Genomic DNA, 140,259 nt, shown 5'->3' with positions numbered 1-140,259 from the left:
GTGCAGGGGCAGGTAAAACGTCCCCTTGAGTTTGTTGATCTTTTTGGACCTCTTGGAAATCTCGGGCTGTTTGTCCTCAGGAGGCAGCCAGCAGGGCTTCTCCTTGAGCAGCCTGTCTCGGTCCGGCCGGACGCTCCTCAGGAACTTCTTGAAGATGTTGGCCGTGAGGGAGAACTTCCTGCAGAGCTCCTGGGACCTGCTCACCGACAGGGACCCCTCGCTCTTCTCCCCCTTCTTCTCCAGCTCGGGCAGGTCCAGCCAGTTCCCCACCAAGTCTGCAAAGATGTTGTCCCCCAGCACCAGTGGCTGCCGGTTCCTGCTCTGGGACATGAGGGACGACGTCCAGTCGTGGCCATCGTCACAGCCGGGGCAGTCCTGGCACGGCGGCCACGCCGCGGCCGTGCCCTGCCCGCCCGGGGGACACCGATCCTCCCCGCAGAGCCCCCGGGAGCAGGATGGGCTGTCCCGAGGGTGCTCAGCCCCCGGGAGCGCAGCGGGGTGGGACAGACCCTCGGGCCGGGGGCCGGGCCGGGCCGGGGGGCAGCGTCCCTGAGCCGCCCCCGGCGCGGCGGCCGCGGTGCCGCGGCAGCACCGGCGCTGCTCCGCGGGGCTGCGGCGCCCCGAGAGGTCCAACTGCTCCAGGGCCGTCTGCACCTGCAGCAGCTTCAGCTCCTGCAGGGCGCCCATCATGCAGTTCATCTGCTCGTGCAGCCCGTCGCCCACCTCCTTCATGGACAGCTGCAGAGGGAAGAGCACACGGTCAGTGTCCCTGCAGTGTCCCAGCAGTGTCCCTGCAGTGTCCCTGCAGTGTCCCTGCAGTGTCCCCAGGGCAGGACATGGCAGCAGGGGCAGCAGAGCAGGGCTGAGCAGCTTTCTGGGCCATCCCCTCCCTCCTGACCACGTCTGCCACACATCCCACCTGCACCACTTCCACTTCAGCCAAAACCTCCCCGACTTCCCTTGGATTTCTCTGGAGTGTCCCTCTAGGAATAAGAGGAGCTGACAGAAGTGGATTGTTTGACCTGACAACAAAAATAAAGAGTCTGGATTCCCATTAACTGCTTGGCAGAAGCCCAAGGTGTAGAATTATGAATGGTTTTGGCTGCCGCCAGTTTTAGAATATTCTTGTGCTTTTGAGTCTTTTGTGCCCTGTCACCAGCAGAAATCGGGAGCCAGAACAGAGCCTTGCTTCCTTACCTGAAGTGCTCAAGTAGATTAAAAATAAACCCCAGGAAGAATTAAATTGTTACTCCATAACATCTTCAGCCCTCAATGTCCTCAGAGCAGGCACCTCTCACCAGAGGACAATCAAAGACGCTTAAATGCACTGGAAATTTTGCACAGAACAACCACCAGACTCTAGGATTACTTACACTCAACCAGCAATTCTTTGATTCCCAGGCTAGGACCTTTAGTCACCGTTCTGCTTCATCCCCAAACCTCACTACAAAGATTGAACTTTCTACACCAGGCTTAAAATAAGCAAGCAATTCTCCAGAGCTTCCCAACTCCCCCCTTCTCCCTCGCTCTGCTGCTCTCCTCTCACGCAGGATCTGGATCATATTCCCAAAGCAGCACCAGAAAGCAAACGGGCTCCACTTCCCAGCAGCTGCCACTTGTTCTTTTTTAGCAGGGGGGAGCGGGAAGGGGCAGGAGGGGGAGGCGCAGCAGGGCTGGCAGGGCTGGCGGTGAGGCCGTGTCCCCCCGGGCTGGGGGTTTCAGAAGGGATTTCCCCTCCAGGGGGGCCTCAGCCCACGCTGTCACCAGCAGGGCAAAGGGCTCATCTCCAGCTTTTCTACAGCAGCACGTCTCAAGACTGGGGTGGAAAAGGCCAGCTTTTCTTTTTTTTCTTATATTCAGCTTTGCATTCCCAAGCTTTATTTTCTGCATCTCCTTCATTTTATTTAAGCTGGTTCAATTACCTGCTCTATTTCCATCTCTGTACGTGGAGCTGAGCAGCAAGAAAGAGCAGCCATCAGAAAATCGTGACAGCCCAGCTCCCTATGTGGAAACTGCTCAAGTTTCTGGCCACAAATGCCCACTTCAAACCCCAGAACCTAAAACCAAACTCACCAGCAGGTTACAGTCATTTTTCAGAGCTTTTCTCTCAAGAAACTTGTTTATCACCCAGAATGGGAACACAGTGACAAAGATACAGAAAATCTGTGCTCAGCTTCCTGACTCCTCACCCAGAGCCTCCAGCTATGGCATTTCTTCACATCAGCAAATAAACTCCTGCTGCAGACGTGCAAACAACGTCCCAGTTCCAGCCTCCCCAGGCTCCTGGTTCCCACACCGAGCTGGGGGCAGATGCTCCGGCAGCCCCAGACAGAACCACCACCTTACCTCTCCAGATCTGCCGTAATGCTGCTCATCCTAACCTTTCCTGCCTCATTAATGGCAGTCTGTTTTATCTGGGGCTTTGGAAAAAGCTGGATTTGGAGCCAGCTTGGCCCCTCATTGGCCGCTTCCCACCAAATCCCCGGCGCAGTAATCGCACCCCGGGGAGGGCAGGGCAGGCTCTGCCCCGGGCTGGGCTCTGCAGCCCCGCTCTGCCCGTTCCCCACGGCCTGGGGGATCTGCCCTGCTCCCCACAGCCTGGGGGATCTGCCCATTCCCCACAGCCTGGGGGATCTGCCCATTCCCCACAGCCTGGGGGATCTGCCCCACAGCCTGGGGGATCTGCCCATTCCCCACAGCCTGGGGGATCTGCCCCACAGCCTGGGGGATCTGCCCATTCCCCACAGCCTGGGGGATCTGCCCCACAGCCTGGGGGATCTGCCCATTCCCCACAGCCTGGGGGATCTGCCTGTTCCCCACAGCCTGGGGGATCTGCCCTGCTCCCCACAGCCTGGGGGATCTGCCCCATTCCCCACAGCCTGGGGGATCTGCCCCATTCCCCACAGCCTGGGGGATCTGCCTGTTCCCCACAGCCTGGGGGATCTGCCTGTTCCCCACAGCCTGGGGGATCTGCCCCATTCCCCACAGCCTGGGGGATCTGCCCCACAGCCTGGGGGATCTGCCCATTCCCCACAGCCTGGGGGATCTGCCCCACAGCCTGGGGGATCTGCCCTGCTCCCCACAGCCTGGGGGATCTGCCCATTCCCCACAGCCTGGGGGATCTGCCTGTTCCCCACAGCCTGGGGGATCTGCCCTGCTCCCCACAGCCTGGGGGATCTGCCCCATTCCCCACAGCCTGGGGGATCTGCCCCATTCCCCACAGCCTGGGGGATCTGCCCCATTCCCCACAGCCTGGGGGATCTGCCCTGCTCCCCACAGCCTGGGGGATCTGCCCATTCCCCACAGCCTGGGGGATCTGCCCCACAGCCTGGGGGATCTGCCCATTCCCCACAGCCTGGGGGATCTGCCCCACAGCCTGGGGGATCTGCCCCATTCCCCACAGCCTGGGGGATCTGCCCCATTCCCCACAGCCTGGGGGATCTGCCCCACGGCCTGGGGGATCTGCCCTGGCCCTGGCAGCCCTGCCGGGCTCAGCCAGGCCAGCCCAGGCAGCTTTAACCCTTCCTGGGCAGGCTCTGGCAGCCGGGCTCGTCCCTCCCAGGCAGGAACAGACCTGAGCCCGAGCCCAGCACTTCTCCTGAACAATGGAGCCGGGGCTGCCAAACCTGTGCCAGGCAGGAGCTGGGGAGCCAGAACTGCTGGAAAAGGAGAGGGGACGTTTTCCTCTGTGGAAAGCTCTCCTGAGATGGGAATGGCCGGGCTGAGCCACCGGAGAGGAGAGGAGAGGAGAGGAGAGGAGAGGAGAGGAGAGGAGAGGAGAGGAGAGGAGAGGAGAGGAGAGGAGAGGAGAGGAGAGGAGAGGAGAGGAGAGGAGAGGAGAGGAGAGGAGAGGAGAGGAGAGGAGAGGAGAGGAGAGGAGAGGAGAGGAGAGGAGAGGAGAGGAGAGGAGAGGAGAGGAGAGGAGAGGAGAGGAGAGGAGAGGAGGAGAGGCTTTGGGCTCTGACTCCTCTGTCCTGCCCCTGCAGGGCTGAATCCCACCCTTGGCCTCAGTGTCCCTCCTGCAATGTGAATCCCACCAACAGTGACAGTTTTCAACATCCTGAGACTTTTAACTCTGCTGGCAAACGCTGCTGTAATTTTGGGTTGTGCAAGTTAAAAAACGAAGCAAACCAATCCCTTCTGCCTTATCTTTTGCTCTTCACAGTATCTGCTCAGTCTTTTACAGAATGGAGAGTGAGGGAAGCCCAGCCCAAAGTGAAATCACTGCCTGGTGACCAAGCAGCCTTCGGGGCTTGGATTCCATCCACCTGCAATTAAGAGTATTCACCTTGCAAAGAAAATTCTGGAGGGAAAATAAACCTTCCCCAGTGTCTAACTGCTAGCCTCTGCTCCTTGCCAAGATCTCAGCTCTCCCAAGTTCAGACTGGCTTCTCTGAGACTTTCCAGAAAAGGAACAATGTCCCAGAGAAGAGAGATCACCTCCCTGGCAGAGGCTCAGGACTCAGCTACCTGGTCTGCGAGAAGAAAAAGGGATTCTGCAAATAATCCAGCAGATTGGGCTGGAAATGAAATGGCTGCACTGCTGGAGGTGATGGAGCTGCAGGCTGGAGGGACAGCCCTTGCAGCCTCACTGGCTCCTGCTCACACACTTCATGCAGAAGGAACTCCAGTGTGTGATGAGCTGCAGTGGATTGCAAACAGAGCGTGAATGTGACACAGAGCCCCAGAGAGCCTTCACGTGGCGTGAGAGAGACCCCGGCCGTGCCGGGGTTATGCAAGGGCTTTATGTAAGCTGGGCATGAGGAGATGCTCCGTGCTGCCTCTGGAGCTGCAAATCCCCCCCTGCTGCGGGGTCTGAGGGGCTGCAGAGCACAGGGGCAGCAGCACTGCCGGGCTGGGGCTGCTCAGAGCCTGCCCTGCCCTCTGCCCCTGCCCAGAGCCTGCCCAGAGCCTGCCCTGCCCTCTGCCCTTCCCTCTGCCCCTGCCCAGAGCCTGCCCTCCCCTCTTGCCCTTCCCTCTGCCCTCCCCTCTGCCCCTGCTTCTCTCTGCTCAAGGTGCACAAACCCAGCAGCATTTCCAGGGGACCCCGGGTGTCTAATCTGAGACACTTTGCCCTTCAGTAGAAGTGGTTGTTTGGCTTCTCTGCTTCCAAAACAAGTCCCCTTAGAACCATGACAACTTGCAGACATCCAAATCTATCTCTATAAAGCAGTTAAAAATCAGATGCCTCAAATTGGAGCTCATTATTCCTGAAACTTTTGCAATCCCTAAAAATTGGCATGAAAAATTTTATGTGTAATTCTGCACAAGCCAACTCATGCCTTCTAAAGCAAGACAAGTACTCACAGGGCTGTGCTCCCCTTCAGTGCCTGGGACTGCTGTGTGATGGGAGAGGCTCCTCTCTCCAGATGTCCCCTGGCTCAGCCTCCTGTGCAGGAGTGACCCAGGCAGCTCTGCCTCAGTGCTCCTCCAAAGCAAAGCCCATTCAAACTGCAGACACCTCAAGCACTGAAAACTGAAGCGCAAAATTCAAAATTCCACTTCCAAATGATCTTCAGGGAATATTCAACATGGGAGGGAACCAAACTAAAAACTGCCAGAGTTCATATCATATATAGAGTGGTTTTTGCACTGAAATGCACCATCCTGAGCAGCAAAGGCACCAAGAGCTTTGCAAGGCACCCTTCCCATGACCTCCTCACCCCCAAACAATCACCCACAACTCCCCACACACTTGGTAAGGCAGGGATCTTCCACCACTGATTAACAGAGCAGGGGCAGAGCCTGGCCCAAGGAACCTCCTCCAGCAGTTACTGGCATTCCACCAAATCCAGCCTCAGACACCCGAGATCCACAAATAAGGGAGATTTTCCTTGTCCCTTCCCACTTCCCAGGTAAATAAGTAACTTTCCCCAGCCACTTTGGGAACTGCTGTTTTTCTATTAAACATCTCCCTTCACTCAGAACCCAGTTCCAGTGGATCTCCTGGAGCCACAGCTGCACTCCCAGCCCATCCACACATCTGCCCACCCAGCCCATCTGCTGCCCACCCACAGCAGCCTTGTGATGCTGCTGGAAAGGAAAATCCCAGGGACACAGGGCTGGGAAGAGCCCTGAGTGTATTTGTCACAACGACGAGGAAGACAGATGTCCAGCTCTTAGGGAAGAGACATGCACAGAGAGGAAGTTATTGCTAAGAGGACAGGAAAGAACAAATGGCAAATAGTTCTTAATAATAGTTCTGATGGACAACAGCCCCAGCACCAAACAATTGGTATTTAAAGCAGATGACATAATAGAGACTAAAATTATTTTAGAACTGCTGAGCTGATCATATTGTTTCTGTGTTTTCCTTTGGGTCACTAACTGGATTAATCTCCCGCAAGCCTGCAGTTGTGGCTGCACAGCTCACACAGAGCTGCTCTCCAGCCCCACCTTCACCTTTCTCTTCCCTCCCCTGGACAATGCCAGGGGCCTGCAGTTGTCTTTCAGTCCTTGCATTTTATCACAATAATTTCAAGTCTCCCTTTTAGCCCTTGTCTCCCCAGGGTGTGTTAGGTGTGCATGAGGATGCTCACTGTGAGCTCAGTTTATCTGAGAGAGGAAGGATGCTGAAACTGAACCCGAGACTCCCCTCACAACAATTTCAATAGGTCTAAGCAGATGTTAACCATGAGAGACGTGGTTCACATCACTCCCTTATCCACCTTCCTTCCCACTGCAAGGATATTGTTCCCTGCCTCCCAATCACACTCCCTATTTTTAAAGGCAAATCAGAAAAATCAATTCTCCTCAAACAGGATACAAATGGGCCTAAAATAACTCCCGTCTTCAGCCTTTTACTCACAACTCGTGGGTAAGAGAGACCACAGGCCTCAATGGACAGACTGGCCCCTGAAGAGGATGGTTGGAAGCGTCAGTTTTCAGCCCAGACCTGCTTCCCTGGGAATCTGCTCTTTAACATTGCTGGTTATGTGAAGCTGCGAGTCTGAAAAAATCCATTCTCATCTTTAGGTGACTGCTCTGGAAATAACCCAGAGGACAAAGCCTCCCCAGTTACATGTGACAGGACATCTGCTGTCAAGTCACTCCTCTGCACCTTCCCCTCAGGAACACCGAGGATCCTGTGACAAACCCCGACCTTCTGGCACTGCCCCAGCAGCCAGGGCTAAAGTCCCCCAGACAGGGACCTGCACCAGCAGAGACACACACGGAGCTGCCTGTTCCCACCTGCTGCACTGCAGAGTGACACCAGACCCCCGGGGCTGCCACTTGTGCCTCACAGACTGCACAGCACCCGAGCTGCCCCTCCAGAGAGAGCAGCAATGAAAACACAGCAGCTCCTGTCGGAGCGTGACACAGTTACCAGAACAGGACCCAGTGTGAGGCAAAGAGTAAAAATAATTGGCTGTATTTTTCACTCAGACCAAATGTTCTATTCCTGCAGGATATTCATAGCAAGAAACATTGTCTACCAGGACATAAATTAATGTAAGAAGGGAGTCAGACTCTATTAAACTCAGTAATTCAATGCATTTATGACAAATGTGCAGGGAGAACATTGGAAGTTCAAGTCAGAGTGGTGACTTAAATACTTTTCCTTCCAGAAGAGAGCAACAGAAACCCCAGATATATCCTGGATTCATCTGAAAATCAAAACACACCAAGTAAAGTCACACACAGATAACGAGTCTGTGCCCCCTCGCCTCTTACAGCCACACAAACCCAGCGTGCCAGATAAATCTGCCCCATGGACTCGGCAGTCCCCAGACAGAAACCAAGGATTTATTCCAGCTGCAGAGGAGCCCCAGGCCCCCATCCCACGGCCCATGGGTGATGCTGCTGCACATCAGTGCAAACTGTCCTGGTGTCTGAGAGTGCAGGGAGGCACCGCCACGTGCAGCGTGGGGCACGGGAAGGAAACTCCTCTCTGCTGGTCCCTCAGCAAGACAAGTCCTGTTCCATCTGATCTTTCAGCTGAGATAACGTTCTGTGGCTGTTCTGTGTTCTGTGGCTGTTCTGTGTTCTGTGGCTGTTCTGTAATCTGTGGCTGTTCTGTAATCTGTGGCTGTTCTGTGGCTGTTTTGTGACTGTTCTGTGGCTGTTCTGTGTTCTGTGGCTGTTCTGTGGCTGTTCTGTGTCCTGTGGCTGTTTTGTGACTCAGAGAGCAGCACAACTCTGCTGTGCCTCAGGACTGCGCCTGCAGATTCCGAATGCAGCCGATACAGTCGAGGGGGCTTTGAGGGTCAGGAGGAATTGCATGAATGGCACCAGGATGAATTGCATGAATGGCACATTCCCAAGCTCCGGGGCACATTTCACGACTGCCACTGGAAGGGCAGATGACAGGAGTGCAGAAGCACAGCTCACCCCATCAGCAGACCCCCAAACCAGCGCTGCAGGTTCCCACAACCACAGTGTGCCCATAAATCTCCAGGGGCTTCCCGGAGGAAAGCAAGGTCTGCAGCGTTTCCTGCCCCGGGGCTGAGGTGCCCAGAGCTGGCACAGCGTGCCGGGGGTGGCTGCACAGGCTGGGTGAGCCCGGGCTGAGGATCCAGCCCCCAGCCCGGGGTGAGGATCCAGCCCCCAGCCCGGGGTGAGGATCCAGCCCCCAGCCCGGGGTGAGGATCCAGCCCCCAGCCCGGGCTGAGGATCCAGCCCCCAGCCCGGGGTGAGGATCCAGCCCCCAGCCCGGGGTGAGGATCCAGCCCCCAGCCCGGGGTGAGGATCCAGCCCCCAGCCCGGGCTGAGGATCCAGCCCCCAGCCCGGGGTGAGGATCCAGCCCCCAGCCCGGGGTGAGGATCCAGCCCCCAGCCCCCAGCTCTGTGTCAGCTGAGGCTCCCCGGCTGCATTTGCATGTGGGAGCTGCTGAATGGATTCCAACCAAAGGGACACCACACATGCCAGAAACGATCAGCTCACAATGGAAAGCACGCGGCTGGAATAGGAGATCTCCCCCGCTGACTGAAAGGGGTCAGATTGATGCTCGGGAGCCCTGGCACAGCTCTCCCAGAGGAAATGGGCAGAGCAGGGTAAGCGTGCCCGGGCCTTGCCTGGGGACACAGGTGACACACGGGGCTCACCAGCAGCCCCAGCCAGGCACACAGCAATTAAATATGTAATAAATGAAGCAAGGGAATGAAAGAACAGAGCTGGAGTCCTCCTGTCTCAGACTGGTGGGGGATTGAGCTGCACTGGAAGATAACCTTTCCTTGGGGACTGGGAGCTGTGCCAACACTCACCATTTCTTGAGAAAATCCCCTCCTCAAAACTGGCCAAAAGTCCGGTTTGCCAAACCAGAGGCTGCTTGCACTGAGACAGACTAAACTCCTGATGGGACAGTCTCTGACCGTGCCATGTGCCCCTGAGCAGCCCTGATGGGGCCGCTCCTGGCAGGGGGAGCTGAGCAGGTCCTGCCCGGCGGCTCCGCAGCGCGGCCCCGCTGCCCAGACGGGCCCAGCTGTGCCCCGAGCTCGCTGCTCTTTGCAGAAGCATTAATCTATTTTAATTCCAGGCTACAGGGCCAGAACTGATTTTTACAAGCTGTTATTGCTCAGGATACCACTGATGGTTGTTCCAGTTGCTGCAGCTCCCACTTTCACCGAGCCCGGCTCCGGGCAGCTGCGCCCTGCGGATGTCCCGCGCTCACAGCCTGCAGGGCCCGTGTGAAAGGAAGTTTTCAAGACTGAATAACAAAAACCGGCCCCTGGGAGGGGGAACGAATGTGACTGGTGAAAAGCAAATGTATGGAGAGCCAGGCTGCTCTCAGTCAAGTCACAACCCGTCCATCTGAAGGTGACACCTGCCCCTTCCCACTTTTTTAAGCCAGGCATACACATAGATTTATGCCAGGCTAAGTCACAGTTCATTAATATAATAAAAACTGTTGCATTTTTACACTTGGAAAAAAAAATAGATTCCTGCAAGGTCTGAACAAAGCCAGAATTTTCTCATTTAGAAGTTTTTTTTCCTGGCTTTCACATTAAGTGTGAGGGATCTGTCCTTCTGTTGAATATACCGACTATTCAGAAGTTGTATTTTGCACTACAGAACTGGCACATCTTAGACACAGAGGTGCAATGTTTAGGCTCCTCTACAGAAATAACTCAGATAACAGAACCGATTTGGCTAGAAGACAAAACACTGATTTAGGAACCTTATTCTTAGGATGTTCTTCTGTAAGTTATTCCTTCTCCCATCTCACCTTCTGACTCAGTCAGATTTTCCAGAGCTCTCAGATTATTCTGCTCCTGTCCTGGTTTGCAGTTTGCATTTCATTCATCACACTCAGTGTGCAGCACACCAGTGACTCCCATTTCCCTTTGTTTTAATTTGTCTTTCACCTCCTGTGTTTGCTGGGGAAACACCGGGAACGCCAGCAGGTCAAATGTCACTGCTGCCACATTTATTGAGAGTAAAAGGCCGCTGGCCCAGCCCGCGTTTCTCAATACACGGGGATCTGGAGGAGCACGGGGCTCTGCAGGGCTGGCGCTGCCCTGGCACAGCTGGAGCTTGGCCTGCCCCAGGGGCTCGGGGGTGTCACACGGGGAACGCGTCCTGCAGTGCAGGCACCGCACACAGCCCCAGAGCACGGACCCAGCTGCACCAGCCAAACCGGGAGCTTCTCGCACTCTGAAACTTCACCCGCCCGCCCCTGCTCTGCCTTGTCTTCCCCTTTTGTTCTCATTATCTATTTATCAGGATAAGGCAGACTGCGAGCCAGACCCACTGGAACCCTATTTTGGGAAGCATCAGTTCCTCCTCCAGCCCACCGCGGCCAGCCCAGGGCACCGGCAGCACCTCCGGGCTGGAGGACAAGCCCCGGCAGGCCCGGGGGCGAGGTTACCCCGAGCAGGAGCGGCGGGAGGGCGAACACACCGCTCCTTTCTGACAAAGGCTTTCCTATTAAACAAGTATTTTCACAGCGTACCGGAGGTGCCAGCGCGCTCCCTTCACAGCCTTTTGATTCCCAGAAAGTTGTTCCTTATCCATCTCCGTGGCTGCTTCTCTGATTTCTGACCTGTGCTGGCAGCCTGTCCCTAAAGCCCCCGCACGCCCCCGCCGCGCGTCCTCTCGGATACACGGACGGACCCCGAGCGGCCGCCGCTGGCCGGGACCTGGCCCCGCTCACGGGGGAGGGAGCGGCGGGACCCCCGACCCAGAACCGGGACCCCCGACCCAGAACCGGGACCTGGCCCCGCTCACGGGGGTGGGAGCGGCGGGACCTCCGAGCCCCGGGCGGGCCCTGTCCAAAGCCGCCCCCGCCGCGCAGCCCCCGGGACGCCCCCCGGCCCCGACCCCCGGCCCCGACCCCCGGCCCTTACCAGCTCCTGCCGCAGCCGCCGCAGGTGCTGCTCCATGGCCCGGCTCGGCGCGGCCCCGCCGCGGGAGGGGAGGGGGGCAGTCCGGGGGCTGTCCTGGGGCAGTCCGGGGGCAGTCCGGGGGCTGTCCGGGGGCTGTCCTGGGGCAGTCCGGGGGCTGTCCTGGGGCAGTCCGGGGGCTGTCCGGGGGCTGTCCTGGGGCTGTCCGGGGGCTGTCCGGGGGCTGTCCTGGGGCAGTCCGGGGGCGGTGGCTGCTGGCAGGGCAGGGTGCACGGCGGGCGCGGGGCAGAGCTCGGGGCAGGATGCGGGGCAAGATGCGGGCAGGGCTCGGGGAGGACGCGGGGCAGGGCTCGGGGAGGACGCGGGGCAGGGCTCGGGGAGGATGCGGGGCAGGGCGCGGGGCAGGGCTCGGGGCAGGGCGCTGGGCAGGGCTCGGGGCAGGGCGCGCAGCGCGGCGCGGCGGGGCCGCGTGTGCGGGCGGCGGGGCGGGGGCAGCCGCATCCCCCCGCCCGGGCCCGGCGCTCGCAGCGCTGCCGGCGGCGGCGGGCGCTGCTCCAGAGCCAGCCCCGCGCCCGCCGCGCTCCGCCCGCCCGCGGGGCGGCCCTGCCCGCTGCCGGAGCTGGGTGCCTCAGTTTGCCGCGCTCCGCGTTCTGCACGTCGCTCCGCAGACGCGGACCACCCCACCACAAGCACGGATTAACCTACATGGCCTTAATCAGGAGAAATGGCCGAGCCGGCCCCGCGGTGTCCCCGCTGTGTGTGTGCTCCCAGCCCGCTCTGTGCTCCCAGCCCGCTGTGTGCTCTCCCAGCCCGCTGTGTGCTCTCCCAGCCCGCTCTGTGCTCTCCCAGCCCGCTCTGTGCTCTCCCAGCCCGCTCTGTGCTCTCCCAGCCCGCTCTGTGCTCTCCCAGCCCGCTGTGTGTGCTCCCAGCCCGCTGTGTGCTCTCCCAGCCCGCTCTGTGCTCTCCCAGCCCGCTCTGAGCTCTCCCAGCCCGCTCTGTGCTCTCCCAGCCCGCTCTGAGCTCTCCCAGCCCGCTCTGAGCTCTCCCAGCCCGCTCTGTGCTCTCCCGGCCCGCTGTGTGTGCTCCCAGCCCGCTGTGTGCTCTCCCAGCCCGCTGTGTGTGTGCTCCCAGCCCGCTCTGTGCTCTCCCAGCCCGCTCTGTGCTCTCCCAGCCCGCTCTGTGCTCTCCCAGCCCGCTCTGTGCTCTCCCAGCCCGCTCTGTGCTCTCCCAGCCCGCTCTGTGCTCTCCCAGCCCGCTCTGTGCTCTCCCAGCCCGCGGGCGGTACCGGAGCCGGGCCGGGGACAGGACACGCTCCGAGCCCGGCGCGGGGTCCCAGCGGCCTCGGGCAGGCACGGGGAGCTGCGGGCAGGTGCTCGAGTGCTTCCCGGGGATATTTTCACAACAGTTTCCCCTCGCTGTTTCAGCCCGTGGCACTCTGCGCACGCAGCAGCGCCTGGAAAACTCCGGGCTGTGGGGGTGTCGGAGCAGGATTCTTTTATCTCAGATCAACACGATCTAATATTGCCTCTCACCACAGGACACCAAACAGATGGACATGCGAGCCGGAAAAAAAAAAATACAAACACTTTTGGATCATCAGGCTTCATAAGTGCGCTGAGTTTGAAAGGGTTTGAAATTCTGAGTGTTTCTCACAAATAAATATTATTCTTATCTTCTTTGCAAAATGTGTTGTTTAGATGATAAATGCTGAGTCCCTCGTGATATTTTAACAAGGTTTGTCTGAGTCATTCTGCAATGCTAAAGAACTTGATAGGAGGAGAAATACTATTTTGTGTTTTCAAATTTGGGATTAAAAATGTAATTACTTATTTTTTTCCCCCATAAATTTCACAAAGACTGGCTAAAATTTTTGCATCTTCAGATCTTTGTTTTTGGAGGAAAACATTTTTTATAGAAGGTAACAGGATTTGGTTTATTTGCTTGTTTGTTTATAGAAATCAGTTTTTGAAAGCTGACCTTTGTGTCAAAATCCAATTTAAATGGGAAATTTGCAATCTGCCCTTTCACATGTGTTTGGAAAACACTCCAGAGTTAATGTTTATTGATTCTTCCAGTGTCTCGGCTATTATGGGTCAAAATTTCCCGTCTCTTTGCTCATTTCAGGGCTCCCATTTCCCATCTGTTCAGCAAGGGAACAGCATCTCTCTTCAAGGCTCTGTAGGACAGGGGGCACTAAAGAAATGAATTTATTAAAGAAATGACCTTATCAAAAAGTGAATCACTTCCAGCAGGCTATGCCATGAGTGGGTACTTGCCAGTCTCGAGGCTTTCTTACAGTCCAAGCCAGCTAGCCCAGCTCTGTTTTTCCTGAAATCTGGCAGGGTTTGTTGGCCAGCTGGCTGCTCCCCACGGGCCGGGTCGGGTGTGGATGTCCAGAGCCCATCCCAGCATATGGCAGGGGGAGGAGGCGGCAGGGGGAGAGGCTGGGCTGGGCTGGCCGGGGCAGCTCCCCAGGCACAGGAGGGAGTGCCCAGGTGTGACCCCGCTGCCCTGCAGGGTCCCGGGCATGGCCAGCAGGGCCAGCTCAGCTCAGGTGTGGGCACTGCATCAGCCCTCAGCTGAACTGAGCTTTGTGTGAGGCTCCCACACTTGACCACTGCAGGGGACACCAATGACACCGTGGTCATTGGAAGGGTCAGACTGAACTTTCACAGTGTTTTACCTCCAGCTCATGGCAGGGGTCAGGAGGCCACCCCTGCACGTGTACCAGGCAAGGGGCAGATGCTGCAAGCTCCCGTGCCTCTTGCAAGACACCAGCTCTGTGAGCTTCTGGCAGATGAACAGGAAGAGTTTCTAGGCTCTGTTTGGCTTCTGCTAAGGACATCTTTTTGATCCATTTTCCAGCCTCCGGGGCTGCTCCTGTCCCAGGAGACTGATAAAGGAGTTCATGAGCACAGAATAAAAAAAAGACCAGAATATTCGTGTGCTCCAAACTCCCGGGAACTTGCAAGAGAAGAGAAAAATCTGAAACACATTCTCAGTGGGATTTCCTTACTAAGCAGCATTTTTCTCCTGCGTGTGGACAACTGGTTCAAAGCAGCACCGACACCTCATGCCAGGCCCTGCACTCCTTCCCCTCTGCCGTGGTGTAAACCATGAGCAGATGGTGCAGTGCAGTGGAAAATCAGATCTCCAAGAAAACACAGAGCCAAGAATAAAACACCCTCAAGCAGAAAGCTACATGGTTTATTTCAGGATAAAAAGAAAAACTGAGATCCTTGGGCAAAAATTAGAATACTCCTTCAGAGTGGAGTATTCCACTCCTATGAACTGCCTCGTTCCTTCCTGATTGAGGAAACATCCATCCCTTCACAGCTGAAGGCTCCTCTCATTTGTTGTCTTTCAGTTCATTGATCTGGTTTCTCCAGGCTCCCACGTGACTGTTCTTTGCTGAACTAACAAGCGTGGTTATCGCTGAATTTTCTTTCCTTTCGACTTTCTTGCACACTGATGACAAAGCTTTCAGAATTTCCTCCCACTTCAGCTGCAGCATGACCTGAATTGCATCCATCCTTGTTTAAACCCACTGGGGCAGAAACACCCAGCCAGGATAGGTAAGGATATACTGTCAGAACTTTGTCTGGTTTTATATTTGTGCATAAAGAGATGAAATACCCCTGAAAATCTGACTGTTCCTTCCATTAAGTCTAATTCAGTGCACACAGTCTCTGCACTTGTGGCCTTTGTAAAGTTCTGGCATGCCCCAGCCTCACTATGCCCCATCCTCAAAATAAAAACTTTTAACACTGCTCCAGCCAAATTTCAGCCCCTGACATTGCCCTGCCTGCACTGGAGTGCCAGGAGTTATACCAGGGCAGCTCCTGTGCAGCCACTCTGCTGCCTTGTGCTGAACCACTCTTGGATTTCATCTCAGCTCGCTGCGCTTTCGTGACCTAGATCCTGCTCATACAAGCTGAAAAAATAATTTAGCAAATCTTGGTATCTAAGATTAAAATGGGATGATGTTTATTTATCTGGAGGAAAACAACAGGAGTGCAATCCTGGCATTTCTCTCTGCAGAGCTGAAATTGCTGCTCTGACCCGATCCTTAAGTCTGCTTGCATTTATCTGCAGCTGCACCCGTGCATGTGTGGGGTGATGCTCCCGTGGGCTTGAGATTCCATCTGGAATCTGGGGAGTTCTCTGTGACCCTTGAGAAGAATGTGCCTGACAAGGAACCAGATCCATTCCACAGGAGGGCACTGAAATGAGCCTTAGATGGATGCAAAGACATCACCATCCTCCTCCTCATCATCATTATTTATGACAACTCCATGCACCAGACTCGCTGGGAAAAACCCACAGCTTTGTCAGTCCCTAAAGCAATGGAGAGGATTCTGCTGCTCCCAAGACTTGCTGCTCCTTGCTCACTTGCCATGCAGCTGCTTTTTCAGAGGGCAAGAGAATGTGCAGGGTGCTGGGAGTCAATTTTCAGTGGTGAGCAGTCACTGCCTCTGCTGGGGTCATCGGCCCTTTCACTGTCCCGGGCTCTACTGTACAGAGAGCAAACACAGTCTCCATGGCAGTGCAAACACAAACACGGCCCACACTCCAAAGAGTGACTCACACGTGCTGCAGAGAACAGAGAGACTTCCCTGTCTTAATCCGAAAACATCTGGGAGAGGAGGATGAGATTATCTCACTTTCAAAATATTCTACAAATATTATGTAAACCAGATTTGCTCTGAATAATTCCATGTCTTGGCAGATCTGAAAGACAAATCCTTTGAAGGCAAAGGAATAAGGCAAGGCTGGTGACTGTTTGCAGTAGCAATGTCCAAATCTATAATGAAGATATTCTTAAAATAGACACAAGCCAACAGTTCTGGAAGCCAATACAAATCAGCCATGAGCATTTCACCTCAGGATTTCAAAGAGTCACAAGAAGAATTGAAGTGTTGGAAATGAAGAGCAGATTTATAACAAAAGGAGGAGATGGATAAATTTGTGAGAAGTATTTAGTACAAGTATTAAGTCCCAGTATTGCAGGTGTTAGGCTGAAATAGTCTGAGGTAGTGACCACTCGACCCTGATCATCAGCAGCATCTCTCAGAGGTGTCTTAGAACATCATTTACCTAAATCTGATACTTTGGTATAAAGATTCAGGGGAAAATGAGTCCAGCATGGAATTAAAATCAAACATGTGATGTGCACTTTCTAGCAGGGACAAAAATGTGGTGAGCACTTTCTTGGAGGAATAAAACATGTTCTCAGTGTATGTGGGAGGAAGAATTTTCCCTAGCAGGGCTTTTCTACATCCTAAAACCTCAAGGATTTTTATGACCCCAAGCTAGAGTTTATATCCCTTCAAAAGAACCTGTTATTTTAGTAATACTCCAGCTCTGAAGGATGTCTCATCTGCCTCTTTTACTAACCTAAATCCTTTCCCAGGACCTACTCTGCCTGCAGAGTTTTCAGATTAAATGTCAAGATTTCCAAGGGCTGCTCTGAGCAGGAACAATTCCTTCCTTCCTGCAAGCGAAAGCAAAGCCCTGTCACGGCAGAGCTGCAGATTCCTCTTGGCAGGGCTGACACGTGGAGGTCGACAATGGGAATCCAGGGCTGGAGAGCCACTGAGGTGAGGCAGGGCCTGAGGGGTGAAGATTCACACAGAGTCACACAGAGCTCACAGAGTCACACAGAGTCACACAGAGCTCACAGAGTCACACAGAGTCACACAGAGCTCACAGAGTCACACAGAGTCACACAGAGTCACACAGAGCTCACACAGAGTCACACAGAGTCACACAGAATCACACAGGGATCACACAGAGCTCACACAGGGATCACACAGAGCTCACACAGAGTCACACAGAGTCACACAGAGTCACAGAGTCACACAGAATCACACAGGGATCACACAGAGCTCACAGCAGGTCACACAGAGTCACACAGAGCTCACACAGAGTCACACAGAGTCACACAGAGTCACACAGAATCACACAGAGTCACACAGAGTCACACAGAGTCACACAGAGCTCACACAGAGTCACACAGAGCTCACAGAGTCACACAGAGTCACACAGAGTCACACAGAGCTCACACAGAGTCACACAGAGTCACACAGAGTCACACAGAGCTCACACAGAGTCACACAGAGTCACACAGAGTCACACAGAGCTCACAGCAGCTCACACTTACTGCAGGAACGAGGGCTCAAACAAACCCTTCATGGGATCACTGACAGGGCTGTGACAGCTCCCTCAGCCAGGGCCAAAAGCAGCGGGACAGGGACAGCAAATCTGCCACGGGTGTGTCACACGCGGGGACATGGTTTGGACTGTCTGCATTGAGCAGCTGAAGGAAATGAAATAACAAACAGCAGCATCTCTGTGAATGAGGGTGCAGCGTCTGAACGTCTCATTAATGCACCACAGAGAATAAAGTCTGTCTCCAGATCACCTTGGTTGTGTTGCAGCTCACATGAAACCTTGGGAGAAAAGGAGCAAGTGAGAAAAGCAGAGAGAGGAGCAGTTCCTGCAATGGCTCTTGGGGGCTCTTTTGTGACCTCCTCGCTGCCCTTCCCCCTGGGAACACTCCCTCCTCACTGCTCTTTCTTGTCTGTTCAAATCACATCAATTTAAAAGGGTCATGAAAGGCTCTATTTAATCAAATGTTTGTTATGTCCAGGTGTCTTTGTCTGTCTCCTTTCCCAGATTTATCCAGAGACAATTATCTCACGTTGGAGACTCTTTCCCCTTGAGGAGCAATGAGAATATCCACTTAAAAATTAAACAATAATGGGAACAGCAGAATGCCTGTGGATGCTGTTACCTGAGCTCTGGGGCACAGTCCCCACCGCCCCGTGTGCTCCTCCTTGGTGAGAGCTCCAAACTGGACCAGTCTTTGTCCTGCAGGGTGCAGTGTTTGGTACTCTGACATTCATAGGAAAATACCATCATAATAAAAAATAACTGAATAGAATCTGACAGACTTTTCTCCCCCATCAGGAATATAGAGATGAGGAATTTCGAAGGCGTGACCAAGCCTGTGACACACCAAAGCCATTAAAATTCATTTAGGCTGCCCGGCACTGAAGAATAATGACACTTTTATGTACTTGTACAGTAGAAGCCACTGTTGAGATTTTCCAAATCCCCCTGCAATGAATGGAAGCTGCACGTCCAGGGCCTCTGAAGTGCTGCGATAAAAGTCGACATTCATAAACCCACCCACGATTTAAATAAGTGGCCTACAGAGGGTGGTAACGCACGTACAGATGAACACCCTTGCCCTCTGCTGAGCGGATCCTATTCTGTTAATTTTTGCAGCAATTCTCTGTAGCTCATGAATGGTGCGCTCTGTGAGCTGTGTGTTCTCCTCGGGGATGGGCACGGCCCGGGGCTGCCACAGGCGCTCCCGGGCACGGGGTCCGGGGGTGTCCGTGCAGGGCCCGCAGCCGGACTCGGCTGATTTCGGGCTATTTCGGGCTATTTCGGGCTATTCCGTGCCGGTGCCCGAGCTCGCAGGGCACAGCCCGTTTGTCCCCGAGCTCCCCCGCACCGGGGCCGCACCGGGGCCGCACCGGGGCCGCACCGGGGCCGCACCGGGGCCGCACCGGGGCCGCACCGGGACCGCACCGGGGCCGCACCGGGGCCGCACCGGGGCCCCGCCCCGAGCCCCGCCCATGGCCCCGCCTCCGAGCCCCGCCCCAGCCCCCGAGCCCCGCCCCCAGCCCCGCCCCAGCCCCGCCCCAGCCCCGCCCCCAGCCCCGCCCCCAGCCCCGCCCCCAGCCCCGCCCCCAGCCCCGCCCCGAGGCGGAGCCGCCGCCATCTTCCCTGCCCGGCGCCCCCTGGCGGCGGTGGCGGCTCTGTCCGCCCTGCGCGGGATCGGGGCACCTCTCGCGAGAGTTCCCCTCCCGCCCCGCCAAGATGGCGGCGCCCAGGGAGGCGCAGGGCCGGTTCCGCACCCGGGACGTGCTGGTGCCCGGCGGCCCCTCCGACTTCGGCTCCCTGCTGCTGTCGCCGCCGGTCCTGGCGGGGCTGGAGGCGGCCGGGTTCCATCGGCCATCGCCTGTGCAGCTGAAGGCCATCCCGCTGGGGCGCTGCGGGCTGGGTGAGCGGGCGGGCCGGGCGGGGGCCGGGCGCACCCCGGGGCTGCCCTGACCCCCGCGGCCGCTCTTTGCAGATCTCATCGTGCAGGCCAAGTCCGGCACCGGCAAGACCTGCGTGTTCGCCACCATCGCCCTGGACGCGGTGCTGCTGGAGAGCCCCGCCACGCAGGTGAGCCCGGGCTGCGGGAGCGAATCGCGCCGCGGTGGGGCTGCGGCCCCGGAGCCCGTGAGACACCGCCCGTGGAATAAATCAGCACGGCCCTGGGCCTTAGCTCCCAGCGCCATCCTGAGGCTTTATCCTCCCGTTCAATCCTTGCCCGCACAGATCCTGATCCTGGCTCCCACGAGGGAGATCGCTGTGCAGATCCACGCCGTGATCACAACGATCGGGAATAAAATGGAAGGCTTGGAATGCCACGTGTTCATCGGAGGGACCCCGCTGAGCCAGGACAGGAGCAGGCTGAGGAGGTGCCACATAGCCGTGGGCTCCCCAGGTAGGAGCAGCTTTGCCGCGGGGATCCTGCCCGGGTCAGGGGCCGGCGGGAGGCTGGGGGTGTTCACTGCCATCGGCGGGCACAGCCTCGGGGGTGATTCAGGAATACTTCCCGAGCTGGCCGTTCCGATGTGTTGGTTCGGTTTTTGGAGGTGTTTCTCCCTTCCCTGCCCTCAGGGAGGATCAAGCAGCTGATCGAGCTGGAGTACCTGAGCACGGGCAGCGTGCGGCTCCTGGTGCTGGACGAGGCGGACAAGCTGCTGGAGGAGGGCAGCTTCCAGGAGCAGATCAAGTAAGGCCGAGCTCCCCTGTGGCTGTGCCCTGGATCGGGTGCTGTGTGTGACTGCCGTGCCTCTGTCCCCCAGCTGGATCTACTCCTCCCTGCCCGTCAACAAGCAGATGGTGGCAGTCTCAGCCACCTACCCCGAGTCCCTGGCCGCGGCCCTCACCCGCTACATGAGGGAGCCCACGTTTGTGAGGCTGAACCCCACGGATCCAGGCCTGCTGGGTAAGCAGGGGGGTTTACAGGAGGACACTAAACCCAAATCATGTGTCTTTAGAATGCATAATTTCTGTCATTTCACCCCTGTCTGGGTTGTTCAGTTTATGAATATTGATTCCCAGTGTTGATGCAGTGAATCTTGAAGTGGAATGAGAAGGTCTTTAAAGGCCTTTCCAACCCAAACCAGTCTGTGGTTCTGTATTTTTAAAATACCAGTGACAAATGGAACTCTCTGCTTTTTCTATCCATTCAAAAAAATTCAGCCTTTTAACAAAAACTTCTCCTGGAGGTTCTTATGAGTGTCTTTGTTTGCAGTTTCCCTTCAGCTGCAGTGTCACTTGTTTACAGAACTCTGTGCATGTGTTTATGGCAATCTCTAATCTGTTGTTTTGGTTTCCTGCTCAGGGCTGAAGCAATACTACAAAATTGTGAATTCCCATCCCCTCCCACATAAAACCTTTGAGGAGAAAACCCAGCACCTGCAGGAGCTCTTCAGCAAGATTCCTTTCAACCAGGCCTTGGTCTTCTCAAATTTACACAGCAGGTAATAATGTGGAATAACACCTGCACAAAGCTCGTTTGAAAGCCGTGGTTGTAGTGTCCAGCCGTGGGTAAATTTCTGTGCCTGTGGATAAATTCTTGAGGCCTGAGGTCTCAGAGCAGCCTGGAAACTTCGGGTCTGAGATACAGCCTGAGGAATGGAGTGTGAAATACTGAAAATACCAGACTGCAGTCCTTGGCTGTAGAGAATAACCAAGAACTGCCCAGGTGTTGGTAGGCCTGAGTTTTCCAGTTTTCACTCTGTGTGTTCCCTCAGGGCTCAACACCTGGCTGAGGTACTGACATCCAGAGGCTTCCCTGCCGAGTGCATTTCAGGTAAATCCAGTCACAATTTTGTGTTTCCACTGAAATCTTGCATAAATGTGACCTAAAATAGGAAAATCTGTTTTAAATCTTGCCTTGAGGACCTCTGGTTAAATGGCTGAGAATAACATTTGAATCATAGGTCTTTTAAGGCTCAATATCTACAAGGAAAATTATTATTTTTGTGATGAGTGACCTGAGTTCTGCAGTTTTGTTTGTTCCTTCTTTACTCATTTGGAACTGATGTTTGAGGAAGCTTCCAGCTTATTTCTGATGATACAAAGCAGCCTTTTCTGGAATGTGAGGGGCATAAAGATGAAGAATGTAACCTGCTTCTAATTTTTATCTTCCTAGGCAACATGAATCAGAATCAGCGACTTGATGCCATGGCTAAATTAAAGCAATTCCACTGCAGAGTTCTGATTTCCACAGACTTGGTGAGCTTTTACTGCTCTCAAACAAACTTTTTACAGATTCTATTTCAAATTTATTAACTGCTCTGCAAATTTTACAGCGTGCAGGACTATTGCACATAAAGTTACTTCAGAGGATTAGATTTGGCTGGGAATTGGAGAGAACATAAAGGTGCTGCTGAAGCACCATGGACTGGGACTTATTTTCAGTGTGAAGCTCAGCAATCACCCCCATTCCTCATCTGCCCGTTGCAGGGGCTGCAATGAGATGAAACTTTTAGGGCCCATCCAACCCATTCTGTGATCTGCCTCAGAAGTAGTTTTTGGTTTATCTGTTGCTCTGCAGCTAAAAGCTGCTCCGTGGGCAGTGTGCTGTGGGTGCCAGACGTGTTGGGGGTTAAAGTTAAAGCTCTGTGGAGTTCCTCAGCTCTCACTGCCCTTTTCCCCCCCTCCCCTCCTGCAGACCTCTCGTGGGATTGATGCTGAGAAGGTGAACCTGGTCATCAACCTGGACGTGCCCCTGGACTGGGAGACCTACATGCACCGCATCGGGCGTGCCGGGCGCTTCGGTGGGCTGGGGACAGCCAGGCCTGCCCCAGGGCTCCAGGGCCCCTGTGCTCCTTGTGCCCCTGCTCCCCCTGGGCCCCTGCTCCTCCTTCTTCCCCTGCTCCCCCTGGGCCCCTGCTCCTCCTGCTCCCCCTGTGCCCCTGCTCCTCCTTCTCCCCCTGCTCTCCTGTGCCCCTGCTGCCCCTGGGCCCCTGCTCCTCCTGCTCCCCCTGTGCCCCTGCTCCCCCTGGGCCCCTGCTCCCCCTGGGCCCCTGCTCCTCCTTCTCCCCCTGCTCTCCCTGTGCCCCTGCTCCCCCTGTGCCCCTGCTCCCCCTGCTCCCCCTGCTCCCCTGTGCCCTGTGCCCCTGCTGTAGTGCTGCCCCTGCTGAGAACTAACTCTGCCCTGTCCCTCAGGCACGCTGGGCCTGGCTGTGACCTACTGCTGCCGTGGCGAGGAGGAGAACACCATGATGGGAATTGCTCAGAAGTGCAACCTGCAGCTCCTTCCTCTGCCAGGTGGGCTCGGGGTTTCCTGGACTCAGAGTCTCCCCCAGGCCCAGGGGCTGACGTGTGGCCTCTCTGCTGGGGCTGCTTTGCCTTTGGCCCACGTTCCTCACGCCCTGCTCCTGACAAGCAACGCAGTGTTGTTTGTCTTGGGCAGCCTTTGGTGCCTTCAGGAAAAGTTCTGGCTCCTTAGATTCTTTCAGGAATGGAAGGGGTTGGATTGTGGCCCTCCCTTGATGTCTGATGTGCAATTTTGAGAAGCTTCCCGTGGGTACTTGTGTGAGTTCCAGAGGGAAGGATGCACTTGACTGTCTGCTTGTTTCTCTTCTGTGCAGAGCCAATCCCTCCTGGAATGATGGAGCAGTTTGAGGATGGGGAGGTAGAAGTTAAACCTGCAATACCTACAGGTCCTGTGGTGAATTGTGACACTGTGTGTCCTAAACCAGAGCAACCAGTGCTGCAGCCTGTCCAGAATGGCTTTTCAGAGACACCTCAGCCTCCCTCTCATCTTCCAAGGGATAATTCCTCTGTACAAAGGTCAAAAAAGACTCCAAAGCAAAAACAGACAAAAAAGTGCACAAATCCTGCAAATGTAGAGAAAACCAGTGGAACCCCCCAAACTTCCAGATGTCACACAGAGCAGAGGAATCAAGTCAGACCCATCTCCAGGATGGATGGACAGCACAACACTCAGGCTCCAGATGAGGAGGCCTTAAAAAAAAATCTTCCCAAAATTCCATGCTTGTCTTCTTTCAAAAACCAACTCACCAATGCCTGGAGCTTCTCAGATTTTGTGGAAGACTATGATTATTTCATTAAAGAAGGGTCAGAGAGAGAGGTGGAGATTTTAAGAAGTTACTCAGGCCCAGGAGAGCAACGTGAGCTGCCCAGAAATGGGGATGTGGAGTGGGAAGAGATGGAGCATTACCCAGGGCCAGCAGCAGTCAGGGAGGTGTCTGACAGTGATGGCTCAGACAGCTCCAGGGATTCCTTCAGCACCAGGGCCAGTGGCTCCTGTGGCTCTGAGTTTGCAGACACGCAGGGCCCTCAGGCTGAGCCCACAGCACGGCAGGGCCCTGCAGGCTCCTGTCCCACACCTGAGCGGCCTCGGGAGCGCTCCCACGAACAAAGGCAAAATGGAGTGAAAAAGAAGGTCCAGAAACAAAATGCTAAACACAAGAGAAGCCAGAAGCATCAGTTCTGCAGTCCTGGCACGAGCAGAAGGGAGGAGGAGCGGAGCTGCAGCCCCTGGGATGAGGCTCCCTACGAGGGCTGGAGCTCTGAGCACTACTGGAAGTGTTACTACGACGCCTGGCAGAGCTACTACGCTGCAGTGTCTCACTACAGCAGGAGCTACTGGCAGCTCAGCTGCATCAACGCCTTCCACATGCACTCAGTCTATCTCCAGGAGCTGCTGAAGGATGGGGACTGATGTCCTGGTGCTGCTGGCTGGGGCCAGGACAGGTCTGTGACCACAGTGCTGCTCTAAAGGACACTGACAAGAGACAGACCTGGTTTGGGGTGAGGAAAAGTGGTGTCTTTTTATAAGCAGCTGTGTCTGGGAAATGTTTTACACAGGTCCAGTGAGAGGGTTACAATTTGTTAATAAAAGGAAAAGAAAGACAGCTGCATGCTGGGTTGGAGTCTTTACAATCCAAAGCACAAACAGGATGATAAAAGGCAGCCATTCCCACACAGGAAATGCCAGAAAGGAGAAAATACAAAACAATCCCAGTTGTATTTCCTGGAATCCCAGAAAGTTTCGGGTGTGAAGGGACCTTAAAGTTCACCTTGCTCTATCCCCTGCCATGGCAGGGACACCTCCCCCTGTCCCAGGCTGCTCCCAGCCCTGTCCAGGCTGGCCTGGGCACTGCCAGGGATCCAGGGGCACCCACAGCTGCTCTGGGCACCTGTGCCAGGGCCTGCCCTCCCTCTTGCCTGCCTGGCCTTCCCTGTGGCTCTTGGGTGAAGCTGAATTCCCTGAGACCCCGTGCTCTGTGCACAGTTGGTGATGATCCCGTTTTCTCCAGTTCTCTTGGCAAACACCAGGCACTGATTATATCCCAGTGAAGTGGCAGAGTGAAATGAGCATCTCAAAGCCTGCATTGCTAATTTAAATCCAGGTAATTAACACTGAATAAATAACATTTCTATAGCAAGGTGTGCAGCAAGCTGTGTGGTAGAGGATTTAATTATGTAGAAAATGTGCAGCAGTCATAATTGGTCTGTCCCTCTGGGTGCAACAATATCAGACTTCCCACACTTACAGGAAAGCTTTAATTAGAAATGGAATTACCTATTGCTAAAACTAATTGATATTTCCTGTTTGGCTTGTACAGGGCTGTCCTGGGGCAGGAAAAGATGGGAGTGCTGGCTGCCTCAGGGTGCTGACCCTGGGTTGCCTCTGCACTAATTTTAAAAGTTTTTCTTTCTGTGCTTTGTTTCTGTCTTACTCCCTTTGTGTCACAAATGACTCCAGGGAGGGGCTTCCCCTTTGTCTGTGTAGTTGGAAAAGGCCAAGACAGCAGGATTTTGTTTCCAAGATGAAGTTTTGCAACTCTCAACATTCACAGAGAGGACCCTGGATGAGATGCACTTCAGTACCTGCATTATTGCAGTCCTGTGACATCTCACTGATTTCATTAATGATTGCTTAGGGAACAGTTAATTAGTATTTAAATGCAACTCGAGTGGCCTGGGTCAACACCCAAAGTTCTCCAAAAGAGCCTCCCAGAAGGTTTTAGAAGGAAGGACAGCACGCTGTTGGTGTTTGTGGCACATACTCTGTTTAATCCGGATTGGATACATCAGGTACAGCAGTGGCACAAGACTCAATACTGTAAATGATATACAAGTTTCAACATATGCACTACAATTCCAAAAGAAGACAACAGGAAACTCGGTTCTTCTAGAAAGTTGTTCTCAAATGAAGCTACCTGCAGTTGTGTCCGGTACATTTCGCATCCGTCCTCTGACATTTGTAAAGCAAGGCCCATTTAAAGTACGAAAATAGAAAATAATAAGGTTGAGAGCTTCTTATAACATAGAACTCCTAAAGAAAACACCATTGCATTGGAATGCCATACTGGTTTATCAAAAATAGACCATCACACCATTTTTAGAGACTTGGTTGGTCCAGGGAGCCCCAGGGAGCTCCCAGAGGTGGCTGAGCAGGGGGGAAGAGCTTTGGGGCCTCCCCGCAGCTGGGGCTGTGGGGCAGCACTGGTTTAACCCACAGGGAGGGACACACGGACACACAGAGGAGCAGACCTGGCTGGAACAGGAGGAGGGGGGTTCACAAGCTCTTTGTCTCCAGGGCTTCTGTTCCCCCGGGAGCGACTCTGGCACAGTTCCCTGGACAGGAGCAGCAGCTCTGGCTCTGTCTCCAGAATTCCCTGCGGCGTTTTGGGGTGTCCTGAGCTGAGCCCTGCTTAGTGCAGGAGGAGCTGCTCACTGCTCACTGCTCACTGCTCACTGCTCTCTGCTCTCTGCTCACTGCTCACTGCTCACTGCTCACTGCTCACTACTCACTGCTCATTGCTCATTGCTCACTGCTCACTGCTCACTGCTAACTGCTCACTGCTCACTGCTCACTGCTCACTACTCACTGCTCTCTGCTCACTGCTCACTGCTCACTGCTCACTGCTCACTAACTGCTCACTGCTCTCTGCTCACTGCTAACTGCTCACTGCTCTCTGCTCACTGCTCACTGCTCACCGCTCACCGCTCACTGCTCACTGCTCACTACTGCTCACTACTGCTCACTGCTCTCTGCTCTCTGCTCACTACTCACTGCTCTCTGCTCTCTGCTCACTACTCACTGCTCACTGCTCACTGCTCTCTGCTCTCTGCTCACTACTGCTCACTGCTCTCTGCTCTCTGCTCACTGCTCACTGCTCACTGCTCACTACTCACTGCTCTCTGCTCACTGCTCACTGCTCACTGCTCACTGCTCTCTGCTCTCTGCTCTCTGCTCACTGCTCACTGCTCACTGCTCTCTGCTCACTGCTCACTGCTCACTGCTCACTACTCACTGCTCTCTGCTCACTGCTCACTGCTCACTGCTCACTGCTCTCTGCTCTCTGCTCTCTGCTCTCTGCTCTCTGCTCACTGCTCACTGCTCACTGCTCTCTGCTCACTGCTCACTGCTCACTGCTCACTACTCACTGCTCTCTGCTCACTGCTCACTGCTCTCTGCTCACTGCTCACTGCTCACTGCTCACTGCTCTCTGCTCACTACTCACTGCTCACTGCTCACTGCTCACTGCTCTCTGCTCACTGCTCACTGCTCACTGCTCACTGCTCTCTGCTCACTACTCACTGCTCACTGCTCACTGCTCACTGCTCACTGCTCACTGCTCACTACTTACTGCTCACTGCTCACTGCTCACTGCTCACTACTCACTGCTCACTGCTCACTACTGCTCACTGCTCTCTGCTCTCTGCTCACTACTCACTACTCACTGCTCACTACTCACTGCTCACTGCTCACTGCTCTCTGCTCTCTGCTCACTGCTCACTGCTCACTGCTCTCTGCTCACTACTCACTGCTCACTGCTCACTGCTCACTGCTCACTGCTCACTGCTCACTGCTCACTACTGCTCACTGCTCTCTGCTCTCTGCTCACTACTCACTACTCACTGCTCACTGCTCACTGCTCACTGCTCACTGCTCACTACTGCTCACTGCTCTCTGCTCTCTGCTCACTACTCACTACTCACTGCTCACTACTCACTGCTCACTACTCACTGCTCACTGCTCACTGCTCTCTGCTCTCTGCTCACTGCTCACTGCTCACTGCTCTCTGCTCACTGCTCACTGCTCACTGCTCACTACTCACTGCTCTCTGCTCACTGCTCACTGCTCACTGCTCACTGCTCACTGCTCACTGCTCTCTGCTCTCTGCTCTCTGCTCACTGCTCACTGCTCACTGCTCTCTGCTCACTGCTCACTGCTCACTGCTCACTACTCACTGCTCTCTGCTCACTGCTCACTGCTCACTGCTCACTACTTACTGCTCACTGCTCACTGCTCACTGCTCACTACTCACTGCTCACTGCTCACTACTCACTGCTCACTGCTCACTGCTCACTGCTCACAGCTCACTGCTCACTACTGCTCACTGCTCACTGCTCACTGCTCACTGCTCACTGCTCACTGCTCACTGCTCATTACTCACTGCTCACTGCTCACTACTCACTGCTCACTGCTCATTACTCACTGCTCACTACTCACTGCTCACTGCTCACTACTCACTCCTCACTGCTCACTGCTCACTGCTCACTGCTCACTGCTCACTGCTCACTGCTCATTACTCACTGCTCACTACTCACTGCTCACTGCTCACTACTCACTCCTCACTGCTCACTGCTCACTGCTCACTGCTCACTGCTCACTGCTCACTGCTCACAGCTCACTGGTCACTGCTCACTACTCACTGCTCACTGCTCACTGCTCACTGCTCACTGCTCACTGCTCTACAGGGTGTAGGGCTGGCAGAGAGGTGAAACGACTTCTTCCAGGTCACTCAGTGCTTGCTCAGGAGCCCAGGAGCAGAACCTGATGCTCAGCTCCTGGTGTTCACTGCCTTCCCTTTGCTCTTACAGTTTTAGAAAGAGAAAATCACCATGGACAGTGATTTTGGCAAATACAAAGCCTAAAAACTTGGACTCTAAACCCATGGATCTACTCAGTTGGCTCCAAGTGTTGGGGAAAAATAAATATTGTTCTAAAACAAAATATTGAGATAGACTGGATGGGTGAATGATGTGGGAAAGGTGTTTTATTCACCTGACTTTAAAAGCAGAATTAAGTTTGCAGTTCAAAGCTACTGATGTTCACCAGCTCTCCACGAGTGCTGACTGTAACTCTGCCTTAGTCCAACAGATTAAAATATTACAAAGTCCAAGGGATGTTGCAACACACAAATGAAATGTGATTTTCAATTTCCTGAATTTTCTTTACAATACATGTAAGATGCAACATGTTTGCAACCTCTTTACATATAAAAAGCAAAATCTTGAAGGAAATTTGCATTCTTTAGCTGGTTTTAATCTGATTTTCATGCACACACCTTAGACTGTCTAGAATGACAAGTGCTGGGTTGCAGTACAGGTGTATTAGCAACAGGTTTAGGTTAAACAAGTGGCACTGATTAAATTTGATCTTTCTGGACAATTAAAGAAAGATGTATTTTGAATTATCCATGAGCTTTATTCCACACTAAAGCCATGTGTGCTAGTTAGGCTGTCTTTTTAAATGAAATGGAAAATGAAAGCAAAAGGTGGCTTTTGGAAAGAGTAGATGGAAGTCAAAGCCTGTGTGTGGAAGGTATTTTTCATCATTTGCTGCCAGCTGGGTGTGAATCCTGTCAGCAGCTCAATACCGGGTGAGAAGAGAGGAAATCAATTGATAGAATAGGCTGAAAATCACTGAAAATATTCTTCCTTCAAAAAAAGCTCTGGGAAGGAAGTAAAATGCTCAGAAAAAGGAGTTGCTCCTTTGATATTTTTAATATTGCTTTAGGAAAATCTGAAAAAATAATGCTCTTCCACTTGCTTTTTGTACAAAGGATCCGTTTTTATCTCTTTTTCTAAAACTATAGAAAGTCACAAGGATTGAGAGGAGGGGGAAGGCTTTGAGCTGAAGTGCCAGCACAGCACTGGTGCTCTGCTGGGCTCATGGGCTGTTCCCAGAGCCTGCCCCGTTCCTGGGGCTGTTCCTGGGGCTGTTCCTGGGGCTGTTCCTGGGGCTGTTCCTGGAGCTGTTCCTGGGGCTGTTCCTGGGGCTGTTCCTGGGGCTGTTCCTGGCACAGGGGCCCGGCTGGGGCAGCCCCTGCCCAGTGCTGGTTTTGTGTGGGCTCAGGTTGGATGCTGGTAAGGCAGGGCAGCACTGGGAGCACTGCAGGGAGTGAGCCTCATCCTTGAGGGGAAGCTCAGCCTCAGGAATTCTCAGGAGTGGCTTGGCCTGTTCTCGGTGCTGTTTAAGGGTTCTAAAGCTTGGGGAAGCCATTCTGCCCCCTTGGGTCAGGAATGAGGGGCTGTAGGGCAGCTCCCTGCTGGGATGGATCCCTGTCCCTGCAGGGATGGATCCCTGTCCCTCCAGGGATGGATCCCTGTCCCTCCAGGGATGGATTCCTGTCCTGTCCCTCCAGGGATGGATTCCCATCCCTCCAGGGATGGATCCCTGTCCCTCCAGGGATGGATTCCCGTCCCTCCAGGGATGGATTCCCATCCCTGCAGGGATGGATCCCTGTCCCTGCAGCTCCTGGGGGTGCACATTGCTCTCCTGGGGTGCATTCAGGTTTTCCACAACACAGTTCCAGTTGCTTACTTGGGCGACTACAGAGGATAAAGGGAGCTAATGCCTCCATCAAGAATACTTTCAGCCCTGTTCCTCTAGGCTCAGACTTCCTTAGTTCTGTGTGTTTTTAACCCCTGAGAGCCTGTGCTGAGGAGCTGACAGCGTGGGGCAGCACCTGCCCAGTTCATGGCAGAGGCACAGCCCTGGCTCCCCAGCAAGGATAACAAGTCCTGTTTTTTGGAGGAAAACAGAGGCTGTGGCAATCAGAGCCCAAGCAGCCAGCCAGAAACTCCTGGAACTGACTTTCCTTCTTCTTTTTAACCTCTTAAAATTGAATGTTTTACTCTCTTTTCCAAAACATTTGATTGACAGCAATTAAAAGCCCCAGCAGTGCTCTGGACGAGGGCTGCCACGATGGCTCTATACAGATACAGAGATTCAAGTGCCTCGTTCAGCACTCACACTAAATCAGGAGTAAGAAAGGCAGCACCAAGAATCCGTGTGCAATCCCTGACTCTTTGTAGTCGTTATTCCTGTCCCCTGTCACACGGGGGCATTTCACCCTCACTCTGTGCCAGTGGAGGTGAGGTTGCAAAGGTGGCAAGTGGTGGAGAGCAAGGCCTCTGATCTAGAGGGGCAGGGGTGCTCAGATGATGACAGTTAATGAAAATAAAGCTAAAATAAATTAAAACATTGAGGAAAAAACTCAGTAATGGTTAGATTAACTGCAGTATAACCTCCTACAGGAAGCAGCAAAAGGCAGAGCATTTTAATCTTTTAAAACAGGACTAAACATAGTTTTGGGTAACATATTACAGCACTGGAATAAATGGCTGGAAGCTGGTGCAGCTGCTGGAGGCTCAGCCATAGCCCTACTGTTCCTAGGACGTTGTAGGATTCTAAGGAGGGTTTGGAGTTAATGCATCAGCCATCAGGAGGGCTGCCAAAGCAGGGTGCAGCTCCTACGTGTAATCAGCATTAATTATCTATACATGTATGTGTCTGTAATCAGTTATATGTGTGTGTATATGTGCATATAAATATTACACCGGGAGAGGTCACGACAGGCGTTACAGAAACCCTCACCCTGTGCTGAACCAGCCTCGAGCACTCCTGGAGCCGTTCTCTGCCTGTGATGTTGTGAATCACCGCTCAGGGACGGGTGTGTCCCTGTTCCCTCCGGGCTGCCGGGGGAGTGCATCGGCCTTGGAGGGGTTTGTGCCCGGCCAGGGGACCAGGCTGGGACGGGGACGGGGGGGATGTTCCTCACTCTGCCCTCCCTGATCCCCTGGACAGGGGCTCCAGGAGGGCAGAGTGGCAGGAAGGGGTTCCTCTTGCCAGGGGGATCAGCTGTGTTCCAGGTCCGTGAATCTCCTTGTGAGGAATCCTTCCCAGGAAGGAGGAGATGCCAGCACTGAGCACGGCCCAGCACGAGGTACCTGGCAGTACCACACAGTGTTCTTCAGTTTTTGGTTAGCTGTTTGTTCATGAGTAGACTTTTCCCAAACTAAGTGTAGGACTGTGAATAGAAAATGCTGTTTGTACCACACGTTAGCAAAGGTTTTCCAAACTCCAGTCCTGCTCCCCCCTCTCAGGCAGATCCTGTGCTGGGCCTGGAGAACTGAAATTGCTGACCTTGTCTATCCCCAGAATCAATGCAGCCCAGAAGCCGTGGATGGGACAAGTGGAGCCCTAAGACTGTGAAAAAGCCAAATACCTCTCTGTCCATGCAAGATATTTGGCTCTGGGGTTAATTATTATCAAGTATAAATCCAGACATTATTTGGCTACTATTTACAATGGGTTATACGTCCAGTGCTAGCAAAGGAATTTCTATACAGAAACCAAAACATAAAAAGCATGGGCATACATTACAAGGAACCTCTGTTAGACTCATGAACGCTTGATGCAGTTGAGTTCAGTGCTTTCATTCTTTGCCATTTGTGTGTACAGTATTAAAAAAGAATCCTACCTCTTTTTTTCCCTTTTTAAAAATACAGAACTGTAGTCTAGTCACACTCTTACAAGTAAGTGATAACAAAAATAGAAAGCAGATACCCAGGTGGGACTAAAACTCTACTAAAGCCTGTCGTCTTTTTTTTTGTTGTTGTTTTCTGTTTTTGTCCACAAATATGTTTCCACAGACAATAATTAGCAGACAAACACACTGTTTGCAGTTGCACTGTATTGACTTAAAAGGCGGATACAAAATAGTCTAAATGGGGATGGCATCCAGGGTGGGGTGTGTGTGTGGGTGTGTGTGCACAGGGCCCTGCCCTGGGGCGGCTCTGCACACTCACACTCACACACACACCCATGCAGGGACTGCTGTGACAGGTGGCTTCTTTTGTCTAAATCTTTTCCTATAAAAGAAAAAAAAAAGTGAAATTTTGGTCGGTTTAAAGGTTCTGCTCCATGAAGAAAAAAAAAATTCACAAAATCCATTGTTTTTCACCTTTTCAGTCATTTCCTCATGAATAAATATTATCCATTAAAAACCTTTAAAAAGGTGCTGCGATACACAGTGTTATATCTCCGTTCTCTTCAGTGCCTCTGCTCGCCGTGGTGGTTCCCGCCCGCAGCTCCGCGGGCGCTGCCGCGGTCCCCGCTCCGTGCCCGGCCCCGCTCCGTGCCCGGCCCCGCGGCCCCGGAGCCCTCGGCCTCCCGCCCCGGGCGCGGCTCACAAGGCGGAGACCTTGACGATGTTGGCCGAGCTGGGAACGTTCGTGGCGTGGCCGGGGCTGCCCGGGCCGGGCCTGCTCTCGCCCTCGGGCGTCAGCGCCGGCGGCGTGGGGATGCTGATGATGGCTGTGGTGATCTGCGCGCCTTTGCAGTTCGGTCTCAGCCCATCATCTGATTTCATGTTGAGGCTGGAACGACTAGAAAACAAATTTAGTGCTTGGCTTGTTTCTCAACGTGAGGCGGTAGAAAGGATGGGAGTGGTTGTGGTTCTTAATCGGGATCTTATTCAGCTGAAAAATTCAAAGACTCCATTTAAACATCCCCCTGTTCCTGCAAGGCACCATTTATGTCTACACAGATTACAGCGAGCTTCGGTAATGTTCCCCCTGGTTAGGAGGCAGCTTTTCACGGGGCGAATTGTTCTGTTTCCATTTCCTTCTTGCATAATTCTAGTTTATTTAAAAGGACATCTGAATACACTGTCCTGTGCAGTGCATCTTTTCAGAGCACAGGTAGTCCTTTCTGAGAAAGATGTTGTCTTTCTTGCATTTCAAATACCTCTTTCATATTCACCGTCCCCTGATCTTTTCTATTTTATTTCTCTCTGCAGTAGTTTCAAGGATCTGACAGCTGGGAGCATTCTTATTAAATCTGCATCAATTGCATCCTATAATTAATTACAGAGGGAAAATGATAGGTTGATTTCTGTGCATCTGCACAGCTACAGGAGTCTGCTATTACCAGCCCAACACGTTCATTTCCAACACAAGCCCTGTCCTTTCAAAACGCAGGGCTCCCGGCGGGGAAGCTGCTGCTGCTGTTACTGGGAGTGACTCACCAGAGGTTTCTGATCCCCCAAACATCAGGAACAGACCCCCCTCGGGAGCCTCGGGCACAAGCTGAGAGCGGGGCAGCCCCAGGCCTGGGTGCCTCTGCCAGGGGTGACCAGTACTCCCACAGGAAAAATAACTGAAAAGCTTTTTTTCCTCTCTCCATCCTTGCCCAGTTTGGTAAGCAAGTGAAATAAGTGTTGACATTTAAAATATCACCAGCGTCTGATTTAGCACCCAGAGCAGTTGACATTCCCTTGAATTACTGCTTCAGGTGCTGGTTTAAAATATTGTCATATTGAAACTGAAATAGCTGGAGACTTGTTTTGTGCTTATTCATTCATAATTCATGCTCTGAAATGCCCTTCTGGCACAAAGTAATCGCTTGCAGCCCTAAAGGCAGCTTTGTTTCAGTTTCTACATCCCTTTGATAGGAGTGGGGAGAAGAGGAATGGGACATTCAAAACCAGCCCTAATGCACAAAAAACTTAATGGGCTGAGGGGGATTTAGAAAGTAATTTAATATTTGCAGGAATTATATGGTGAATAAATGGTTCTTTTTCAGCAATTTATGTATAAAATGAAATTTTAAACATTTTCTATTAAGGGACACTTAACCTGTGTCCTTTATGGCTTTTTAGATCACAGCTACTAAGACCCCACTGTGAAATTTTCTGATTTGCTTCCCAGTGATGCTCAGAGTGGCAATTTAGACTTCTGGACAATGAAAATCAGTGGAGTGTCACAGGGGGACCCATCAGCTCTCCAACAGCTTTGGCCCATTGGTTTTGCCAACGTGCCCATTCCCCGGGCAGCTGTTCCGTGCCCCAACACCCTCTGGGGGAAGAACCTTTCCCTCACAGCCACCTTCCAAGCACTGGAGTCCGGCTTTAACCTGGTTCTTCCCAGGATGGCAGGAGCCACTTCCCTGGGCTCATCACTGGGAGGGCACAGAGATGCTGCCAGCAGCCCCTGCCCCGGCTGGAGAACAGCCCTGCCAGCCCTGCCAGCCCTGCCAGCCCTGAGGCTGGGCACAGCCCTGCCAGCCCTGCCAGCCCTGCCAGCCCTGCCAGCCCTGAGGCTGGGCACAGCTGGGCACAGCCCTGCCAGCCCTGCCAGCCCTGCCAGCCCTGCAGCTGGGCACAGCTGGGCACAGCCCTGCCAGCCCTGCCAGCCCTGCCAGCCCTGCAGCTGGGCACAGCTGGGCACAGCCCTGCCAGCCCTGCCAGCCCTGCCAGCCCTGCCAGCCCTGAGGCTGGGCACAGCTCTGCCAGCCCTGCAGCTGGGCACAGCCCTGCCAGCCCTGCCAGCCCTGCCAGCCCTGCAGCTGGGCACAGCTGGGCACAGCCCTGCCAGCCCTGCCAGCCCTGCCAGCCCTGCAGCTGGGCACAGCTGGGCACAGCCCTGCCAGCCCTGCCAGCCCTGCCAGCCCTGCCAGCCCTGCAGCTGGGCACAGCTGGGCACAGCTCTGCCAGCCCTGCAGCTGGGCACAGCCCTGCCAGCCCTGCCAGCCCTGCCAGCCCTGCAGCTGGGCACAGCTGGGCACAGCCCTGCCAGCCCTGCCAGCCCTGCAGCTGGGCACAGCTGGGCACAGCCCTGCCAGCCCTGCAGCTGGGCACAGCCGGGCACAGCTGGGCACAGCCCTGCCATCCCTCCAGCCCTGCCGCCTGGCACAGCCCTGCCAGCGCCCAGCACGGCCCCTCCCCGTACCTGGTGGTGAGGGAGGGCTGCTCGCTGCACTGGATGTGGATGGTGCTGAGCTCCTGCATGCTCCGCAGGCGCGTGGCCGGCACGCTGGAGTTGGGCAGGTGCGTGCTCTTCTTGCTGCGCCGCGAGCAGCAGGACGTGCTCAGGCCGTGGTGGCTGCTCAGCGAGGGGCTCCGGGACGAGGGGTAGTTCTGCATGGAGCTCTCCATGCAGTTCTGCTCGAAGAGCTGCTCGTCGATGAACTCGTGGTTCTGGCGGGGGAGAAGCGGCGCGGTCAGGCCGGGGCAGCCCCCGCGCTGGGGGAGACGCTCTCTGTGCCCGAAGGGGCTGCACCGGGCACATCTGAGCCAGAAACGACTCTGCCCTCACTGAGCCCTGGGGGATTTTGCTCTCCTGTGTCAGCGGGGACACAAGAGGAGCTGCAGCAGTGAGGAAAGCGTGAGGGCATCACTGCTGCCTGCTCTGTTGGGATCAAATCCACAGGGTTCGAATTTCAGTTCATTTTTTGTCTGGATTCCAGAATGGTCACAAAAAGTCTGGAATGCCACACGGTTAAGAAACCCAGAAGGAGTTCATGCTCCTTTTCGTTTATGCCTGGGGATTGTATTTTATTTGGATGATCACCTGGCCATAGAACTTAATGCTTGCATTGGCTGTTGGGCTCAAAGCATCCCTGCAGGGCATGAGCTGGGAGGAATAAACACGGCAGTGAAGAGGGGAAAGTGTTCAGAGGGAAGGAAATTCAGAAAGCTGAATCTATAAAGAGCTTTTGTGTTAAGGAACAAGAAATCCTGAGAGAAAGAACTCGTATGTGTGGCTATGAACACCCAGGTAGAGTGAACAGACTTCATCCAGTCCCTGTCAGCTTCGGGAAAGATGGGAAACAAAAGCAACCATGCTGAAGGCAGCCACCAGAGCTCACTGGAACAAGTAACAACTCCCACAGGGAACAAGAGCACTGGAAAGCCAGAGGGAGCCACGTGCACAGACTCGCCAGGACAAGACCAGAACGAGAAGTCAGCAAACACTGTCCAGACATGTCACAGAGACCACAGAGAAAACAGATCGAATTGAAAAGGAAATACCTTGATGGTGGAAGTTCGTACAGATAACAGGGGATCATCCACAAGATAGGACAATCCCTACGGGACACCATGCCAACAGAAGATAAAAACACAATTCATTGTCCATTCCAGCATTCAGAATTTAGTCCCAGCACTGCATCTCTCGCCTCAGCATTCCAGCTCAGGTTCGAATGGGCAACAGAACCTTCTCTCAGGCCCCCCAGCCAGAACCCTTCTGGCAATTCAGCTTTTCAGTGTTTTGTCCATGGAAACAGAACAAAGCCCAGAACAGCTTTATTACTTTGATCTTTTGAGAGCCAAAGGCAAACAAGGTTTCAGCTGCTGGTTCACAAATCACAGATTGGGATTGTTTGGCTGTTCTGTCACCAGTGGATTGTGGGGTTTGATCAGACTCTGTGAAAACACAGAGGAAGGGTTTGGGTTGAAGGACTGGGCTCAAGGCACTCAGAACTTGGACAAAACACAGCATGTGAATGTCCAGACTCAGTCTGGGAGTTGGAGTGAGAGGGAAAAAAACCCCTCCTTTTGTTTGAACAAACTCCATCTGCTGTGGGAATATGACAAAGTAATCTCTGTTGTGGCAGCTACAAGTACTCCAGGGTCACTTTGTCACCCACACAGCAGATTTGTGACCATTCACAGCCACTCAGCTGGAAGTGTGTGCCACTGACAACCCAGAGACCAGGCCAATAAATCATGGCCTTGGAGCATCCTCTGCCTGCTTTCAGGAAAGGTGAATTGCCCATTGAAACAAGCTTGCAACCATGGTACATTCCTCATTCCATTCCTGCAACTTGCTCACAAAATGACTCTTCAGTGTTTAAGAATGCTTTTACTGCAATTTAAATTTTCTGTTTCACGGTGTTTGAATAGATTACACGAAGTACAGAATCGCCACACAAATCCATCAAACTTTCTGGTCTGATAATTCCAGACCAGAACCCAAACCTGCCGTCTGAATTGGTGCTACACCCCGGCAATAACTGGCTGAAAATCATAAGGGAAGACCCCGTTGTGCAGATTCTCCTCCTGAGTTTTAATCAGAATTCAAGTATCACGGTTATTGCCTTTGTTTGCCGAAAAAGGGGAACATTTGGAACATTTTCACGGAGCAGGTTCGTGGGCTGGAAGCCTTTGTGTGCTGGGCTGACACAGCCAGGGTACCACGCCCACTAATTAGCGCAACACGCCCACTAATTAACATATCACGCCCACCAATTAGGGCACCACGCCCTGCAGGCGGGGCTGGCAGCTCTTGTTTGCTTCAGCCAATTTGGTCACGTTTTCAAATGGAAGTGTTTTAGTGAAATCTGCGTCACAGTACTTAGGCAGAAAGTTTTAAACTGAAGAGTCAGGCTGTGAAATATCTGCTGGTAATGTAACACTGAAATAAAGGCAGGATGAGTTGTGTAAAACAAATCCAGTAGTCATCGATACAGGAAGAATCAGTTCACTGCCCTTGGCACAGGGACCTTAGGAGCTCGTTAGGCTCAGGCCACTGTAATTAATTACTCAGCTTCTTCCAGTGTATCTCTGAGGCCTAAGTGGTGCTATTCCAGCACAAGCCAAACTATGGAAGTGAGGGTGATTTGTCTGAAAGAAACCCTTGCAAGTCAGAAATCAGAAGTACACTTGATGATGGATGCAGATAGAAAAAGGCATGAATATTTCAAGTGTTAACCTCTCTTCCTTCTCCCTAGAATGAATCATGGTATAGATAATGTGTTCCTTTACTGCAGAACCTTTTATATAAGCCTGGAAGCAAAACATATGTATCAAATAAATATCTGAAACATTCCCAAAGACTTCTGCATACACAATCAGTCAGTAATGCAAAATAAAACTCTGGCTCCCAACACCTTGCAGGATGCAAACAGAAAAGTCATGCTGTACAAACTGCCTGGGTGGCTCTGACATAAATCACCTGCCCTTGCAACCAGACAGAGATGAGGAAAGATCTGTGCACCCCTTTAACCCTCGATCTGAGTTCATCCTCTCTGAGCCATCTCCAGGGCTGAGGGTTATTTTTCCTGTGACCAGGCTGTGGTTTGCAGCCCCCAGCAGCATCTCCCTGCCAAGGCAGCCGCTCTGTCCCTCGGTGCTGCTCAGCACCGGTGCTGGGGGGTGATGTGTGACTGACAGCACGGGGGAAAAGCACTTTGGGTGTCTCTCAGGAGCTCTGAGGAAATGAAACTTCTTATTTCTAGGATGTCCCTACCCCCTCGCTGAAATCTGTGTGTGCTCACATGAATTGACGGGGAAGCTGCTGCTGGCTCTGTACAGGTGTGGGGGACTGAGGGCAGCAGATAATCCCACTTCATCCCTCTGCACAGGAATTGCTGTTATTATTTAAAGATAATGAAGTAGAAGTGCATTTAACTGGCTGCAGACCGTTCTGGGGAGCCCGGGGTGAGTGCCAGCCCGGGGAGGGAGGGAGGGTGGCAGGGTCCCCCGTGTCCCCCGAGAGCCCCGTGTGAAATCTCCCCGGGAGCCCGGCTGGGAAGGGCTGTGCCGGTACTTACGGTTGTTTTTTCCAGGCAGTGCAGCAGATGGTGGTGTTGGCTTTCGATTAAGGAGGTGCCTTTAGTCATGTGCTGCTCCTCTTCGGTGGATCCCTGAACAGAGAGACGGGAACAAAACCCAAACCAGGTGTAAAACCAGGAGAACAAACAGAACCAGCAGCGCCAGCAGCAGCTGTCACAGGGGTAAAAATAACAATTTCAGTGCTGCCAGCTCTCGGGTTTTCCTCCTGACTCTTAGGAAGTTTCCTCAGGTTTTTTCTTAAGGATTTTGCAAGGGGGAAGCAAGGGAGGCCTGGTGTATTCTGTAATGCCTAAATCTGAAAGGAAAGAATGGGTGTGCTTGGCTTGAATCACTGCTCAGGATCTGACTGCTCAGGAGAGGAAATGGGTGGCAGAACATCTTGCCAAGACATTGCTTGTTGCTCTCGAGGGGATCAAATTCAGCTGTGGTTAAAGCACTGCAGTTAAATACACCCCTGTGTCCCACTGCTTCCCTGCAAGTGCCTGCTCTGGATGCCATTCCCAGGCTGGTGCTGTGATCCTTAAGTGAAGGAATAACTCTGACAGGTGCCAAAACACAGCTGAAGTGGGCATTAAGGAAGCTGACTTCCTGAACACAGAATTAATAGATTCCTGTGGGAATGCATCTGAGGCAGGTTATGGATTTTTTGTTGCTGTTGTTTTGGAAGTTGAACATTCCCAGACGTATTTTTAGAAGTGGCCTAAAAACAAAAATCAGTTCCATTTCTCTTATTAACAATCCCCCTGGTGAGGTAACACCTCCAGCAGGTCCTGCTGGGTCCTGCTGAGATGACTGACTCCACTGAAGACTGAGCTGGAATATTTCCCATGGAGGTCCTTGGAAGCCCTAAAGCAGAGATGATGCTGCACTAAAACACTGTGAAAAGAGAGAGGAAGAGCACATATTGCAGGCAGTATCATTTTATGAGGATTTGCCTGAGAGGAAGTCGAAGTGGGATCTGAAAGCCAAGACAAAGCTTCCCCAGCTCTGGAGGAGACCCAAGGTTCAGCGTTGGCAGCACAGCCCAGCCTCTCCCCCTGCCTCCAGCCCCAGGGAGGGGCTCAGGGGAAGGCAGTGACCAGGAATGACCTGAAGTGTCAGGGCTTGTACCTTATCCCCTTTGGGATGTTTTTTCAGTCAGCTCAGAGTTTCCAGAAGCAGAGAGCAGGAACCCAACATCGCAGGCACTTGGCATTTTGGGAGTAGTGCAGAGGAAAGGGATCCTACAGACGTGGGCTCTGCATCAGTGGTTCCTGTGTTACTGCAGGCAAACAAAATCCAGGGCCTCAGCAGAAGAGTTTGGCTGCCGTGGAAGAGCTGCTGGGGGCAGGAGGGGTTTCCTCTTTGAGCAGGGATGCCAGTTGTGCCAGGATTTGATGCCAGTCACCATTCAGTTTGCTCTTGGAAGACGTTCAGTGAACTCCTGGTTGCCTGGGGGAGGCTGCAGCACACTGTGGTGTCAGTTCTGAAATCCAAAATTCTTCCACTTCACCCCGATTGTAGTGCTCCATCGGCGGGCCCTGGTGAACAGTTCAGGGGCTGGACTGGCCCTGCCCAGGGCTTATCTGGGGCTTGGAAAAAGGCCCCAGAGCTCCCAGCCTCCTGTTCCTGGGATATTCACCTCCTGGCACTGCAGCTAAAAGGGAATTTCAGCTGTACAAGGAGATTAGTGCTAAGAGGATATGTAGGCTGCTGCCATGGGAAGAATCTCACCATCCCTTGAGCACTTCTGACATAAAGCCCACTAAAAAAACCTCTAAATGAGAAGGAAACAGTCTGAGTACTTCATGTCTAGATGGCAAATGCCACAAATCCACACGTTTGTGGAGCACGAGTCTTCATTCCCGCTGGAAGCTGATCTCCTTCCTGCTGCTGTCCTTGGATGAATCCTCCTCTTTGCCTTCCCTTCCCTGTGATGGGAGGCTCCAGGCTGGAGACGTGCTGTTCCCTTGGAAGGAGGTGTCAGTGTGCCCACCCTGGCTGAGGAACGCACATGGAACGTTCTGGAATCCCAGCAGCTTCCAATGGACTGGTTTGGCTGCAGAGCCCCTGGCAGGGGGGCCTGGGGCTGTCACTGCTCCCTGACCCCCCCCAGTGTCACCTTCTGCTGGGGCCTGGTCAGACAATGACACAGGAGCCAGAGCTGGGGGTGGCAGAGGGAATGTCCCAGTGACACCCTGAGCCAGAGGGAATGTCCCAGTGACACCCTGAGCCAGAGCTGGGCACGGCTGGGGGTGGCAGAGGGAACATGGTGCAGAAATTGCAGCTGGAATTGCAGCTGGAATTGCAGCTGGAATTGCTGCTGGGACAGAGCAGCCCTGTGGCAGCCTGGCCATGTACAAACCATCGCTGTTCACACAGATCCTGGGCAAGGTGTCAAAACAGGCCTTGTACCTGAGCAGGGAAGCAGTTTGACACTAATTTGACTGACAAATATGCACAGTATGGAGATAATATTTTGGTGCCTGTTACAGCAGCTACACCAGCCGTGCTCCTTTATGTTTTTACAGCTTAAAAAATTTGGCTGTCTAGACTTGCTGTCATTCACATTTTGTACTCTTTTGGAAGAGTTTGTTGTTCTGCCATAAAATGAAAGGACATAAAATCTTGCCTCGTGGAGTTAAACTGGTCCTGTGCACCTGTAGGGAAAATGCTCTGCAGTTCTGTAATTAATTAGTGTCTCTGCCTGGGGAGGGAGAGACGTGTTGGGTCTTGATTCTGGCCCAAGCCCTTCTGGGATCCGATGATTTAGAGCCATAAGCTCACCAGGAAGGAAATTACAGCCAGAAAGCCTTGTGAAAACCTACTGCAGGAGCTCCTATAGATCTAAATTCAGTTATTAATGGGTAAAAAAATCCTCTAGAACCTCTTTAGAAATGTTTCTGTTTTCCTTCCTGTGTCTACTGTAGCTTTTTAGCCAAAATGATCCTTTTCCCACTTATTTTTGCGCAAGTGCCAGAAAACGAACCCATTCAGCCAAATATTTCTCTCAGCCTTGTGCATTTTGGACTTAAGCATTGGTGTGTCAGCTGCTCCTCCCCGAGGGGTCTTGGCAGGGGGTTTTGGTTGACGAGAGAAGTGAGGAGATCCTTATGGGGATGACAGGCTGGAGGATCAAGTGCAAACTGAGTGATCCTGCTAAACTCTCCTGCCAATTTGAAAGAGCAGAAACCTAAAGTTTAAAAGGAAATTTTAAATTTTTAGTCAAATTTTTGCATGTTTCCAGGTAATGAAACAGCAGAATCCCAGCAGAGCTGACCTCCCAGTCCTGAGCCTTTCCTGTGTGGGGATAAAGCTCTGGGATAGGTGACACCAGTCATGGCCTTTACTTGACACAGAAAATTCTCCCGAGCTGCTGAGCAGTGCCAGATGGTCCAAGGAACATTTCCTGAGCGTGGCTGCCATTGCAGAGCAGGAGACAACGTTGGATGTGCAGTGAGAAGGATCCAACTTGTTTTGGAAGGGAGAACAGAACAGCTCTGGGCCCCCCACCTTCCCAATCTGCACTTGGTGTGAAGTGCAGAGCAGTTTGGAGACCGCTGCAGGTGTGAAGATTTGTCTGTCTCAGGCTGCACTGAGCACATCCCACGGGGCAGAGCCAGGTGCTGCACGACTCCCCTGTGCCCAGCCCACTGAGCTGGGCCAGCAGTGGGCTCACGTCCTGGGGAGCTTCTCCAGGGGCTAGGAGGGTTTCTCAGCTTTGATTTTACAGAATCATTGGGGCTGGAAAAGCCCCCCAGCTCCCTCAGCTGCTCCTCAGAGAACTTGTTCTCCAGCCCCTTCCCCAGCTCTGTTGTTCCTCCCTGGGCACAAAAGCAGGGGTGTGTCCCAGGGAGAGGGAAATTGAGGATTAGATCCCAAGTGAGGCTGCACAAATGAGTTCTAGGGGGCTCTGGGGCTCAATCGTTCTTCATCTCTCTCTCTCTTTGCTCCCCACGTGCATAAAAGGCTGATTTATTGGAAATGAAATCCACAAAATGTGCTAATACCTGCCCTGGTGTTGATCAGGCTTAATTAATAACCTCCTCTCGTGTTTGCTGGTTCTGCTGAGCAATCTGAGCACTTAAAACTTTCCTCCTCCTGAACAGCCAGAGGCCTCCAGAGGCCTTTAAAAATAAACCCACCACCAGGCTGCCTGAAACAGGAGCTGGGGAATATTTTGCTGTCCTGCTGGAGATGATCAGATAGTACACAATAGACTCCTAAAAAACAAATGGACGGCAGTGGATATTTATAGTGTGGGCTGTGTAAATCAGTCCAGCTCCAGCAGCCCCGTCACACCCAGGGATCAGAGGGAGCTGTGAGCCTGCTCCTGGCTGGAAAGGCAGATCCTGTCCTGGCTCAGGAGGAGCCCAGGGAAGCTGTTCCATGCAGAGCAGCTCCTGGCTGGAAAGGCAGATCCTCTCTTGGCCCAGGGAGGAGCCAGGGAAGCTGTTCCATGTGGAGCAGCTGGAATCCAGCTGTGACGGCACCTCCGTGTGCTGGGGCAGAGAGGAGAGGACAGGGGAGGGCTGGGGCAGCAGGGCCGGGGCCACACTCACCGTGAGCTCCAGGGCCTCGTTGAGGAGCCCGTTGCGTTTGCTGTGCAGGTACGCGTTGGAGCTGCCCGTCTTGGCCACGCGGATCCGCGCCAGGCGCGCCTTCTGCAGGACAGACAGACACGGGTCAGGGGACAGACAGACACGGGTCAGGGGACAGACAGACACGGGTTAGGGGACAGACAGACACGGGTCAGGGGACAGACATGGGTTAGGGATGGGACAGTGGGCTTAGGGCTGAGGGAAACGAGGTGCTGCAGTGGGGTGCCGCAGTGGGGTGCTGCAGTGGGGTGCTGCAGTGGGGTGCTGCAATGGGGTGCTGCAATGGGGGAGTGCTGCAATGGGGGAGTGCTGCAGTGGGGTGCTGCAGTGGGGTGCTGCAATGGGGTGCCGCAGTGGGGTGCCGCAGTGGGGTGCTGCAGTGGGGTGCTGCAGTGGGGTGCTGCAGGCCCCCTTGTGCATCCCAAAGTTCACTTTTGGGGGAGATGCAGAGCACTGGAGCCTCGTCCCGGCCGTGCTCGGGGCACAGGGGCCGTGGGCGCTGCTCAGAGCTCGGGTGCTCTGCACGTGAGGTGCCTCCATCTCTCAGCCCAGCACCCCGGGCCCTTCCAGCCCCTCCGTGTCTCAGCTCTGTCCCCTGCTCTGCAGCACAGGGACAGAGCTGAGCCCGGGCCCTGTCCCTGCACTGGCACTGGTACTTCATTGACTGTGGCATCTGATAAAATAACCCTGCCCAAAAATGCACATCTGCAGAGGGACAAGTTAGGTGATAAGACACAGTCCAGAATAATGCCAGCAAGAAAAACTAAGACCCTACCTCTTTGGTTTTGATTATTTTTGATAATTCCTTTTAGCATTTTAGTTTTCCTTTCAATTGCTGCCTGCTTCTCTGTCAAATGATTTGCCTTTTTTCTTTTCTACTGTTAATTTATGACTCAAACACCATTAAAAGTAAATACATGAAATAGCTGCAGCTATTAAAAAATAATTACATTGTGCTGTAGTTTAAAATGCTGCATAATCCCTTAAATAACATGGAGCTCGTGATTTTCCCTTCTAATTAGAGGTGCTAACGGGTAAACACTGTAGGAAGAGGGAAGGCAGGAGGCAAAAATCTGCAGTGGGTCCAGAGAGTGGAGCCATTTCAGGAGCTCTGTCCCTGTCCAGGTGCAAGCCACTCTGGCCCTCAGTATTGGAAATATTGGAAATATTTGTTTAACCTCAAGAGCTTGTGCTCCAACAATTTTTCAGACAAAGACATGCACAGGGTAAAGTTGGCAGCTTTAATTGGGTGACACAGGCTATGACCAGTCTGAAAAATAGGTTTTCTTTTGACCCCCCAAAATGGGGCCATCTGAAATTGGCTTTATTTTCTATACCTCACCTAGATTTCCTTGTCCCATTTTAACGCTGAGCCTCCTGATCAGTGTGAGAGTGAAATCTCTGTGCTGGGCCAAGGTGCTCTCAGCCTGAGACAGGGCAAGGCACAGACTGAGAACACAGCGAGAAAGTGAAATTGGATCTTCGCTTTTTCTGAAGACTTTCCCAGGCTGCTGTGTTGCTCTAGGCCCTGAAGAGGACCTGAGGCTGTAACCTGGAACAAAATCCATGGGGACTGCTGCTATGGAATGGGAGCCGTGGGAGAGAGCCGGGATAAGGGACTGAACAATATTTCATTTTTCCAGGCACATGGAATTGTCCCTCTGTTCCTGATAATTACATTTCCATTAAATTGTTTCTTCTAAACACAAGCATGTGCCTTTGTGTGTCTGTTCCTCACGTTTCACAGTGATCTCTCTCCTCTATCAGGAGTGCACTCTGGGTGCTGTGGTGGATTTTCCAGGGATGCTCTGATGGCACCACTGAAGATTCCCGTTTCTCTCTGTGCTTGGTGAAATATCAGCTCCTTTGCTGGAGGAATTGCCAGTGCCCAACTTACCTCACCTGTGGCAGGAAAGGTTCATCCTCATCTTCAGTTCAGTCAATTGTGAAAGTGGTTTCAGTCTCAGGCTGTTGTAATGAACATTATTCCCTTTGCCTCCAGGCTAGCAGGGGATCAAATATTAATAGCTGTACTCCATGTGGAGTGGAGATGGTTCTGTTCCCTTTTCCTTTTGAAACAGGGCCACTTGCTATCTAAATAATTAAGCCCCACAGCTTTTGTAGCTTAGAACAGACGTTGTTATTTTAAAAAATGTCAGTGGGGCAGGACAGAAGTTAATCCTGTTCTCCTCACACAAAGGATTGGCGGGATTGTCACAGCGCCCAACTCCGGGTCCCCATCGTGATTAAATTTGGTAGATATCTTGATTAACTCAGCTAGAGAAGTTAATTAAAATTGGTGCCTAAAATTGGTTTGGCCCTCCAGACAGTTTCCTCCATTGGACTAGAAACAACTCTAAAACAACAGCTCAGGTTTTTCTGTGAATGTCTGTGTGCAAATGTGAATTCTTTGGAAAGTGCCTGTGCCAGGTGACACAAGCTCTGCCTGGTGTTTGCCTTCTCCTGTGTCTGTGGGGTCTCTGTGGCACTTCGATCAAGCCTGACAGTAAAGAAGGGTTTAAGATCTTCCAAATTCTGGCAGTTTTTACCACATGTGTTCATGTTTTTGCCATCCCTGTCCTGCAGAGCTCAGCGCTGCTGTCTGGGCACAGAAGATGGGCAGGTGGAGGCCTGAGGTTCTCTGCCCTTCTGCTGCAAACATCATTTTGAGGGGAGGGTTGGTTGTCTTCATCTTCTCCCCCAAAATGTGACAGACTAAAGGTCACCAGGGCCGGGCCTGAGATCACTGTTACTGAAATAACCCCTGCACAGGAGGCTAAAAAAGGAAAAGCAAACGGCACACTGTGTCTGCATGGAGATGGGGAGAGGAGTTGCTAGGAAACCACAGGATCTCAAAATGCATATGACCTAATCTGGAAGATAATTTTTATGATGAAAATAATAATACTAATGACAGCCACTTACAGGTTAGAATGATTAATTTGGTTATCTTGGAGCCCACGTGTTTCTCAGAGCAGGATGGAAGGCAGGGCTCAGTATCTTCTGGGGTTTGCTGGTTTTTTGGAAAGTGGAGGCTCAGAATAAGCAGGAAGGGCAGTGAAGACCTGCACAGGTGGGGAGGGTGCAGCATCCTGGGTGTCTGCACTTCCCAAAGGGACTGGCAGAGGAGAGAGAAGAGCCTGAGTTCCTCTTGTTGCTTTTGGAGAAGTGCAGAGAGCAGGAGCTGCTGGCTGGGAGAAATGCTTACCAGATGGCAGGCTCAGGAAACACCTAATTATTATTTATTAATGATTTTCATCCAGTTCTTATGGAGATAACACTCACTCTTGATTTATGTGGGATAAAAGTGATTAAGCTACAACCTATGACACAATTCCATATTTGCCAGACAACTTCAGCTTCCCAGATCTCCTGTTGTTGAGCAAGCAGGGAGAGGAGTACCTGCACATCAGGAACTCTCTGCAGGCCCTGCAGCCCCTTCTCCCTCTGCACTGGAGCTGCTTTTAGGATTCCCTCCCTCGGGATGGGATTGGGAAGGACCTCTGGAATCAAATCCCAGGTTACCTGGTCCAGCTCTGCAGAGCCAGCTCCACCCTCTGGCCAGGAATAGCCCCAAACCCACCTGAGGCTGTTCAGGGATTCACGGGGCCACCTGAGCCGGAGCCGCCTCCCCGTGCCCGGGTGGACCTGGAGTGTTCCAGACCCTGCACCCCTGAGGGTATTTAAATATTAATGAGCTGACCCGGAACCGCCTCTCCGTGCCCGGGTGGATGTGGAATGTTCCAGACCCTGCACCCCTGAGGTACTCACACCTCACGGGGCTCCCTCACGGCCCCCCCTCAGTCCCCTCACGGGGAGAGCTCTCCTGTCCCATCTCCCTTTGTGCTGGAACCGCAGGGATTCCTGGCAGAAAGTGCAGGTACAAAGCTAATTAACCAGTTTTTAAAGTTTTACGTGCTGATTCCTCAATAATGAATAGTTTGAATATTATTGGTGATTGCTGCAGTAGGTGAGCACCGCCCGGCCTTTAAGGCTCAGGGCCTGAAAGCTGCTCTCCAAAGCCATCAGAGGAGTGATTCGGATCTGGTTTTTATTCTCCAGGTGAAATAGCACAGCCATTCAGCAAGTGCTTGATTTTCTTGCTTTTGTCTGCATCTGTTGCTTGTTTGGGGTTTGGGTTTAAATTCTAGATGGAAAGAATGTGTTGGTTCTGGAGGATGGAAAAGGTCACAAGCAGATTGTAAAGTTAAACAGAGCACAGCACTGCTACAGGATATAAGAGGGACTTTTTCTTCTCCTTTTAACCTCTTTTTTTCCCCTAAGAAACAAAGTATGCACATTTGGATTTTACTTCCTCTCAAACCTTTACATTAAAAGGCTTTTGAGCCAAGTTCATATATTCTGTCACTTTTGCTTTGGGGGAGATGTTATAGAGCTGCATATGGAAATTAGGTAGTGTAAAACTCATTATATTCCTATATAATTTGATAGAACCACTTACAGTCAGACCTTGATCTTATTTTGGGCCTCTTCATTACTTTCCAGAGATGAAAGATTCCCCTCTCCTCCTCTGAGCCTCTCCTTTTAATGCTACCTTACCCTTGGCACCATTAAAGCAACAGAACATAATTTCCAATGAACTTTATCATTTAATCTCTTCCAACACTGAGGAACATCATGTTCAGGCTATTTATAGGACAATGCACAGAATATGGAGTTTAATGGGTCTGGGCCTCTACCAGTCACAGATATCCTGGCTGATTAAACAGGGAATTTTCAAAGGGTCACAATATGCAAAACGGCAGGATGGCCAGGCAGTGCCTGGAGCCCCTGGTCCTGTCCTGTTGTAAACTTCTTTTTGTACAATCTCATCTTGAGCTTAACAAGCTCTGGCTCAGATTTATTGAAGCTCTTACTCCTGTGGGATATTTGTTTCAGAAATTCTTTCTTCTGGTTAGAAAATTCCTTCTGATTTCCAGCCTGTGCATTGTCTGTGTATCCCTCCACCCAGTAAGGGTTACAGCCAGGCCTTGATCTGTGTAAGGACTGACTTTATGGACAGTCATAATTGAATTATTGAATTATGTTTTACACAGTTGCTGCAACTTGGCTGAAGCTCAAAGCTTCTCTCTGCTGAAGTTCCCACACTACCAGCCCAGCTGAGTGACAAACCACCTCTCTTCCCTTCTCTCTCCCTTCCTGAAGTGACAACAAGAGAAATTCCTACACACACTTTTAAAATAGTATTAATGCTGGTACAGATTTTTAGAGCTTGGGTCAAAATTGCTCCAAGGATGTGGTTAAAGAGGTGTCCAGTTGTAGTGGGAATCATCTGGAAAAACTGGAATTGCTATGAGGGGTAAATCGCGGTGTCAGAACCTGTCTAGAAACTCATTACTTTAAAAAAAGGGTAAGAGAAGACCCTGATGTTTTTCTGCATCATTAACAGAGATGCTGCTGTTCCCCATTAGTCCAAAATAAAGCTCAGTGTTTCACTGGAGGAGTGTGAGGAGCAGCTGTCTGCCTGTGATTTATCTGTCTGTCTTTTCTGATCTGTGTTTCCAGAGCTCACTTTTGTAATATCTTTCACACAGCTCACACCCCTAATTAATAGCTATGAAGTATTCAGGGGATGGGGGAATTACCAGAATTTGATCTGGTGTCACATGCCGAGGTCCCTGCCCTGATGGATGAGCGCTAATTAATGGTGTGGAGCCTGTGGCAGCTGCGGAAGGGAAGGGAGCGGCTCAGGTGGTGCTGGCCAGCACCTGGTCCAGGGGGTGTCACTCCGTGTCACAGGGCCCTGCTGGCAGCACTGGGGGGCTGACCCAGCCCCAGCCCCTTTCCATGTGCGAGTTTTCAGCACTAGCTGAGAAAAGTGTTCCTTGCTGGGAACCGGGACTGCCCAGAGCTCCAGACACGACACCAAAGCCAAAGTGCCAGGACTGCCCCTGCCTCCTCCTGAGACGTGTGGTGACAAATCCCTTGCACCGGGGGAAAAATCCGTCCCAAATCCCTCCCGCGGTGCTCTTGGAGTGCAGACTCCAGAAGAACGCGTGTCCCTGCTCACAGCCCTGCGCCGACAGCCGCAGCACAGTGCCCGCCACCCGGGCTGGCAGCGGTGGAGGGAGGGACCCGCCTGCCTGGGGCTGTCCTGGCTCCTGCAGGGCTGCCTGGGGCTGGACACCCCTGCCTGGGGCTGGACACCCCTGCCTGGGGCTGGACACCCCTGCCTGGGGCTGAACACCCCTGCCTGGCGCTGGACACCCCTGCCTGGGGCTGGACACCCCTGCCTGGGGCTGAACAATCCTGCCTGGGGCTGGACACCCCTGCCTGGGGCTAGATCCTCCCTGGGCGCTGTCCCGGGTCCTGCAGCCCTGCCCGGGTCCTCTCCCGGGCCCTGGCGCTGTCCCGGCCCGGGGCGCTGCCCGCTGCCGCCGAGCCGTGCCGCTGCCGTGGTCACTGCTGCCCTGGGCCTGCTTTGAGCATCGCTCCTGGAATGGCTCCCGACTGTCCCGACTGTCCCGACTGTCCCTCCTCCTCGCAGGATGTGCCGCAGCCACGGACAGCGCTGGAATTTCTTTCCCGTGTGCGCGGCCACCGGAGCCACGGCAGGGAAGGGTGGCGGGGCAGAGCTGCTGTGACATCGCTCTGGCGGAGCAGTGACAGCGGCAGGACAGGGACAGGAGCAGGGCAGGGCCCTGCAGGACAGATCCCAGCAGCTCCCAGCCGCTCGCAGGGAGATTTCCCTGCCCCAGATGGATCCGTGGCTGTGAATTCTGATATCCTCACACGCTGTGGGTGTGGCAGGGCCCGGAGCTTGGGAGCTGCTGGGGCTCAGCTGAGTCCCGCTCTGGGTGTTCAGGCAGGGTGGTAAAACATTCACGGGATGGTAAAGGGAACAGCAGAGAACCTGATCGCCAGCAGCCAATTCCAAATGTGTTTTGGCTGAATGCTTTGATCCAGGTCTCCTTGGCAGGCAATTGAAGCCTGCATTTATTTTGACATCTGGGATGGAGTGGGCAACATGAACCATTAGAACTCCTCACAGCTGTGCTGCAGAACGGAGCCATCTGGCCAGAGGCTGCCCCAGCCCGGGCAGCCAGGGCGGGGACAGGGACAGGGACAGCCCGGTGCTGAGGTGACCCAGGAGAGCCCTGGGGACGGATCAGTCGGGTTCCTGAACATTCTAGGCTCTTGTCTGGCTGTGACTGAGACATGATGTGAAACTGAAAATCAATGTGCAGCAGCTTCTGGATACGTGTGGAAGGCATTCCAGCTGGGCCTTGGGCCACTGTTGACAGCAGGCTTTAATATTTGGATATATGGGCTTGCTTTGGAGGCTGAGCCCATAAACTGGAGCTCACTGATTTCAGCCCTTCCTTTCAGAGGAGACAGCTCCTTGTCTTATACAATTTGGGACTCTGGGAATTTGGAATAGCTGAACTGATGGAAAATGCTATTTTGCTTTCCTCGATGATATGAAAGAGAAGAGGCAGGATTCCTGGTTGGCTTATTTGTTTGTTTGGGTTTTTTTCCCCTGAACTCTATTAAGGGGTGTGACAAACAGAGAAAGAGGTACCTAGCCCAGCAAAAATGAAATATCTTTAAAAAAAAGCTTTTCTACCCCTGTCAAAGACTGTTAAATATCAACAACAACAAAAACATATTCCACACAGATTCATTCTGGTTGAAAAAAACATGTTCTTTAAATGTCAGCCAGCTCCAGTTTTAACCTTATTGTTTCTCTCTCCCTGTAAGTTCCCAACCCCATCCCCTGCTGGAACTGAGTCATGTTCTGTTGCTGAGCTCTCCTTAGACAGCTCCAGTCACTTCTTCTGGCCGTTCTTTTCCACGCTCTGAAGTTCAGTAACCCACCTCCAAAATTTAGGGTGTCAGCTGAGAAACAGAACATTTCAAAGCTGACTCCCCTGCTCTGCAGCAAATCAATTATTATAATGGACTCGTTATTGACAGCTGTGTGGGCTGTTCCTCATGGGGACGGGGATGACACAAAGCCAGATCCAGCCTTTCCCTGCACCACTCCCCTCTCCCAGCTCTCTGCTGCTGCAGCTTCCAGGGCCCTGGAACAGGCTGTTCCTACGTCCCCTTGAGGAGCAATCAGACATTTGTGTCCCTGCTCTTCCTTCCTGTGGCTGGAGCCCCTTTGAAGCATCTCCATAGTTACCTCTTCCTCAGCTGCCCGTGTGCCACCATCTCCCGAGGAGAAGGAAGATCCTCCCTCCATCCCCTTCCTCCCATGGCCCCAGGAAAGCTCCGGCTTCTCCCTGCCCAGCACCCTCCCTGCTGCTGGAATTGCTCTGTGATTGATGCTTTCATTCATCCCCCAGACACTGTGTCCACTTGCCTGCCTCGCCCGATTTATCCCCTCTGCTCTCACAGTGAGTTTTCAGCTCGATATTAGAGTTTTATGTGGGAGTAGCTCTACAAAATGATTCGGTCCTGGGTAGTCCTTGCCTTGCCTAAATCTGTGTCTGGCTCTCTCCTGGAAGCCTGCAGCAGGGAATGAGAAGCCTGTCTGGAGGCTTTTGCAGTACATTGCTTGTTCTCAGGGAGCCAAAGGGCACCAGATAATAAATGAAATGAATTGAACACCCTGAGAGGCTGTAGTCGTCAAAAGCACATTTACTGCAGACTTGAAACCAAGCACTGTGATTACCCAGGGTCTGGATTTGTTGGCAGCTTCAGTGCAGCCCCTGTGAAATGCAGCACGGAGGCCACGCCAATCCCCCTGGGATTATCAGCTATTCCAGCATCTCGGCTCATTTAGCAAATCTAACTATTAAATTATAAATGCACTTCAAGCAGGGCTGGGTTTTTCTTTTTTTCCACAGCATCTGAACATTTGCATTTTTCCTGATGTTGTGGGTACCTCATTTTGTGAGAGGCTGCCCTTTGAACCTTTGCTTTCCCCCAGGCTGGGATCCAGAACAACCCTGCTGAATTTTGGCCCTCGTGGCTCTCCTGTCCCCCGTGGCAGCCCCAGCCCCTCAGCCCTGCCTGTCCCTGGTGCCTGTGCTGGGGACAATAGCGCTGTGCCTTGGGACTGTGCTCACCCCTTCTCCAGCCCCCAAACAATGAACTGCTCCCCTTCCCCACTGCTGCTAAAGGAGCAGCACTGCAGGAGCTGTCAGCAGCTGCCTCTGCCTTTTCTTGCCGGGGTGGAGAAGTGGGAGGTGTTGTCCTCCACCCAGCACCAGCTCCTGTCTCCTTCTCCTCCGTGGTGCATCTCTGCTGCAAACTGAGCACATCGAGAGGGGCTCCTCCAGCATCATCTGAATTACAAAGTTGTTCTATTGTCAAGCCTTTTAAGTGTCACATTCTCTTTTAAATCCAAGGCTGTGACATTCACTAAAGAACAGCATCATTTCAAAGTCAGGAAGGTCTATTCTTAGCACATCAGTCAAAAAAGGGGGGAAAAAAGTCGTTGGGGAAGGAGAAAAACACAACAATTTCACCAAAATGAGCCTTGTCACAAATGATCAATTCGTCTTCCATTCACACTGACCTGCTCCTTGCTGCATGCCAGAGGACAGAATTTGATGCCACAGCACAGTGAATTAAGATTTGCCAGATCTCCTTGTAATTAATTGTCTCACAGTACAGGTTTGGCAAAGAATAATTTATCTTTAAAGTGATTAGATCACTGCTAGTTGGGTTTTGTGTTTGGTGGGGTTTTTTTCTTTTTAAAGAACATTTCTCCTCAGTTAGTCGAAGAATAGATGCTGATGAGTAACAGCCACCTCCTGGTATTTTATTCACGTTACTTAAATACCTCTTCCTGCTAGACCAGAGCCCCCTCAACAGTTGAGAGGCAAAGTTAGGACTGAGCACATCAGAGCCAGGGGGACGCGGGGCTGGGCTCAGCTCTCCTTGTTTGAGAGCAGCCCCTCAGAGCCCAGGGGCTGCAGGGTCCGGTGCTCTCACACCCCACCCTGCCAGCCTGGCCATGTCAGTCCAGCCTGAGGCTGCTACAGCACTTCTGCCTTTGTTATTTGTCACTGGAAAACCTGAGTCTGAGTTCATATAAAAATTAGTAAGGTCTATAGCCTTATCTTGAAATCTGCCTGTACATCATAAAAGTTATGATTCTTGGACTAACCAGCATTTTCAAAGCATTTATCCTAATACATGCCCAAGAAACTACTCCTCACTTCAAAGAGAACAACAATTCACTAAGTTCCTGATGTGCTAAAGGAGGCATAATCATTGTGCTCATTCAGAGCTGTCTCCTAAATTCTCTTCTAAGGAGTTTGTGCTGGTGGGTTCTTCATATTCAAGGCCTGAGAGAGCAATGAGATTTTCCCAACCTTCTTGGAAAAGCCATGCAAATGTCTTTGTAACTTTGGTGAGATGGGGGCAGAGTTTTAGCTGTTTCTGAGGATGGGATTCAGTTCAGTGTGGGATGATGCTGGAACAAGTGTGGTATCCAAGCAGATCCCCAATGTCCCTCTGTACATCCCGACCATCTCCAGAGGGACTGTCATTAATGTGCTTCTCCCTTTCCCTCTTTTTAGTATTCATGCAGTGCTGATCATGTGGAAATTACTCACACTTCTGACTTGAGAAAAGTTCCTTAACTGAGAAATTCCACCAATATCAAGGGAATTAGAAATTCAAATGGGGGGAAATTATACACTGTGTGTGTCAATACAGCAAACCTCTATAAAAGCTGCAATCAATCATGTTGGCATCAAAGGTGGTGGGACTTTTCCCTGTTACCAAGTGCTGCACAGGCCAATGAATAAAGGGAAAAGCTAAATCAGAAGAAGAAACCTTGGTTTGCTGCCTGGAGAGAGGGCCTGCCCCATCCAGGAGCACAGACCTGCAGCCAGTTCTGGAGCCTCTCTGCTTGTGACCCAGGGTTGTGCCAAGCCTTGTCTGGCCCATTGCTTTGTGCAGGTGCTGCCTCTGCTCTCCAGCAGGACAAGAGCTTTCTCTCAAAGTCTCCAGTTCTTGAAACGGGCTCTTGGGCATTGTCCCCAAACAGCTCTCCCTGAGCACCCCTGTCCTTCCATGCTTTGACACCTCACCCGTTCCTGTCCCGGGTGGAATCCCAAATCCTCATGGGTGCAGCCTCCCTTTAGACACCTCTGCAATGACTGAAACTCAGTGACTGAATGCACGGATCCACTCTGGATCCCCCCAGCTGTGCATGGCACAGAGGGGGCTTTACCACGCCTTTATCCTCCTTTCATCTGTCGTGACAGCAAATAAACAACTCTCCCTCCAAAGCACCTCCCCTGATTCACACGTGCCTTTCCAAACCTCAGGCAGGGCTTTGTAAAACCCAGCAGTGACTTGCTGAGGCTGCAGCTGATTCCTGCATGATTCTGTCTCTCTGCTACTCCTCTTTTGTGTTTTGACTGCCAAATTTTGTGGTTTTGTAGGTCTTGTATCTGAGCTCTCTGCTGTCAGCTCCCTGAGATGCAAGAAGCAGGCACAGCCCAGATGCTTGCCTGAAGCAGAAATAACACATTTTTCTACTACTGTTCTCCATCGGGTCCCCTGAGTCTTGAATTTCTGGCAGAGAGCATTCCATAGGGAGAAAAAGAACCTCAGGCCTTTGGTTTGCAGTTGTTGTAAAAACCTGATTGTGGCTGTGGTGTAATTTAGCAGATTGAAATTGAGATACAGTAAATCTGCTATACTCTCTTAGTGACTCAGTCAGCTTCCACTGGCAAAAAACTCTTCAGAATTTGGAATATTCAGTAATCCCTTCACATGTCCAGGGGCTTTTGTGTATTCCCAGTGTTCCAGTCACAGCTTTGAGGGGTGTGTGTGCTGATAAGTGTGTGCTGCTGGATGGGTGTATTTGAACCTACAGAGAGACAACAAGGAGCGAAGCAGCCAGAAGGATAAACAGCTCCTGGGGGTGATTTAAGGGGTTTTGTGCACACTGCTGTATATTTGTTTCAGGAAAGGTGAGTAATAACAGCCCTGTTTCTCCTGATGTCAAAAATACAGCAGTAGAGTGTGTGCAGGAATGAGGACTTCAGGTGGTGCATATTTGATGGGAGCACACTTCTGCTTCCAAGGTAGGATGTATAAATTATCCTGCTCGGACTTTGGGTTCAACAAGTGTTGAAATTTTGTGGAATCATATGAGTTTATTTTCCTCATGCTAGAAATGTGGTTAGATAAGTTATTATCTGGTAGTAATTTTATGACACATAACAGGAAAATTTTGTACAAGAATCCATCCAGTTGCGTGTGAGGTTTCCACATTACCCTGGTGTGAAATGTGGCTCGGAGTTGAACGCCATCAGAACATTAAAACACGTGGTGGGGGGGTTCTGCAGCTGAGATTTGTCAGCAGTGGTTTTGTAGACCACAAGTCCTGGAGAAAAGCCAAGCAGGAATATCTGTGGCACATTTTGCTCTGTTTTGGGGCGTGTGTTTTGTGTGGGGGCACTGGCAGCTCAGTCCCTGCCTGTGTTCTGGGTTGCCATCAGTGTCTGCTGCAGGATGTGTGTTTGGGCACTTCCCTGGTGCCGCCTGTGCTGTATTGGGGGCTGAGGGGGGTTTGTGTGTTCTGTGTCCCTTTTCCAGAGCCTTGGGGGCACTGGCAGGTTTTGGCCACGGTGTGGGATTGTGTGGGGATGGTTCTGAGGGGATTTCTGAGCGTGCAGGGGCTGAGCACAGCGTGTGAGGGCGGCAGGCTCATGGAGCAGGGTCCCTGTGCCCCGGGAGCCCCGAGGGGACGGGCAGGGCAGGGTCACTCACCTTCTGTGCCCGGCGCTTGTCTGCCCGCTGGTTCTGGTGGTAGATGCGGCTGAAGTTGGAGACGATGACGGGCACGGGCAGGGCGATGACCAGCACCCCGCTCAGGGAGCAGATGGAGCCAAAGATCTTCCCAGCGATGGTCTTGGGCACCATGTCACCATAACTGCAGGGCACAAACACAGAGGGAGGCCCCTCCTTCAATGCAGGAGCCTTGCCAGGTGCCCCGGGCAGCGTGGCGCTGGCACTCAGAGCTCCGGGCACAGCTCGTGGTGCTGCCACCAGGGCACGGCCACCCTGCCCTGCCTGGGAGCTGAGAAACCAAGGAAAGGCACCTTGGTGGCAGAACAGAGGTGCTGCTTCAGGCAGCTGGGGGTGTTTAAATTCACATCCTCACTCCCTCTGCACCCCCTCTCCATGCAGATGAGCTCCAGCAAACTTAAAACTCGGCGTCTGCTGAGGAGCAGGTTAATATATTCTCATTCCCTGGTATCCAGGTGCAAATGAGGACTGATTTACACTTCCATCTCAAGCCCCAGCAGTTTCCCTGCCATCTGCACAGTCAGAAATTTGGGGGTTGTTCAAAGTCTGCATTCAGTAAAAGGTGAATTCTCAGGGATATGAGACCAGCTGAAAAATATTCATACAAAGCTCTGCATTGAGTTGGACCCAACAATCTCCTGCTGTAATTTGTGTTGCATAAAGAGCACTGGAGCTGCTGGAGCAAGTGCAGAGGAGGCCACGGAGATGCTCTGAGGGCTGGAGCCCCTCTGCTCTGGAGAAAACCTGAAAACTTAAAATAGAAATCTCGAGAAGCCCCTGGTTGCTATCAGATGGATTTCTGTGGTTATCTTTGAGATGTTCAGCTGCTTGGTGCAGCAGATGTTGAAAAGAGAGATGATGTTTTTACAACTGAGGCTTTATTTTTACATTTGGTGTCAGTCTATGACCAACAAAGAGCTTTGAGGGGAATAGAGTTGAGCTAAGAAAAATTTACATCCAAGAGGAAAACCAAACATTTCAAAACACCTTTTTTATCAGCTGAACTTCCTGTCCCCATGCAGGAACTTGTTGGTGTGAGGGGCTGAATAAGAGCAGGACTCCTTGCGTGTTGAACACTTCAGGCACCATTAGCCAAGGCTTATTTATCCCAAGCAGAATCCTTCTCCTGCCTTCACCCACATGAAAACCCCTCAGAATACCTCAAATCAATAGCTTGCTCTTCATGTCTATTAACTTTTTAGCTGCTGCTTTATGCAAAGATCATTTCAAAGCTCTTGCTAAGTGACAAGTTCTTCTACCTCATTTAACACTGGTCTAAAAAAAATCTCACTTCTTCCTGCTGGCCCTTAACACAATAAGGCTGAAGATTAATCATGTGCCTCAAACATGATCTCAGTGACCTGGAGCATGGAGAAAAAGCCCTTCTGTGCATTTGTGGAGAGTATAATAATAAGTGTCTGGCTCACAGTCTGTCTCAGGGAGTTTTGTTCTTACATGCAGACTGAGAGTTACCTCATTACTTGGGGCTTCAGAGAAGGTGCTTTAAAACACCACCAGGAAAGATGAAACCCTTGGAGCTGGAAGGATTTTGTGGGGAGGTGGAGACTTCATTTGCCACGCTGCTGTGAGATGCTGCAGTGAGGAACTCTGCAGTGGCTGGGGGAGTGCAGGAGCTGCTGGCCGAGGGACAGGACCTGGCAGTGGTGACACTGACTCTGTGCCACTGCAGCTCTCTGGGGAGGATCCTCCTGGATTCCTCCCTCTGGGGAGCTGCTGCCTTGGACATCAGGCACTTGGGGACACCTCTGGCCTCACCGGGCTAGCCTGTGATGTGGAACTGTCAGCCCTGAGGCTTGGGAATACCCCAGCTTTGTTTACCAGAGGCACAGCCAGCCAGAGCTCGATGTCCATCCCCTTGCAGTGACTGAGAGGCCTCCCTTTGACTTTGACAGGGCTTGGGAGGAGCCTCTGAAGCTGCAATTGTTCTGCTGCTCTATTGGCATCCACAGCTCCTGCAATATTAATTGTTGGAGAGACTATTTCTGTCCTGATGCTACCACAAGGTACTAATGGCACCGTGGCATATTTATATCAGGTACAGTGCCAAATAAACTCAGCCATTGGATTTCAGTTAGTACTAATTAGGCATTTCAAACCCAAAACTTCTTTTCCCCAGACTGGAATGAGAGAACTCAACTTTCCCATTAATTTGTTTAGTAAAAGGCAACTTGTCATCTAAAAAACTTCTCCAGAAAGTGCATTTTAAGCAATTCATCAATAATCTCATTAGAGCAGCGAGAAGATAGAGGAGCTGGGTAATGATTAACATTCAGAGGGTCTAAGGGGGTGCTTGAGCTGCACGAACACAACAGGAGGCTCTGAGTTTCACAGGATTTAATGTGACCTGCAGTAAATCATTGCAACTTGCTGTACCTCGGCTCCCCACTGAGGAAGTGGCAATTAATTCCTTGCTCTTTGCCTGGCTGGGGGGTGCAGGGTCCTGCAGGGCAGGAGCTGTCCCGTGGCCTGAGTGTCCCCTGCAGTGCTGAGCAGGGGACTCTGCAAATGCAGATTCTCAGTGGAGGGACCTGGGGTGCCTCAGCCTCCTTCCCCTGCCCTGAGGCCAGGGCAGCCTGCAGGGAAACGCAGTCCTGGCTGTTCTGCCAGGAATCCACTGGGATTGCAACAGATTGAGCCCATTTTCAGGGCTGAATTCAGTGGAAGGTTCATCTGGTGGAAGCTGTCCCTGCCAGGGGGGGTTCCAGAGCCTCCCCACTGGTGTATCCCTGTTTTCATAGGCACAGCTTTGCTTTGTCCCCTCAGTTCCATTTCCTACCAAGGGAACACCCTGAACCCGAGACTGATTCACGGTACACACAACATAAACTTCAAGTGAATCCCTAAACAGGCAAACCAGGGGGAAAAAAATCAGAAAATGACTTTTAAGTGGTCACTCTTTAGACTGGAAAACACTGCATGCAGAACTTCAAGGGGTTTTAAATTTTTTTTTTTAATTTCTCGTGTGACTCTTGTGTTCTTTGGGTAGAAAAGGGGTCGTATGTCACTCACCCTAATTAGCAGCTATTAGTCTTGACAACATAATGTGCTGTTGTTTTTCTCCCTGCCAGCAGAGAAGTGTTATCAAATCGAGGTCACTGCTCCTGGGCCCTGGTTTTAGCCACAGAGGTGTCTGGGCACTGCTCAGGTCCCCAGCTGGAGACAGCAATAAATAAGGTGCCCAAGAGCTCATCAAATGACTCACTCTAAAAACAGCCCCTGGCAGAGTCTGTGACCATCCTGCAGCACCCACAGCCCTGGGAACAGCAGCTGTGGAAAAACAGCTGGGAGATCTTCCACAGGGACATCAGGAGGTGACAGCTCTGTGGTGACAGTGACACAGCCTTGCAGGGGATGCTCCTTTCCTGCAGCCTTTTTGTTGTGCCAGCTTTTCACCCTGGGTAGGGCACAGAGCTGGGGAGGGGCTGCTGGTTATGAATTGCCATTAGCATGGAGCTGTTGACTCCATGGGTTTCTTTAGGCCCTGGAAGGGGCTCTGAGCTCTCCCTGGAGCCCTCTCTCCTCCAGGTGAGCACTCCCAGCTCTCCCACGGGGTGTGATCAGTCTCAGTGGCCTCCTCTGGGCTCATTCCAGCAGCTCTGGGGTCTCCCAGGACCTTCCTTGTCACCAGCAGAGCTGTCCCTGGGCAGAGCATCAGCTCCAAGGGGGTGCCCCGGGCCCTGGGAGAGCCCCCAAAGAGCCCAGGTGTCCCTGGGGGTCTGGGGGAGGTCCCAGGGCCAGCACGGGGACCGTGGTGCTTTCATGTCACGGTCAGGCTGTGCTTTTCCTTGTCAGTGTTGAAGTGGTCAGGGGACATTGGCTGCCCAGTGGTGCAAATCCGTGTGGTTTTCACACCCAGGGAAAGCTGAAAAATCTCCCGGAGCTGGGAACAGAAACAATGCTCTCCCTGATTCAGTATTTCTGCCTCACGCAGCATTTACAGCTCTTGGGGAGCTGCTTTATCTCTCTGACCTTTTGCCCGGCACAGCAGAGGCAAAAGAAGATTTTGCTCCAGCCTGTAAGCGTCTGCCTTTAGGACAATAGGGACAGAATAATATCATTATGTACTGTACAATGGACCGTGATTTTGAAAGCCTTTTGCCTGAAAGAGCTGGAATAAAGCATGGAATTAGCATGTAGCTTTCCAGGTGCAAGAGATCCTTTTTTATACCCCACGCAATTCACTCGGCAATGTTGTGGTTCACACAAAGGAGAGGAAAATGGCTAAAATTCAGCTCGAAGGCTCCAGTGGCATTGCCAGACTGTGAATATTGCACGTGACAGCTCCTGTCCCTCTGTTTCAGAGGTGCAAGTCCAAGGTAATCTTGCTAATGTTGCTCTGAAACCCCAGTGAAATAATGATTGTGTCACTTCCAATGATCCAACGGAAACAAAAGCAAGCATTGCTCATTCCTCTCTGGGTTCTGCACATGATGAAAGAGCAGGGAATTAACAGCTGTGCCAAGGGGGCTGGGGTACTGGGATGTTTGGTTCAGGGTTTAATTCATCATTCCTCATCCACCCTGCTGGAATGAGCCCCCCAAACTCACCTGTGCTGCTCTGCCATCAACCCAGGCAATGCTTTGGCCTTTTAGAAGCCATTTATTCCAACCCCTGCAGTGAGCAAGGGTTTTTCAGCTGCCTCAGGTTGCTCAGAGCCCCATCCTCTCAACCTCGAATGTCTCCAGGGGTGTCCAGTTGTGTTTTGTGGAATCCCAGGAGCACAGACTGGTTGGCGCTGGGGCCCTGGGGGCTCCCGGTGCCTCCTGCCAGGCTGAGCTGTAAACAGAGCCACGATGGCTTTGAAGCAAGAGAATCTGCAAACAGGCTGTCAAATGACAGCCTTGAACAGCAAATCAGCCGTGGCCGGGAAGTACAGAGCCTATTTCATGCTAGGATTCTTTTACATTAAATATCCTTATTTTCTGCCTTGTTTGGAGCTGGGCAGTTCCCCAGCTGGGTATTCAACTGCGAGATCTGGCATGGTTTCACTCTACTGTTTTCTTTTTTCCTGGCATAATTCATTTGGTAATGTTTTCATGGATGCTCTAGAAATTCTGCTGCAATTCCACCCCTCAGCCAAGCTGAGAGGGATAAGGGCTGGAGATGATATCAGCTCCAGCAGCAGCAGCAGCAGCTTATCTTCAGCACTTGGATTCACTTTGATTTTTAGTAAAGCTGTGGTCAGCAGTTGCTTAGTAGGGATTTTCCAGGTGAAGTTGCCTTTTTGATATTGTTCTGGTTTATAAATTCATATTTTTTACTGAGTTTTGTGTGATAAAAGGACAGAGATGTATTCAAAATTGTCCTCCTCTGAGGAGAGGCACATTCTGTTGCTTCTGCAATGGTGAGAATTAGGAAGAGAGGAGAGTGGTTCCCTGATGGATTTCCCAGGAGAGCCTGTACCAACCCTCACCAAAGCCAAATCGAGGGATAAGGTGAACCTGCAGGCTGCCCATTCCTCCAGCTGTACAGAAAAGGTGACCTGAGAGCAACTGGTGGCAGGAATATTCCTTACAACAAGGGCAGGCCCTGCCCAAGGAAACAGGAATGTTTGTGTGGACTCAGGAATAAACTAAGTAGGTTATTTAATACGCAAAGGGTGGAGAATGCTTAATATGTTAACACACTGGTTCCATTTATTCCTCCTGGCTTGGATCAACTTCTCAGCCTGTAGGCAGTTAAAACAGATGGTCTGAATTTGGGTAACATTCAGACCTTGAGTTGAAGCTAAAAATGGAATTTCATTGGCAAGAAAAGTAGGTCAGAAAGCTAAAGCCCCTAGTCCTAAAATGATGAAAGGCTTCTAATCAAGTGTTCCCTATTACCATTCATTAAACAGAGCAGGGGAGGAAATATCATTAGAGACCTTTGCAAAAGGGATTACAATGGGAGTGTGAGGCTCCTGCTCCCTGCAAGGACCTGTGCCCTGCAGAGCTGTGGTGGTGGGAGAGGGTGGCACTGACTGCCAAGGTCCTGCAAAGGGCTGCAGCCACGGCAGGATGGGAATGGTTTTCTTCATGGGGACAGAACAACTTTATCTCGTGCCTCAGTCACAGGAGGGCTGAGAGGAGCCTCCCTGGCAATCCTCAGTTAATGCCCCCCTAATCCCCCTCTCCTCGCTGCCCCTGCCATCCCTGACTCAGGTTCTGGGATTTCGGCTCCTCTGCGTTCTGGGCCTCGCACAGAGCTGAGACTTTGTCAGGGCTTTCTTGGCTCCCCATCCTCGCCCAGCCTGTGCCAGCTGCTGCAGCCTCTCTTTGCTGGAGCTGGCAGGAATTACTCAAAGCAGATGGGGAGCCTGTCCCCGTTCTCCCAGTGCTCCCAGTGCAGCTCAGGGTTTCAGCTCTCGCCCACAGCCTGGCCCTGGCTCCGGGGCAGCCCTGGGGGTGCAGGGCAGGCACACCCCGGGCTCTGCCTGCGGCAGGGCTGGGCAGGGCTGGGACGAGGCACGGGGGCTGATCTTTGGGTTAATTTAGGTTTTACCCCAGGTCAGTGAGGGGCTCATCTTTGTGTTAATTTAGGTTTTACCCCAGGTCAGTGAGGGGCTGATCTTTGGGTTAATTTAGGTTTTACCCCAGGTCAGTGAGGGGCTGATCTTTGGGTTAATTTATGTTTTACCCCAGGTCAGTGAGGGGCTGATTTTTGGGGTTATTTATGTTTTACCCCAGGTCAGTGAGGGGCTGGTCTGGGGTTTATTTCTCTGTTTTACCCCAGGGCAGGCTGCAGGGCCAGCTCTGGGGTCACAAGCACAGGCAGGGCCCTTTCCCACCCCGGCCATCCTGGGGTCCCAGGGAGCAGCAGCTCAGCTTTCCTTCAGCTGGAATTTCTCCTTGGGACCCAAAGGAACACTTCCAACCTCCCTGCTTTCCACAGCCCCCAAGCATCAAGAACATGCTTGGAACATGAGGGAACAGTCCTGAGTGTTATTGTCCATCTGATTCCGGCATCTGGCATGAGAGCAACTGAGTGCTGCTCAGTAATGCCCACTTTTTCAAAAGTATTTGTTTTAATGGAAAATAAAATGTCCCAGATTAAGGCATTATTTATTTCTGGCTGCACACACTAAAGGCCTTTTAAATTACTTCATTCATTATTAATTCAAGAAGAATCCTCATATTACTCAGAGTGAAAACCTTACACAATTACCTGCTCAGAGAATCCGTTTTTATTTGCATCCTAACTCTCTGTAAAAGGAATCTTTTTGGAGAACATACAGGCTGGAGAGGGCAAGCAGTGCATTGAGCAATTAGACTTTTCTCCTAATAGCAGGGCTGAAGGCTCCCTGCCCTGTCTTAAATCCTTAACTGTGGTGTCAGCTTAAAGGAAATGCTGGCTTTTGGCTTTCATTTTATTCTCATCTTTTTCTTTTCTGTCTTTTTAAGCAGCTTGAGTGTCCATGCTGAGCCATGTCACATTCCAAATGATCCACATACTGTGCATTTTAATGAGTTGCTAACACTGATTATACAAAAAGCAATCTCAGAAATATTTACTGAGTCAAAAAAAACCCAAAAAACCTATGGGGAACTAATTAGCTTTTTAGGAATTGGCTTTTTGAAAGCTTTGGACTCTGGGAAAGTTGAACTTGGAATCAGTTTCAAAGAAGTTGAAGGAGTGACTGGAAGAGAAGGGAGTGAGTTGTAATGGGGTATTTGTAACAGAATTCCACATCCCAGTTGTCTCTGTACAGGACAAGAGATGCACTGGAAGCTGAAATATAGAATAGATAATATATAGAGAGACAAGAAATGCAATCATTATGCAGAGAAAAGCCACATAATGCCTGCATCTTTTGTCAAGTTTCTGCAGCTTTTCTGAGGGTTTATCAGAGAGGGACAAAACCTTTTTCCCTCTGTCCCTGCCCAGGTCCCTCCACCAGGATTTCTCTGAATACTGATATTGGAAACTCACTGCATTCCAGTGTCAAGAAAATTGCGGTTAGTTTGGGACAGAGCTGATTAAAGTTTCCCTTTCCCAAGATGTGAAATGCAATCCAAGGTCTTCATATTCCCTGAATATTTACTTCTGTCCCTTCCAAGGGAAAGTGGTCCCAATAATGTGACATTTGTCATCAGATGGTAACAGATAAAAGGAATTGAGAATTTACTTGGCTCAGGCCTGCATTGCAAATAAAAGCCATATTCCAGTGATAGGAAGGGTTGCAGGAGCATCCAAATGCTCGTGCTGCAGTTAAGCTCTGCAGAAACTTTGAGTACAGACTGGAAATGTAAGGGACAAATCCCATTAATAATGGGCCAAATGTCAATCCAGAAATTCAAACACGGGACTGGTCCTTGTGGGCTGGCTCTGTGTGTCCAGGATATTACTGAGATCACGCAGATTTGGAAGGAGTTGGCTTCGTTGCCCTTCAGTAAAATCCCAAATAATATTGCAAATGTTGCCAAGGGGGGCTGGGGAAGCAGCTCGGGGTTCTGGATCTCCCTTTCAGAGCTCCATGAGGGCTGGGCAGGGAGAGTTTGTGTGCACAGGGGCTGAGCCTTTCCTCTGGGCAAAGCACAACCGGGGGAAGCGAGGAGTGGTCCTGTTGTACTTCAAGGATTTCATGGAATCATGGAATGGTTGGGTGGAAAGGGACCTTAAATCCCACCCAGTGCCACCCCTGCCATGGCAGGGACACCTCCCACTGTCCCAGGCTGCTCCAGCCCCAGTGTCCAGCCTGGCCTTGGGCACTGCCAGGGATCCAGGGGCAGCCACAGCTGCTCTGGGCACCTGTGCCAGGGCCTGCCCACCCTGCCAGGGAACAATTCCTGCCCCAAATCCCATCCATCCCTGCCCTCTGACAGTGGAAGCCATTCCCTGTGTCCTGGCACTCCATCCCTTGTAAAAATCCCCTCTCCACGTGTGCTGGAGGCTCCCTTGGGCACATCCTCTGGGACTGTGTCCTTCCAGCCCTGCCGGGGCTCTGCTCCACCGCAGCCCCGTGAGCAGAATCACAACGGGCAGGGCTCCACTCTCAGAGCTAATTGAGCTCCTAAGAGGGATCACCGAAGCACTGGTGCGGGCCTAATGCTATTTGCATCTTTACACACCTATTTAATTTTGCAAATCTGGCCACGGATACTCTGTGGGTTCCCCGCCAGGGCCGGGCTGCAGCAGAGGCTGAACACGAGACCCCAGGAAAGGCTGGAGGGGGCAGCCAGGGCGTGTCAGCCCCTGAGATCCCAGCCAGGCTGAGCCCTCTGCAATGCAGGAGCCTGCTGGCGTGGGCAGGCTTTGTTCTACCTCGGGAGGAACTTAATGACTCCTCCTTAATGGTCTTATTTAAATAAATATTAATGCCTCCTCTCAGAGCAGGTGCAGCCCTGCTGCACCAGGGCTGGGTTGTGTTGCAGAGCCATCATCCCATCCCTCCCAATCCCATTCCCATCTGCTCCTGGGGTGGAAGGAGCACGTGTGGCTGGTTGGCCCCAGGCTTTATTAAAAGCCAGGTAACCTCAGCATTCCTTCCTCATAGTTCTGCTCCTTCTGCTTTCTTTTCTATGAATAAAATTTGAACTTTTGGAAGCCTTGAAATCAATTTCCCTCCTCATTTCATGTATAGCAGAATACAAAAATAAATAATAAATCCCTGAAAAATCCAGGTGCCCTCTGCGCTGGACAGCAGAGGTTGTCACAGAAGACAGTGAAAACAAATAGCTGTTTCTTCTGCTCTCCACTCTTTCATCTTTTATCTCTTTTATCTCCTTTATTAAAAAAAGGTGAGCTTTAAACACCACTCTGCCATAGGAAGTTTATTCTAATAAGTGTGTGGCAGCCAAATCAGAGAATCCTTTTGTTCAGGTGGAAGCCAAACGCTCTGAGTGATCCCACAATTTTATCCTGTTTCCTCTGAGAGCAGCAGGGAGCACGAGCAGAGCCTTTGCTTGCTTGGGGTTCAGTGCCAGGAAAAGGGGACTGGGTTCCCTAGATTTTAGAACATTTTCTCCTTTTGTTCTTCTGAGCAGGTTCAATAACACACAGATAATTTTTCTGAGTAAGAAATAAAATTCACCTACATGCTGCCAGATCAACGCCTCCAGGGAAGTGTTCTGAGTCTAGAGCTGGTTGAATATTTTATTCTACTTCAGAGTTTTTTCAAAGATGGACTAAAGGACTGTCCTCACACGTGTCAGTTTTGCTTGAAATCTTATGGATTTTTGTTAGGAAACAAAACAATTGAAACCACAAACTTTTTAAGTGAAAGTAACAAAAGCCAATCAAAAACGGAGGCTGGTTTGTGAACAGTTCCATTTCCTTTGTCTGTATTTGATTAAAACCTCCTCAGATTTAACAGGATTTTTCTTTCAAACAGAAAGAAAGTCAAGATGAAAAATAGCCCTGCCTGAAAGTCCCTGTTATTTTCTTCTTCGTTGGAGTATTTTATCATTCTCAGCAAAAATTAGGCGGAGTTGTTGAAGTTAGCCAGTGATGGATAGTGTCACCTTAAATGTTACCAGTCAGGAGTTGTTTTCTGCTCTCTCCCTCCTGCAGTTTGGCAGAGTGTGACATTGCCTGTGGTGCAGGGGAGCAGCAGCAGCCCTGGGCAGCCCCCGGGGCAAACCCAGCTCAGAGCAAACCCAGCTTAGTGCAAACCCAGCCCAGAGCAAACCCAGCTCAGAGCAAACCCAGCTTAGTGCAAACCCAGCTTAGTGCAAACCCAGCTTAGTGCAAACCCAGCCCAGGGCAAACCCAGCCCAGGGCAAACCCAGCCCAGGGCAAACCCAGCTCAGAGCAAACCCAGCCCAGAGCAAACCCAGCCCAGAGCAAACCCAGCCCAGAGCAAACCCAGCTTAGAGCAAACCCAGCCCAGGGCAAACCCAGCTCAGTGCAAACCCAGCCCAGGGCAAACCCAGCCCAGGGCAAACCCAGCCCAGGGCAAACCCAGCCCGGAGCGGTCCCTGTGGGCTCAGGGAGCCCTGCAGGGACAGTGGGCACTGCTGCCAGCCCGGCCTCTCCGGGGCTGAGTGACCCTGAGCTGGCCCAGCCTGGGGCTCCCTTGGCTCATCCATCCCTCAGTGCAGAGCTGCTGTCCCCAGTGTCACAGGGGCTGCTGTCCCCGTGTGTTCCCTGTGTGTTCCCCGCGTGTTCCCTGCGTGTTCCCTGCGTGTTCCCTGCGTGTTCCCTGCGTGTTCCCTGCGTGTTCCCTGCGTGTTCCCCGTGTGCTCCTGCTCACTGCAGGCTTTCTCAGCATGCCCCAAGTTCCTCTCCTCGGGGTAATGCTCCCAAAGTTGGTGTTGAACTTTTGGCTTCACCACTGAGTTTCTCCCAGATGGGAAAGCAGGCAGCCTGTGCTGGAAATTAACTTGCTAATAAAAATAATTAGTACACGAAGGGACAATCACCAAAATCAAACCCTGCTTTGTTTCTCTAAATGTGTGTGAGGATTGCATGAATAGGAGCAGATTATAAGAATAAATCACTTGAGATCTGCATCTCGGGACAGAGCTGGATGATGCTGCTTGTCTCTCTAGACACCTCAGGCCCTTTCCTTTGTGTATTTTGCCTTCGAGCAGACAGATTTTTATGCACATTCATAAGTATTCCATAAGAAAACTAATCTCTCAGTTGTCTGGTTTGTTTTCTGGTACCATGACTACACAGTGAAATTATCATTTTGCAGCTTCCACTAGTAAATCTTTTGTCTAGTCCTAAATCCCTTGCCTGGCCCTTCCCATCACAGCTTGTACAGTTGGGAAATTCACAGCTTCCCCGTCAGCAGGTTTTATTTTCTAATTCCCTTCCTGTCCTAGAAGATTTTTCATCATTACTTGCACAATCTGAGATTTAAACCATCATGTGTTACTTCATTCCCATGTCTGCTGTGAAGAATTTCCCTTTCCCTCCTCAGCCTTTATTTTCTCCCAGCTCTCCCAGGAGGAAGCTGAGCATTCCTGAGCTGTCCTTTCCTTCCTGTTGCTGTTTATGCAGCTCGGGGAGCTTTTCCCTGCAGATCCAACACTGGGGATGCTGAGCCTGCCTCGATGCCTCCATAAAACACTTGCCTGTGAATTCATTCTCTGGCAATTACTGATTCCCCATCCTCCCTGCAGGTACCAACCACCACAGATACCTTTATTGGAATTTATCTATGGCAGTGATGTGCAGCAGCCTCATTTCCCAAGGTGATTTTGGAATAAACAAGCCAACAAAACCCAAGTCAAAGCACAACATAAAACCCCTAGAACAAAGAGGCAGGAGCCCAGGTCTGCAGCAGGCTTCTTTCCTCTCGCCTGTGCTGTGGAGAAAGGCGGGGGGCAGGGTCCAGGGGCCTGGCAGTGTGTCCTGCAGGAGCTGTCCCCTGTCCCCACCTGCACCTGGCAGGGATTTCTGTTGTGGCCCAGGGGCTCCTGTCCCTCTCCCTGCAGGTCTGTGACAGCTCTGAGACCCCCCCAGACTGACACAAGCCACAGACAGTCCCTGCCAGGCTGGCCAGGGAATCAGGGCAGGGAGAGCTCAGTGCCAGGGATCTGTGGGATGTTTGGGGGTTTATTACAGGTCCTGAACGGAGCCACGGTATCGTTGGGGTTGGAAGGATCTGCAGGATCCCCCAGCCCAGCACCACCCTTCAGCACTAACCCCTGACCCCCAGGGCCACATCAAGCCCTGCTAAACCCTTCCAGGGATGGTGACCCCACCCCTGCCCCGGGCAGCCGGGCCAGGGCGTGACCACCCTTTCCATGAAGGGATTTTAACCCATATCCAGCCTGAACCTCCCCTGGCAAAACCTGAGCCTGTTTCCTCTTGTCCTGTGGCTTCTTACCTGGGAGAAGAGACTAATGTGAATAAATGGGAAACAGACCCGATTCTCACTCTCCCTGGTTTAGGAAAATCAGGGGCTGAGCTTTAAGCTGCTGGATTCAGCACACGGATTTCCTCCGATTTCGGCACATTTTGTGCCTTTTGTATCCCGGGGCAGTTAAGCCCCTGCAAGTCTAAACTCTCTTTTATCCAGTGCTAGATCAAAAATGCCTTCTAAAAATATCTCACATTTGAGCAGTTCTTAGGGGAATCACCTTTTCCTCATTTTGAGGAAGACAGGCAAGAGAGCAGAGGACATCCTTCCCAAATCTGCTGAAGTTCAGGACAGAACCCCAGAATCCAGAATGGTTTGGGCTGGAAGGGGCCTTAAAAGTCATCCCATACGAGTGGCTTGGATCAGATGTTTGTGCAGCTACAGCTGTTTGTTCCTAAAAGGTTGGATTTGGATTTTGAGGTCTTTTCCAACCTTTATGATCCCCTGTGCTTGGTCCTGGCTGCTGCAGGAACCCGGGCAGTGCATCCTGACTGCCACTGCTGCTCTGCTGGGAGGGAAGTTTTCTTGCTGCTTTTATTTTTAAAATGAAATAATTTCCTGTTAAAACGAATGGGTGGCTTTAGGTTTACTAGAACCAGAGTTTTCTAAGTAAAATGAGCCTCATTCCCATCATAGTGCTTAACAATTTTATCTCATGTAGTAACTCTGTCCCCTGAAAAGAGAGGTAAAATTTACCCCTTACTCCCCTGCCCGTCAGTGAGAGTGGCAGCTTTGATGCTGTGTCAGGAAAATGAGGGTAAAACCCGGGATGACTCCACAGAGCTCACACACCTCCAGCACTGCTGGCATTTATGAGTATGAGCTGCGGAGGTTTGGTGATTTTAATTTTATTTGTTTAGCATAATCGTTGTGCTTTGAACAGGAAAACAGTCTGATCCTCGTCTTTTCTCTGTCCTGTCTAAATCTCATCTGTAATACCAGAAGAGCCAAAGTTCCTTGCCTTGCTGGTGGAACAGACTGCTTAAGCACTAAGCCCTGGTAATCCAGTTTGTTTTCCTACCAGTAACTGTAACATGAAGCTATGCACAGCTTGTGCTTGATGTAAGCACGGAGATCATGACAGTGCTCCCAAATCCTTTTATTTTAAGATTTATTTAGTTGATAAACTTGACATGTTTGTCCTTCATTTGTCATTTCTAGCAGGGGATTTAGCCCAAAGGCAGCTTCCCCTTCCTTCCCCTTTCCCTCTGCCTGGAGATTCATTGGCACAGGAGCCCTGGGGGTATCACCTGCAGGTGGGAAAGTGAGAGGCTCTGAGGGATGGGGCTTGTGGCTCTCCATGTGACCTTGAGCAGCTCTTTTCTCCTCCTGTCTCACCTAAAAGTGAGGAGCAGTCCTTTCCTCCCTGATCCCCAGTGTTTCCTCCTGCTCTTTGTCTCTGGGACTCTGCTCTTTGCACTGGCAGTGTCCAGCCACTATTTCCATAATCGTTATTTACACTTAGATTAAGTGTTCATATTATTCACAACATGGCATTCATAATATCAAAATGCCATTTTATACAACATTTAAGATCAGAATTTCCTATTGGAAATCAATGAGAACATCTTCCTAAAAAACCAGTGACCTGAATGTCCCTTCTTATATAAGAAGTGTCTATATTTATCAGTGCTGATATCAGCTGCTGTGGTTACCTGGCTGTTCATGGCTCGCACAGAACCCTGAGATGTGTTTCTCACACAAGCAGTCCCTGTCAGGAGAGGGTGACTTTTAGTCTGCACCAAGATTTCAGTTAATTCCTGTTTAGATTTGAAGCAGAAGGCTGCAGATGAAAGGCTCCAGCCCCATGCCAGAATGACTTGGCAGCCCCTGGCCAGGACACTCTGGCAGACAGGAGGGGCTGCTCCTCCCCAGTCCCACTCAAGGTGACAGCAATTCCCTGCTCAGAACACTTCCCCTCTCAGCAGAGCTGGGTCAGGGACAGAGCCTCGATTCTATTCCCAGTCCTGCTGGAAATGACACCTCCCTGTACCCTGACAAATTTAGAGTCAGAGCAAGGATGTCAAGTGATCAATGCCACTGGAAGCAAGGCCCCTCTCCTGGCCCTGCAATAAATCTGTGTACACTGCACAGGACACCCAACATTGGCACTCTCAAACCGCAGAGGGACTGGGGCTCTGCTTGCTGAGCTTAACGCTTTGTGTTTATCTGCATGTTTTTATCCATATATATGGATATATCTATATATCTATAGATCTATCTCCTGTATCTGATTTAGTCTGGGGTGTAATCCGTAAAACATTGCAGGGTAACCTCATCACCTGTAAGCATGCTATTGGGAAAATGTGCAGCACCAGCAGGAATTCAGATTAAAGATGTTAAAAAAATGTGTATCTTTTCATCAGTGCTTTCTTCCTCATTAAACACGGAGTTTGCTCATAAGCATTTGCCAAATAAAAAGGGAGAAATAGGTAAAAGCAAATACTCTGCAATTAAGTTCCCTTGAATTTCCCCAGCAGGTTCACCTTAGCTTAATTTAATATCCCCTCATTCCTCCCAAGCCATCTGTTTGGCTGGGATGCAAAGCAGGGAGTGTGCAGGGTGGGTTTATCCCGCAGCCCTGGGCTGGGGCAGCTCTGGCAGCTCAGGTGAGAGCCCCTCACAGCCTGCAGGAGCTGCAGGGGCTGCAGGAGCTGCAGGAGCTGCAGGAGCTGCAGGAGCTGCAGGGGCTGCAGGAGCTGCAGGGGCTGCAGGAGCTGCAGGAACTGCAGGAACTGCCCCTGAGCCCCGGGGATGGAGCTGCAGCCAGGGCTGGCCCAGGAGCTCTGCCAGGAGCTCGGGAGCAGCTGCTGGAGCCCCAGAGAGACCAAACCCAGCCCAGTCTGGACTGGCCTGTGCCCACAGCCCCTGCACAGCTCCCTGGAGCCTCCCTTTGGAACAAGGGTGGGCTGGGAGCCAGGGGCAGCTCAGGCTCACCTGAGCCAGCTCCATGGAAGGGCAGGGCTGGGGGATGTTAGACCAAGCTCAAATCTCTCTGACACTTGTGGGTTTGTGGGTTTTTGTTTTTTTTTTTTCGCATGCCAGTGTAAATTCTCTGCTTCTGGACTTGCTGATATTTCAACATTAGGTGTGGCTTAACAAAGATCAGGTTTTTTATCAAGGTAAAATATCAACAAAATTCATTCCCTAGAGGCTGCTTTGATGTTTCACTCCTGCAGTTTACACCAGGGCAGAAGAAGTTGTTTGGGGAGTTCTTTAATATTCATAATGTGTCAGTTCACTGCTGTTTCAGATGCAGAGTCCTGTAAAGTCTTCTGGGCAAGTAAATGGACTAGTCTGACTTTCAGTGATTTTTCACACATAACAAACTCCGTAGATAAGTAAGGGCTGGCCTTCAGCTGGGCAATTTTCAAAGTGCATTTATATTCATGAGTGTCCTGGCAGTCACTATTTCACACCACAGCACGGTGTTCAGATTTACAAAAAGGGCTCAGGTTCTTGGCCTTGGTGTTGCTGTAATTCATATTTCTGTGCTGGTGCTGAGGGTGGATTGGGGTGCTGAGGGTGGATTGGGGTGCTGAGGGTGGATTGGGGTGCTGAGGGTGGATTGGGGTGCTGAGGGTGGATTGCTGGGTGCTGGGTGCTGCTGAGGATGGATTGCTGGGTGCTGAGGATGCATTGCTGGGTGCTGGGTGGTGCTGAGGGTGGATTGGGGTGCTGAGGATGGATTGCTGGGTGCTGAGGGTGGATTGGGGTGCTGAGGGTGGATTGCTGGGTGCTGAGGATGCATTGCTGGGTGCTGAGGATGCATTGCTGGGTGCTGGGTGCTGTTCCTGCCTGCTGCAGTTTTATCGGTTCTGTCCCTGTGGCTTTGCAGCCCTGGGGCCAGGGGTGTGAGGATCCCTCCTGGGCAGGAGTGCAGCGTGTGCAGGACAATCCCCAGAACCTTCCTGAGCTGTCAAATCTGCTCCTTTGGGAATGTGCAGGGCAGCACACACAAAACCCCGGGCTGAGCACTTTCCACAGCGCTGTTTGGGATCTTTGGCTTGAAAAAACTCGGTGCTTGTGTCACTTTATGTAAATCAGGCTCCGTCTGTCACTGCCTGTTGTACGCTAAGGGGCTGGAAAAGGCTTTTTTAGAAATGCACGAGGCTATTTCTGCTGAAACAACCACCATACACATTTCATGACAATATTTCTTTCCATAATCGTGGCACAATTAGCCACGGATAGAAATCAGAGGCTGATTCTTACAGGTGTCCTAGAGATATAATGGAAAGTTGGTATTTTAGAGGCAGAAGCCTTGTTCAGTTCTGCAGAATTAGGATATTGAGTCGGGACAGGAGTGTCAGGAGGTGCCAACACCCTGGTGAAGGTGGCACAGCCCCAGCAGAGGGGTTGGCATCACCGTGGTGCTGCTTCCCAGGGAGGGATGGCACCTTCTCCCGAAGGACAGCCCCTCAGGGAAGGGGCTCAGGGTGCAAAGATCCTGCAGAGAACCCTCTGGGCTGTGAACCAGGGCTTTAAAATCCTGGCACAGGAGCCATTTTCCTACTTCACTCTGGTTTTCAAATTGTTATTAATAAAACATAACACTGTCTATGTCTTGATGCAGAGAGACCTCAGTCCTAGTACAAACCCTCCCATTTATTATTTATACAAGCATTTAACAGCTCTGACATATTTCAACAGTAACACCAGGCAGTTGTTTGCAAACCAGAATTAGTAACAAAAATATGAGATACTCCAGAAGGGTTTTTTTACATGGATGTGATTGCATGAGAATCATCCCTGGGTCACAGGAGGAATGAAGGAGAATGTGTTGTTTTCTGAGATTTTCAACAGTTTCACCTCCTACCTTCTATCTCCAAGTTAGAAGAGCCACTCAAGTCAGGGGGTACTTCATATACCTGTGTGTGTGTATATAAATATATACACATATATATGTGGCTGTTAATTTAATTTATATATGCAGCAGGGGTTGGTTAAGAAGTGAAGGGATTAATTGTGCTGCCTTATTAGAATCCCAGGAAAGCTGATTGCCTTTCCCTGCCTGCTCTCCCTTCCTGATGGATGGATGGATGCTCCCGTGGATGTTGAGGATTCTGCCTCTCCCACAGAGGATTACTCAGGCTGCTGCTGCAGGTTCTGAGAGGTTTAACAGCAGCTTTCCAAAGGCAGGGAATAACCGCTGGAGTGGCAAAGACTCCTCTGAGAAGTGTCCCTGAGCAAAGCTGTGGGTGAACCAGAAAATCTGACGGGGAAGGTCACGGCTCCCAGGATTGCTGCTCAAAGGCAGAGAGGGAGCAAAGAGCTCCAGGCAATCAGATCCAGGGAGGTTTCACTTACACCTCTGTGCCCTTGGAAACAACGACAAATTTCGTGTAATAAGTAAAAATAAACAGCAGGACCCCAAGTCCTAAGAATAAAGGGAGGAAGCTCTATCAAACATTTAGAGAAAAACCCATTGATCCTGCACTACTGAAGTAGAGGGAATTTTACGGTTGACTTTGAGGGAAGCAAAAACAAGTCTTTGAACTGGATTACTTCTTATTTTCATAGCACTGTAGAAAATATCTCCAGCTCATATGAAAACAAGTCAGTTTTATCTCCACTCCCAGGGCACTGAAGCTTGGAGAGTGAGAGCCTTTGGAAAATCAAGCAGGAAATGGGTGACAGAGTTGGGAACCAGACCTAAATTTCTCCAGCTTCAGCCCAGTGAAAGGACTCTATAGAAACAAAGTGACTTTTTCTTGAGTTCTCCAAACGTGAGAACTCACATGATGAGCCTGAGCCTCCTTTTCCAACTTCTTTCTGGTGGCGTAGGTTAAACACTCAGAATTAGGTTACAAAGGACTCGAGAGCTGAAGAACAAATATTCCTCTGGTGACTTCTTGGTGGCCTAGTTCTGGGGCAGCAAAGTCAGAGGAGACAGAACATTTCCAATCACACTAAACAAACGCTGGAGGCACTTTCAGGAGAGGTCCAGGGAGATATGCAAAGTGGAAAGATACCTCTGGTTCTTCAGGAGCTGCTGGCTCTGGGCTGGGATCAGCAGATTGCACCTGAACCACCCTGCAGGCCTCTTCTCCATCCCCTGCCCCTCTGAAACGTGGAACTGCCGCTGACCATGGCTTAATCCAGTCCTTTCCATTCATTTTGTCTGGATGAATATTTAACTAGGAATTGCATTTAATTCTCAATTGAATGAAAAGGGAAGAGCCCTTCAGCTGTTAAATGCTGTCTCTGGTCACCAGGACCACATTCCAAGGGTTTCAAAGGTGCAGAGGCTGCCTGCCCTTGGAATGCCCTTCCTCAGTGACTCACAGCACAGCAGCCTGCTCTGCAGAGGGGTGACAGAGGATGCATGCTCTTGTATTTAAAGGTTTTATGGGACATGAAATAATTTTGCTGGTTAAAAGCTAAACTTTATAGTGTTTCTATTTTTAATTAAATATTAATTGCAGAAGATGGCTCTGGAATTGACTGTTCAGATCATTTAATCCATATAGATGACCTTTACGTTGAATTTATTCTCTCATGCTTACACTGCCCTTCAACCCCATCTGGGCACTGACCTCATCTGCCAGGCTCTCCCACTCTTAATTAGAAAGATGCCGAGCTCATGCTCCTCTTTAATGTTTATTAATGTTCCTCTGCTGAAGATCCTGCAGGAGCTGGTGATTGCTGCTATAAACCTTCCCTGGCAGTTCTTTGTGTACAAACAGCCGAGTTATTCCTACACAGCCTTTGAGACTCAGGTGCACTTCAAAGGGGCCAGGAGAGGGGAACAGTTTCTGCTGAAGTTGAAAAGCAAACCCACTTCCTATGCTCCTTTAATGGAACTTAAACTTTCCTTGAAAAATCTTTTATTTTTTCTTTTTTCCTCTCCAAACCATCTTAATTCCGTTCTTTTGATGCTGATAAGCAGCTTTGTGCAGTATGAAATTTCCTACCATGGTTCTGAGTTGCCTGAGAATTCAGGTATAAAAACGAACTACTGCCCAGCAAGGAAATGCATGTCCATGTGCTGAGAGCTCTGAAAGGATTAGGTTCATTTGCAAAACTCTGTTTGCTACTGTGAGATGTGACTCTGCTTCTCCTGCCAGTGCACAGGTACTAGCGCTAGGGTGGTTAAAGACTGAAAAGTTAATTAAAATGGCAACTTAAGGAGAGCAACAACAAGCGCAAACCAGTCTGCTGTGTTTGCTCATGTGTGGAACACCTGGGAGGGGACCTGCACCAAAGGGGAGGTTTCGCTTGCACTTCAGATTCCTTGGGTTCCTTTGGCACAGCAGGCTCCTGGATTCTGCTGCTCTGCTGCTGCTGTGCATTGAATCACGTGAGAACAAAGAGGAAATAAAAAACATCCACTTCAAAGCCCTCAACAGCTGCTTCAGAGGCCCGAGGGGCTGTGGCAGGAGCCAGAAACTGCTGGAGGGGGAGAGGGCTCCAGGAGAGGCTCCCTGACAGGGCTCCAGGAGAGGCTCCAGGAGAGGCTCCAGGAGAGGCTCCCTGACAGGGCTCCAGGACAGAGCTCCAGGAGAGGCTCCCTGACAGGGCTCCAGGACAGAGCTCCAGGAGAGGCTCCAGGAGAGGCTCCAGGAGAGGCTCCAGGACAGGGCTCCAGGACAGAGCTCCAGGAGAGGCTCCAGGAGAGGCTCCAGGAGAGGCTCCAGGAGAGGGCTCCAGGAGAGGCTCCAGGACAGAGCTCCAGGACAGAGCTCCAGGAGAGGCTCCAGGAGAGGCTCCAGGACAGAGCTCCAGGACAGAGCTCCAGGAGAGGCTCCAGGACAGGGCTCCAGGACAGGGCTCCAGGACAGGGCTCCAGGAGAGGCTCCAGGACAGAGCTCCAGGACAGAGCTCCAGGAGAGGCTCCAGGACAGAGCTCCAGGAGAGGCTCCAGGACAGGGCTCCAGGAGAGGCTCCTCTGGCAGAGCTGGGCTTGGCTGAGCGCCCCTGCCCAGGACCCAGCACTGGGCTGGTTTGGATGCCCCCAGCACATCCTTTGCCACACCACTGGGCCAGAGAGCAGCACTCCTGTGCCCAAACATCCTGGGGCTTCTGATGCTGCTGTGTCTGATGTCATTGCACAGAGCAGAGGATGGAATGCAAAACAAGAGAAAAAAATTAAAATTATTCTTTCAAAATCTGCTTTTGCCCTCTGGGGTGACAGTAACCACCTTCTGTGCTGTTTAGGATAACTGAGGCCTATCAGGGTGTTGCTTCAGTCTGGGGATTTGACACATGGATCAAGTCCCTTAAGCCTGCTCCTGAGGATTTGGAGATTTTTGTAAAGCTCAAATGCACAAAGCAGCCTCTGAGCTGTGGCTGTTGGATGGATCAATGCAACTGCATTTAACTTCTCAAGCAAAATCTGCCATGTTCCTTCTCTTGCATCCTCTCCTGGAGTTTCCATTTAATGTTTAATTATACTGTTGCTGTGCTCACTGTTGTTTCCCAACAACAGCCCCCTTAAAGCAGGCAAAAAATCCCAAAGAAGAAAAAGCCATGAGCTCTTTAAGCACATTTCCTAGATATCTCCCTTTCTCTGCCCTCCAATTATAGCAAGGCTATTATCATTCAAATCTAGACATAAACCAGCCCAGTTCTTCAGCTGGGAAGTGGGAAATGTCTGTGCTAAGCAGCACAGAAGGGCTGTGGCAGCAGCCCCGGCTGCTGGCCCTGCCCTTGCTCACTGGAAATCTTCACTCCCTACCTGCAGCTCTGACCCAGCTCTGCACAATGGTATCGATCACTTTATGAATGGAGAAGAAAAGTAAATTTGATTATTTCTCAGCCATGCGTGGCTGTCTATAATTGCACAGATTTGCACTTTAATTAGTCAGATCGCTTCCTCGGTGCAGGGCTGGACAAGACAAGAATATTCACATAAAAAGCTAAATGTCCTCTCCTTATCAAGCCAAACCCACCTCTGGGCCTTTGTATTTGTCTCCTAAAGATTGTAATTAGGTCCTGGATCTAAACATTGCCGTTAGGTCACACTTAATTTGTGTATTTTTGTTCTGCATTCACTCTGTTCTTGCACCACGGTGTATTTTTGGGTGTTTTTCTGCAAGTTGGTTTTGTACAGCAGGAAAAGAAATCCTGGCAGTGAAAGTAGACTGAAATCCATATGTGCAGTTTGCACCTTTACTCAGCTCCTACACCTGTAATGATTTTTGCAGGCAGATGAATTTTGAACACAGGTGCTTCAGAAACAGATACTCCAGACCAAGGCATGGTTACACAAATCGAATTTTAAAATTACATTTCCGATGCCTAAAGAAAAAGATTGCAGGGAGCTAAAAAAAGCCCTGAATCTGATAGTGAATATGAATACACCAGCAAGTCACACTTCAATAAACTTCAGAGCTGGAGAAGCAGTCCCTGCAAGAAATGCTCAGCAGGCTCTGCTTTAACCTCTGTCTGCAGGGCTGGGCTCTGCCTGCACGTGGCAGCCCCCAGAGTCCTCGTCCCACTCCCTTTGCATTCCTGGCTGGAGAATTTTCCTTCTGCAAAGCAATGCTGGGCTGCTTGACTGAGTACTTCCAACCACCTAAATCTTGGGGCAATTATTTTAATAAATATGAACTGTGGGACTCCTGCCTGGATCAGTAATAGGAATGTGATCTATAATACAGATGGAAGCCGTGCAGCTGCACTGTGTTAATTAAGTATACACCAAACATATGGCAATACACCTCCAGACCAACAGGCACAGAGCTCTCTTGGATGCAATTAGCTCTTGTGCATGCATAAAGAATCAGCCCTGAACTCCAAAAATGCACAAGTCCTGACCTCTGATGGAATTACTGGTGCTAAACTACTGCACTTCTGTGGCAGAAGTGGTTTCCTCATCACTAAAATGCTGCTGATGTTGGGGTGTTCAAAGGAAAGAAAAATCCCTTATTTTCTTCTGTTTCTGATCTCCTTTGGTGCACAGTTCCTACATTAGAGCTTTGTCTCTGAGGAACCAGAGGAGTGGCTCAGGGAAAGAAATGCAGCCCCGGAGGGAATGATCTCCCATTACTGTGCAGTTTGTGCAGTTATTTCTGCAGGTTTGAAATGGATGAAGAATTTCTGTGCAGTGTTACTGCCTGGTGCACACACGCCCATTCCCGGGGTGCGTTTGCACCAAGGTGCACAAGGGCCACCACAACAAAATTTTGTCCCAATCAGTAAAAAATGAAGCAAATAACAACAGTAGGGCCCATAATATTCCATCACTGACTGTCATTTGTGCGAGAGCAGTGCTGGTGCCCAGCGATCCCAGAGCACCCTCACAGGTGAGGAGGAGCTGCCTCTGTGGCTGTGACAAACCCCTCTGACTCTGCGGGCTCCTGGATTTCACCCAGACAAAGCCACGGCACAAGGGAAACACAACAGGAGGAGCAAGGAGCAGCTCCAGGACAGCTGGAACCTGTTTCCCACAGATTTTTATTTTTTCCTGATTCCCAAGGAAATCCTGCCAGGCTGTTCCTGGGTGTGCAGCAGCCACAGGCAGAGCTCCCTCCTCTTGCTCACAACTATTCAAAAGGCTTCAGATAAAATGGTTTTTTGCTTCATATGCTTGAAGAGAGGGGGAACTTCACTCTTGATTGTAAATCGGTGGGGGTTGTAATTTATTATTTGAACTCCTCTCCAGCAGTTCCTGCTGCAGCTGGCTGCGCATTTTGCCCCCAAGAAGGGGGACTGTGAGGACAGCGAAGTGATGTGAGCGCAGCCCGTGTGAGCCCTGCTCGCCGAGATACAGAACGGGACTCAGATGAACTCCGTGAGATAAACCCGCGTTCAGCCCTGCCTTGTTTCTCCTCCAGTAGAGATGGATATCATCTCTCAGGGCAGGCACTTAACACTGGCTGTTCTTATTCCCAGCCTGATGCAGCAGCCTATAATTAGTTTTCACACCTTGGCTATGTTTAACTCCCCTCTGTCTCATCTGTTAATCTGCTAACGAGCGGCAAATGTGTTTTCGAGTAGGCTCCAAATGGGAGGCCAAGACCTCATAGTTCACCTTCTGAGGGAGCTGCTCGGAGGGCACAGGTCTTAGATAATTTTCAAATATCTTGTATTCATGTAGTTTTTACAGCCTGAACAAAAATGAGATTGTATATCTTAATATTAATGCAGAAAGTTGTGAATGGACTAAAAGCTAATAGCATAAAATAATCTTTAATTTCCTTTTGGTGCAGGGAAATGATTTAATATGAGTAAAGGTACCAGGCTGACAGCCTGGAAGCACCTTCCCTGAGTTGAGCAAACCGCGCAATTTCTGTTCTCTCAATGTTGTGGCAGTTTGGGGAAGCTGTTCCAGAAGAGCCCTTTCCTGGGTATTTGTGGGGATGGATCTCCTTCCAGCAGAATTCAGATCAGTTACACAGGTTCAGGACACGGGAGACTGAACACGACATTGGATTTTAATCCCTCCTCAGTGACTTGGGGGTGAGCTGAACTTCTCCCTCCTCTGGCCACTCCCTCCAGGGCAGGAGCTGCGCTGGGAATCTCCTTCCCTCTCTAAATCTCCCAGACAAGAAGTCCTGAGACCAGTGAGCCTCCAAACTGCTTTTCCTTCACCCAACAACCTCAGACTGGAAGCAATGCAAAGTACTTGGTTCGGTAGCACATAAAAATACTGTGGTCCTGTTCAATGCAGGAACTGAGCATCCACCAATTCATAAATGTGCATAAAAAAAATTAAAACATCTTTAAACAACTCTTGTAGGTCTGTGCTGGAGTCCAGGCAGGTGCCTGGGTGAATTTCTGGAAGAATTTCTTCCTGGAAAGAGTGGTCAGGCATTGGAACTGCCGGGGGAGGAGTGGAGTCCCACCCCCGGAGGTGCCCTGGATGTGGCACTGAGTGCTCTGGGTGGGGACAAGGCCGGGATGGGTCACAGGTTGGACTCGATGGTCCTGGAGGGATTTTCCAACCCGGTGATCCCGGGATTCTGTACAGTGAGAGTGTTTTTATATTGCACTGCCTGGATCTGGTCAAACCAGCCACTGCCAGCATATTTATCTCACTCATAAATTTTGACTTCATAGGTCAGATCTCTTTTGTCTGGACATAAATGAAGAACAGCTCCTTTATAATTTTTTTCCCCTACATTTGTGCTGACTGTTACAGCAGTCATTGCCTGTGTGTTGCTGTGTCTGGAATATCAAATTTGGAGCTGATCTGCAGCCAGAGCAGGGGGGTGACCTCTGTCATGTTCATCTCCCCACGACTGCCATTCACAGGCTCACACAGCCTGCTCATCCCAACCAGAAACTGTTCCTGTGCGTCAGCCTGACTTTTATTCATTTGTTCCTTTATTTATCTATCCATCATTCCCTCCAATTGTTTGCATAAGAATGGAGATTAAAACTTCTGCAATAATAGCTGGAGCTGAAATTGGATTCTAAGCCTGCGGGGCCCTGTGCTGATTGGAGCTGTCAGGGGCTGCTGCAGAGAGCTCCCCTCGTCAGGGGCCACGTCCTGCCCCGGCCCCGGCCCTGCTGCCCCCACACATCAGGGGGGATTGTTCTTCCATTTCCATCTTCTGCAGCTGGAAGATGGAAATTTCGCCCAAGTCGATAAATTGAAGCCGCCTGTGCCATTTGTCCTAAGTCTCTTTTCCAAAGAGCTGCCACTGATTATCGACCTTTTTTATTTTCCATTGTTAATCCTCCTCCTTCCTTCAGTGGTCTGTTCATTTACTAATCCCAGCTGTCGTGTGCGTAGATCTGGAGAGATGGAAATCTAATCTCAATGCGGTTTTCATTCTCTGTCTAATGTACTTAGAGAGATTCGCAGGATTGAAGCTTTTTTTAGGGGGTTGGTAGTGAAGCAGATGCCCAAATGACCACTGCTACCTGGCCTGGGGAAGTGAATCCAGACATCCATGGATTTGGCTTGGCTTTATTCAAATGCAGGCTGGTTTTTATAGTTATAAATTGCACTCTTATCCTTCCTGATAATTTCACTGAGACACAAGTGGTCTGTTAAGAGGTTTGGAGCCTTTCCCAGCCAACGAGCTTCTTTAAATAGGAGAGATGGGCTGAGCCAGGGCCGGAGCTCCTCCAGGAGCAGAGCAGGACCTCGTGCCTCAGGTTGCACCAGGGGAAGTTTAGATTGGGAATTAAGGGAAATTTCCTCACAGAAGGGGTTGCCAAGCATTGGAACACTCTGCTCTGGGCAGGGGTGGGGTCACCATCCCTGGAAGTGTCCAAAAAACGTGTGGATGTGGCACTTGAGGACACGGTTTAGGGGTGAGCATGGTGCTGCTGCTGGGCTGATGGTTGGACTGGGGGACCTCAAAGGCCTCTCCCAACCTAAACAATTCCAGATTCTCTGGCTCCCAACAGCAGGACCCACAGCTGGAGAGATGCAGCATCTCCTGAGGCACTGCCTGGCAGAGCTGGAGAAGCTGCACAGGCACGTCCCTGAGCAGAGGCTTGGAGAGGTGGGGAGGATTGACAAGTTTAACGTCACAGGCGTGTTCCCAAACGAATCTGTTGTGATAGGTATTAGTCATAAGGATAAACTGCAGGGAGATTTGCATTTTATTCTCTTTATCCTCCTTCAATCCTGAACAGCCCCTTCTGCCCACCCTAATTTGGAATATTTTGGGGGATTTGCTGCATTTTTTAGTAATTAAAGGTCCTGGAGAACAGTGAGTTCCTTTGAAGGGAATGGTGTGTGTGCATGCCCAGGCCAGGTGTGCACAGCTCCTTGTGCTTGCACACTCAGAATCATGGACTCATTAAGGCTGGAAAAGCCCTGTAAAACCAGGAACTCCACCCTTTACCCCAGCACTGCCCTGGTCACCACCAAATCCTGTCCCCAAGCACCACACCCAGACATGGTGCTGGGGATTCCTCAGGAATCAGGCTGGTCCCTGCTTTGTGCTCATTCCCACTGGGAACCCACACTTTGGTTTTGTGTTTCCTCTTCTCCCCTCGGGGTTATTTTGGGGGTTCTCAGCTCCTGGCTGAGCCCCCGCCCCCACTGCAGCCCTGCAGAGCTGCTTCTACATCTCAAACACAGCAGGACTTCCACACTGAGTCTGAATTTATCTGGGCTCTGTCATATGCTGGTCTCATTGTGTTTTATGACCTTTAATTAATTAAGCTTCATAAAATTCTAATCATGCTGGAATTATTAATCCTGTTTTAAATTAACTGGCCAAAGAGAGGTGAAATGTCTTAGCAGGCTGTGGGTACCTGATTTGAACCCTGACGTCCTGCTGCCTCCAGCCTTGCTGTGGCTCAGCAGGGAAATTCACTTCCCACAGCACTTCAGGTGGAGCCTTTGGCTCTAAAGTTCCTGTGCTGAATTCTTCTATTGCACATGGCTGTGACCCTAAGCAAACCATGTCTTATCCCAGGCCCAACCACAGCTCTTGCTCTGGGAACAGTTTCAGTAAAAGCAGAAGTGAGAATTCCCTCTCCTCCTGGCTGCCAAAAACTTTCATGACTCCTTAATTCCTCTCACACAAGCGCAGAAGGCAGTCCTATTTTATCAGTCTTAGCCTGGCATTACCTGACTTGTAATTTTCTTTGGAAGGAAAGTTTGTAAGTGGTTATTTAAAGCTCTGCTGCACCTCCCTTGCGAGGTGTACCAAATCTCTGTCCTTCCGAGGAGGGACAGTGGTGATGAGAATGTGTGTCCTGGCTCCGTTCCACTGAGTCTGCAGCCAGGGATTACTTGGGGATGTTGAAAACACTGTATTTCTGTCTGTGTGTGCGTTTCCATAATCTCCTAATCTTTATGATCGTTGCAATTTGATTTTGCCGTGAAGGGCACACACAGAGGCAGCAGTACCTGTGACCACGGGGGTGGTTGTAGAAAAGCTGTTCCTCAGCCAGAGAGATGAATTGCACAAAGTTAATCTCACCCAGCACAGAATCACAGAAGGGTTTGTGTTGGAAGGGACCTTCCACTCCTCTAGTTCAATCCTCTGCTTGGGCAGGGCTGCCACTCACAGATCTCACTGCCCAGGGCCCTGGCCTTGGACATTTTAATTAAACAAACAACCAGCCCCCCAAAAATACAAACCCAGACTTCCAAGTCACAGCCTGCACTTACTGCATTCTTGCTTGAAGAGCAAGAGTTGAGTGTTGAGTGTTAGCAAAGAAATGCCTTTTGCTCGGTGTCAGAGGAGAGTTGCCAGCCCAGTGTAAAATATTGTTCTCGAGGAAGAGTTTCCCAAGCCCTGAGATCCCTCTGTGGCTGAGCAGCCCATTCTGATGCTGCTTTGCTCCTCCAGTGAGGCACACTGAGAGTGGTGATTCTGCTTTGAGTGCTGCTGTGCGGGTCAGCCCTGCAGGGCACTGGGAGAGGAGGCTGTACCTGTGTTCCTGCACTTTATTTGATGCTCTCTTTTGTTTTTGTGTGACCTTGGGCAAATCCACATCTTCCCTCTACCAGAGAACCGAGCAGAGGGGACTCCCTGTGTGCTCTCTCCTGCCCTTCCCGTGGGAGCCGCCAGGAGCTGCTGGGTGTCCCGAGAAGGGAAATCAGCCCTGGGCAGGAGCTGGTGCTGCCAGGCTGCCTCCCCACCCCACCACTGCAGGGCAGTGCCAGTGTCCTTGTGCTGGCTGGCTTTCACCTCATTATAACCCACAGGAGCCCGTGGAATTAATCACAGTGCCAGCACTGGCCAGCAGCTCCGTGCAGACATGACTCACATCAGCCCCGAGCCTGGCTGAGGGGAGGAGAAGCTGCCCCTGAGCAGGGCAGAGGCTGAGAGCTGTGCTGGGAGGGGCAGGAGCAGCCTCTGCTCCCCCCGGCCCTGGAATGGCCTCAGGTGATTCTGGGGGGCTCTGCGAGCCCCCAGCTCCCTCCCCCCGTGCCTGGCAAGCACCACAAAGTGCTGACATGACGGAGACTGACAGCAGCCGGGTGTTGCCACTTCATGCAGGGATTTACTGAGGGATGTGAAATCTTTTGGGTTCTCTCCAGCTCCCTCCTCCATTCATTGTCTGTGCGATGAGAGTCACCAGAGTCTGGCTGTGCTCAGAGTTCAGCAAAAAACATCTCCACAGCTCTGCCCGAAATAGAGTTTCACTTGTCTTTCCTGCACTGAGCAGGATTTCTGTGCTTGGGGTGACCCCGAAGCTCTCAACATGCACAGAGGGCTGTGACAGGAGCTCCTGTGGGCTCGGTCCCCTCGGGAAATGCTCTGTGCCACAGGAGCTGCTGGCCCAGCATCCTTTCCCTGGGGCCTGGTCCTGGACATTCCTGTCCTGGCACGGCCAAGATCAGGATCTGCTCCACACTGTTTATGGAATTAAAGGGATATTATGAGTAACAAGTTCTGCTGAGGTCTTGAATGCCATTTCTGTGCCAAAACTTCTGAAGTGCAATGAAATGGGTCATTAAAGGCTCCAGAAAGCAAATACTTGCTGGTTTTTGTAGCTGCTGAAAGGAGTTGGACTGACCTGAAGTGGGTGCAGGTGGTACCAGGTGCAGACGAGGACACAGGAATTGCTGATGCTGATGGGTGGGATGGGATGGGATGGGATGGGATGGGATGGGATGGGATGGGATGGGATGGGATGGGATGGGATGGGATGGGATGGGATGGGATGGGATGGGGTGGGATGGGATGGGATGGGATGGGATGCGATGGATTCTGTGCATTCTGTGCTCCCTGGAGGACTGGGAAGTGTTTGCAGCCGGGGAACCAAGGCTGAGCACGTTGGTTTCTCTCTCTGTTTCTCCACATCCCAGTTTGAGCTGTGGCAGAGTTTCCTGTCCACCCCCTGATCCACACCCCCAGCAGCAGAACAGGTACTTGAGAGCAGAGAAAATGAAACATTTCATTATTTATTTCCCCGTGGTGATCTCTGTACACTCAAGGAGATTTGATTACATTTACATTAGCATGTTAATAATTCATCACATTATCCAGACTCTTAAATCCAGATGCATGAGGTATCAGCAGTAAAAATACTCTTTGTCTGTATTTATTTCTGGACATGTTTTAAACATTCTTATTTTTCTTACTGCTTTGGGCTTACGCAGGAGTCTTGTCACTATCCCCACGTCTCTGCAGTTTAAGGAACTGGAGCTGGGGATGTGTTCCATGGCATTTTGAAATGAAGTTTGCATTTATTGTCTATTTAGAAGGTATTTCTGCTGTGGTTGGGGGTGGAATGAGATGAGCTCTGAGGTCCCTTCCAACCCAAACCATGGCATGATTCTAGATGTAAGCGTGTATATATTCATACAGACACAAATACATATATATATGTATGTATGCATATTGCTTAGGCATCTTTAGACACCCACAGATTTCAATTTTGTTTAGTCAGAAAGCTGCACAGAGGGGGAATGGGAGGCTCTGAGCTAAATGATGTCACTGAGTTTAGATCACAGTGAGCACAGGGACTCACAAAATAGGAAATTTTTGAGAAGATCTGGCAAGATCATACTGGATAACCTCAGATTTGATTTGAAAAAGGAAGATTAACATCCTGATCACAAGGAATAATTGTTACAATATTTCACATTGCACTGAAGCTTATTGCTGAAATCCTCTGTTTGACACTGGTGAATATTCTGCTATTTTATCATTTGCTGACTTGCATAGGAAATGGAGAATTCTGTCAGGAATGAAAAGTAACAGTGCTTTTCATTTTAAATAAAAAAATAAGAATGGGTAGACATTTCTCAGGCTACCTGGCTCTGCTGTAATGAGGTTTTCCTGGTGCCTTTGGAGCAGGACCTGTCTCAGGCCATTACCCAGCACATCACAGAAACATCACTGCCTTCCCCCTAAACGCTCTGACCTTCCTCGTGACTGAGATTTATCTGCTGCTTGATGGAAAATGTCCCAAATTCTACAGCAAAAGAGGAAAAGTGTGTTGAAGTTAAGGAAGTTGCTGACAAAGTGGGTCATTAATAATGCTGCGAGGCCTTTGTGCAGAGGTGCTTGGGATAAATTGTCACTCACAAGTTTGTAATTTCCTGAGTTTTGTCATTTTCAAGCAAATTCTGAATGTGGGTGATTTTGTTTGTGAAACATTCAGTTGAGTTTAATTGCCTGCTTTTCTTTTATAAATCTGATCTGATAATGGAAGGTTTAGAGGCAAATTCATTTTGTTGCAATAGATTTTTCTCTATCTTTTCCCTTTGTATTTTGGATCCAGCGGGAGGGGGATTGACCTGAAGGCACAGTGAGGGTGCAGGGAGCTGAGAAGGGAATGTTTGCTCTGACTCTGGCTCGGGGCGAGTTCCTGATCAGAAACCCCCCTGCACTCTCCAAGTCCCTCTCCAGTGGTTACAGGTGACACAGGTAAGGACAGCCAGGCACAGGCAGGGACAGTTCGTGTACCCAGACCCTCCCAAACCCCTCCCTGCTGTTCCTGCACACCCCCCTGGCCTCCTGTGAAACACCAAACCCTCTCCTGCTGGCACAGGTGCCACCCTGAATGGCACTGGTGGCTGGGGAGGTGGCACAGAGCCCCTCCGGGACCTTTGCTGCCCACTCCAGAGCTGTGGGCTGGCAACTCAGGCAAAAAATGTGTCTGCGTTCCTCTCCTTGGCAGAACTGATTAAAAATTGTCTTTCTTTATCAGCCAGGATAATGGGCTTCATTTTTTTTTTTTTTTTCATGTTGTCTTGATAAGGACACAGTGAGTTTGTAATGGAAAAGTTATTTGGGAAAATAAATGAGTTGCTAATCTTTTCCTTTTCCCTTCAGCACATGTGCTTCCACATCAATGCATTAGTAACTATTAAATTAACACCTGGTTTCTTTGAACCATTATTTCACTTTTCTCCATATTTTAATCCCCCTTGGATAGTGATTCTCATTTTTAGGAATTGTGAGGTCTCAGAGAAATCTGATGCTCCAAAGTGTGCTTGGGATGCTCAAGCTTCTGGTTCTTGTCCTTCCCCTTCCCCTGTCTGCCTGTGGCTGATTCTGCCTCAGCTTTTGCAGCATCCAAACCTTTGCAGCAGTGTGTTTGCAAGGCTGTAATTCTAATTATCTCGAGGCTATTTTCCTCCAAGTGGGTTTGTTAACAAGTGCTCGGTCCTACTGCAGGAAATGGCTCTCTTAATACCTGGAGTGTGTCTCAAAAATTGTTCTGACATCAGATGTCTTTCAATTACAACTCTTAATCTTTATAATAACAGTTCATTTTCTTAATTAGAAAATGATAACCACAGTGCTCTAATGAGAATGGCAGTGTTCTGAAATGGTTCAGTATTTCAGACCCTGAAGAAAGGCAAGGAGGCTTCACCTGCCCAGGCTGCCCCCTGCGCTGACCAGCCTGGCTTTGCTTCACTGCTGCCCTCCTCAGGAGCCCCTGATGCCCAGGGGTGCCCAGGGGTGCCCAAGGGTGCCCAGGGGTGCCCAGAGATGCCCAGGGCTGCCCAGGGATGCCCAGGGATGCCCAGGAGGGGGTTCTGGGCTGGAGCTGGTCTGAGTGGCAGCTGCAGAGCTGCTCCCCCCTCCCGTGTGCTGAGGGTCCCCTGCCCTGCAGCCCTGGGCTCACCTGAGCCCCAGTGTTGGCTAAAGTTGGAATTTTCCTGTCCCAGAGCCCCGGCCCCCCCAGGCAGGTGTAGGAAAAGGGAAATTGGCCCGTGTGGGGCTCTGTGCTTCCTTCCCCCCTCCCCTGAGTGAAACTCCTGGAGCCATTACAGGTATTTTCACTTTGTCCTGTGGTGTGGCAGGACCAGCAGGAGCTCTGAGGTTTGGTGCCAAGGGAGGGGATGGGGAGTGCCAGGAGTTTCCAGGTGTGCTCTCCATGGAGTGCACGGGGAGCCCTGGACACTGCCAGCCCCTCCTGCCTTCTCTCCCCAGCAGAAAAGGAACAGCAAAGTCCCTGCTCCTTCCACTCCCACAGCTGGTGGTTTTCCGTTCAGCTCTTTCCCAAGATGTGATGTTACAAACCCCACCTTTTGCTTTTTCAAATAAATCCCATTTTTACCTCTAAGGAAAGCCATTTGAAACGCACTTAGCAACCGTCAGAGTCTATTTTTAGCTTCTATCAGGGTGGAATGCACAAAATGTAATAATCTCATGCTTGAAGCTTTTCCCTTCTTCCCAGAGAGGTGAAGCTGCTGCCACTGAGGCGAGTGGGAGAAGCTCTGCCCCTGAGCTCCAGTCCCTGGCTGTGTCCCCATCTCTCACTGTCCAGGATCACCTCGGGCACTTTGGTTACTCCTGGGCAGGCCCAGCCACGGGGAATGGGCTGAACACGACAACCCAAGCGTGTTTAGATCCCTCTGTGACAAGAAGCTCCGTGATCAAAGGTGTTTGTAGGACAGGGATGCAAAGAGAGGATGTACAGTGAATGAATAAACACCTCCATGGCTCCAGGAAAGGTGGGACACAATCCCTCCTCACTCAGTGGAGCAGGAAACCTGGGCTGCAGGTGTTAGCCATGCTCCTAAAATGCACTTTCCATTTTCTGCAGGTGCACTGGCCCCTCCTCAGACCCTGGGAATGGGGCCTGGCTGGAGCTGCCAGGTTTGGGAAGCTCTCGGGGATGTGGGGGAGATCTCTGCCATGAATCTGTCAGTGCTCACAGAAGCAAAGCAGGAGGGATGATCCTGGGGCTGTAGAATTGGGTTGGGACACCAGTGCTCCCAAATTACCGCTGGAATTCTGTGTGAGACCGTGGCCCTGTGTTCCCTGACTCTTTGTTCAGCAGAGGTTTGAATGGCAGGAGTGGTGGGGCTCCCGATGCTCCCTTCCAGAGATCGAGTGACCTCCTGTGCCAGATCAGAAATAGATTTTAAATAATTCATTGAATAAAGTCTAGGGTTTCTGTAAATGTCTGTCTGATTTTCCTTGCTCTTTATTATTCCTGGCTTTCGTACCAACCCTTGGAGCACAGAGCCTCATCCCTCTTGTCATCACATCTCCACTGCCTCCTTTCACTCACAGATCATTCCCTTGTTTGAACATCACTTTAATTTTTCCTTTTTTCTCTTGAACGAGGGAATCATTTTGCTTTGATTTCCCGTGTGAGTGTGCTTTGCTCTGATGAGAGAGGACAGGGCCATTGACTTTCAGGGCGTGGAGGTGCCTCCCGTCAGGAGCAGCGTGTCAAAGCAGATCCAGGGTCCTGCAAACACCGGAGCAGCCCCGCTCTCGTCTGGATCCACGCCCTGCAAAAGGCACTCTGGAGTTTAGAGATGTGCAGGTCTAATCCTGGGCTTTGGAGAGAAGGAAAACCTGCCCGGGGCTGCAGGGCTCCATCAGGCAGGGAGAGGCAGGGCAGCCAACACGGCAGAGTCCTGACACTCTGCATGGGAGCAAAGCAGGGAATTTGTTACCTTTCCTGATCCAACCCTCTGCCTCACTCCCCTTAACCTGGCTTTGTTTTGTTTTTGCTGTTTGGCTTTGGGCTGGAACAGAACAGAATATACTTTTCCTTGCAAAGACACATTTCTGCCTTCTTTGATGGTCTGAAATTATATCAGGGGGAATGTTATTTAATCAGGAGAAAGGAAAGAAAGGAGGGATGAACAGGGATCTGAACAATTCCTGGTTCTCTCTGTGTGATGTGGGAGCTCCCTGGGAAGTTTTCTGGGGAGGATTGGTTGGCGTCCCCTCCCTGCAGGCCAGGAATTGTTCCTTCCTCACCCCCAACACCCTGTGCAAGCTCCAGGTTTCTCTCGTGGATGAACAGTGACTCTGCCACGCTGGAGTGAAATTGCAGGCCATCAGTCATTACCTTTTCCCTTTAATGTAGGGATTTAGCCCAAAGAGGTGTGTGCTTGATCAATGGTAAGTCCTGGTGGTGATACTGCCAGAATGTTTCATGTTCTGTGGCTTCAAAAGACTTGGTTTTCCTTTTGCAAATGATATTTCTTTTGTAATGTAACCCCACTGGTTCTGTGTGGATTATAGCAGCCCTGGTGGGTGTGTGTACACAGGGCAGAAAAAGCTGGAGTCAAACCCAGAGCCCTTTAAATAACAAAACAAAAACAGAAACACAGAAGTGGAACTGCACTGGAGCTCATTTAAGCCTCCCTGAAATTTCCATTGTGCAAGTGTTTGAATGTTGTAGTTACTGTGGCACATCTCATTTTCCTTTATTCCCTGGTGGATGTTTCCCTGAGAGTTTGGTACAGATGCTGAACAATAAAGCCTGTTGCAAATTGCTTTCCAACTGCTAGGTAATTACAGCAGGTTTTATGCTAAATGTAAAGAATGTACTGCTATTTTTTAATAAAGGGAACATCTTTTCTTATCTGATGCTCTAACACAGCCTCATTTGTCTCACTTTCCAGCTGAAGGGTAGCTCCCAGTCGCTCACACCCAGCAGGAGCTGCTGGCTTGGCTGCCTCTCCATATTCTTCCCCAGAACCTGCCTGTTCCAGTGATCAGCTGGGAGTTCAGACCCTGTGTGTATTCAGTAAGTAACTTTAAATATTTAATATGACTACATGGAGGCCAGGGAGCATGTTTCTATCTGTACTTGTTACCAGATCAGACAGAGTGTTTGGCTCCAGCAGGCTCCAAGGATTAGCTCCACGTTCTGTCACATTTGTCAGTGTTTACTAACCACCAGTGACATTATCATCTCTCATACACCAGGCTGAGTAAACACGAGGCTCCTCATCCCTTCTTGGGGATGTTCTCCCTGTGCCTCTGTACACAGCAGCATCTCCAGCTGCAGGGGGGTGGCACTGACTGCCCTGCACTGCCAAGGAGATGTGTGGGGTGTGGGATTCACTCTGTGGGGAGAGGCCTCAGCAGAGGGGGTTTGAGGAGCTGCTTCCCGAAATCCTGAGGATTCCAGTGAGCACAGTGTGCTGTGCTGTCCCAGAGGTGCTGGGGCGTGGTGTCCCTGTGCTCACAGAGCCCAGGCCACGTTCCCGGGCTGCTGCTGCAGCGTCTCAGGGAGAGCTGGGTCAGGGCAGCCTGGCAGGGCACAGGGGCTGGGAAAGGCCAGGCTGAGCTGAGCTGAGCCGTGTTTGGAGCCCAGCAGGGAGCTGGGTGCTGCAGGACCTGCCTCTTACTGATGTCAGCAAGGCAAGAGCAGCGTGAACCAGCTCCAGGATTCACTCTGGCCTCGCAGTGGGAGTCACAAGGGGCCAGGGCGGTTCCATCTGCACGTGCAGATCTGTACCTGCAGTCCTTGTAAACGTGCAGCTGAAATGTATTTTTAAAATGTGTCAGTCATTAGAATCTAAAAATTGATGTGAGCCCACACATGGAGCAAGTGCATGAGAGGGGATGGGAGTAACGTGTTGATTAAACACCTATGGGAGATGGAAGTTGCTGCCTTTTGACCCTGAACTGATGGGAAAGAAAGGGACACAAGGTCAGCCCCCACACCCAACACCCCAACATCTGCATTTCTAAACTGCAGGGAATCAGAAATCCTAATGTAAAGATGTTTCTGTGCAATTGCTTTGACACCTGCTGTGACAGTGGTGAAAGGCTGTGGGACATCTCCTGAGCTGCCCAGGGCTTCCTGGTGGTGCTTTTAGTCACCTGCTGCAAGAACCTTTCCTGTGGCTTCCCGTCAAGAAGTGGGATGGTGTTTGGGATTTGTTTAAGAGCTGTTTGGCTGTTCTTAGAAGGAGCTGTGTGCTGGTGGAATACACAGCAGCAGCAGCCCTCGGTGCCAGAATCTGCAATAAAAGCCTGTGCTGGGGGAAAATTGCTCTCAGGTCCTTGTGGATATTGTAGTGAGGTTTAAAACGAGTCTCTGCTGTTGCTGTTTATGACCTTCTTTATCTATTTCCCATTAACTTTTATATGGCTGATTGATGGGAATGCAGGAACAAAGAGGTGCAAGCACCGCAGTGTGATTAGCACAGAGGTTTCCAGCTCCTGTTAATCTGCCCCTCAGCCAGAGCAGTCCCTGTGAGGGCCCAGTTTCCCTGGCAGCAGAGCTCCAGAGCCTGGGAATGCCATCAGCCCCCCATGGGACAAGTGCCACAGGCCTGGGCAGAGGTGGCAGCTCAGATTAACCACGACCAGGAGAGATGAAATCAGATGACACGAGGTAGGTGAGACAAGGGAGGGAGTCCTGCCCTGCCACCAGGTGACTTCACACCCCAAGCAAATCCCCACTTGGCTCAGGAGACAGCAGAAACCCCATCCAGATCCATTCTGACTCCCAACAGCACTGCTGAGTGGTTGAAATGTGCAATTTAACATATGGCTAATAAACTACTGATTAAAACAAATAGGAAACAGTCAACTAATCCAATCTTCTTGTTGCCATATGGCAAAACTCCCTGGCAGGCTCTGAGAGAGGAGTCACCCAGTCCGGGGTACCCACAGGGCCCCAGTGACTCAGCAGGGGTCAGGGTGAAGCAGGGAGGTTGGGATGATTATTCAGTAGTTGTCAAGCACAAAAATCTCCTCTCCTCTCTTGCTTTGGTTGCTGTGAGGCTTTTTCCCCTTCTCTCCCCATTTTCCCTGGTGTCACTGGCAGGGTTGGGCTGGCAGGTCCCAGTCCCCAGTCCCAGCTCCCACCTGGGCTGGGGTGAGGGCAGATAAAGCAGAAAAAGCTTTTGAGAGCCTGCGGTGGCAGCTGAGCTGCTCCCCTTGCCTGCAGCACCTTTCCAGGTGCTTCCTGCACCCAGGCTGCTGAGGGGAGTGTTTGGGACAGGTTTTGTAAATGCCTGCAGAGAGTGTGGAGTGCCCATCCCTGGCAGTGCCCAAGGCTGGGCACTGGGCTTGGACCCCTGGGACAGTGGGAGGTGTCCCTGCCAGGGCAGGGGTGGCACTGGAGGGGCTGTCAGGTCCCTTCCAACCCAACCATTCTGTGGTTCTGTGAGGTCTGTGAGCAGCCAGGGGAGCAGGGCGTGCCCAGAGCTGCGCCCTTGCAGTGTCCCAGCAGTGTCACATCAGAGCAGGGGATGTCACCAGGGCAGCCTGGCAGCATCCCCAGAGGAGGATCTGCCTGCTCCATGCTTTGGTTGGGAGATGCCGTGTGCTGGTGCTTGTGGCAGCACAGCAGCTGGGTGGAGGAGAATTTAGAGGCAGGGAAAAGGCCTTGGAATGATTCAGCAAGAATTAGCTCTGCTCCACACACGGTCTGGATCCCACGTTTGGCTGAGGGAGGGAGGCAGCAGCTGGAGAGCTCAGGGGTGTTTCAGACCCTGCCCCACCACATCTGTGCCATTTCTGTCTAGACCACTGCCAGTAGGGTCAGCTCTTGTGGTGACATTGGGAAAATGCCTTTTTTTTTAGTATAAAGAGCAGAATTTAAAGGCCCTGGGGAAGCAGAGGGGCAGGGAATGATCTCTGCTCTCTGGGACAGGGACAGGACCCCAGGGAACAGCTGGAGCTGGGCCAGAGCAGGGTCAGCTTGGATGTTTCTGGAAAATTCTTCCCCCAGAAGGTGCTGGGCATGGCCCCGAGGCTGCCAGAGCTGCTGGAGCTCCCAGGGATGCCCAGGGTGGGATTTTGGGGTGTCTGTGCAGGGCCAGGGGCTGCTCTGGGGGATCCCTGGGGTCCCTCCCAGCTCAGGACATTCTGTGATTCTGTGTTTTACTCTGGGAGAGGTGATGGACAGTCCTACAGGGACAGAGGGCTGGTTAATTAAGCTGCATCTCAGTCAATGAGAGGAATTAGGAACAAAACAGGATGTTTGCCCTCTCTCTTTTATTAACTTACTTCAGCAGCAGCTGGGTGACTCAGAACCTTCACCGAGGCGCAGAGATCCCCTGGTCACGTAGGCTCAGAGCTGGAGAGCCTTGAGCTCACACAGCCACAGCCCTGCTTTGGCACTGGGGCTCATTTTCTGTGTATTTGTACCCCAAAGTTTAATTTGAAACCATTAGCAACAGATGAGCTTTTAACTGGTGTGACTGGAGCCCTCAGCCATAGCAAATCCTCCCGTGAGTCAGGAAAAGTGTGTCCCCCTTTCTAAAGGTGTGTGTTCCCATGGAGGGGATCTTTCATTCTCTCATGAGTAGCACTTTCTAGTTCTTAATGGAATCATCACTTACAAAGAGGCTGTAACTGGATTTTTTCAGACCTTTTGCCCTTGTCTTGGTTCAGCTCTAAGTCGTGTTCCAGGGAATAAGAATGCAATGTGGAACTCGGTGTTACCAGAGCACAGCCCTGAGGTGTGGGAAGGGTCATTTTTTATGGGAATGTGGGGTCAAAGGGGCCCCAGACTTAGACTGTGGGAGGGTTTCTGCACTGAGACCTCATTAAGGAGTTTTATTTGGCTTCATTTTGCAGACAGCCAGTACGAGATAAAGCCTGATATTCTTCATAAAGTGACAGAATTATAACAAAATGTTACAAAAGTGACTTAAGTGCCACAGGGAAGTGCTGGGCTGGATCCATCAAGGCCCTCAGTGTCCCAGTCATCATCCAGGAAAGCACTTAAGCGCCTCCTTTACTGTAAGCAGTGCTTAAATCAGCGCTGATTTGCTGTGCTGCATCAGGAGCAGAGCTCAGGACACTTCAGCAGTCACACTGTGGGCACCTATTTTAGATCTGCACAGCAGGGCCCTTCCACTCCTAAATCCTCCCCCCCTGGACCTCGGGCTTTGAAGCAGAGAATATGTCCTGGAAAAGACCCCTAGAAGCCTTGTGTGGAGAAAAGGAGCCACTTGAGTCACCCAAAAAATAATGATGGTAAAAAGGGGGGCTGCACTCGGTAGAAAACATGACTGATTTTCAAAAGTAAGCACAGGAGCCATGAGCTCATTCTGGTTATGACATTCCTGCAGTACGTGGGTGTTTGGCTCTTGCTGCCAGCCCCAGGGCGATCACAATTTCCCTTCTGGCCCTAAAAGCTGTTAATGAATTCCTGATCTCCCATGGCCACCTTCTGTTTATTTACCAGTGCATTCTGCCCTCCTCTCCCACTGGGAATTTGGGTGCCCAGGCTTTGGCAAGACATCCAGGATGAATAAGTTTCTCCTAGATCCAGCTATAAATACCAGAGCTGGGCTGTGAGGGAAGGGTTTGATAGGAAAGGGACATCTCCCCATTGATCGGATGCTCAGGTTTAGAAGAACATTGTGCAGTCATATAGACATAGATAGAGATAAATATCACATGCAATTTCCTCCAATGAATGTGAAGCCAGGGAAGGGTAATTTAGTTACATTAAATAAGTCTTATTCCCCAGGAATGGATTTTCTGTGGCTGGACCTTGAGCTTTCACTGGCATCCAAAACTTTGCTGCTGTCTCTTCTTCCCAGGCTGAACCAGAAGCCAAATGCTTAAATCCACACCATATGGCCCCTTTTTAGATTTGACTTCTGGACAGAAGTCCTGTCCCCAGTGCTTCCCTCCTAAGTGGACCAGACAAGCATGGAGACAACAGGATGCTGTGGAGCAGGGCTGCGTTCCCAAAGGAGCTGCAGGAGATTTAATTTTCCTCCCAAGGGTGTCTTGGCCCTCCGAGGGATGAGACAGCTCATTTTTCACTTAGAGCAGGGCTAGACCAGACCTGCCACCTGGAACAGCAGGATGCAGAGCACTGAGGAACTCCTGGGACACACAGGAATTTCTGCCTCCATCATTTACTCACCGCTGAGAAGGGCTGTGCCCTCACTGCCCACAGAGGCTGGGACCCGTCCCTGGGAGGGTCCAGGCCAGCTTGGACAGGGCTCGGAGCACCCAGGGCCAGGGCAGGTGTCCCTGCTGGTGTCAGAAGCAGCACAGCCCCCTGTGGGTGAGCAGGACCGGGCTCTTTGTTCCCTCTCCCTGTACAGCTGCCCTGGAAGGAGCCTGGGCTCGGGCAGGGCTCTGCCAGCGCTGTCCTTGTGCAGCTCAGCCACATCAAACCGAGAGCTGGGACTGGAACCAGGGGGCTGAAGGTGCAGACGTGGCCACAGGGCTCCAGACTCATCTCGTGCTCTTCTGCAAGCACCACCGAGCTCCCAGGCTCAAAGGGAAGATTTGAAGAATGACAATGAGGTCATTTTTACAGATATTCACAGACTGCTCTTCAATGTTTGATGAGCAGCATGGGCCTCTTGGTGGAAAATGACTACAGAGTTTTATGGGGGTTTTTAGTTTGCTTTGATTTTTATTTCCTCTGGACTCGTCGGGTGTTTGGAGAGCTGATTGTGCTGCAAGGCTCCCCAGGAGCTGTGGGACACAGCCTGGCCCTGCCTTGCTGCCCTGTCTGGGCGCTCCCAGGGCTGCTGCAAAGGCTCAGCCAAGGGATCAGACTGCAGAGGGAACTGATGCCTTTGGTTCCTCCCGTGCAGAGTTCATCTCCTGCCTTTTCCATGGTTCAGTAAAAATACCCTAGCATCAAGTATTTATGAAACACAAATGAAGATCCAGGCCCTCAGCTCTGGGGGTGCAAACGCTGCGTTTGTGGCCGTGGGGAGGGTTCTGTGGGGCTGGGGTCTGCTCCTGCCACGGGCCCTGCTCCCTCCTCCTGCCTTTCCCTCAGTGCTACCCCAGGGCAAAATGATTGATTTGACATTTTCAGGCAGATGAGTGGCTGCGACCAAAGCAGGGGCTGCTGCCCCATGTCCTGTCCCTCCCTCCCTTGTCCCCAGTCCCTCTCCAGCTCTCCTGGAGCCCCTTTAGGCCCTGGCAGGGGCTCTGAGCTCTCCCTGGAGCCGTCTCCTCTCCAGGTGAGCACCCCAGGCTCACTGGGGAGCCCAGGCTGGAGCTGCCCTGGCAGCAGCAATCTCTGTTCTCCAGCTGGGGCAAGCTCTGCTCCCTGCCATTGCCGTTCTCCAGGTTTCTGTCACTCCCCTGGGTTTTATTCTGCCTGCAAACGCTGGTTCCCCACTCTGCCGTTCATTGCAGAGTCCTGACTGATCCCTGCTGGGTTCCAAACTGACAAAACTCTCCCTGGCTGTTACTGAGGTGCATAATCCCCAGATTAACACAGAAGTGGCACAGCTCTCCCTGCACCAGCGCCAGCGTGGGGATGAAATCAGTGCTGGGAGAGCCTGAGCTGTGCCTGACCCTCAGACACTGCTCCATCCCCCGGGCAGCCAGAGCCCCCCGGGCAGGGCTGGCCCCTCCTGGAAAAGCTCCCTGTCCTCCCTGCTGGGCTCTCAGGTGTTATCCCACAGGAGCCACCGTATTGAGATTTGCAGTGCTGCACCTGGGGTTGCTATTTGCTCTTAAATTATTTTGTTTCCTTGTGTACTCTTTTGTGAAGGTATTTGCTTCTCTCTGGAAAGGCACAGTATCCTTTTGGCATTTCAGAAAAGGTGGGCAGGATGAATTATTCATTTTAAAAGTGTGTGACATTATGATGGAGCTTCAGCAAAGTACATTTAAACATTACAAAATAGGATGAATCAGTTTAAACTCATCTGAGCTTATAATATATCAGATCAAATGACTGATATAAAGGCTAAAAAGGAAAAAAAAGCTCTTCTCAAACCATTTCTAAATTAGACTCCAAAACCACACCAAATATAAAAGAGGGCTTATTTTCAGATCTTTTAATGCCAAGAGGTTTAGGGAAAATTGATGAAAATACAGGGTTAAACCCCTCTTTGCTAAAAAAGCAATGTAACTCTTAGAACTGTGCTGAGGTACATCCCTGGAGGAAAGGCACAGGTGGGGCCACGGGGACTGGTGGATCACTGGGGACCTGAGAACACAAATTCCCCGGGAGAACTTGTGTAAAGAGGGAAAGAAAAGGCTCTGGTCAGAGCCTGAAGGATGAAGTGGGAAAAGGCAGCAGAATCTCATGGAGGTGCCTCAGGAGCCTCCTCAGGCTCCCTCATTCTGAAGTGGTTGGGTTTGTTCTGCAAACATAGAGATGGGTGTTGCTATATCCCCTGCAAAACCCCGTTCATGTGCATCAAGGAAGAAGGATCCTTTACCCTGCAAATGGATGTCTTCAAGTACAAAGCCTTGGGAGTAGGATGTTTAGACTCGGAATTTAAACAGCCCTCATTATTTTCATGAAAACCATGTCTTTAAAAGTCAAATTCTGGGGCAAAATCCTCTCTAAGCAGTTATTCAAGCAGAATTGTTGCTTATCTTTATGCCTTAAAGATTGCTCTTTTGGTGATCAGGGTTGTGCTTCCTGCCAGGCCATCAGGCTGCCCCGGGGCTGCTGTTTTGCTGCTCCCATCTGGACTGAGCACAGCAGGAGTTTCCTTGCAGAGGCTCCTGCTGGGCCCTGGCTGCTGGTGGGGTCTGTATCCCAATCCCTCCCCTTCCTGCACCTTGTTTTGCTTTGATGTCCCGTGATGCTGAAATCTCCAGCTCTCGTGAAGCTGCTCCACCATCTCTGCTCCCTGTCCGTGCATGAGGAGCACGGGGAGCTGCCCTGCTGCCTCCCCCAGACACGGCTCCTGCACACCGCCCTTCCTTCTTCTCTGCTGCTTTAATCTGGCCAAATATTTATTCCATGCCCACTTGCTTTTACTTTTCCAACAAACAAGACCTTTCCAGCTTAAATCTGACCTTCAGCTCCTTTCCCCTGCAAGAGTTCCTGCAGGAATAGCACAGATGCTCTACAAGCACTCAAACATGTGCCTTTGGTTTCCCAGACAATTAATGTTGCTTTTCTCCTTTACCAAAATCCCCGGGAAAACTCCCTTAAAGCTTGTAAATCCAAGATCTGACTCCTTGTGATCATTAGGATGGGGAATGTAAACACAGCCACCCTCGTGAGCAGCCACTCCAAAAACCTGCCCAGTTCAGCATCCTGTCCCTCACAGTGACAAATGGGAATTGCTCCTACAAAAGAGACCCTGAGCAAGTGGAAAACCTGCCAGCAGGGCCATTTCTCTATGAATTCAAAGGAATTAGAACCTTTTCTAAATTCATGACGCCTTATTTTGACAGCAGCTCCTGGTTTTGACAGAAATGTTGGTTCTTCCAGAAAAGGCAGCTGAACTCTTGCTCGCAGGGAGGTGCTGTGGCACTGAATCCCCAGTTTGTCCTGTGGGGATGCATCCATGGATCTGTCTGGTGGATTTGTCACTCTGACTCGAAGCCTCTCAGCCCCCTCCCCTCTTGTGTCTTTCAGAGCCTCGGGAATTGCACGTTCCTCGTCCCCTGCCCTTTCCCACTCACTCCAGATGCACTTGCAAGCACACGGCAGCCCTGCAGCCCAGCCAGGGCTGGAACTGGGTCATTGCCTTCTGCCAGGCTAAATTTCCTTGCAATTCCAATTGGATGCAGTGTTACTCATTAGGTGAGGTCCTAATCGCCTGTGCTGCGTTGCTGTGCAACAACTGCTGCAATTAATCCCCAGGGTCAGGAGACTCAGACACTCCTCCTGCATATTTGTAATTTGTAAAGCTGTAATGGGTCTTTTTCAAGGAATATTAATTAATATTTAATACCAGTAACACTAATGGACTGTGCATTTGCTCCAATTAAACACTTGCAGGGGTGGATTGTGTAAACTCTGCCTTCAGCTGCCAGAGTGTGGCACTTTCTCAGAGACTTTCTGCTTGAGGACGTGAGCACAAAAGTAGGGTAATACAATTCTCAAGCAATTACACATTGCATCCACATACTGTAGCTGCTGAAAGCATTTATCATAATTAATGGAACCACACTGATTATCAAAGGGTGTTTGGATAATGATTGATTTGTCACTTGTAAAGCCGTGCAGGACATCAGAGCACAAATTACACTGATTTACTGGAAGAGTTATAAGCTTTCAAGTGCAGCCATTCCTTAGGGGGGATCTGGGGCTCTGTGCTCATTCCTTGCTCTCTGGGTCCCTTAGAATCATTTCAGTGTGATAAAATAGAAGTAGGAGAGTTACTGCTAAGAGGAGGCTTGAATGAAGGCACAGAACTGCCAGGGATGCTCCACATCTTACAAGGAAACAAAGCTGCCTCTTCCCTCTCACCAGAGGGAAGGAGAAACAGCAAATTGCACTTGGCTGTACCGAGAGCCCCACAAGGCTTTGAAACCCCCAGGCAGTTTTCCACCTTCACCTTCCATTATTGCCTTTCCTATTTTTAGTTGAATTTCCAGGTTTTCCCAAGCCAGTTCTTTTCAGCCATTCAACACTTCTCCCATGTCAGAGGGAAGGATGGCTTTACATGGTGTTGCCATGGAAACACCTGCTGGGTACGGGATGGAGATGGGTGAGAGAAGGAAATGCTCGGGAGACTGAAAAGCCAAAGTGCAGGAGCCCCCAGGTTTCTTTCCTCAGCAGGGCTCCCAGTTTTCTGTGGATTTATTTGCACAGTTCAGAACTTTGTGTCAGAACCAGGGAGTGGGCACACTGCAGTAACGGAGAAAAGGACAAACCTTATCCCTGGTAATTTCCTTGCCTCCTCCAAAGTCACTGTCTGTTTTTTTTCATGGAAATCTGCTCCCAGCCCACTCGACCCCTTCCCCTTTCCTCGGGCACTGATGCTCTGTGCAGCTACAGCAGGGCTCAATCCTTGTGGATTGTCCAGAGAGGGCAGAGCCACGTGCAGCCATTTCCCAGGGGAAAATGCCCTCTCTCTGCTCCCACCCCAGTGCTAGGAGGTGTTTTTAGGGGGAGAATTAACAAAACTTATTGCAGTGACTGCACAGGAGGGATATTTTTAATTTTGAGCGTGCATATTTCACATTCCTGGCCCCAAAAGCAATGCTCAGCTCCTCCATCTGACAGCCTGATCCAGGCTTTCTCGAGTCCACAGGATTCTGTTTTCCCCAGCGAGCTTTGGCTCGAGCTTTGCCATAAAAGCTTTGGATCAAAGCACTCGTTGTGCAGAGACAGACAGGTATAAAGAGCATCTGTTGTGTTGAGTCATTTGAGTTTGTGCCATGCCTCAGACCACTTGTGGATAAGCTCTCAGCTTTCTGCTGTGTGCACACCACTTTAAAGCAAGCTTAGAATCTGCCTCTCTGATTCTGAGCAGGAGGAAAAATGTTACCTGAGTTTGTGTTCAGCACCAGGGGCTTCACACAGGCTGTGGGAGTGTGGGTGCTGGAACAGGGCAGAGTTGAGGAGGATTTTAAGATGGGAAAATCACAATTCATGCAGATGCCAGTGAGGAGATCAAAAGCCACTGGATAACTGTGAGGGATATGTCCCTGGATGGTGGATGGCCAGCTCCAGGGATGACTTCAAACACCTGCAATCCTGGGTGTTTCCAGACCTGCCTTTGTGACTCACGCCTGGGTGGTTTTTCTCTTACCATCTTCAGAAACTGAAGCCTGCAATATTTGGGTAGAAGTGCTGGCCTGCTGCCAGACAGTGGCCAGAGAGGAGGGAGAGGTGGAAATCTCCCTGAGGATGGATCTGGGGAGAGCAGCACTGCTCTGTGCAGCCAAAGCCGCCTTCGGAAGTTTTCTGCCTGTTTGTGTTACCCAAAGCTAAACCCACCTGGGCAGCTCTGGAATTCAGTTCTACAAGACACAAAATCCTTCTGGGAACTGGCTTTGAAGCTGACTCTCTGTCACTGCTACAAATCATCTGCTAAGTGTTCACAGAAGTATTGCAAGGAGTCGAGTGCTGAATCTGTTTCCTGACTTTTCCCTCCTTTTTCTGATCATCCTTTATCCTGTTTTGATCCCTTCTGGTGTTACATTTTCCCCATCACCAGGTTTGCCTCTCTGCTGGGAACCTGAGATTGTGTGTTCAACTCTAGGGCTCAATTTGCCTTTTGTGCCTCCTGCAAATCTTATTAAGCTGCGTTGTATTAAATGGGAGAAACATGCAGTTAAATCTGCGGTTTTCAAAATGCATTAGACTTCTTTTCAAGTATGCAAAGTGTAAATGGATTTTGTGCTTTGGGAATGGAGCAGTGTGTTTACAATTTTGGTTAGATAAAAGGATGTTGAGATGGCCTTTAACATTGATTTCATGTTACGTTTTTCTCGGCTTTAATATAGCCTTAGAGGTTCTTTGAGTGTTTTGATTTACAGAATACATTGGAAAATGAGTTTTATTTTATTTATCAGTCAGTAATGGGCTTTTCTTTCTCTTCTTCCCAAGTGCAGTTAGCCCTGAAATAGTAACCTGGGTAATCTCATTAGGTCGGGCTTTCTGCTCTCAGCTTTTCTGATGTAGGATGGGTTGAAACGCTGGGAAATGAACTTCTTGCACTGTTCTGTACTTTCTTCTTGTGAATCCAACTCAAACCAAGCAATTTTGTGAGCCATGACAAGTATACATTAAACCTAAGCCCTTCTGAACCTGAGAAGGAAATTTCCTGAGTAATGAAGATTTCAGTACCAGGAGGACCTGAGCTTTCTCGGGGTCCTTGTGTCACTGGAGCAGGGCTGGGCAGTTCTCCCCCTTCCCAAGCTGCAGCAGCAGAGCCTGCTGGTGTTTATCCTCTTGCAGAGGCACTTGTAAGGTTATGTTTGTTATAAATAATCTGAAATTTGGCACTGGAAGTTGCCATGAAAGTGTTCTACATAACCAGGGGACAATTTGTCCAGGGAAGCTGACAAAAATACTGACAAAATGCTCAGGAGTCTCCTGGGTGAGTTGGCACTATCTGTGTGTTACTGGTCCTTTGAGGGGGCTGCAGAGCCACGGGGTGGCTCCTGCAGGAGGGAAAGGGGGCCACAAAATGGGCCTGGAGTTTGGACTTTTTCAAGTGTCTTCATTATTGAAATCTAAATTTAATTCCAGTTATGATTACTTTGAGAGTGATGCCAAGTCCTATATTACCTGACCTACTTCAAAGCTGTATGGAGAAATACAGGCACCACACTGACCTTCCTTTTGCCATTTCACGTCTCAGATGTCACTGTAGGAAAGGTGGCGTTAATTTTTAATGGAGAGAGGGGTTGGGTCAGATGTGGGACTCTGCAGGTAGCAGGATGAGAGCTGTAGTGATCAGCAAAAGGAGATGCTGGAGAATCTCCTGCCTGTTCTCTCTGCCTGCCCATGGACCTGGTCTAGGAGGTCCTTGATAAATTATTGGTTTAATGCCCTTAACTCTGTACAATCCCAGACTGGTTTGGGGATGGGTTTGGATCCCCAAAGCTCAGCTCATCCCACTCCTGCCATGGCAGGGACAGGGACAGCTCCCACTGTCCCAGGCTGCTCCAGCCCAGTCCAACCCTGGGCACTGCCAGGGATCCAGGGGCAGCCACAGCTGCTCTGGGCACCCTGTGCCAGGGCCTGGCCACCCTCCCAGCCAGGAATTCCTTCCTAATCTCTGATTTAAATCTACAAGAACGCAGTGTCTGCCAGGCCTGATGCTGCCTGACAAATGTGTTTGTTTTCTGTGAGGTTTTCTCTCAGTCCAAGTCCCAAATCCCACTTTGTGTCTGAAGCACAAGTAACTGCCTCAGCAGCTGAGTCTGATCACAGAGTGAAACATTAAATCTAAAGCAGCTCTTAGCTCCTGCAGCCAGGAAAATATCCATGTTTTATTCATGGACAAGTACTAGTCAACACCCCCGTTCCCTGGATACCACCGTGGCTCTATAAATAGCCCTGCAGTGACACAGCAAACTGGCCTGGGGACGACACACAACACATCCCTGGGCCCCCTCCAGCAGCCCGGACAGGGCTGGGGCTGCCCAGGGAGGCTGCTCCACCCCTGGGGGACCTCAGGGTCCCCCCCTTCCCCTGGTGCTGCCACGCTCTGTGCCCCTGGGGCTGCTCCCCCCAAGAAGTTCAAATCCAAGGGTTTCTCCTGCACGCCCAAGGCAGGAGTGTGTGTGTGCAGGAGAAAAAAGCTTGGGATGGGACACAGCTGGGAAACAGAGAACAACTGTGCCCGAGTCCCTGCTGATGCTCTGCCTGATGTATGCTCAGTAATAATTCTCTCTGTAGCTAGAACTGGCTGGATCCTAATTTAATGTAAACTTAGGTGAGTACAGCTGTAATAATTTACAGGGATGAAGGCCTAGGAGACTTGCCTAGAGTTTCTCACATGTGCCTCAATCATATTTTAGCATTGCTTTAACAGTTCAACAGGCAGAGCTGGCATAACAAATTCATCATGTGAGCCATGATTTATGGACCTGTGTTGATCTATATCCTTGCTCTCCCTATTTTCCAACGCATTTATCACTCCCACATGGTCATTCCTTTCCACTTTGCAATTCTGAGTGGCCTCAGCTTTTTGGCTGTTTCTGAGAATTTCTCAGGAACTTTATGAGGAACTGAAGGGCCTCAGACTGTGTCCTGCCCTGGTCCAGAGCAGAGGATTCAGAGCTGGATGGGAGGCAGGGAGGTTTTACAGAGTGCCATGAATGTGTTGTGTGATTCCAGCACAAACAGACAGACCTCGATTTGTATTTACACTCTTGGGGCTTTTAATCAGCTTTTTCCCTGACTTTAATAGCTGCTGGACCAGAATGACACAAGATTTTTCCCTGGTAATTCAGTGGGGCAGGAGCCAGGCTGTGATGCAGAGCTCTGCTGCTCTCAGCCCCTGTGCTCGCAGGAGGGGAGGGGATCCCACAGGCCAGATGTGCAGCTGCAGCTGCCAGGGCCTGGGACCTGCCAGGGCCTGGCACCTGCCAGGGCCTGGGACCTGCCAGGGCCTGGGATCTGCCAGGGCCTGGGACCTGCCAGGGCCTGGGACCTGCCAGGGCCTGGGAGCAGGAGCAGCCCCAGCCCCGTGTCCTGGCTGGGGCCAGGGTGGGTTCTGGGCTGTCCCAGCCCTTCCCTGTGGGATCCCTGCTGACCCCCGGGGGTGAAGCTCTGGTGAGGGCAGATCTGGGTGAGGGCTGGAGCTCGCTGTTACCTGCCTCTCTCTAATTGCTGTGATGCACACTGAGTACTAGAAAGTTGTACAAGTTATTTTTAAATTGTGGAGGAAGATATGTAAGGCAGATCATGCTAAGGGTTTATTTTATTTTTAATGACTATATTTAAAAATTCATGCAGAAGCATAGAGGGACTTTTAATTACTACATTTAAACCTTCAGGTGATACTTAAGGGGGAAAAGGGCCTTTTTCATTATTTTTTTTATGTCCTCCTTTTCTTTGCAAAGCAAACGTAGGAGCAGACTGGGAGGTTACCCTGAGCTAAGAGAGAGTTCCAGCTTGGGCAGGAGCTGCAAAAGCACAGCCACATTTCACAATCTCTTATACTTCACTGCTAATGCAGCATCCCTCATTCTCCACTGCAGAAACTGACTCCAACAAGAGCACTTTGATTTCCTTGGGGAGGCACGATGCTACTTGGAGCAGCTTCCTCTGCCCGGCTCTGCGGCGATGCCTGGGCAGGGCCAGGGCAGAGCTGGAGCCAGGGCTCAGCAGGGCTGGGCTCAGCAGGGCTGGGCTCAGCAGGGCTGGGCTCAGCAGGGCTGAGCTGCCCTGTCCCACAGCTGGGGACGGCTCTGCTGAGGGCAGCACGACTGAAACCCACGGGCAGGATGTGCTGGAGTGCCAGGGGCATCCAGCATGGGAGAGCTGGCACCTTGTACCCTGGGCACAGCCACCACAGAGTCCCACATTCCATGTTCCACTCCAAAGGAACAACTCTCCTGCCTCCCCAAAAGAGATTTTAGGGCATGTCTTACAGTCACAGGATTACAAATCTTTTAATGAGGACTTGCTTTAAGTCCTGTGGCCATTCTGAAATTTTTAGGCAGAAGCATATTTCTTTTTTTCTATGCCAAAAGTAATGCCAGAAGGACACACATTTACCCAGAGATACAAAACATCAGCTCAGCTTTTGTGTTTGCTGTCTAATGCTGTAAAGCATCCTTGAGAGTCCACAGTGCACAGAGCCTGTTCTTTGTGTCCCTCTGGCCCGTGTTTATCTTATTGACCAGCAGAGAGAAGAGAAAGAAAAAGTGCATTTTAATTAGTCCTGACAACTTCATTTGTCTGGAGGTCAGGCCTGAGCCTGGCTGGGTTTTGCAGAGTGGCTCTGTCCTTTGGCCAGGGCTGGGTTTGTGGCACTTTCCTGCTCTGCTGCTGCAGGGGCAGGGAATGGTCTGGCTTGGGAGGGGCCTCAGAGCCCACCCAGTGCCCCCTTCCCCTGTGCCAGGGCGCTCCAATGCCCAGCCTGGCCGGGAGCATCTCTGCCTTTGTGGGAGGAGCAGGATTCCCCCTGCCGGGTGTGCCTCGATGTCCCCACCTGCACTGGGAGGTGCAGCCCCGACCTCCCTGGCACAGCCCATGAATTCAGTGGGGACAAACTGCTCTCCCAGGAGCCAAAATACTCCCAATACTCCAAAATACTCCCAATATTGGCTGCTCCTTTCTCCAGCTCGTGCCTCGGCTTTGTTCAAGTGACAGCCCTGAAGGGGGCACAGAGATTTTACAAGTCTGTGAGCTTGTATTGCCTGAAGGGAACAAAAATAGATTCTCCCATCTCTTTTTATTCAATAAAACCAATCAGGCACAATTGATTGCTCCAAAGTAATCCCAAACCTCACCCTTCCCTGAATGGGACTGGGTAATTGAAGTCATTCAAATCCTCGTAAGAAACAGCCTCATTGTCTCCTGCTGGGGATGCTTTGTCCTTCTGGAGATGCGCTGGTTATCTGCTCCTCCTTCTGCCAGGAGGCTCCGGGGGAGCAGGGGCTGCGCAGTTAAATGGGCCAAGGGCCGGCTTTCAACCCTCTCAACACGATTCAGACAAATTCCTGCACTGGCAACGAAATATTCTCATTAGAGGCACACAAAGGCTTTTGTGGAGTTCTCTGAAGGCAGCACGGGATGGTTTCCCGGCTACCTGCCTGAGGAATGACAGGGAAAGGATTTGGAAGAGATCCCATTACAGATTTTTTTCCTTGGAGCTGATGGTGTCAGGTCTCCCATCCTTCCTACTTTGCCCGGACAATTTAAATTCCCTGCTAAGCTCAGGAGCCAGCCCTGAGTCCTGCTGTGCTTGGGGAGCATTCTGAGCTCCTGCAGCCCTCAGGTGATCCCCGCGTTCCCCTCCTGAGCCCGGGGCTTTAGGGAAAGCTGCAGCATCTCCCGGGACCAGGTCCTGGCTCCACAGCACACAAACAGCCTTCTGAGCACCCCAAATGCTGCAAATCTTCCTAAAGCTCACATCAAAGTCATGTGCGAGTAAGGGAAATCCTCAGGAATTGCTTCCAGCTCTGATGCTGTCCCTTTTCAAAACACATGGAAACTGAGATGAGTCCAAATGCCTCTGCTCTGACACAGCTCAGAAAATGATGAAGCTCAAGTATAAAGAAACTCAGTTTTTTCCTCCTTTTTTTGCATAAAGTACTCATTGTTAAGCTAGTTCTGAAAGATCCTTGACAGATGGTTCCAGGTAGGTTCCTCCATTCCTCTTTCTAATCTGCTTGATGCACGGTTTGAGGGAGTTGAGGAAAAAATAAGGAGGCTGAAGAAATCAAATCAGAATTCATTTATGCAGCAACTCCAGCACCCATAAATAACCCATTAAATACTGTCCTCTGCTAAATTTAGAAAATGCTCAGGTGTGTCTCCTCTTATGCTACACAGAAAGTTTTAATCCAGATTTAATCATACTGGGTGTTAGGGGAAAGGGCTAATTAGATTGGCAAATTTAGAAGGCAGTAGTATATTATACGTGAAGAAATGGGTGATTGGGTATTATTCACTGTAAAAGGGACAGGCCCTGGGGAATATTTTTAAGGATAAATATATGACATAATCCTAGTTTAAAAATTGAGAAAGTCAAAGTTCACATCTTCCTCAAAATTCTTCCACTTTTCTAAAGAATTTTTCCCAAGGTTGTTTTTAGGGGTTTTTGGCAGCTGGAGGAGTGGAGCCCAGCTTGGCCAGGGGGCTGTTCCTGTGTCCTTCTGTCCCCGTGCCCAGGTGTGGGTGGGGACAGCACCACCCCCTCCATCCCCTCCAGGCTGATGCTGTGGGACATCCCCCGCCAGCTGCTCCAGTGCATCCCCTCATGATCTTGTGGGATTTCTGCCAATAATGGTCCTTGTTTATCCCCATAAATTGTATTTTCCCGGCACTCATTAAATTGTAGATTGGTCATAAACAAACGGGCTCCTTCACCAGGCCCTCAGTATTGCATTTCCCCTCGGAAAGCCGGTTTGGAAGGGGAAAAGGGGGTTATTTTCTTTGCACAAGTAAAAAAGTCTATTTTTGAACGTGATATAGTGAGGGAAGTCTCAGTATTAATGACTTTGCTGAGCTTTAATCACCATAAAAGATAAATGCAGCATGTTGGGAGCTGAAGCCCATGGAAAGGCAGAGGAAGCTGTGTTTTATGGGAGCCCTTCCCACCGTGTTTTCCAGCTCGGCTCACTTCAGTTCCTGGGGTGTTCTGAGCCGTTGTCCCCACGTGTCCCCAGACTGCCAGGACCCGCCTAAATCTCCCTCCTTGCCCCATGAAACGATTCACAGCCGCCTTTAGTGCCTTGTTCCATCTCCTGAGGTCATTTTATAGTGCTCAAAGAAAGTATAAAAAGTGTCAGGAGAGCTGCCTACCCCCGGACCCCGCACAGGGCTGATTGATAGAATTTGTCACTGCTAAATTGCGCACATAAAAAATGATTCACGGGAGTTCCCTTACACTTGTCCTTCCATTATCTGGCACCGTGTAATTGCAGGTACCACCCCGGCTGTTTGCAGAGAGCTTTTCAACGCTCCGCACAAACAAAGGGACACATTCCTTTGGGCAGGAACAGTTTGATGGCGTGAAAATGCCAATAATCACAGGAGCGTGTGCTGTGACATTGGAGACTTTGCTGCCACAATCCCCAAATACAGAATTATGGCCAACACAGCAGCTCTGGGTAAGGCTGGCTGGCTGCTCTGTGCCAGATGTGTTAACTTTATCAGGAAAATTAATCAGGAGCTTGTTTTGTCCTAAAGCACACGTTATTTTTTCCCTCTTCTAAAGCAAATTTCTGTTTCATCCTTCTGAAGGGGGTCATTTAATAGTGTGTGAAATGAAATGTCAAGAAGAATTAGAACAAATGGCACTGTAAGCCCCAAGAGACACCAGGTTTGTGCTGGGAAATGTTTCCAGCCAGGCACTGGGGGAGAGGTCCCAGGTGCTGCTCTTGGAGCCAGAGCCTGGCACTGCCCGGGGCCCCTTGTGGGAGCCTCACCTGGGCTCTCCTGGGGGCTCTGGGACCCTCTCCCCTAAACCCAGCCTTGGAGCTGCCTTTGAAGCAGGGCGGGGTGGGGCTGCTTGGTGGGGTCCAGCTGCTCCCAGTCCCGAGGGGATCCCAGTCCCAGTTCCGAGGGGATCCCAGTCCCGAGGGGATCCCAATCCCAGTCCTGAGGGGATCCCAATCCCAGTCCTGAGGGGATCCCAATCCCAGTCCCGAGGGGATCCTGGTCCCAAAGGGATCCCAGTCCCAGTCCTGAGGGGATCCCTGTCCCGAAGGGCTCTGGCAGCTGCTCCAGGGAGGCACGGCAAGGGCAGGATGAGATGGCCACAGAGGAGGAGGAATTGTGTTCCTGTCGCTGGGGTTCATGGAATCAGAGTGACAGAATGCCCTGAGCTGAGGGGACCTGCAAGGATCACAGTCTCACTGCTGGCCCTGCACAGACACCCCAAAATCCCACCCTGGGCATCCCTGGGGCGGTGTCCAAAGGCTCCTGGAGCTCTGCAGGTGAGTCCAGGGCTGGTCCAGGGCCGTGCTGAGCTCCTGCAGGATTGGCCCCTCGTGTGTGGCGCAGATGGAGCCAGGCCATAAACAAATTCCTGCCCTTGGATTATTGCTTTTATCACCACAGAGCCCCGTGTTCACAGGAAGTTCAGAAACTACGTGAAAACATAAATGTGAGCTATGCAAATAAGTCTTTCTGACAATATTGTTCACTGGACTCATTATTATGGAAATAAATTTCAAATGTGACTTTTCAGAGCTGCCGAAAGACATCACTGTGTAGAACTGTTCTGCGCCTCTCCGATTAGCAAATGCCAAAATCTGTGGTGTGTCAGGGGTGCTTTTCAGATGTTGCTTGTTCTGAAAGTAATTCCAGTGAAACAAAGGCCACTGGATAATTAGGAAGTCTCTGTTGTGGTGGGTGAGACCGCGAGCTCCTGCTGTGGCTGGGGCTTGGCACGCTCAGGTGCTCTCCCCTCATTGTGGCCCATTTGCATTCTGCACTGAGGCTGCAGACGTATTATTGTGATGTTGCTCACTGCATAAAGCCAATTAATGAAAGGTTAGGAGGCAATTAAAAATCACAAAGTGTCCTTTATTTCCAAGTGAAGTTTATACTGCAGTGCAAGTTCCTGGAATGCCACAAAATCCTTTTGGAAGGTTGAGGCAGCTGCTGTTTGTGTATTTGTGTTTGTTTTGACCCCTGTAGAATTTTGTGGGTTTCTCTAAAGGGGTAGAAACAACACACCAGTCTCAGTCGACCCCAATAAATAATCCTTAATGGATTTGTGCCTCTGCTCTTCAAAGGCTCATGAATGTGAGAGAACAGAACCGAAATGAGCAGTGTAAAAATGACCCACCCGGGCAGCACAATTTACAGATGTTCCAGAGATCAGCAAGAAAATTACAGGTGGAAAGGTGCCAGACTGACTCTCTGAACACACATCAGAAAATCTCAGTGCCACCCCTTGCCTGTCTGCAGGAGGTGACCTGTGCTGGTCACCTTCTGTGGACATCAAGGTCTTCATAGGAACAGGGGATGCTTTGATCAGAGCTGGCTCGGGCTGTGGTTCTGCCACAGGTGCTGGGCTGAGGGAGTTCAGGTTCCCCTGCTCCACTGAGAAATGTGCTGCTGCCCCAAAGCGGCGGCAGGGAATTCTTTGTTGTGTGGGTTGTGTAGGAGAAGTTCAGTCTTTCTCTGACTTGGATTTTACACCTGCAAAATAGAGATGTCAGTGTTTATCTAGGAAGGCAGTGAACTTGAATAAATGGTTGTAGCGTACTCTGACAGTCTTGGTACAGAAATGTCATTAAAATTCACTTCTCTGGAGTTATTTATTCCTTTTGTTATCAGTCCAGTGATACGTGGAGAGGTTTCCTGACTGCTAAAGAACCTGTTGCTATTATATCTGGTGCAAAAGTGAGTGGGAGTGTGCAAGAGTTCCAGCTGCATGAGCTCACTTTGGGATGCAGACGGTGCTGATGTGTCCCACATCTGTAATTAAACTGATTGACCTTTCCATGGCTGGAGGGGAGCAAAGCACTAGAGAAGATGGATTGAGAAGTGAATGAGATGCCAAAGCAAATCTCATTTACCCATCCCATGTGTCAATAGTGAGCTGGGAGAGCATCAGTCTCTGAACTCATCTCTCTGTCCCAGGGCACGGCCCTGGCAGCTGCTGGAGGCAGCTCCCTGCTCGGGTCCCCCACACTCAGCACAGGCACTTCCCCTCAAAACCAGTCCCAAAACAGCACCACAAAATCACAAAATAAGGCCTGGGGGAAAACCATGGCATTTGGGGAGGATGCAAGTCGTGAGAAGAAGCAGCAGGAGAGGCAGCAGAAATAACCAGCCTTTGGAAGCTCTTCTCCTTGTGCAGCTGCTCTTTGCTTCCCTAACTCCCTACAAGTGAGTCTTTCTTAGGAATTAACCCCCGAGCTTGCAGAGGCACAAACACCAAAGTGGGGCAGAAGAGAAGTGGGTTTGAGCTGTGCTCCCCTGCCCCTCCCTGCCGGGCAGCTCCCACTCCTGAGCTGAGGGCTGAGCAGAGATGCTCTCCCTGTACTGGCAGGATTTGGGGCAGGAAATGAGCCGGGTATCCTTGACCCCCGTGCTCTCACTGCGTCCCTGCAATGCTGATGCCAGGGTGGGAGTGTCAGGGGTCCCATGAGGATCCGTGACCCAGGGCAGCCCTGGCCACCTCTGTGTGGGACCAGGGCCTGGCTGGGAGCTCCAGCCCCGCTGCAGACAGCCCCGAGCAGGGCTGGCTTTTTAAATAGATCATTCCTGACAAAGCCCATTACTCACGGTGGGCAAAAAGCCAATATCCCTTCGGTTGAGAGAGCCCTCCTGCCACGCTGCTGTGAGCGATCTGCGGCCACGGGGGCACGTGGGGAGAAGGAAAAGGCCTTGCACTGACAGCTGAAGGAAATCTCTTCATCACCCCAATCTCTGGAAAATCAGGCTTCATTTCCTGAGCTCCTTGTGGGGTTTGGTGTGTTCCCTGTGCCTCCTCGGAGCAGGATTCAGTCGCAGCAGCCAGGACAGGACTGGCCCAGCACAGGCACCTCCCGGAGGGGCTGAATTTCTCCTGTGGGCTGAGCACTCCCAGATCAAACCTGGAGTGTGTCAGCACATCAGGAGCGACTTTTTGTCCATGTACTAAGAACTGATGATGACTTTGTTGTAAAGTTCCCATATGTGATATTTTCAGATGCAAATGATGAGCAAAATATACACAGGTCCTGTTGTTTTCCCTGTTCAGATAGCACAGATTGAGCTCCTCTTGAATTATCCACAAGTTTGAATACCAGGAAAGGAAAGGAGTTTGGAAAAGATGAGACCTGTCCCTCTGCTGTGTCTCTGCTCTGTGGTTTTTTCCTGCCACTCAGTACTGGAGGGTTGTTTGCAAGAGGGATATAATTTTCTACCATATCTGAATGGTAGCATTTAAAAATCCCTGTGCTTCAATGCCAAATCATTCAGGCTTCCAGTGCTTTATTTTATGGTTATGTTTTACCATATCTGGCAGTGTGATTGCTTTTCACATCTTACACATAATCCCCAGGAAGCCTTTTCCTACCCTCTCAATCTGATTCACTCCCAAGTGAGTCCCTGTGGGGCTGTGGATGCACTCGCCCTGCTCATGGGACTTCAGGAGTGCACATGAAGAGTTCTGTGAGTCCTGTTCAGAAGCAGAGGATCCCTGTGTAGAAGCAGAGATCCCTGTGTAGAAGCAGAGGAGGATCCCTGTGTAGAAGCAGAGATCCCTGTGTAGAAGCAGAGATCCCTGTGTAGAAGCAGAGGATCCCTGTGTAGGAGCAGAGGATCCCTGTGTAGAAGCAGAGATCCCTGTGTAGGAGCAGAGGATCCCTGTGTAGGAGCAGAGGATCCCTGTGTAGAAGCAGAGATCCCTGTGTAGGAGCAGAGGATCCCTGTGTAGAAGCAGAGATCCCTGTGTAGAAGCAGGGGATCCCTGTGTAGGAGCAGAGATCCCTGTGTAGAAGCAGAGGATCCCTGTGTAGAAGCAGAGATCCCTGTGTAGAAGCAGAGATCCCTGTGTAGAAGCAGAGGAGGATCCCTGTGTAGAAGCAGGGGATCCCTGTTTAGAAGCAGAGGAGGATCTCTGTGGAGAAGCAGAGGAGGATCCCTGTTCTCTGCTCCCCTGGCACTGGAACACCTCGCCCTGCCTGGAGCAGCCTGGGTGGCAGCTGAGGGAGGCAGAGGCTTTGTCCTGTCAAAGGTCAGATGATTTAAGAAAACTAAGAAACTCTTCTGAAATGGAAGCAAATGCAATTAAAAAGCCTTGAAGTCATTATTCTGTACCTGTAGATGTGGCTGCTCATGATAAAGGGATTTTTTTCTCTGGACAAGGGATCTGGAATAACTGGAAGTCAGGGCTGGTGTCAGAGGGGTTCAGTGCCTTGTTCCACTGACAAGCAGAGAGAAGGACACTCAAAGAGCTGCAGAGTTCCATGAAATCTGGTTTGGGTTTATCACTTTTACAGTTCCTGACTAGAGGCAATGTTAGTCTTTTGCCACAGGATATAATATTACAACACTATTTCTATTTCATTGATTTAACCTGGTCTTCAACAGAGTGGGACAGAAAATTGCATTTAAAAGATAAGTGGAAAAAAAAGTCTAGAGGATGCATTGCATCTTAGATGGCAAACTGGCTGCTGTGATTACAATTTGTTATGCTGAGCATTTGGGCTATATTTTTGCTAAAAATCCAATTTTACCGTAGAGCAGCATATCTAAGAGTAGTTTAAAATGGATTATGTAGTAAAAGCCCAAACCCTACATTATACTGTAGCTTAAACGAGCTGATTTTGCTGTTATTTAGCAGTTCCCCTCCCGTGTGGCAGCACCTGTCACAGAGTGCATCTATTCCACTTGGAAAAGATCCACTTTCTGCTGGGTAAAATACTGAAGGATGCCCGAGTGCCTGGGCAGTCTGACTGGAACCCGAAACACAGCCTGGTGCACAGATGAACTGGCCTCCCTTCTGGCTGGAAGTGTGACTGTAATCTGTTCAGAGCAATAATTCAGAGCGAGGTTTAGTCTGAGGAGGGGCAGCAGAGTGACAGCAAAGGCTGGAGCACACGGCAGGTGTGGGACAGAGCCGGCTGTGCTGCCTGACACCTCTCTGGCACTGCCTGCTGGCACCTGGGGGCTCTTCCCTGCATCCCTCCCTTCCCTGGCTGCATGATTCTGCAGATTTGTTAGAGTCTTTTAGTATTAAATAATAAATCAGCGTCTGGGAGAGAAACTACTTCTGTTTGCATTTTGCTAAATCATGTTCCCTAAAAACTCAGACCTGTGGAACGTCTTTCATCCTGCCATCTAAAATGCTGTGTGATGTTTTTCACCATTCTCTCCTTTTCTCAGTGAGAGGAGGTGGAGTTCTTTGATATTTTGTTTAGATTGCAGACATGTTTGGAAGGCAGCCCTGGAGCTGGTTCCTGTCCCACTGGCAGGGGGACCACGTCCCCTTCCCTGTCTGAGCTCCGTGCTGGGGACAGCGCCAGGCTGGCAGCAGGGCTGAGCTGCAGCAGCCCAGTGTGGGGCGGGAGGGAGAGCTGAGTGTGCACGGTGACCCGAGGGACTGCAGGGAGCTGGGGATTCACAGTCATGGAACGCTTTGGGCTGGAAGGGATCTTCCATCTCCTCTCGTTGCAGCCCTCCTGCCATGGCCATGAGTTGGACCTGATGTTCCTCGTGAGTCCCTTCCAGCCCAGATACTCTGTGATTCTGTGAAATCCTCGTCTCACTCGCTTTTAGCCACCAGTTGTTTTCATCCCGAGTATTTCACCTTGCAAACAGAGCACTGGACACCCAGGGCTGTTTGGATAAATGCCCTTTCTCTCAGTTTGTGTGATTTAACAGGTGGATTTGCTGCACACTCAGGTGCTATAGGTGGTGGATGTGCTGGCTGCCCACTCTGTTTGGATCTTGCCAGGGAAGCAGTCATTAATGGCACAGAAATTCTATCCAACAGTTTTCCTAAGTGCCTGGAGAGCAGATTCAGGGAGCTGGGGATGGACACCTCTCCCAGGGCAGCCCTGGCAAACGGGATGAGCTGGGGCTCTGAGGGTGCCTGTCCCAGAGGCACCTCCTGGTGGCTTTGCCATCAGAACCGTGCTCAGAGTGTCCCCCAGGCCCCCCCAGATCAGAGCAGAGCTCCCCCAGCAGCCCCCAGTGACCCACGGCTGTCACAGAGGGGCTCCCCTGCACCTCGGGGCCAGAGTGGGCAGCACCAGAGAGAGGAGCCCACAGATGAGATCCCAAGGGGGTGTCCAAGCTGCCAGAACCCCCGGAAGGACACACAGCCACAGCCCTTCCTGAGCTGCAGGAACCCCTGGACACAGCACACGAGCAGCTCCAGCCACAGCCTTTGTTTCTGACAAAAAACTGAATCATAAAAGCTGCTGAAATTCATTTTCAGTTCACAGTACATTTGGTGCCAGACTTTCCTGCTGCAATCATGTGAATATATCCTGACACGTACAACGAGCTGCCTGCGTTTGTTTACCCTGGGCTCTGCACTTCAGGGCATGCGTGCAGAGCTTTAAAGATCTCTTTTTAAAGCCTCAACACCCATTTTCTACTCAAAATCCTTATCTCCCACCAAACAAGCCACTGTATTTTACTGGAAGGTTCATGTATTTTCCTTCCCTTTTCTTCCTCCAACACTTTTTAGCCCTGCCCAGATGGTAACAGACAAGTGATGGACAGTGCCAGGGTTTTGGAGTGGCACAACCATAGGAAATGAGTACTTCAGACAATATTTCAGTATGTGCTGAAAATCTAAGAAGAAATGGTAAAAAAAAATTGCAAATGTTGCTATGTGAAGTCAAAATGAAGATTTCTCTTCTCCTTTTCTGAAATCTCATTTTCCCTTTTCACTTGCAAGTCCCGAGAATTGGAAGCTGTGCTGGGCAGCGGGTGGGGATGATGGGCCATCCCTCACACGCACTCCAAGCCTTCCCTTTCTGGGTAATAAATTGCCCACGAGGCAGTGTGGATGTGAGATTTCCTTTGGGTCTTTTCCAAACCCTCGGAATTGGCATCTGCGCTGACAGATCTCCCCAGGCACCAAAGCAGGGCCGGGGTGTTAGATGGAGATTCACAGAGATGAACCATTTCAGGAGGCTTTTTTGATGCAGTTTTGGTCCTCTGGAGGTTTCCAGCTCTGCAGTGCCTTAGGAGGAGGGTGGAAGGGTGTGAGTAAATGGTGAAGGAAAGTCACCAGGACATGTGTGTGGTGACGAGTCGTGTCGGGGCATCCTCGTCCGGATCACAGACTGTGCAGAAGGGACAGAGCTGGAAAAGAGCCTCTGCTCTTCGCTGCTTTTCTGATCCTTCCTGACATCTCCACCTTCGGGAAAGGCTCTGCCAATGACCCTGAGTTTGCTGCTGAGCTTCCGATGCCTGTGTGTGTAAACTGATGGAGCTGTTTACCTATGTTTGATCTACGGCAGGGCTTTCCCCAGGCAGGAATTCAAGCTTGTTCAATAGAGCTCATTAGGTAATGAGCTTATTCACTAAGCTCATTAGTGGTGGAATTCATCCTGCTCAGCCCTCTGCAGCCCAAAATCTTGTATCCCTTCAGTCCAGCTTACTACTCGTCCTGACCCTAGCTAGAGGGGTGACTTTTACCTAATTTCATCCATTTCCCATGTTTTCATTCAACAGCTGCTTTGCTGAATGACTGTTTCTATTATTTAATCTGTCCTGCTATTCCTCTCTAGCAGAAAAATATCTAAGAGGGCTGAAATCTTCTGTATCGAGTGTGCCAAGGCTGGAATATCTTGCCAGCTCATTTCATGAACTGAAGCAGAGTGTCTGACTCAGTAGGACTCATCCTGTGCCGTGATGGATGCTCCCAGGATTGATGAACAGACGGTTGGGCAGATGTAAGTAGGCAGGAAAACCAAAGAGGCACCAAGGAGAAGTTGTGATTGCCTCCTGCGAGCTGCCCGTGATTGCCCATCTGCACACAATCCTGTGGTCTTGGGGGAAGCTTGGAAGCACACACAGGCATGGCAGAAGCTGGGAATCTCATATTTTGGTTAATTATGCAGAGATAAGAGAGTGAGGTTGGGAAAAAGGGTACCTCAGGTGCAAAGCTGGGTGGGAGACAGGGTTTTAAATCTTCCTGAACCAGCAGCACAACTGAGATGTGTGACAGTGAAGAATGTGTGTTGGCAATAATGCTTCATTGATTCGTGCTCAACGTGGTAAATTTAGGTGCTGTTTCTACTCATTTCAGGCAGTGATTACTAGAAAAAGGCTCTGCTGCAGTGGAGTAACGGAGGTGTCAGAGCCTGTTCCCATCTTCCCTCACAAGAGGCAGAAAGAAGCAAGCAGAGCTTTTCTCACATTAATATTGATGACAAAGCCCAAGAAATGATGTAAACATCAAAAAAGCCCCACTAAAACAGGATTATGACCGAGAGTGAGTTTTGAGCTCAATGGCAGGGGAGGGATCAGTCTCCAGCTGCCCTGGCAGGCAGTGCAGGTCAGCAGCAGCAGCAGAGGAGCAGCCCCTGCACACCCTGGCAGGACCCACTGGGGCCCAGTTTCGCCCAGTGCTGAGTGCCCAGGGCAGGGAGAGCACCTTGGGTGTCCTGAGTGCCTCTGCCAGGGGATTTCATCCAGAAGGGATCAGTCCTCGTGCTCTGCACTGGGAGCCAAACTGCAGCAGGGCTGGGTTTGCTCCCACAGAGCATTCCTGATCCAGAGTAAGACCCCAGAGTCGATGGGCTCAGGAGAAGCAGCTCAGAGCAGCTTTCCCTCCCGTTAGCTTTCCCTTTGAAGACAGCTTATTTCTGCCCAGGTTGTGAGAAGAGCTGGCTTGCACAATCCTTTTCCATTGAAAAATAAAGTGCTATTTTTGTTCTTACCACAGTGACTGTAATTAATATTTGAGGAGGATGGCTCCCTTGTGCTCCAGATCATACAAATACAGAGAAAAATGTGCACGTCTCCAAATTACACCCCAAAAGTGCACGTGGAGCTCACAGACATGGAATGAGGATTGTGCCCCCACCCCTGAAGTGTCCAAGGCCAGGTTGGATGGGGCTCTGAAAACCTGGCATAGTGGAAAGAGTCCCTGCCCATGGCAAGGGGTGGGAATTGAAGAGATTTTCCAACCCAAACCATTCTGAGATTCCATGATTCCAACTACGTGAGAAAATAAGCAAAATTAAATAATAGTAAGAAGTGTTTTCCCTCGTGTAAAAAAAGGAAAAAAAAAGGGTTGCCTGGTGGTGGGGTGCAATCTTGTTATCAAGGCTGTACATTTGCATATTAAAGGCTGAAAATGACTCAAGATTTTATCATCTGCTGTTTTCGCATCTGATGTGGAACCCTGTATCTACAGGCAGGATGAGAAAAACAGCAGCAGTTTGTGACTTTCGATGGCAAAGGGAGGCACAGGACACAGGGAATGCAGCCAGGAGCACGGAGGGATAAATGCCCGGGGCTCAGGGCTCCTCGCAGGGCTCCTCACAGGGCTGGGGCTGTGCTCGGGGTACCGGCAGCTGCTCCAGGTGACCCCAGCAGAATGAGGGGCTGGGGAGCTTTGGGGTGCCAGGGTGTCACTGCCAGGGAGCCCTCAGCAAAGCCCAACGTGGTGCACATTCAGCAGCAGCTGCCTCTCTCCGTGTGCTCAGCACTTGTAACTTGAATTATTTGACTTTTTCTGAGGCGGCTCCGCAGCACAGCTCAGCCTCGGCAGCCTCATTCCACGGGACTCCAGACAATCCCTCTCGAGGGCTTTCTGGCCATGTACATCAGCCAAATTTCACAACGTCCTGAAGGCAAAAAGCTGATCTGTGGTTTAATTTTGCTGCAGATGGCAGGGCGGGATGGAAGCAGAGCTTCCCCAGGGGTGCTGCTCCCGAGCGGGGCAGGAGGGGCTGCGGGCGGCTCCGAGCGCTGCGCCCTGAGCCCCGCGCTCCGCGACAATGCCCTGGCAGCCCCAAACCCCGCCTGGGAAGCCAGAGAAAGCCCCGTGGACAGGCAGAACAACAGGGCAAAACCGGGGAAGAGTGAGGGAAAGAGCGAGCCCGGTGCTCCAGGGTCATTTCTGAAGCAGGATGAAACGCCAGCAAAGGCTTGCACCTTCAGGAGTAATGAATTGTTTCCTCCTCTGGCAGGCAGTGATTTGACTTGCCACATGCCTCCTAGTAATTTCCCAGCAGGTTTAAATGTTGGAACAATGGCATTCTGCTAGATATTGATTTTAAAATAACTCTTCCACACTTACTTGTAAGTTTAAGAGGTGAATTACAGCCCTTGAGTGTGTTCTAATGTAGCAGTGGTAAATAGTTAAATAGACACAATCTGTTTCTGCAGGCATTGTCTGTCCAGGAGAAGGCAGAGCTTGGCTGAATGCTGCCTGTCTTCTGGTCTGCAGGAAAAATATTCAGCAGTCTGCCTTCACTGGAGGAAAATATTAACGAACTCATGAGGGATGTGGTGGGATTTGACAGAAAAAAAAATTTCTGTGCTAGGTGGTGAAGCAGCGAGAGTGGGAGGCAATCAGTAAATGACCAAACTGCAGCTCTGTTCTTCTTCAGCTTCCAGAGAGCAGCGATGCTCAGGGCGGGCTGTCCCTGCCAGCCTGGCCCGAGCCCGGGGCTGCCCCTTGGCCTGGGCAGTGCCGGCACTGCCTGCTCTGCTCGGGAATCAACATTTGTGCAGCAGGACAGAGAAACCAACCTGGCCTGGGCACTGAGCTGGGGCAGCCCTGCAGCTCCGGGGACACGGGCAGGCACCTGTGTCCCTGTGTCCGTGTGTCCGTGTGTCCCTGTGCCCCTGTGTCCGTGTGTCCCTGTGTCTCTGTGTCCCTGTGTCCGTGTGTCCCTGTGCCCCTGTGCCCCTGTGTCCGTGTGTCCCTGTGTCCGTGTGTCCCTGTGTCTCTGTGTCCCTGTGTCCGTGTGTCCCTGTGTCCCTGTGTCCCTGTGTCCCTGCAGGCTGTTCTCTGCTCCCCCCAGAGCAGTTTGTGGGTCAGAGGTGGTGGCACCGAGCTGGGCGTGGACGGCTGCCAGGGAACCATGCTGGTCATGCTCAGGAAAAGTTTCTCTCTTGATCTTACACTTCTTTGTTTGTTTGTTTGTTTGTTTGTTCATTCGTTCTTAATGAGGTGATTCCATTACAGTGCCTGGGAAATAGGCTGGGTTTGGTCACAGCTGTCCCCACACCCAAATTCACACATTGGTTTGGGGTGGAAAAGACTTTAAAGATCATCTTGATTTAATCCTCCTGCCACGGGCAGGGGCACCTTCCACTGTCCCAGGCTGCTCCAAGCCCCTTCCAGCCTGGACACTTCCAGGGATCCAGGGGCAGCCACAGCTGCTCTGGGCACCCGTGCCAGGGCCTGCCCGCCCTGCCAGGGAACAATTCCTGCCCAGTGTCCAATCTAAACCTGCTCTCTTGTGTTTTGGAGCCATTCCCCTTGTCCTGTCAATCCGTTCTCTTGAAAGCACAGATCCCTCAAGAAATTGCAGTAAAGAATTCTCCTGTTATTTTCCTGACATTAAGACGAGGTGAGGATTTATCTCAGGTTTATCCCATGCTAAACCCGTGCCAAGGGAGCCGGGCTGGGTAAGGATGCGGTGCCCAGATGTCCCTGTGAGGATGAAGATGGGTGTGGGCAGCACGAAGCTCCTGCCAGAGGGGCTGCCAAGGCTCAGGGGGCACTCAGCAGCTCCCTGTGCTCCTCTCCCTGTACACACCCATGGGCTGCAATCAGCTCAGGAACATAATTAGTTTTGGCTAATTTGTTTCAGGGCCTTTAACTTCTCTTCCCTGTCCCTGCTCTCCAACTAACAGTGGCTACTCTGTCCCTTATTTTCAGCTGATGTCTGTAAACTGATTACTTTTACTGGGTCAGCTCTGTTATGAAATTATCATTTTATGAGACTAAAAATAGCCCAGATCCAGTCAGCACGCCAATCACTTCCCTTCATCTCCAATGAAAATGCAATGTTATCTTTAATCTGTATTTCTCAGGCACTTACTGTGAGGCAGGTTAGAAAGAAAAGGGGGAGGAAAAAAGAAAGAGGAGATCAGGAAAAAAATCTGTAAATCAGTTGCTATAGATGCATCCCTGCCAAGGCTTCCACTGGTAAATTTAGCAGTCACGTTACAATTTTAGTCAGCACCATTTCTTAGCCTTATTCAAAATAATTCACTTCTCACACAATGAGTTACCCTGAAGGCAAGTTATTTTGTCTTGCACATTAAAAATGGTGCGTTTGCACATACGTGCAACCGTTACAAATACCCAAAGCCACAAACTGCGTAAGGAGGGATAATTTTTTTAAGAGAGGAAAAAACCACAATCCAGTGAATTCCACTTGCTCTAAGAATGAATAAAGGTATTTTAATGCTTCTGGGGTTCTGGTGAATACAAATAGCTCAAAAATGAGATGCTTGCCTAAGATTTATATCAAGATAGTGAAGGGAAAAGGTTCCATCTGTAGTTTCTGATACAAAGACATTTCGCACACAATATCTGTAAATCCATTAGGAGAAGAAAATTGATACACGTTTTGTATAAGATGAAGCTGGAGTGGAGAGAATGAAAGCTCAAGGAAATGGCCTCTTTGTGTAGCTCCATCAATTCATGGTTTGATTGGACTTCCTGTGTATTAAATTCAAGCAGTTCTTTGGCCCATGGATATAAGGAATTGGTGACTGTGTGGGAAATGGTGAGAGTGATGAAATTCCAGCACCTTCCTTCACAGAGGAAACATCCCACATCTCATCCATCTTCCCTTTGGTGATGTTAAATATGCAAAGTGGTGTTTCTGTTCAGGAAGCTTTTCCTGATTCAGTTTCATGGCAGCTCCCAAAGTCCTGACACGCACAACGTGACTCCTGGCCCAAACAACAATCCTTCCCGAGGAGCGGGGAATGGCAGCGCTCCAGAGATGATTTATTATTTTCCTTACTTTGCAAACTGCTCCTAGTCTGTGTGAAGGAGGGTGAGTGAAGGTTACTATCAGCCTGAGTGGCTCTGCTGTGCAGAGATGAGAGCGGCGCTGGAACGTGCTCGGGTCCAGCCCAGCTGGCAGCTCTGTGGCACCACGGCCCCCACGTGCCGTGGCACTGCTCACACTCTGTCCCCTCTCCTGGCCACGACTGAACACCAATAAAAAGAAGAAAACCCAAGAAATAAGCCAAGCAGAGACTGATGTTCTTGCAGGGCGGCTGCTCAGGCGCCCGTTCGCTCGTGTTCTCTCTGATCACATTTGGCAGAGGCAAAACTGAGCCAGGACAAACCAGAACAGACCCTGCCCCCAAACCCCTGCTCTCCACACACTCAGCTAATAAACCCTCCAAGAAATCCCAGCTCTTGCTCCAGATCGGGCTGTTGACATAACCAGGCCAGCAGGGCTGTTTTATCGACTTTCCAGCATTAACCTGGTTCCTTAAATGAATTATACAGATGGGTCTGTGTTGTCCAAGTGCACTGAGCTGTGTCTTTCAAACTCACTGACCAGTGCAGCGAACCTGGAGAGGCACAGGGCTCTCAAAGCCATTATGCTCTTGCAAATTGCAAGGGCGACAGTCAGGCAGAGATTCTGCACCCTGAGGCTGTGAGAGCTCAGCCTTTCTAGGCAAGAGAAAGCTACGGAGTGAATCCCTCAGGACAACCCAAACCCAACCCCAGCCCCTGTTCTTCAGGCTGTGGTACTGCTGCTTTCTTGACAAATTGAAATTTGTGACAATTCCCCCCAGGGATATTCCCTCCTTTAGCCCCTTCCAGTGCCTAAAGGAGCTCCAAGAGAGCTGGAGCAGGACATTTCACATGGACATGGACTGACAGGACACAGGGAATGGCTTCCCAGGGCCAGAGGGCAGGGTTAGATGGGATATTGGGAAGGAATTCTTGGCTGTGAGGGTGGGCAGGCCCTGGCACAGTGCAGCTGTGGCTGCCCCTGGATCTCTGGCAGTGCCCAAGGCCAGGCTGGACACCCTGGGACAGTGGGAGGTGTCCCTGCCATGCCAGGGGTGGCACTGGGTGGCTTTGAGGTCCCTCCCCACCCGAACCATGGCAGGACTCCCCTCCCCTCCCTGGGCACCGAGGGCAGCCCGGCTGCCGTGCCCGCAGGGCCACGGGGCTCTCGGGTTTTCACAGCTCTGCTGCAGGTCGCAGACACTGCCTGGGAGTCTGAAACATACTGCTGCTGTCAGAGGAAATGAAAACAGCTGTAAAACGCTTAGAAAAACACTTTCTGTGGTCAAAACTGGCACGGGGTTTAGTGGGGTGACAGGTTTTGTGTTTGTGCTGCGCATGAGGGGCAGCAGCACAACCTGAGCCTTCCCCACCCATCTCGCTCCCAAAAAGGGAATAAAATGAGTGTTGGGTGGGGCTTGGGGCAGCCTGGGCCGGTGGAAATGTCCCTGCCCACGGCAGGGGGTTGGGATGAGCTGGGCGTTCAGGCCCCTTCCGACCCAAACCATCCTGTGATCCCATGAAAACCAATGCGCTGCTCCCAAGGAACCAAACTCACTCTAATTCACACATTTCTACAGAGATGTAAACCCAGTGACTGCATATGGAATCAGCTAAAAGCCAGGGCAGGGCCGTGGATGCTGGGATGGGGCTGGGACCTCTCCTCTGCTCTCTTGGCATTCCTGAGGGCTCAGGGGCCAGAACCTGCTGCAGAACACGGAGGGCACAGGCAGAGCTCATTGCACTGGGGCTGACAGGGACCAGAGAGGAGATGGGGAGCTCTTGGCCTCCTGAGAAAAATGTTTCTGCATGAATTGGAGAGCTGATTTTGAATTAATTTTGAATAGTTGTTTCAGTAATTCAGATTGATTTAAGATGCACCCAAGAATAATGCTTTCATTATAAAGCCTCCTGAGCAAAATTTAAATCACGTTAAATTAAAAACAGCCTCTGTTAAACCAGGGCTGATGAGCACAGCAGAGGGATCAGAGATGCAGGGTCAGTATAATTTAATTCCTTTGCTTTGTTTCCCACTCCAGAAAAGCTGCTGTACCTGTCTCCCTGGCTTGTTAACTGCCTAAGGAGCCTGCAAGGCATCCTGAATTTCTCTAAAGGGATTTGCATGGTAACCCCACCAAAACCAGTGGTTATTTATTGGTGCTGGGCTTCACCTTCAAGAAGAACTGCATTTTTATTGCCTTTTATTTATGGGTTTATTTTTATTTATTTATTTGGAGAAGCCATTGTATACCAAAGATACTTGGGAATCTGGGGGAGCAGCTGATGCACAGTACAGTGGGAGAGTTAATGGTCGCCTACTGTTGGCTTTGTTTGTTTGTTGTAAGTAAACTTTTGTTTTACACAAATGATCTAAACTTACTAACAGGGAAAAAGTTACCCTGTGCATTCCAGATCACTCCTCTAAGGCACTCTGTCAAAGCCGTGGTAGGATTCCAGCCTCAGGGAAACCTTCCCTTGCCTGGATTTAAACATTGGTGGTGAAAACAAACTACATATATATATGTACAAACAAACTACATATGTGTATATAGATATGGTTTTGAGTTGAAACTGTTGTGCTTCGTAGTTTCTTGTTTTAAATGCTGGCTGGGTTATTAAGGGCAAAAGGCAGGGAATGTTTAAGGTCTCAGTAAAAGCTCTGAGAGCTGCTGAAATCCAAGCAGTGAAGCCCTGGGCAGGGGAATCAATCCTGATGGACTGGGGAGCACGCTGGAGACCTTGGCTGCATTTCTGGCAGTGCCTGTGCAGGAGGAATTGCCAGGACTCTCATTAGTAACAAGATCCTTCCAAACAGATTGAAAAGGCTTCTGAAGAGAGAGCTGTATGAAAATTGTCTGAAAGTGCCAGTTTGTCAGAACTGGAAGGATTTCTGGGGAGGTGAAGGGGGCCAGGAGGGACAGCCCTGCATGGTGAACTCCTCCAGGAGGGTTAACCCCCACCCCACACAGAGGGACTCACGGAGGTGGAAACAACCTAAAAGTCCCTAGTCAGTGATACCAGAAACCTCAGTTTTAAGACTCTGACAGCATTTTATAGGTCCTTTCCCAATGAACCCGTACAAAGCCATGTTTAAATGTCTAATTTCTTAAATCAACTCAGTTCCAGCACTTGTTCCTCTGTGATTTCTGTGATTGAGAACACTCTGAGGGCCTTGGGAGCACCGGGTTTGTCCCTGTGTTCAGAAAGGGAGGGAAAGGGACCCAAGGCAAGGCAGTGCCCGCAGGAGCAGAGCCCCAGCTGCTCTCCAGCACATTCTGCTCAGCCTGGGGCCATTCCCAACCCACACAGGACAGCCCCTGACCCCAGGGCTGCTGTCACAGAGGTGGGACAGCACAGTGTGAGTGGGTGCAGGCTGTGTCCTGCAAGGATGGATGGGATCATTGTTAAATGGGAATCTGAAAACAGAAGTGGATTTCCACGCATCTCCCCTTGTGCAGAGACACGTGAAGGAGCCACCCAGGGCAGGTGTCCCCTTGATCAGACACTGTGGTGGGGACAGGAGGGGGGCACTGACCAGAGTGGACCCGCCAGGGTATGGCAGGCTGAGCTCCAGCGCGGGGCAGGGCTGGGGTGCAAAGCCCAGCTTTGGTTTCTAACTAAGCTCTGCCTTTCCAGGGTAAGGAGCAGCTTTTGCCATCAACTTGCAAACTTTGCTTAGCTATTAAAAAGGAAGAATAAGAGATCTTTAGGTGACTATGACAAACAGGTTCTACATTTGCACTTAATGAAGAAATTCAGACTTTCAGTTGTCACATGCCCAGATTCGGCGCCTTTCTGACAGCTGAATTATGATTTTAATAATTTAAAAGTGCTGCTGTAAGCCTGTTCATGTATAATAGGCACAGAGAAGTGTTTAAAATCAAAGGCAGTTTAGAGAAAAAGTGGTCACTGCGTTACAATGAGGAGAATTGTCTACATCTGAATATTAAACTGTGTGAACTCTCCAGTGGGAAAACTCTTTGCAAAGTAACTCTAAACTTGCTGTACTGTTCTCATGTGTGGGATGAAGAGACTGAACTCAGTCCTGCCTTCGTGTGTGCCTGAAGCCTGCAATGCCCATTTTCCCCTACATAACCGTGTCAGTGTGAGGGTTTGGCCCTTCTGTTCACAAAGGTTTCAGTTCAGAGCAGCAGAAGTGCGAATCTATAATCTCAGTCACCACAAACATGAGACAGAAATGAAATATAAGGGGGTAAAGTCCCCTCCAGGCTACATTCCCCTTGCTTTGATTTCATTGTCTTTGTACCTGTCCAGGGGAATGTTTGAAATTCTGGTGCAACCACCACGGCACGCTCGGTTCTCAAACTCACAGCTGAGCACAGACAAGGAGTCCCCATCCTGCTCAGTTATGTAAAACCCAGATCATGTCCTGGCCCTCACTGAGTATTCCAGTACAGTGACCCACAACATCCACTTGAATTCAGCAAATCTGTAGCTCTGGCAAGTCAAGGGGAGAAACAACGACTGACATTGCAATGAGACACAACAGACACATCAGCAGCTTTGTGTGAAACGCACGGCTGGAGCCAATGTCAGAGAGAGCAGAGCTCTCTCTCCCAGCCCTTGCACTCAGGTCAGCTTTTCCCTCCTGCAGGAATTAATCAGAACCTGCTACTCCACCACTTTGCTCCTCCCGCACTCGTTTACCGTGGTGCCGAGCATTTGTCAAGTGGGTGTAAGTGCTTTTTCTGGTTTATACAACTGCACACAAATTGCAGAAGTTGTAAGGCAAAGAATAATCAAGCCCTCAACGCTTCCAGCCCCTTCTGGAACATGCACCCAGGAAAATGCTGAGGAGAAGCTGAAGTCAAGCTCCCAGTACATGCTTGCCTGCTGCTCAGGAAAAGGAAAAGTAATACTCACCCCAGTGTTGTCATGGTTACAATAGTGTACCAAAAGGAAGCAGGAATACTGGTGAATTTGCTTGCCGAGGACCCTTTCTCTGCATAAAACATCACAGTTGCAAAGATGATGATTGCCATAGTGAGGGAAAAGAGGAGAAAGCCAAGCTCGGAGGCACAGCTCTTCAAAGTGTAGCCCAAGATTCTCAGGCCTTGGGAATGGCGGGAGAACTTGAAAATCCTGAAAACCCTAAAAACCCTTAGTGTGACAAAGGCCCCGCTGACGTCCTCGTTGTTGGTCATCACCAGGCCGATGTAGTAGGGCATGATGGCCACCACGTCGATGATGCTCATGACGCTGCGGATGAAGCGGTAGCGGCTGGGCGCCGCGAAGAGCCGCAGCAGGTACTCGACGGTGAAGATCATCACGCACGCCGTGTCCAGGCAGAAGAAGGCCACGGCGTAGCGCTCCCCGCACGGCAGCTCCTTGTTCCCCGGCACGGTGCCGCAGGGCACGGTCTCCACCACGTTGGTGATCACAGAGACGGCGATGAAGAACCCGGTGACGTAGTAAAAGACTAAGGCTAAGGTGCTGGTGTGGGGGTTCTCGAAGGCTCGCCACATGGTCTGCCGGAAGCTCAGCGAGGGCGTGGAGCCCTCCTGGTTGTTCTCCGAGTCGTTGTCGTCCATGAGCCGCTCCGCGTTCTCCCGCTTCCTGTCCTTGTACTCTTCGTAGCAGCAGTCCCCGATGATCTCGGGGAGGATCCCGTAGAAGGCGAGCTCTTCGTCGTAGGCAGAGATGCACTCGTACCTGGGGTAGTGCAGCTTGCCAGTTCTATAAAAATTGAGGATGCACCTGAAGACCTCGGGGTCCCGGTCAAAGAAGTACTCCTTGGTGTCTTCGTTGAAGAAGAACTCCTTCTCCGTGCTGCCCAGGAGAGTGTCCGGGTACCTCTCCAGTGTAGTCCTCCAGGTCTGGAAGCGCCTGCCGCTCACATTGAGGATGATCAGCTCATCCTGCCTCTTGTTTTTCTCCGTCGGAGCCAGTGGCATGGGACAATTGGCCACTGGCATCCATCCTATGGCGGCCGCCCTGGCGAAGGGCAGCCACGCTGCTACTCCTGCTGCCATGGCGAGCCCGGGCCGTGTTACTGCAGATGAGGCTTGGGACGCTCCTGGGACCTGCTGGGAGTCAGAGCAGTTCCATCTAAAACACAGAAGAGAAGAGAACACAGCACACAGTCACGCGAGGCGTCCTGCCCCACCGGGGGGAAGAGTCCAGGGTCAGCACAGACACGAGGATTTGAGGATTTCAAACCCCTGGCTTGCCCTCACCTCCCAGGTGAAGAATGGTGTTGAACAAGGCACGTGATAATCAGCTCAGCGGGGTTATGGCATTATTATAGATTGAAATTTTGAATAGCAAATGATTCCTCATTAAAAGCGTTTTAAAAGTAGCATAAACACAGTAATTTATATTTGCTTCCTCACAAACAAGACTAATCCATAATTCCCCAGGTGTAAGGCTCCTGTGCTCATCACTTTAACTACAGCTGTCAAGAAAGAGCTGGGAACTCCAGTGAAATCAGCCTGCCGTGGAATCGTAACCACAAAAACCCACGACTGGGCTGAACTGCACTTCCAGTCCTAACCAAGTTCAGTATGTTCTGAATCCTGCACTAAGAACATCCTTAGTTGAAAGAAATGGACATTTTTCTCTGTTTTTCACTGGTTATCTTCTATCTTCAATGCAAGGCCTGGCCTCAGCAGCAGTTTTCTGCTGCTCTCTTTCATTCTGAGGTGGGGTATTGCAGCCCTCCACTGGACCAGAGGAAAATTCTGATTTTTGGGGAAATGTTGTTCAGAATACCTGAGCACCAGTAAGCTTCAATCCCAGGTGTGAAGGCTGATGGATTAAGCTTACAAATATCAAGAACATCGGAGTGAGGGAAGGCTCCAAAGCTGGAGAATTTTTCCCAGCAGGAAGGTGCTTTGCTTATTTCCTGGCTTAGAGGGGCAGAATCCTTCAGCTGAAGAACTGAAGGACTCCTGGGTTGAAACAAAATATGTTCCCTGCACTCTTGGATTTTTAGATGAGGAATATCCCAAGTTGTCCAGATCCTCAGCCACCAGAGGCCAACATTCTCTTCAAGTTTGAGTAGTTTTTGTCTTCTAATCTACCCATGAATTTGTTTTATCTTTTTGACCTTTGGTCAGAGTTCTTACAGTCTTTAACTTTTGTTTTAACTTGCTTTTACTTCCACTTCCCTAGTGCTTTTCTAATTCTACCATGAAATTATCTGAAGAAAGGTGCCATTGCCATAGAAGATGCATTAGGAGCCCTATCAAAAGTCAGTTTATCAGTGGAAATTCCATTGATTCCACTGACTCAGGCCCTCAAAGCCTAATTGTATCTTTGCAGGCAGTTTTACTCTAAAGTTTTTAACTCACATGAAAGCTGCCATTCCAGTCAGCAAGGCTGCAGCATTATTGATTCCAGCGGGCCATCAAAATACTGAATAAAAAATGATGGAATCAGTCTGTGGTGAAAATGCCTGAAGTGCTCACAGAAATGCTCTTCCTCTTTGGGGCAAATTAACATTCATCATCTTAATGTGGAGCATCTTCCTATGCAATTTTACTGTCTAAAGGACAATTGAAATCCCTCGTGCGAGCATCTTGCTGCTGCTGAAGAGCTTTTGTAATTACGGAACATAAAATAACCCAGAGTGATGCTTATCCCAAGGAGACACTTTGCTTATCTACATGGCACTGGAGCAAACATCTCTCGGTATTTCCCTCTGAAGAACTCTTCAGTGTTACAAAGCACCACTTTTTCTCTCCCCAAAGAGGGAATTTATGGCGTGACTCCGCCAGCCCGGCCGCCCCAGGGAGGCAGAGCTCAGCACTGCAAACTCTCTCTGCGGGACTCTGAAAAGCTCCCCCAGCCCTCGGCTGAAAGGGGCTCTCCAGGGGCTCCGTGGGCTCAGACTGCAGCCTTCTACCACCAGTCGTGGATCTTTTAACTTCTATGAAACACTTAAGAACAGGAGGCAGCAAAATAAGAACTATTTCATCCATTAATCACCAAATATATACAGGCAAATAATCGAGAAACCAAGAAAAGGCATCTTGTTCCTGCTTTCCCTGCTGGCAAACTGTCCTCCCTGGGTTTTAATTTCGCTTAGCACCATCACCAGAGTCCTTCTGCAGGACTGACTGGTGACCTGCCCAGTTTCAGCACACTGGATCCTCATCTCCCCTGGTATCTCAGGGGAACCACATCAGAAATCTCTTCTGTACTTTCATAACTTTGGTTGTAGATTCCAGGTTACCTACATTAGCTGCTGAGGCACTATAAATACTTCACATATAATTGTTCCAGTAAAGCACTGGTAACTCATAAGTGACTTACACATTTTTAAATCAATTTTTTAAAGGTAAAATGGGTCCTTTCATGCTGGCAGTATATGTGGGGAAGCTATAAATATCTCAGCTATGAAAGGGACAGGAGATTAAAGCAAAAGAGAAAGAAAGGGGGACTCTGTGGAAGTTCAGTTCCCTTTTCTCCAGGTGCAAGAGATGCAGCTGCTTAGAACAACAGAGCGCACCCAGCTTCATTCTCGGGGTTACATGGAATCTGCCATATTTCATCCTCAAAATACACACAGAGGAGTCTTTTTCAGCTGTAAATTATCTGAAGCACCCAGAGTGAGGAGTGGTGAAATTCCCTGTTCCAGATGTTTTGCTTTTGCTTGTCCATGCGTCCCTGGAACTCTACTACTCCCTGAAGAAACTGAAAGAAAATTGGGAGAGAGAGGACTGGATTTGTAATTCTGACCTGCACAACCTAAGCTGAGTCAAAAAAAGATGAAGCAACCATTTTATCTGGAATGTAGAATTCCAGAATGTAGAAAGAATCCTCCTTTTCTGCCTGCTTGGATTTTGGTAACTGCTAACCAGTCTGTTTAGGCTGGAAAGCAATTGGCTGGACTCAAAATCTAATGTACTGTTGACAGTCTCTGCAGCTCTCATAGAAAACAGACACACTCTAATTCTAACAAGCATATATTTAGCTATATCCATATTTCTAATTTTAATTACCATAATTTCTGCGTGTAATTTAAAAGGAACTGGTTCACAGCAGACCGGCACCCCGCTGATGACATTTAGAAGACCTGGTACACAAAATAGAATCATTTACCTCCTGATTTTAAAAAGTAACTGTAGAGAGAAGAATCTGTTTTCTTTAGATAGCTGTGGGAACAATGAAACAGCCAAGCGACTTTGCTAGAACAGGCTGAGCTTGAGCCCCCTGTCCCTGCCAGGACTCCGGAGCCCGCCGGGTCCTTCCCGGGCACCGCTGGCTCCCTGCGGCCGCTCCGGGGGCGCCGCGGTCTCACCCCGGCTTGGAACAGAACCCTGAGAGCCAGGGCTGGCTCGGGAGAGCTCAGGAGGAAAACCTGATAGAGAACAGCAGTGACTGTTCACCTGAAGGCTCCAGAAATAAGGGATGGGTTCTTACCACTGCAGCTCCCACGGCAATGCCACACTGATCAGTGTCTCTTCATCATCTCAAGAGAGCAGAGACAAACCACAAATCTCAGCGTTTCCCTTTCTAGAAGCAGACAGGGCTGTTCTGAAATCGGGCCGATAAACATACTGCAAGTTTCTTGATGAGACTCTGCTAATGGGAGTGAAGAGCCTGGAGATCATTCCTTCTTCCCTCTCCTGTCCTTGTTGGGTCAGGCTCAGGCAGCAAAGAGACCTTTGCTTTAAAGCAAAATATGTCAGCCAGAGCCTCGGTGTCTTCTGTCAGTCACACATTCCTTCCCCTTCGAGCAACACCAGAAAACAAAACTTTCTGCAAAACACTCCCTCCCTCAGTCTGTTGGGGAGATTTAGGAGCAAAAGCAACAGGCTTAGGATAAATGCATGCAAACTTCTCCCCTCCCTCCCTCCCAGAGAGCCCAGACAGCCCCATCTTGCCGGCTCGCAGTGCCTTACCTGGAAGGGAAAGCCCAAAAGTAGGGCTAAATCTGGGGAACGGGGAGGAAGGGGGAGCAGTCACTGCTCAGGATGAAAGGTGAACTGTGCTGCCTGCCTCTTCACTCCCTCTCTCAGTGCAGTCAGAAGCAATCAGTAAATGTGATCATCATTGTGAAAGTATATATAGAGAGATGACTAAACAGCTTCTCCCTCATTACTGCCGAGACGGAGGCTCTCGCTGCCTCTCTCCTGAGCTCGCCGGGCGCTGCCCCCTCCCCTCGCAGCGGCGCTGGCAGCGCTGCCCTCGCTGCCCAGCCCAGCTGGGAGCGGCTCCGGGCCCGCGATCCCCGGGACGGCGGGGCCGGGATGGAGCCGCCGGTCCGGGCGGGGAGCGGAGCGCGGCTGGGGAAGGGCGGTGTGAGCTGACAGCGCTGGCAAATGCAGTCGTTAAATACACCCCAGAGCCTACCCTGCATGCTAATGTGCCGAGGGGGAGAGGAAGGGGGGAAAGTACGGGATGAACTTCACGGCTCCATCCCGGAGCTCCCTCCTGGCTCGCGGTCAGGAGGGGACAAGGCAGGAGGGATTCCTTCTGGACACGAAAACGAGCTATTCCTCCAGCAGCACCAACACCTTGGCCAGGGCGGGCGGCTACATTCAGGAATAAAAAGAAATCATTCGGATTTAAACCGATCTTTCCCTATCTTCTCCCTTCTTCCTTCCCACCACCTCTCCTTTTCCCCCTCGTGCTGCTGTTGTGGCTTGCCCTGCTCCTTGGCAGCTCTTACCAGTCCTGCCTCCACACCACCTCAGCATCGCTCTTTCATCCGCGGTCCGAAGTTGGACTCGGCACGCTCAGAGACCCGGCAGCCTCGCTCATTTATCTGTTTGCTGTCGAATCTCCATTAAGTAAATAACCATAAGCCCAAATGAGAGCGAGCCAGCCTTGCCCTGCTCTGCCGGGCAGCTCCCGGCGGTGACTGACGCGCCGCAGCGAGAGTTGATGATTTCCATAAAGTCAGAGCAACGCGAACACGAGCGAGCGGGGCTCGCCTGCCTCGCCATCGCCTCCGCGGGGCTCCGCGCCGCGCCTACCGCGGGGCCGGCCCGGGCTGTGCGGGGCTGTGCGGCCACGGGCCGGCATCGGCAGCGGCGAGGGGCGGGAGGAGAGCGGGGCGCGGGAGTGGCCGGGGGCGCCCGCTGCCCCCGCTGCCCCCGCCGCCCCCGCCCCGCCCGCAGGGGAGCCCCTGGGTTCGGTGTCCCCCGCACCCCTCGGGCCGCTCCCTTGCCGCCCCCCGCCCTCCCGGCGGACCCCCTCACCTCCGCAGGGCGCTCCCGGCCGCGGCCGCCCGCCCGGTGCCTCCGCGGCCATGCGGCTGCCGGGAGCGGAGCGCGGGGCTGCGCGGAGTGCGCGGGCGCGGGGCGGCGGCGGAGAGCGATGGGGAGCGATGGGGAGCGGTGCGGAGCGATGGGGAGCGGCGGAGAGCGGCGATGGGCGCGGGGCTGGCGAGCGGCGGCGATCGGCGGGGCCGGGGCCGGCTCCGCGCCGAGGGGCGGCGGCGCGGGCGGGGGGCGGCGGGGGCTCCCCGCACACGGCCGCGTCCCCGCCCGCCGCCCGCCCGCAGAGCCGCCGGCAGGTGTCACCCGGAGCGAGCGGCGCCGGGCGCGGCTCCCCGCGATGGAGCGAGCGCCGGGCAGGAGTGCGGTGTGCGAGCCCCGGGGCAGCACAGGGTGGGGGGCGGCCGGTGCCACAGCAGCCCCGCAATGGGGCGCAGCCGAGCCCCCGAGCCGGGTGTGTCGGGGGGGTCCAGGGGCTGCAGGGGTTGCGTTGTCGCGGGCAAGAGATGCTCCTCCAGATGCATCACAAGGGGCGTGTGTTGGGAGGTCTGATGTGTCTCTGGTGCCTTAAAATAAGGGAAGCAGGGACTTGGTATAGCCAGCAATGACCAGGGGCTCTTTTCCAGGTGCCTTTCTTCCCAGAGCTCTAAACCAAAGACTTTCTTAAAGAAAAAAAAAAAAAAAAAATAGGGAAAGACCTCCAACTCCTCAACATTTCAACAAATCAACAATCTGGTTCTGGAAACTCTGAAACCAGGACCCTGATCATGGAATTATTAAGGTTGGAAGAGACCTCCGAGATGATGAAGTCCAGCCTGTGACCGAATCCTACCATGCCCACTAAACCTTATCAAGTGTCACATCTGCTCGTCTCTGGAACACTTCCAGGGATGGTGACTCCACCACTTCCCTGGGCAGTCTGTTCCAGTGCTTAACCACACTTTCCGTGGTGAAATTTTTCCTAAGAAACAACTGAACCTCAACCTGATCCATCCAATTCAGGGTCTCGTTTCTGATAATTCAATGCAATTATTAAAAATAACACTAATTTCTGAATGTCAGGTCCTGAGTAGCCCTCTCAAACCCAGTCTTCCCCAATAACATTTGTAATCTGCATTACAGTGTCTGCAGAGTAGCTAACGAGTTCATGCACTCACAGTGTATCAGAATCTTTGGATTTCAGATATTAAGAGTTGTATGTTGGACACAGGAATAGTTATGCGCAAAGTGAATCCTAAAACTTCTGTGAGAAACTTGCAGTGACTGTAAGAATTTGAACATATCAAAGCATCCTGAATCCATCTTTATTAGATGTCTTCAGAACTGCTTTCCACTTTTAAACCCTCCCTACATCTCCACTTGCTCTTTCCCTCTGCAGATGCTCAGAAGAAAGCAGAACCAGAAATGTCATTTGGCTTTTGCTGGTATAAGAGATTTTTCTGTGATTTACAGTGTCACCGCTTCATAAAACTTCCTGACTCCTCTCTCTGGGGCGTGCTCTGGCCTCACTCTCTGCTGGGGCTGCCCTGGCTGTGAATTGCTTTTCCCCCATGACTTGGCCCTTTTTAACTTCCCATCTCTATTAAAAAGCTAATTTGGGAACTCTTTTTCAATGCTCCCAATTTTGTATTTTTAAATAGAGTATGAAAGTCAAAAGCAAGCTTGCTGCAGATAGTCTGAAGTGAGAATATTCCTTCTTCTGTCTTGCTTCTTTTTTCATCGATATATTTTCTGTTTCTTTCTCTCTCTTTTCTCTTTAACTCTCTTCTTTCCCTCTTTTCCTTTGGCTCTCTCATTCTGCCCTTTTCCTTCTCTCTTTTCTAGGAAAAGCTCCTTAGGTTCTGCTGCCCCAATTATAGCTTTTATTAAAACTTTTTGAACAACCTTTTCTCATTCTCCTACTGAGAAGTAGAACCTGCTGGTGTTAAAACAAGCCATATAACCAGAGAAATTATGGAATGACCTACCATGGTTAAACACCAATATTAAATATCATTCACTTAATTTTTTTTCCCTTACATTTTCTTCTGTGTTTATATCCTATGCCTCTGCAGTGTATTTTATTTATTGTGCTTGTTCTCTGCATTCTGTATAAATTCTGCATCTGAATACCCCGCTCACTGCGTGGCTGTGCTGCTCAGGTTCTGCAGTGACAGTTGCAGGAACAGCCTGAGATTCCAGCCTGCCACAGCACCAGGGCTCTGTTGTCTGATTATGTCCTGCAGATTGTGCCAACAGCTCCCTTGCTTTGGCTCCCAGCTGGTGAAAACACCTGCAGAGATTAAGGAAAGATCCTTAATATGATTATGTGAGTGAGCTGGTCTTTGTAACCTTAAAATGAAATATGTGGTTTATTGCCTTCATGCCACAGGTCTGGCAAAGTCAGGAGGTGAAGCCCCTTCCTCATGTGTCCCATCAGAAAATGCAGTGTCTGCTTTAGGGGTAGAAATGTTCTTCACTAGGAAAAAATCTGAGTTTTCTTTGAGACAGAAAAAAAAAGCCAAAATTTGGATTTGGATCAAAATTTCGTTGGCTTTCGTATAAGGAAAACCAGAATATTGAATCGTGAAAGTGTCCCTAAGAAATGGTCTTTCATAATAAGGTTCTGCTTTAGTTTTCTTGCAAGACCAGTACTGGGAATATTTGCTGGAGAGGTGTGAACAATTAAATCCCAAATTCTCTCAGCATCCCTCAGGAGTTTTTAAGGGGATCTTGTTGTTGTCCAAGGGAAATGTGCCATGGCCAAGCCCCCTTTGAAGCAGGGTCCAGACAGGAGACGTGAGGGCTCAGGGGATGTATTTGGGGTCACGGGGAGTAGTGCAGGGTGTCCAGGGGTGCTGTTGGTGTCCCTGTGAGGTTCCCAGAGCCTCCCTCATTCCCAGCTGCTGATTCCCATGGATGGTCCCATCCCAGCTTTGCTCTGCAGCCCTGCCCTGCCCATGGACTTTTGGAAACCAAGGGCTCGGGTTCAAGGCCATCTCTGATTTACATCATGCTCAGCCTCTTCTCCCTCTGTGTCTGGAGATTTTCCAACCCAAAATAAAGCTTCACAGGCAGCTGCATTCTGCCTGTAAGGCTTTATTTTGCATTCTGCTACTTCTTCCTGAAAGGAGAGAGGAAGGAGCCGTGGATGGGGTCCAGCAGTGAGAGTTACCCAGCAGCTGCAACGTTTTCTGCTCAGCTGGTGTTAGTGAATCAGGAAAGGGTCACACATGACAGGAGAGGGAAAAGACCCTTGAAGGGCAGGAGTGACACCGAACCAGGGCTTTGACTGATTGTCCTCTGTCCCCTGTCCCTTCCCAGTGCACTCCATGGCCCAGGCCCATTTCCTGAGGAGTTTTCATGCCTGACAGCTCGGGCAGGATTTACACATTGCTCTTTATCCAAGCGCTCTGCAGCAAGTTCCTTTTGCAAGATCTGCTTCCAGCCAGTTGGGAATTCTTGTAATTATGAGCCAACCCAGGCTAAAAAGCTCTGAAGTGAGCAGAGCACAAGGCAAGAGCAGGGCTTTGATCTCACACTCGTGGTTAACCCGTCACCATCAAAGCAATCATCCTCGGCTGCTGCAAGTGCAGAGCCCAATTAAAGAATAGCAACCCCCCAACAAACCCCCAACCAACCCAAAATAAATGATCAGTGTCAAATTATCAGCTTGGGAATGATCACCAGAGCTTGAGTGATGCAAGAATTTTGCTGCCACAGTCAACAACACAATAAATTGGAATTGCAGTTTTTTGGTGGCTCGTAAGCAATAAATCAGGTCTGGGGAACTATACATTTACTGCAAATTTAAGGAGTTGTTCTTTCATTTTTAAGAGTGCATTTTAAATCAAGTCAACAGCCATAAAGCAATATATAGCCTGCCTAGCTATTGTCTGGGGAATGAGTCCTGTACTATCATCATTCCTTTTTATTATTATTACATATGGGGGAAGGGAGAAGAAATTTGGGAGTGAGATTGTCCATGCTCATCCACCAGGTGAGCCTGGACCTCCAGACATGGACAGGTTTTTCCCAATATTTCCTAAAGGTCAGAAGTGGATGGTCCCCACTCATTGCTGAGGAAAAAACCCCAAGAGGTGAATTTAGCCCCAAACCAATTTTTCATACCCAACTCCTCTCTATATATGAGAATTCTAACAGGCTGAATAAATTTATTCCTTTATCTTGAAACAGATTAAAAATAACTTTACCTGCAGACAAATTCTATGACGAGAATTCAAGCTTAATCTGATTTTTTTATATTGAATCTAGTAAGATCATTATTTCTGCCTTGCTCTAGCAGGATGTGGTCTCCCAGCTAAAGGGAAGGTGCATCTGTGTGTCATTAAGGGCTAACCTGGAATTCAGATCTTAATCCTCAGTACAGACCTTTGAGAGAGAAAGGGAGCTTTTGTTAATGCATTAATTTAAACTTGTTCAGCAGCAGCAGTAGCTGATAGCATGAAAGTAAATTCAGTTAGTATTTTTGGATAGTCCAGAGCTAAAGGAAGCTCTTCATGAATGGAAAATCTCTCATCTAAGCCTCTCAAGGAGCTCAAAAGGGATATTTATGCAAACATCTGTCTGGGCAGGAGGTGTTCCTGCTCTTCATGTAAAAAGACACAACTGCCAGGCTTGTTAGGAAAATGTGTCACATCCCCCAGAATGCAAAATTTCCTGGTGCTGAGCGATGCTACCTCTATTGCAGGGAGATGGGAGGCTAATCAAAGATATTGGCAGGTCCTGTTAAATGCAGCTGGCTTTGCTCACAGCAAACTTCGGGGCCAGAGGGATTGGTGGTCCTGGGTTTGTGTCAGGACAGAAGGAGGGAAATCAAAGGAATGGGATTTGTCCAAATGGCTGTGCTCATGTTCCTGACCAGGAAATCCTCAGTAATGAAAACTCATGTTGCTCACCAGGGAATGAGCCACACCAGCTCCTTTTTTCAATTAGATGAGATAACCTTTATTGTTGTATCTGAATGCTCAGATAATGTATTTCTAACCCTGTGTACAGGGAAGAACATGCAAAGCCCAGCACAGGCTGGATGATGGAGCAGGACAATACAACCAGCTTAAACAGGAATACAGCAAATGCTGAAATGGCCAACAATAAGTCCATGTAATAGCATTTGAATGGAGTTCCATCCAAATGATGGCTTTGCTCCTGATGAAATGGCTCAATTTATGCCATTTCTTGTTTGGAGATCTCTGAGTTTGCAGACATTGTTCAGTTTCTCAGACTGAGAGAAGCAGCTCTTTATTTCTATTGATGGCAGAAATGGAGGCAGATAAAATTCCTCTTTTTCTGAGTTTTCAGTGTGTTGAAGGCCCTTTCTCCACAGTTCATTTGTTGCAAAGGGCCTTCATCTGCATGAGGAAGCTGGGGAACAGGCTTAAATCATCCTGGAGGAATGACACAGGTAATTAGGAGTTTGGATCTGACAATTTCTTTATTGCTATTGCAGACAGCAGCAGAAAGAAAGGAGTTAATTTATTATCTATTATCCATATATGATGGATCCCATAAGACTGTCCCTTGTTCCCTGGCTGGGTTAGGGGCTGGACACGGGCAGGACTCTGTGCAGGCACTCAGGACTCAGGATCAGACCCTCAGGTGTAAAGCTAAACGAAAAGCAAGATAAATATTCATGAAAGGTCTGATTTTATGTGACCTGCTTTCCACCTGAGCCGTGATCCAGGCTGCTGATCCAAAGAATAGATTCTGATTTCCATTTGATAAGGCTTACGTTTTTTGGCAAAGGGAGGCTCAAAAATAATCCTTCTCTGAGCAGATAAATCATCTAAAGCACTCAAACATGCAGGCCAAGGTAGGGGAAATCTGCTCTCTGCGTTGCTGTGATTGCTTTTTTCCAGGAGTCCCTCCTGGGAGCTGTTTTGGGTGGGAGGCTGGGGGCGCCCAGCGCCGGGCACAGGACAGGAGGGGGCTGGCCCCGAGCGCTGCCCTGCCCTGCCCTGCTGCCTCTGCAGCATCCAGAAATCCCCAGCCCCGGCTCAAAAGGAGCATCCCGAGGGCCCGGCCGGTCCAGGGGCTGCTGATGCACACGGAGTAAACAGGCGCTAAGTGCTTCGCTGGGCTCTGGCCAGGGGCTGCTCTGCAGGATCCCAGCCCTGTTAAAATGTGGATTTTAGACCCAGCTGACAATGAAGGTTGTCCCGTGGCACTCGGACCTGCTGCCACGGAAAACAAACCTGAATTCCAGGAGTCTGCACAAGTGCTGTAGTAACAAAAGGTGCTATTAAGAATAAGTAATTATGATTACCACTTCCTGACTTCTACTCATTGCTTCTCTTCAGGAGCAAAAGTAGGGGTG

The 140,259-nt window shown here is 50.8% G+C and overlaps 3 protein-coding genes across 7 annotated transcripts in view; 1 reads left to right on the top strand and 2 right to left on the bottom strand.

Annotated features, from left to right (window-relative positions):
• INKA2 (inka box actin regulator 2) overlaps positions 1-12,168 on the bottom strand; it is a 13,185-nt gene extending 1,017 nt beyond the window's left edge. The window contains exons 1-2 of the mRNA XM_063418350.1: positions 11,287-12,168; positions 1-738 (exon numbers count right to left, since the gene is read on the bottom strand). The exon at positions 1-738 is cut by the window's left edge and continues 1,017 nt beyond it. Of these exons, the coding sequence (XP_063274420.1) occupies positions 1-738; positions 11,287-11,784 (1,236 nt within the window). The 5' untranslated portion in view covers positions 11,785-12,168. The remainder of the gene's footprint in view (positions 739-11,286) is intronic.
• A 6,976-nt stretch (positions 12,169-19,144) lies between these two features.
• Positions 19,145-24,305, top strand: DDX20 (DEAD-box helicase 20). Its single transcript, XM_063418316.1, has 11 exons — positions 19,145-19,360; positions 19,433-19,527; positions 19,684-19,852; positions 20,029-20,143; positions 20,217-20,359; positions 20,759-20,897; positions 21,171-21,229; positions 21,572-21,654; positions 22,094-22,199; positions 22,591-22,692; positions 23,016-24,305. Exons 1-11 carry the CDS (start codon positions 19,177-19,179, stop codon positions 24,110-24,112), a joined length of 2,292 nt encoding a protein of 763 aa, XP_063274386.1. The 5' UTR covers positions 19,145-19,176; the 3' UTR covers positions 24,113-24,305.
• A 5,546-nt stretch (positions 24,306-29,851) lies between these two features.
• KCND3 (potassium voltage-gated channel subfamily D member 3) lies at positions 29,852-134,804 on the bottom strand. 5 transcript variants are annotated; one of them, XM_063418312.1, is made up of 9 exons: positions 133,926-134,804; positions 127,639-128,823; positions 56,120-56,282; positions 43,373-43,474; positions 38,810-38,902; positions 36,288-36,344; positions 35,206-35,453; positions 32,679-32,862; positions 29,853-32,346 (listed from the first exon to the last, which is right to left on the bottom strand). In XM_063418312.1, the coding sequence occupies exons 2-9, from the start codon at positions 128,745-128,747 to the stop codon at positions 32,335-32,337; spliced, it is 1,968 nt and encodes a 655-aa protein (XP_063274382.1). In that variant the 5' UTR covers positions 128,748-128,823; positions 133,926-134,804; the 3' UTR covers positions 29,853-32,334. The 5 variants fall into 5 exon arrangements, with proteins under 5 accessions (XP_063274383.1, XP_063274382.1, XP_063274379.1 ...); XM_063418309.1 differs by having other exon boundaries at positions 29,853-32,862; XM_063418310.1 differs by lacking the exon at positions 133,926-134,804 and adding an exon at positions 133,394-133,681 and having other exon boundaries at positions 29,853-32,862.
• Positions 134,805-140,259: the final 5,455 nt, after the last annotated feature.

The sequence above is a fragment of the Prinia subflava genome, chromosome 23 (genome assembly GCF_021018805.1).
Source record: "Prinia subflava isolate CZ2003 ecotype Zambia chromosome 23, Cam_Psub_1.2, whole genome shotgun sequence".
NCBI classification, from domain to species: domain Eukaryota; kingdom Metazoa; phylum Chordata; class Aves; order Passeriformes; family Cisticolidae; genus Prinia; species Prinia subflava.
The sequence above is the reverse complement of the archived record's forward strand: the minus strand, read 5'-3'. Positions and strand labels throughout refer to the sequence as shown.

Excerpts from the sequence above, each read along its gene's own strand:
- KCND3 (XM_063418309.1), bottom strand. The coding sequence starts at position 128,747 with ATGGCAGCAGGAGTAGCAGCGTGGCTGCCCTTCGCCAGGGCGGCCGCC. Across the intron at positions 36,345-38,809 it reads ACTGCCTGGAAAAAACAACC|GGATTGTCCTATCTTGTGGA; the intron begins GTAAGTACCGGC and ends GGTGTCCCGTAG. Across the intron at positions 32,863-35,205 it reads CAGCCCTCCCTCACCACCAG|TCGTTCCAGCCTCAACATGA; the intron begins GTACGGGGAGGG and ends TTTGTTTTCTAG.
- DDX20 (XM_063418316.1), top strand. The coding sequence starts at position 19,177 with ATGGCGGCGCCCAGGGAGGCGCAGGGCCGGTTCCGCACCCGGGACGTG. Across the intron at positions 20,898-21,170 it reads TTCTCAAATTTACACAGCAG|GGCTCAACACCTGGCTGAGG; the intron begins GTAATAATGTGG and ends GTGTTCCCTCAG. Across the intron at positions 22,693-23,015 it reads GCAGCTCCTTCCTCTGCCAG|AGCCAATCCCTCCTGGAATG; the intron begins GTGGGCTCGGGG and ends TCTTCTGTGCAG.